The sequence below is a fragment of the Talpa europaea genome (assembly GCF_964194135.1).
Source record: "Talpa europaea genome assembly, chromosome: 9".
Lineage (NCBI taxonomy): Eukaryota > Metazoa > Chordata > Mammalia > Eulipotyphla > Talpidae > Talpa > Talpa europaea.
In genome coordinates, this window is record NC_140076.1 from 83,166,469 (window position 1) to 83,310,647 (window position 144,179).

The 144,179-nt window shown below is 44.5% G+C and overlaps 2 protein-coding genes across 3 annotated transcripts; both read right to left on the reverse strand.

Annotated features, from left to right (window-relative positions):
• Nucleotides 1-3,681: 3,681 nt before the first annotated feature.
• On the reverse strand, nucleotides 3,682-77,513 carry ADAM19 (ADAM metallopeptidase domain 19; the record flags this gene model as incomplete). The annotated part of the gene is made up of 23 exons (XM_084242950.1): nucleotides 3,682-3,735; nucleotides 4,473-4,625; nucleotides 8,991-9,215; nucleotides 9,531-9,615; nucleotides 10,368-10,512; nucleotides 11,465-11,573; nucleotides 11,706-11,783; nucleotides 12,813-13,017; nucleotides 14,281-14,389; nucleotides 15,877-16,072; nucleotides 18,101-18,190; nucleotides 20,477-20,654; nucleotides 21,199-21,338; nucleotides 23,579-23,663; nucleotides 25,554-25,720; nucleotides 28,279-28,350; nucleotides 33,043-33,108; nucleotides 33,750-33,942; nucleotides 40,121-40,197; nucleotides 45,983-46,061; nucleotides 70,962-71,032; nucleotides 74,721-74,806; nucleotides 77,447-77,513. 23 exons carry the CDS (start codon nucleotides 77,511-77,513, stop codon nucleotides 3,682-3,684), a joined length of 2,730 nt encoding a protein of 909 aa, XP_084099076.1.
• A 29,018-nt stretch (nucleotides 77,514-106,531) lies between these two features.
• SOX30 (SRY-box transcription factor 30) lies at nucleotides 106,532-144,098 on the reverse strand (the record flags this gene model as incomplete). 2 transcript variants are annotated; one of them, XM_084243248.1, is made up of 5 exons in its annotated part: nucleotides 106,532-106,913; nucleotides 133,849-134,341; nucleotides 139,953-140,132; nucleotides 141,330-141,569; nucleotides 143,117-144,098. In XM_084243248.1, the coding sequence occupies 5 exons, from the start codon at nucleotides 144,096-144,098 to the stop codon at nucleotides 106,532-106,534; spliced, it is 2,277 nt and encodes a 758-aa protein (XP_084099374.1). The 2 variants fall into 2 exon arrangements, with proteins under 2 accessions (XP_084099374.1, XP_084099375.1); XM_084243249.1 differs by lacking the exon at nucleotides 133,849-134,341 and having other exon boundaries at nucleotides 106,795-106,913.
• Nucleotides 144,099-144,179: the final 81 nt, after the last annotated feature.

Here is a 144,179-nt window from a genome sequence, read left to right on the forward strand (position 1 = left end):
CTCTGGAGTCAGAAGACACACACACCTCCCCCTGGTTCTGCAGCTGCCCACCCAGCCCAAGAGTCATCAGTCTTGTCTCTCCCTCTTTGCATGAACAGAGGTGAACAGAGGGGTCTCAGCAGTCCCCTAATAGCAGTAGTAGAAGGGTGCGTACACCTGCAGCTAATCATAGGATCATTCCTGACTTTAGAAAGCTAATTAACTAGACCAGCTCATGTCCAGGTACAAAACAGGCCCTGGACTGGGCATAGGAAAACTCAGGGTCTTTCTGTAGTTTAGGAGCTTCCATTAGGGCTGCTGGTCTTTGCAGGACTTCCGAGCGGCCCTCATGCTCTGCACCCAAATCCTGCCTGAACATCAGGCATTAAACAAAAGAGCTACTCAGCCAGACAACATTCAAAACAATTTATTTCAATTAAATACAAACAAGGAAAAAAGGCACTATGGCCCATTCAAGTATTTTGCATAGATGTACAAATATTGTAAACAATTAATAGTGGGCAAGAGAGAAGAGGATCAGTTTTCCATGAATAATCTCCCAAACAAAAAGAAAATTCACATTGCCCTGGATCCCAGACACAGATGTACACAGTGGGTGGTGTGAAGATGAGCGGAAGGGTCGTGGGGTGACTTGGGGTGCCTGGCTGGGATTCTGCAGAACCTCACAAGCTTCCCGAGGGATGGAGCACCTTTCCAGTTGGCATTGTCTTTGGCTGTCCTGGGTGTCCAGCAGAGCTGTGACACGTGCACTGAGCACAATCACTGACTTTAGAACTGATCCCCAATTTAGAAGATGAAAGTTTTGCATCCCCTCTGCCAAATAAGAACTAATCTGGACATAGATAAGGGAAGGCTTTATTCAACAGGATGATAGCAAGAGAGGGTGAGGGGCGAGTGCAATGGGAAAAGCGGTCATTGCAAGACTATGAGATCCGTAATGACGCTGCACCAGCTATGCATGCACTTCAGACCCTGAGATCTGCAGATGTCTCTCAGAGCAGGGGCAAAAAAAGGCTTGTCTTCTGGAGGGAGAAGTAAACAAGGCTAAAAAGAACCTCTGGTGAGCAGGTGGAGCCTGGACTGAAACTCCCACTGAGACAGGGAGTGTGTTAGCTCCCTGGAGGCCCCCTGAGGTTCACATTTCAGAGATGGCTCCAAGGCCAGAAAGAACAATTTCCAGGTTGTAAAACTGGCAGGAGGCTAGCTGAGCTTCTAAATAGATTTCCGAACCTCTGCATCTGAACAGAGGCTTGTTAACTCCCTCCTGAGCTTTAGTTCAGCCTCTCTCCTCCCCACCACAGAGCTTTGACCCACCCCAGACTGAGCCAGCACCCAGCACCTCCCTCAAAGGCTGAGGGCCTAGACCTCCCTGAGCTGGTTCTTTTTAGCCATGGTCACTGGGTCCCGTAAAGGAGAAGACCTCTGCTTTCTGGGCTTTGAGCTGCTCCCAGATCTCACAGCACACCCCTATTGCAGCAGCCCAGTCCCACACAGTGCTCTGTCCCATCTCCCAGGGGTCCTTTAGAATAAAATCCTCCCTCCTAAAGTCCTTATTTACGTTTGTCACCACAAAGCAGCACATGGGCACCGGAGGGTGAGGGCTGGTCCCAGACCTCCCTGAACAGAGCTGGGAGGGGAACAGCCGCTCAGACCTGCTGCCAAAAGTCTTTTATAATTTTTTTTTTTCAAAAATTGATCATTTTCCAGTTCACAGTACGATTTCATGGGATGGAGGTGGTATTAAAATAATGGAAAACAAATAAAAACAAAACAAGAAAGCAATGACCCAGTCCTTCCCGGTGTGGTTGCAGAGGGTGGAGTTCAAGTTCCAGGGGCTCAGCAGCCACAGTGGCCACGGCTTCCTCGCCTCAGAGCCTCCATCTCCTGATGTGACAGCTCTGAAGTCTCTAAAATCATGGAACATGTGGGGCATGAGGTGGGGCTTAAGGGTGCTCTTTTTTTTTTTTTTTTTTTTTTTTTTAGGTGTTTCCCTTTATGTTTCTGGGACCCAGCCTTGAGAGTAGCATGGGGCCTTTAGAGTAGCATGCTTGAGTAGAAAGCTGCCCCCCAGCTTGGTCAGGGGCAAGGAAGGTGGAGATGGGCACCCAGGGCCCACACCAGAGAATCAGGGCTGGGTGTCAACAATGTCACGAAGGCCCCAGGGAGAGAACTTCACTTCCTGAGATCTTTCTTGATCCCCCCCATGCCTGTCCTTGGATATATCCCCAAAACTCCTCCTGGTCTACAAACCCAAGAACATCTATTGAGCACCTATTGTGTGCAGAGAACTGTTGGGGTTCCTGGGTGATAGTTGGGGAAAAGAAAGCTCAAGTCTCTTCCCTGCACTGAGGATTCTGGGCGCAAACCACTGCTCCCCACAGAGGGCAGGGAGGCCTGAGGCCCAGCACCATCTGGGGCCAAGAGGCAGCCCCAGAGAACATGAGATGTCTGAGCTAGCAGAGTGTCCTCTCTCTCCTTCCCTGCTGTAGGGAGGCCTGACCCTTTGTAGAGGTGTCCCCATGCTGCTGAGGGTCAGATAAGGGCAGTGAATGACCCAGAAGTGGACACAGGAAGTGCATAATAAAAGTCAGGTTGGTGACAGACCTTCAGGAACATGTCTCTTGCCCTCACTGCACCTGCCACAATCCTGGGCCCCTGACTACTAAGATTTGGGTCAGAGAGTGGGCAAGAGCCTCCCCCTGCTGAGGTCAGAAACACAATGGGAAAGAAAGCGGTGACCCCGTGACCAGGGCTGAGTCTACTCCGGTCACACTTGAGAACCCACACAGGGAAACCAGGGTCCCAACAAGCACCGGGTCCCCAGGAAGGCGGGGCCCTGAGGTTCACACTCCATAGCACCACACATTAGGTGGATTCCGAGGGATTGGAGGAGGGAAGGAAATCCAAACATGGAAACTTGAAAGTGCAGAGGAGTAAAGAAAGAGCAGCAGAGAGTGGAGGTGGGTGGTGGAATCGCAAGCTTTGGCTTTCAGGCTCAGAGGAGGCGGGGCTCCCCCTGCTGTCTACACTGCCTACGAATAGTACCTGTCTGATTCAGAGTGACCATGTAAATAAGGGGGGGGAGGGGACTTGACCTCTTCACATGGGACCATTAGGCAGGAGTGGTGGCCTCCATGGGGCAGGCCTACTCCCAGCAGGGCTGGTTCAAGCCCTCTCCATCTCAAAGTCTCAGAGCTAAGAGGAGTGGTTGATCAGCACCCACCGGTCACGCCTGGAGACTGGAGAAAGACAAACAATAGGAGGGTCTCATGCACACACTCCACTGTGGATGTGGGTGGACGCCTTCCCCGAGTTCAGAACTGGCCTCAGGCCTGCCCAAGACCTCTCCTCATACCTCGTGGCCAGCTCTGCTGGCCCCTCTGAGGTAAGGGGCCAGGTGAGAGAAGGTTGGAAGGTGACGATGCTTCATCCTCCACTCCCCTCCCCCACCCTGGCTGTCTATTGTACCAACAAGATTTGAGACCATTGGATGGCCATCCCTCTGAGCCTCCCAGGAAGCCAAGGCAGCACGAAGTCAAGGAAATTTTTGGAGACGCAGTGGTCCTGGGAGGCAGGGGGAGGCAGGAAGGAGGCTCCTGGACATGCTTCTTCCAGATTCTGTGGCAATGGCGCCTCGGGTGCAGAGTCCTCAGGGAGAGGGCACAGCCCCTTTGGAAGGCTCTAGATTTTTGAGCTGGTCATCCCTCCAGCCCTCTGCCATCTGTATTCAGGAAACTGGGAAGAGAGAAGGAGAGAGTGACATCAGCTAAATGCTGGGCCACAGAATCAATGGATAGCTGACTGTCCTCTTGTTTTCAGGAGGTCAGAGGGAGAGATAGACATCGGTAGGAAAGAATCTGTAGATTCTTCCTATAGAACCTGTTAACAGGTTGCTGGTCCCTTAACCCAACAGTGGGAGGCCTGGTGGGGGCAATGAGCTGACCCAAAGCTGCAGCTCAGCCCGATTTCCTGGGGTCTCGTGACGACACAGGGCAGTGAGCCCGCTGCGGTCCTACCCCATCTTTTCTGCTCCAAGTCCAGGACTGGTAGCCTGAGCACAGGGCCGCCCCAGGAGGAGGGGCATGACGTGTTTGCAGCCCACCATGACCCACTGTTTGTACTCATGAACCGCCCAGACCTTGACCAAAGGGCTGACACTGTTTTTGTATTGCCTCTTTCCGGACAGGACACTGAGGCCCACGAGGGCAACCTGCTCAGGTCCATCCGCTGGGCTGGGTTTGAAGCCATCACCACTTGGGCTTCTAAGCATGTCTTCAAAACCAAAGCACCCTGTCACCCGTCTAAATGACGCTTATTCAGGCACTAGGAACCGCTAAGCTTTTGGTCCTCAGCCTTTGTTCTGGGGAGTTCAGCCCTACAATTTTGTTTCTTTATCCACATGCTTCTCTCCCCACCTCTCCTCCCTGGCCCCAGAGGCCTATGACTCCTCCTGGGGGTTCCTGGGGGCTCACCTTTGGGGCAGGGCCTGCCAGAGGCCGGGTGAGTGAAGGGCCAGGGAGAGTGGGCCGCAGGATGGGGGTGCCACCAGGTCTGGGGAGGCTCTTGCGGCCTGGCACTGGGTTAGCAGGGAGCGCCTTCTGGGGAGGCCGAGGCCTGGAGAAATCCTGGGAAGAAAGCAGCAAGTATCACTCAAAGGGACTTGTTGGAAAGAAAATGTTCCCAGTATACTGCAGGTCAAAATCAGATGAGAAAAAGGATGTGCCACCTGGTGCCACTAAAAAACCAATCATGCAGGTATGTGATAGGAGATAGACTTTTTGGAGAGCAACACGGGGCGCCTGTTATAATTAGAAACGTGCATTCTCTGAGTGTGTTGGTCCACTGCCTATGGCCCACATCTGAGAACTTTTTGCACAGAAGTGAAATTACAAGGATATTCCTTGCTGCACTGCTTATGATGGCCATGAAACCAGGGCTAATCAAAATTTCCATCAAGAAAGAAATTACTGGAATCACCCAGTGGCATATAACACAGCATTTAAGAACAATGAAGTAGAATGAAGTAGGTAGCTGGGTGCTGAAGGGCAGGCTAGAGACCTGCTGAACCACCAGATGTGGAGGAGAGCTCACATCACACCAGCAGCTCCCCCACTCCCCACGCCCCATGTTAATGCGGACCTACAGAAGAGTCATGAAGGACAAGACAGAACTGATAACTGAGATATGGGATGAGACTGGAGGGGAGGGGAAGCCGTCCAGGTGAACATTCCTTTTTTTTTTTTTTTAATAAGAGAATGATATGTACAACCTGTGCAAATAAAAACAAAATCCATAAAGAACCCCATTTTTCACATTGACTATGTGTGCTGGCACAACCCTGGAGCAGGGGGTGTCTTTCCTTGTGCTTCTGTGTTAGTACCTCCATGCTGTCACCTTCTTCACAGGTCCTGGCCCACCAGCTGATTTAAAATGAAGACACCCCCCCACCACCTTGGCTCTCAGCATTCCCCTCCATCTTAATCTATTTTATAAAAATATACTACACAATTTACTTATTTCTTTTTCTGCCCCTCCACTGCTCCCCACTAGAACAGAAGCAGGGCCAGGGGCCTCGTCTATGGGAACTGAAGCTGCAGCTCCAGCTTCCAGAACAGCCTCATATACAGAAAGCACTCAATATGCATTAGTTGAACAAATTTCTGTGCTTGTCAGAATTCTCATAGTAACTATTTCTTCTGTGAGCAAAGAAATAAATAAATAGATAATAATGTTAAGGGGCAGAGAATGGACAGATGGGCCAGTGGCCAGGCACAGATCCCCAAGTTGATGGGGAAGAAGTCAATTTCAGAGGGTCCAGTGCAGGCTGCCCTGATGCACCTCTCCTTGAGAGGGTCAGTGACCAGCACAAAAGTGATCACAAGGCAGGTAGATGGAGAAAACTGTGATTTCCTCCCAGAAGTTTCTCAGTCATCAGGAAACAGCAGAAACTAAATCTCAGAACAGAAAAGCAGTGACTCTGGAGACCAAAAAGCTATCTTCTCCAGTTACCACCCTTCCCTGAAGGATAATGCCACCCCCCTTTCCAACCCTGACAGCTGCCCCACCACAGCGGCTGCTAGAGCCAGGGCAGTGATCCTTGCAGGAAGCGACAGTGGGCACAGGTCAGGATGAGGGGAGAGCTGAGCTCCTGGCTGCTAGTTGTGCTGAATAAGGACAGGGTGGGGGAGGGGTAACCTGGACAGGCACCTTATTGACAGGGACACTGGGCCTCTCAAGCAGCATCCTGCCACCGTCATACCTGCCCAGTGGGGCAAAGCCCCACTGTCTCCCAGTGGCAGAGTCAGAGACACTAGGCCCATTGCTCCCTTCTTCAGGAAGGGGCCCTCCTCAGTCAGGATGGGTAGGACAGACACTGAAGCAGGGTGGTCGCTCTGGCCAACGCCCCTCTGTTTCCAAGTGCTATTTCCCTCTCTACATCTCTCTCATCCACCTCCCTCCATCTCGCCAGGTCCCCTCCCCCAGCTCCCCTGCATGTCAGTTAAACTTCTGAGTAGGCTGTCCATGTACCCGGCCTTACCCCACCTCCATCAGTAACCCACAGTGCGCTACAGGGAGCCTCCTGTTATTAATAACTACTTTTTAAAAACTGAAGTGTAATATACATATCAAAACATGAATCATAAATATACAATCAGATGAATTCTCACAAAGTGAACGCACCTCTGTAATCTCTACCCAGGTCAAAACAGAAGATGGACAGCCCCAGGAGCATGTATGTGCCCCTTCTAGGCACTGAGCCTCCCTCCAAGAGTGATCCTGGTAAATATCAAATCTGATCATGTCCCTGGCAAACCACCACTGCCCCCTTCTCACAGAATGCAGACCAAAGTCCTGACCACAGCCTGGCCCGGCCTGGCCCAGCCTGGCCCCTCTCCAGCCTCCTCTCATAGCTGCGTGGACACAGTCACATGGGCCTGGAAGCCCCTTCCACTTGTGGGGCTCACTCCCTACTAGCAGGTCTCTGGATCAGGACAGCTCTTTCCTCTTATGCAGCTTACAGTTTGCTAATTTCTGCTCCTCCCTCATGTCTCAGCTCATGTCACCTGCACTGGAAGCCATCCCAGATTTCCCAGACGAGGGCAGCTTCCCCTGTAACTCTGAGCATCTGAACCTCTGTGTCGTGGCTCTGATCAACATGTAACCCCACATATCGAAGTCTGTTCCCCAGCAGAATGGGAGCTCTGGCTTCACCACCGCCTCTCCAGGGGGTCCGGTTACTCAGTTAGGAGGGGACTGAGCTGTGATCTGGAGCCTGCGTGTGTCCCACTCTACTCATGACCCCAGGTCAGGTCCTGGTCTGCATGGTGAAGAGGACCCTGGAGTGAGTCCAGGGCTCAAGTCCAGGCTCCTTCCAACCTTGGAAGGAGGTAGGTTGTCCCTTCAACCCTGTGGGACTCAGTCACTGGCCAGAACACCAAGGCAGCACTAACATCTGCTGGACATGGCTCCGAGGAAGGAGGTAGTGGAAGGAATTGAATCCTGCAGCTTGTGCTCACAGCGGCCTGGCACACTGCCTGTCTTGGAGGAAACTTACTGGGCCCTGGGGCCCAGGAGAAGTGAGTTGGCTTCTGTGGGAGCTCCTGGGTGGGCAGCCTTCTACATGCTGGATGCCTGCCAGCACCACTCAGGAGAGCAGGTGACAGGGCAGGCCGAGGAGACTCTGGGGTGCCTCCCTCGGCTGGATTCACTGCCCTGGGAGATGTGGTCTAGCACTAAGACCCTGATGCCCTTTCTCTCCTGCATTACAGGTGGATCTGCCACCAGCCGAGTTCACATGTTGCACCTTAGAATGTGACTGCACTTGGAGATGTGGCCTGGAAAGGGGTAATGAAGTTAAAGAGGACTTAAAGTGGACACCAATTAAATCTGACTGGTGTCCTTGTAAGAAGAGGAAATCCAGACCCACAGAGACATAGGGGCACATGTGCTCGGGGAGGAGACAGGAGGAGCTGTTGTCTGCCAGCCAAAGAGAGAGGCCTTTCAAGAAGCCCAACCTGTTGACACCTTGACCCTGCACGTCCAGCCTCCAGAGCTATGAGGGAATCTCTGTGGTTCAAGCCCCCTGGTCTGTGGTAACTGGTCATCCAAATGACAGCAGCAGCTCCACAATCACAGAGGACCTAAACTGAGGCTCTCAGCTCCGCCAAACAGTGACACCGCCTCATGTTCCAGGGACCGGCCAAGACCTGGGCCAGCTTCACAGTCCCAGAGTCAGCCCAGGCCCCAAGGGAGCCCTCTGGAACAAGCCCAAGAAAAGCAGACCCAGGAGGGAGATAGGTAAGACCCTTGCCCACAGAATCACACCACAACACAGTGGCTGGGTCCAAATGGGTGGCAGCGTGCTCATCACAGCCCCAGAAACTGCGTGAGCCAAGAGGTAGCACCAGCAGCCGTCCAAGCACAGATATGCCAAGGAGCAGGCTGCTGGCGGCTGGCCAGCCTTCCCACCAATGCCAGGGCTGGGGCAAACAGCCCAGACCCAGCTCACACCTCCCCAAGGTTCCTGCCCCTTGAATGAGCAAGGCATCAGGGGCAGGCCTTGAAGATGCCCATGGTCAAGAGCTGGAGGAACACCAAGATGTGACAAGAGAAATAGAGGGCATGGAACTCAAGCTTTGGGGGCAGGAAAGGCTTCTTGTGGTGGTGTATCTCAGGGACCTAAAGATGACTAAAAGCTTGCCCAGCAGAGAGGAGTGTGTCAGGCAGAAGACATGGCAACTGGCAAAGGCCGAGAGATAACGAAAGGAGCTTGCAGTGCTGAATGAAGTTCATTTGGGGGGAAGGCAGATAGTGGATCATCGTGGCCAGGCAGGGAGGAAATGCCCTCACCCACCATGCCCCGAAACTACCAGAATGCAGGAAGAAGAGTCAGCTGCCCTTGCCAGCTCTCCCTTGCCAGCCTGTCATTCCCCATCACTGAGAACCTTAAAAGCAACGCCCCCAGCCCAGGGGTGTAAGAAGTCACATACCTGGGAGAGGATGCAGTTGGGTGCAGGGGGCACTGGCCGGCTTGGGGGAGGCCCCCTGGATGACTCCTTCCTTTCTACTTGGATGCTGGCCCCCGGGGAGTTCCGAGCAGTCGTGCTGAGATGGGAGGGCAATGGCGCAGGTGGGGCCCTGACATGCAGGTAATCTGGAGGGGGCCGGGGAGGAGGCTGGGATGGCTTCCTTGGGATCTCGGGGGTGTTGGCGACCTATGTGCATAATAAGATAAGAGTGTGAGAGACACAGGAATCCCCATGGCACTTAAAATCTCAGGGATGCCTCGTGGGTCTCATTGGGCTGGCCAGTGGCCAAGGGAGGACATGCTGACCTGTGAAATCCCCAGGATCCCAAAGACACCTGCAAGCATTAGTCCTAAGGAGTGTCAGAACCAACTGAACGACTCTCTGGCCAATAAACTGGTGTTTATTACCAATCCCACGAGCCCACAGAATTTCTTAGGGAAATCCAGGAGGATTCTGAGGGATAAAGAAAAAGTAGCAAAGTCCAAAGTGCAAAATGCTTACCTTTCGCTTGCCTTGAGGTGTCTGCAGCTTGAACGTTGGGTTGGCGTGGCCAGTTCCACTGTTCAGAGATGCCCTGAAGGGACAACTAGTAGCGGGACAGAGAGGAGGAGAGTGAGCGCTTTCTCAAGGGTCAGGACCTGAGCACCCACTGACCCAAGCATAGACACTAAGTGGCTAGATCTGCTCCAAGTCTGCTAACTCCAGCTCCTGAGGTACAAGGATGAGTGTTGCCCCTGGTGAATCCCCAGGAGAGGTGGCCTGATACAAAGAACTTTCTCTTGGCAACGTCTTCCCTTCCTTTGCAGACCTTGCACTCTAAGGAGATACGAGGATGTCACCAGCCATTAGCCAACCCCGCAAGTATATATTCAGAGAGATGTGGGACTTAAAATCCCCTCCAGGACAATTAACAAGTGCAATTAATAGGGAACTCAGAGACAACATCCAAAGAGATCAATCACCAACATGAAGTCAGAGTTTGGCTTGTGTTGTTGTCCCACCAGCCCTTTGGTCGACTAGGGGTTGTTATTCCTTCCTGTGGCCGTCTGTTCTTCAAAACAGGAACCAATTCAGTCAGAGAAAGGAGGGCCAATAGATTTCATTTCCTATTCCCATGTGAGTTGGCTGGGGGCATTGAACTGAGAAGGATTTTGAAGCGATGGCAGGATCAGGAGAGTATTTACATAAGATACCCAGTGATGACATCTGCCATGGTCATGGAGCACTTGACCTCCCTGACAGACCCACAACCACCCACCTGTTCCCTGGGCACTGTTCCCTATGCAGAAAACTTGATCATCCCTAGGACCCCAAGTCCTTTCTGGTACCCCGTCATACCTGAACTGTTGCCTCAACTTGGAAGAGAGGACTACGTGCTGGAGTGGGCGCAGCTTGCTGTTCTGCTTACAGCAGTAGTATATCAGCATGAGGACCACCAGCATGAAGATGGCCGTGAGTACTCCCACCACTGTCGAGCCCATGCCTGCCAGAAACAAGCCACAGGAGTCAAAAGCTGACTGGTTATAGCCATGGATTCCAAACTATGTCTGCCTCAGACTTTACCAAATACCTGATATGCATATATTATTTCTTCTAACACAAAAATTATCATAAAAACACACCCATTACCTTGTACTGAGAAACCAATAATATTAGCTTAAACAGCCAGGTCAGGTGGCTGATAAAACTGTTCCGGTCTCTTGTTTCATTAAAGAGAGTCCCTTGTGAGGTGAGGAGTTCAAGCTCTACAATTATTTACCACTGGTTTTCAGCATGAACCAGGATTTTCCTGGACGCAAGGCAACCAATGTAAACACTGAGAGACTGAGACTGACCTAAGACTAGAAGTTTCATGCATATCCACAATGTCACCTTGGGCCTCATCAAAACTGCCTCAAAATCCTCATAAATTAAAGATTTAAATGTGTAAGATAGATGCACACTAGAGAAACACTACTTCTGTCTGTTTCATAGTTTGGGATTGCTTCTTTGAAAGATTTTGTTAAAAGAAACAGTTACTATTTTTTTAAGGGTTGAAAAAGCTGCAAATTTTCTGAGTGTTAGTCTCAGAATCTGAGTCACAATGATGTGCCTCAAATATTTACAAATAACTGTAAACAAATATTCACACTGAATATTTGTAAGTGGCTGAGCAGCTAGATGCCACCCCATGCCACCCCACAAATGGGATTATTCAGTAACCTGTCTTAATCACCCATCTCAGGAGAAGGGACAAAGGAGGAGCAGCCAAGTTGAGCTCAGGCCGGCTACCAACCTCAGACGTTCCTCCCACAAGATCCCACTTTTCCTTGTCCCCAAATTCATAAAATCAGGACCAGAAGCTGACTCAATGCAGACATTCAACAGCCACCTGCCCCGTGTGCCCAGCCCTCCTCACAAAGATGGGTAAGGGTCCAAGCAGGCTGGGCACTCACTCTGGGGGGGCATTGGCCCGCTGTCAATGCTGCCACCATTGCCGGGGGTGTCACAGTAGGGGGGATCCCAGCCTGGGAAGCAGTGGCAGTTCCTGTTGTTGTTGCAGACCTAGAAGGAGGAAGAGGGGGCGGGGGGGGGGGGGGGCGGCGGTCAGAGGCATCAGCACCATGGACAGCACCAGTCTCCCACGGCCCTGACCCCAGGACACCAGGATAGGGGACCCCAGAAGCACACACATACCCCATGGCCATTGCACTTCTTCCCGCAGCCTTCCGTTTCAAAGAAGGAGGTGTTCCTGCACTGACCCTCAAAGCAAATCTGTAGTGAGGAGGAAACCAAACTGTGAGTACAACAGCAAGGATGGGGCATCCGGACGCAGGGTTTGCTCTTAGAACATGTGGGCCTCAGATCAGCCACTTTAGTTAGGCTCTTTATTACAGTTCAAAACTGAAAGCCTAAATAGTCAAGGACAGGACAGAAGCTAACTAAATCCTGCTACTACTTTTGTAATCAGGGAGAGAATAACTATTATATTGTTAAAACATTATATTTAACAATATGAAATTAAAAATGTGTTATTACAATCTATCTCAATGTATGTTAGTTATATATTAATTACTTCATTATATATTAACAAGCAATAATTTTAATATTATACTTAAAATCAGTGATGATGGTGACAGTCATCTAGCCTGGACGAGGTACTGAACTGAGTGCCCAGGGCTAACTCTGACGTACCATTATTTCCCAGGCTTCCTAGTCTAGTCCATCTCTCTCACTTTTTTTATTTTATATATATTTTTTTATTTATACAATAGCCGGGGTACAGGCCAGAGGCACAGGAGGGTGAGAGGACACACCAAAGACAGAGTGGGGGACAGAACAGGCAGACAGACCGAAAGCACTGCTGAGGGGAGCAGCAGGTGAGACAGGAAAGGTCTGCCGTGCCATGTGGGTATCTTCTCAGCTGGCTGAGGATCAAACCCACGCTGTAGAGGCTGTGGACAGCTTCACAGCACTGCGCTCAACCAGCTGTGCCACAGGGGAGGCCCTGGTCCATCTCTTAACCGTGGAAATTAAGGAAGAAGGTGTAAGATTTAGCCAATGATAATGAACAACAGGGATGATAGTTAGCCCATGTAGATGGTTTACAGGCATTGCCCCATTTACTTCTTATACAATTCTATGGAGTGGGAGCTTGTTATGACTAACATATTTATAAAGGAAGATACTCTGGCTCAGAGAGATGGGGGCTGGGATGTGAGCCCACCATGCTCCTCCCAGAACCAGGCTCAGTCACTGCCCTTTGCAACCAGGTCCCAAGTGAAGCTGCAGGAAGGGACTCACATGATTGTAGCCACATTTGGTTCCAGTCATCACTAGGCCTGGGTCCAACATGTCACCCTCCTCCTCGGGACCTCGGTAGACATGGGTGCCCCGGCACTGGATATGCCTCCCATTCACAATGATGGTAGTGTCAATGGGCACTGCATTGGACTCCAGGGGCCGGGCCTCAGAACTCTGACACTGGATCTTCCCACACTTGGCATCTCTGAACCGAGGGGGTAGGGGGGAGAGGGAAGGAGAGAGAATTAGAGGTTGGGAGGAGCTGAGGCAGAGAAGCACTTCAGTTTGTCTTGAGCACGACAGCAGGATGAGGAGGGGGAAGCATAGAGGGGCAATGTGTGTGCTCTAGGGACCCACCAGGAGAGACTTCACATACACTCAGCCCAAGGCCTGAAAACAAGGCCCATGTCCCCGAGCAGATCTAGGCCAGAGAGCTGGCCTTAGAAATCCTCTTTCCTGAAAGGACAGCTGCCCAAATGAGCAACCTGCACCCTGTACACCTTGTACCCATAAGCACCAAGGGGCTCCAATCAAGCCCAGTGCCATTCCAATTCACCATTATCCCTCACTCCTGCATTCACTTTTCAGGCCCTGCCAATGCTCCCTCCTATGTTTATCCTATTTCATGCCACTAGTCTCTCTTACCTAGACACCAGGAAACTCGTCTCTCTGCTTCCAGTCTTCCCCATAGGAGTCTAACTGCTCTCAAGTCAAAATCCAAGCTCTCCAGTGATATATTCAAGGCTTTTCATGATCTGGGACCTGCTTCATTATCCAGGGTCATTTCTCAGAAGATCCCTCTCCAGTGGTCCCCAACATTGTACTTTATATCAAACTATCAGTTCTTCCTACCACCAGTTGTCCTCTACTCATCTCTCTGGGACACTCTTCCACATATCAGCACTAACCCCAACCTGTTCAACTAGATAATTTCTCCAGATCCCAGCTTAGGTATAACTTCCTTTTGGAAAGCAACTTGACCCACTAAGACTGGGTTGGGTAGCTCTCTCTACATTCCCATTATCACACTGTACTATTAATGAAAAGTTCGCTGTCCTCAGCAGAGTAACTGGCATGTGGAAAACCTTCCACAGAAAGTAGATGGGTGATAAATGGTTGGATGGATGGATGTGTGAGTAAATGAGTGATGGGATATTCAGGGAAGGGTATAGGTATAATTAGCACCCTTCAGAAATGACCCAAGAGGAATGACTCCCTGCCCTACTGTAAGATGGTCCCCAAAGGAAATCTGATCAGCTTTCAAGGAACGATGGCCACCCACACCCCCTCTGACCTCTTTAGGGCTGATAGTGCCTTGTCACACAAAGACCTAAAGTGGGTAACTGGCTCCCACTTATTTCAAGGTCCAGCTCCATGCCCGCCATGCTGCTGGGTGGGCAGGGGTGAGGAGGCCTAAGTGTAATTGCTGACAGGCCTCAGCTCCTGGGCTCTGCCCTCTGGTCATCACCTCATGTTGCACTTCTTGTGTTCCCCATTCAGGTCCTTCCCGCAGTTTCCAAAGGCGTCCCCTGCCACATTCACCTTCTCGAAGCAGAGATCAGGAGCAGGCCGAGCCCCTGGATGGGCAAGAGACAGCTATCAGTACACCAGCCAGCCTTAGCAGATGTCAAGAGCTCCCAGAGGGCAAAGCTAGCCCCTGATAACATGAAGAGGTTAAGAAAATTTTGGGGAGGAAATCATCAGCTTCTTCTTGTGCTCTCATCAACACTCCCCCACCCCCACCTACTCAACACTGACTCAGATAGGAAGGTTTTTTTTTATCAGACTAACTGAGGCTTTACATCTGTAGGAGGGTAATATACTAGGCCTTGTCTCTAATGAAGAAGGGCTGCTCTGTTTCAGGAATTTTTTTAAATAGGTAACACATGCACAAAATTTTAAGTAAAGAATGTTTTGGGAATTTTTCCAATAAACTATTCCAATTTCCACTTCTGTACTCTCTGGAGAGTAATCACATGATATCCATGTATCTGGAGATGGCTGTTTCTCTTGTAGGTATAGCTCCTTTGTATCTTCTCGAGAGACCCCACTGAACAGAGAACAGTGGCGTAGTCTAGCCCCTGGTCTTATCTTGAGTTTCACTTCATATGTCGTGGGAGATGATTTTATTCAGCACAGACACAGCTGCCTCCTTTTATTCAGTTGCCTCGTGTTCCACTGGATGAGTGTCTGGATTCATCCAGTGGGCCCCCACAGAAGGCTCTAAAGGCTGTAAGGTATAACTAAAAGCCGCAGGGTATGGCCTTGTGACTATCTTCACACAGGGGCCAGTGGTGTAGGGCACCCTCCTGGGGAGTAGGTGGTAGGGCCAATGATAAGTGCATTCAACTTCTGATATCTCAGGCCTCCCTGGTGGTGCAAGAGGTTAAGATGCAACCTATGAAGCTGTCCACAGCCACTGCAGCACGAGTTCAATCCCCCGGCCAGCCAGGGAGCAACCCACATGGCACAGCAGACCTCTCCTGACTCGCCCACTGCTCCCCTCAGCAGTGTACTTCAGTCAATCTGCCTGTTCTGTTCCCCACTCTGTCCCTGGTGAATCCTCTCACCCCCACACACCTCTGGCCTGCACCCCAGCTCTTGTATGCATAAATAAATAAATCTTAAAAAAAAAAAAAAAACTTCTGATATCTCCAAATCGCTTTCCACAGGAGAAACAGCTCTCTGATTCTCCATACTCTCTGCATGATATTATTTTTGTTCTTATGGTTGTAGTTATAGCATTATCATAATTTCATTACTATAGTAACCTTCCAATCTTTGCCAACCTGATATATGAAAAATCTCATCTCGTCATAGTTACAATTTGCTTTCACTTAACACAAGTGAGGTTAGAGATCTTGGGTTAAGGGCCATTGGCATTTCCTTCTCTGTCTCTAGCCTCAGCCTGTTTTTTTCTGTTGGATTGTTCTTATCTGTTTAGCCACTCCAGGAATCGAACTCATCAGGGAATTGGAAGGACACTGTTCACCGCCCCCTGAAAGTCCACCCCAAGTGCCAAGGGGAGGCAGGCTTAGCAAGGGAGGGGCCTCGTCAGCCTTACCAGGGCCCCACAGCTGCTGACACTGCTCCTGGTAGGTGAGGCACATGCCATTGTAGCAGTAGGCCTGGCCGCCCTCGCAGGGGGTACCGTCCATCTGGTAGAAGTTGGTGGGGCAGTGGGGAGACGTGCCCGTGCAGAACTCCGGGAGGTCGCACTGCCGCGCCTGCTTACGGCACACGGTGCCAGGGGCCAGCAGCTGAGCCCAGAGACAGAAAAAGGAAACAGTCAGTCTCCAGTCAGCCCACAACCCTCTCCCAAAAGGGCTCATGAGCAGTTCTTGGGGGACAGAGTTTCCCATGACTGTACTGCACATGACCCCATCAGCTCAACCCCCAAACTTCTAACAGGAATAGGACCTAGTTTCCTGGGTGTTTGCACACATGCTAACTCAGTGCCTTCTCACGGCCCACTTAAGAAGTTGGCGAGAACTCATATTTACACAACAATTAAGTTTACAAAGTGCATTAGTCATAAAGGCTACTTCTGTGAAGCCTCCACATTTTAAGTGCCCAGGACAAATTCACCTCATTTAGCTTCACGATAGTCCTGTGTGATGTCACATCCCTGCTGTATAGACGCTTGCAATATTAAGCAATGTATCTCAGGGCTCAGGGTTAGTGAGTGGGTGCGGACCCAGGCCCACTTACACGCAGGCACACACGCACACAAGCTCACACACAGAGCTACTAATATAATACAAATACAAACTTGCCCCTGGACATCTCTGTGTGGATTCCGTACGTGCACAGGAAGCATGAACACTATCGCCCCCACCAACTCTCTGAACGCAAACAGCACTTAGCATGCAGCATGCAGCCCCATGACTGAGCCAAGCGCTGGGCCACGGTATACACACTTCTCTCATGTGCCCCTCACAATGTCCATGAGACAGTCACTGCATGTGTCTCCTTCTGTAGCTAAGATGCCCTGGTCAGCACCACAGCTGGGGGACAAGTAAAGAAGGTGTCCACTTGAGTTCCTGGCTCCCCAGGAGTTTGGTTTTACTGACACACTGTTTTACAACTAAGGGACACAGCTCAGATGCCCACATCACACTCCCAGGAGTTGGACCAAGGGTCACAGATCTAGGCTAGTCTCTCCCCACATACTTCTCATCGTATGCCCTCACTCATATGTGAAAGATAAAGCACCAAAGGAAATGAATGAACAAAGCAAAACCGAAGCAAAGTCTTAGATCATGAGAACAAAATGGAGATTACCAGAGGGAAGGGAGATTAGGGTGGGTAAATCAGGTCAATTGTATGGATAGAAACTATACTTTTGGGGGGACCATAGCATAGAATACAGGGATTTACAGTGCTTACACTGTGGAAAAAAAAATGGTATCGTAAACCAATGTTACTATAATTTAAAAAAAAATTGTTTGGAAAACAGACCTCATACAAAATTACGTATGTATATAAAATCACCTATGTATGCACGCACACACACATGCACACACACACACCCCTCATTACACAGGTATACCACATAATCCCCCAGCAAGGCCTAGGATTACATTTTATAATTAAGCACATCAATATTTCTGCAATTAAATATATTCACTTTAAATGTGATTTATAAAATACTATTATTAGTTTCATATCAATTCAGGTCAATTCTGCCACCAAATGAGTGGGGAAAAGTACTTTTTCAGTTTTTGGAATTTCTGGATTCCAGAATCATAGGTGAGGGCGTGGAGTGCTCTAGTAATACTACTTGTGACAGCAACACATAGACTTGAAGACGGGGCTCCAGAGTCAGGAGGCCACTTCAGCCCCTTCTCTGTGTGGGCCTGGGCAAGCCACTTGCACCCTCTGAGCCCATTTCCTCTTCTTTAATTGTGGATAATAATAGACATCTCATGAGGCTCTTGTCAGTATCGGATGAGATAATATGCACAAAACTGACTGCACTGTGCCTGGCATCTAACATGAGGTTCATTAACACTAATCAAAGTTATGGCAATAATTATTTTGAGCTCCAAATAACAGGAAGCCTACTCTGTCTGCACACTTCTTTCTTTCAACTATGTAATCTCCCACTTTCCAGCCTCTGAGGTAGAATGTCATTTGTATAAGGACATCAGCATACTTTGTTCCAGGAGCTTCCAGCTCCATGTTCCTCAAACTTGCTGCCATGGCTTCCCCAAGGGGGATTCCAGATCTCCACCTCAGGGGGCACAGGCTGTGGGGGGACTGGGGGCAGTGAGTGGGCCACCTACCTTGCACCGGTGGCAGCAGGAGCCATGGGCACACTCCGCTCCTTCTCTCAGGGTGCAGTTGGAGGCATTGCAGCAAGCGTTGTCACACTCCTGGGGAGGCAGAGGTGACCATGAGCCTCTGGGCAGCCAGGGTCTTCATGTGCCCCTGGAGCCCATGCTCCATGGGGAGTCTTTACCAAAAAATCACTTTCTGGCTCTCTCGCTAAGGGAGTGTGTATGAACATAGCAAAATGTACAAATGTGTGGTCATTAGTAAGACTCAAGCTACACCTTTGAGACATGCTTCACACAACCACAGTATCCACACTGTTTGACTTGATACAACGTGCACTTTTCTCCTTGGAATAGCATGTTCTTCTGAAATGTGATTTTTAGCATGGTAATTCATTCCACGGACATTCTGAGATTTGTTTTCCTCCCCCCCAGAAAGAATATCAGAGATTTCTTCTACTATTGTCTGCTCCGCCCCAACACTCCCAGACCCATTTTCTCCTACAAAGAGGCCACAAGGAGCAAAGGCATGCCGGCACAACCTCTGAACACCGATTATGTCAACTCTGGGACCTGCTGCCTCAGACTTCTCCTGCCATCTGCTGCTCTTACTCTGTGCTCACTGGCCTGGATCTTTCCAGGACAGAAGGTCTGTAGGGCTTCCCTGCTCTCTGATCCTGCTTCCCGCCACACAGATCCTGATTTCTGACACAGTGTGAGATTGAAAAGATGATGCTACGCCTCAGTGATGCTTGTATCCTCAACACACGCCTGCTACACCCACAGGCCTATCAGGAATCCACCTCTTGACCACTTGCGAGCTCCACGCACAGGTCCCTCAGGACCCTCACAGCCTGAGGTGGGTTCATCATTCATTTCATCCCCATTTCACAGGAGATCCCAGGCTCAGGCAAGTTCTGCCTGGGGCCCATGGGACGTATTAACTGTATCTTAGCCACAGCTGTCTAGGAGTCCTGTGTGTTGGAGAGACACACACCACCCCTGACCACAGATGCCCATCTATCTGTCTCCAATAAGAGGAGGAATAAGACAGCTTCCCCCCACCCATGTCCCGCCATCCTTGGCTCCAGGCAGAAATGTATGCTTTCCCTTTCCCACGTTTTTCACACATGGTTCCTCCTCTACCTAAATGTGCCTCCCCTGCTCCTGCACCTTGCTAACTCCAACCACTGCCTTGGATATGGGTCAGAGGTCACACCGCCATCCAAGCAGGGCCCACAGCACCTGGTCCGGGGGCCCTCCTGGCACTCACCAAGGGTGGTGCTTACCGTTTGCCATTCTTGGGTCACTGTGTATTTCCCTCACTAGACTGCAGGTGCTGCAAGGACAGGGACCATGTCTAATTTTGCCTCCGTCTACCCCTAGCGTGTAATACTGCACCCACATGCAGTAAATAATATTTGTTGAATAAGCAGCTGCTCTGAATATAAAGCAAGTAACAGAGCTCACTTGGAAGGCCGCTTCCCACCCCTGGGCCTCCAGATAGCACAACCCTCCCTCCTGCAGGGTCTAAACTATGGTGGCTGAGTCATTAACTGTTTTTTGTTTTTTTTTTTCATTACAATAGTTGAATGCTGACATTGAAAAAACAAGCAAACTATAGAAAAGATGATCAAGTTTTGCAATCCTTTGCCATGTGTACAGGTCCTTCACCCCACCCCCATTGTAGCAACCCGCCCATTCACCCCCTAAGGGTTGTACACAAATTGACATACATATCTCATACTTCAAAAATAGGGACGAAACTAGCTGGTTCTGCTTTTTTGCAGGACAACAGGCATCTGTTTAAAATGACAGTGCTCAGCCATAGGCTGCCCCTCGTTCTGAAGACCAGAAGGAAGGAAAGCCGCCCCGCCCCCCAATCAACACAATTTTGCTCTTCTTCCCCCCGCAGCCCTTCTCAGACTGACAGCACTTCCTATGTCCGCTTTCCATCATCCCTTCTCCAGGCCAAGCCGCATGGACTTGTTATTTTAAGTATCCTCAGAAGACCCAGGTTCAAGTTCATGTATCCGGCTGCAGAGCCTCCAGAATAAATTTAGCGCAGCTGCAGCACTGGGGAGGCCATCTGGAGCCACACTGGGGAAGAGGCTGTGGTTTCTGGTTCACCAGACACTCACATGAGAATTCGACCCTGATTTGGACACAAACAGTGCCAACCCCAAGCTAGTGGGAAGGTGGGGAGGGCAGGAGAGGCCCATATTTAAGGATTACTCCTCATGTCTTATTTGTGATGGGGTCTCTAATAGCCAGGTGCAGGACATGTTTATGACAAAGAAATTTTCAGTTGTACATTCTTTGACCTTGAGGTTTGAAACCAATGCACATTCTTGCCCGCCCACCAGCCACACCAGGACACCTTACCTCTTCCTCCCCACAGTCACACTCCTCTCCATCCTCCAGGTAGCCGTTTCCACACCTCCGGCCCCCGTACAGCGTGCTGGTGTCCGGCATATTGGACAGACACATTCCCCCACCTGACTGCAGATACCGGTCCAGTTCTTTCCGGTTGCACCCGTTGAACACGCGGGGGAAGGGGTGTCTGGCAGGGGACAAAGTCTGGGTTACCTGAAAATCTGTGTATCAAGCAGCCTGAACAATTGTCAGTCCTGCAGCCATGAGGCTGATTCCACCTGTGTCAGAGCCCCGTGTCCAAAGAACATACCTTCTGCCTCCTCAAGGACATCACCGATACATTAACTCACAATTCTCTCTACCAATTAAGAAATGTCAACCCTCTCGTGATGTTTTCTCCTCACTCTGATGGAGCAGGTATTTGAGCATCAGAGACAGCCATGTCTGCCCTTTGTGTGAAGGAGATGTAATAAATCAAGCTTAGTGAGTGTGATGCTCACTAACAATTAGGTCTCTTGAGCCTCAGAGCTAAATAAAAACACCAGCAACCCAAACTTATCCTGAAGCTGACATTAAATAGAGATTTTCTTGCAATAGAAGAAGAGGCCAAGAAAGATCAAGATCATGGGTTTAATTTCATCCTTGAGCTAGAGGTGGTCCCTGATCTCTGCACCAGCCTTGTACACTCAGCCCTCCTCCCCATCCCGACCTCCCATCCCGACTGGACTCACCCGGTGGCGGCGGCCATGATGCAGCCCCCATCTGCTGCGCTGGCTGAGCAGCAATCTGCAGAATCATGGCTCATGCCAAAGTTGTGGCCCATCTCATGGGCCATGGTGGCAGCCACACCTATGGCGTTCTCAGAGTGGTCCTGCTCAGGGACAGAAGCAGGTCAAGAACACAGACCCTCAGACCGCCCACCCTGCCTTTTCTTTAGCCAAGCTGGCCACTGACACTTGATCACCAGGCATGTGGCTCAGTGAGAAAGCCTGGGCTTTCCTCCACCCACTGTTTTTAGTCCCTACTTTTCTAACATTCCCCACAGTTTTGCTGAAACATAATTGTAAAGGTTTCATGTGTACAACATGACAATTTGATATATGCACGCAATGTGAAGTGATCACAACAGCAAATCTAGTTAACGAGCACTACCTTGATGGAGGCTAAGAGTAGAAAATTTGGGAAGGAGGCATCACAAGATCAGAAACCAGAGGCTGGGGTAGAAATGATTTACATAGTTGTTAAACAAGCTATAGAAAAGTAAAGTATCCAGAAGTGCAGACCGAGGCCCAGACCACAGAGGCCCAGACCAGAGGCAGAAGATATGGATTTGGGGCCACTGTAAAAGTCATTGGTCTTTCAAATCTACCTAGTCACACTAAATATAGAGAAAATGCATAGGCGCCAACCCTAGAAACAATTACTTTAACAGCAGCTAGCCACCCCACAAAGGAATGAGCCCCTCCCAAAGAGAATACCCGTACAATTTCTGCACTGGCAAGATGCCCGCCTGTGACTGTGCAGGCGTCTCTTCTAGCAAATCTATTCCCTTCGGGGGCAGCTCTTTGTGCCTGCTTGTCTATGCAAGCATCCTTTCCTTCACTTTCCTTTTTATAATAAACCTGACATTTTGGATGTAACTGAACATCTCTGCCTCATGGAAAACCAGCCATGTGCCACTGGAAGGGCAGTTCTGATGAAACTTTTCTTGGAGGTAACCCAAGGACCCCACTCTTCGAACCCAACACCTTTCCAAACGACATCAACCTCATAGTTACACAGTTACAGTGTTTTTTTTTAAAGATTCATTCACTTCCCAACTTTTAGATATTCAATACAGTATTGTTAACTATAGTTACCATACCGTACATGACATCCCCAAGACTTACTTATCTAGAAATGGAAATTTGTGTCTTTGACCATCTCTGCTGCGTACCCCCACCTCTGGCAACCAGCAATCTGATCTGATTCTATGAGCTGGGTTTTTTTTTCAAATCCCATATGTAAGAAAGATCATACAGTAGTTGTCTTTCTCTGCCTGAGTTTGAAAAAAAAAAGAGTTGGCTATTTATCCAGTCTGTGCTTCATAAGCGAAGTGTTTAGATGGTACTGAGTACTGTTAAAAAAATGCTAGGCATTGCTTCCACTAGACATCTGAAGAGGTGTGAACCTGTACTCCTAAAGCACACACATGTTACAAACCAACATTACCTCAATAAAAAAAATACAACTAAAAAATGAACAGAACACTCTCAGAGTCCCTGGAAAAAAAATATTTAAAAAGAAAAAGCAAGCCCATGCTTTTGACCACCAAGCTGCATCCCTCATTAAACACAGGATGGACAGGATAGAAGACAAAAGGGTAGTGGGCCTCCTGAACTCTCGTAGGCAGGTCAGAAATGAACAGTCAAACCACTCTTTCACAGAGCAGTAATTCCCCACCCGACCATGAGTGGGCTCTCTGTTCACAATGGCATGTTTACCTAACACCTGACCTGGAACACAAGACCTCTGTTATCTCTGCCCCACTGCCCCCAGCCCCTGGTTTAGAACAATCTAGAGATCTAAATACCTGAAAACATTGCCTCCAGGGTGCCCCAGAGCTGGGAAACCAGAGATAAAGCACAATAATCGGGCATTCACCCCATACCTACATTTTTTAGAATTCAATGACTTCATGTTAAACAACTTCCCTTCTTGATGTCAAAAATGTCACCACCCACCCCTAGCAATGTCAAGTATAAAATTATTTTCACAAGATGCTGCCCTGGGGCCTCCCTGGTAGCGCAAGGGATTAATAAGCACAGCACTGTGAAGTTATCTGCAGCCTCTGCAGCAAGAGTTTGATCCCTGGCCAGGGAGGTGACCCACATGGTGCAGCAGACCTCTCCTGTCTCACCTGCTGCTCCCCTCAGCAGTGTGTTTCAGTCAGTCTGCCTGTTCTGTTCCCTACTCTGTCTCTGGTGAATCCTCTCACCCCCAGCACCTCTGGCCTATACCCCAGTTCTTGTATGCATAAATAAATACATCTTAAAAAAAAAAAAAAAGATGTTGTCCTGTCCTGTAAGGTGGTCTGCCTGCCGCAGCACCTACATGTCAGCTGAGACTCACCATGTTGACTCCGCCGGACTGGTACACAGAGCACATGGCCATGAGGGGGGCCAGGCCGATGGTGGTGCCGTGGAAGGACATGCCCCTGCAGGAGGGAAGAAAAGATGTGACTTGGGAGGGCCCAGAGGGCAGTTCCAAAGTGCCGTGGAAGGACATGCCCCTGCAGGAGGGAAGAAAAGATGTGACTTGGGAGGGCCCAGAGGGCAGTTCCAAAGTGCCAGAAGCAGGTGGCCACCATGGTGTCTCCTGGCCCCACTGACATTCCCAAATCAGTCCCAGGGTCCAGGCCCTGGGACTCTCAGCCAATTGGACAACTTCCAGTACACCACACCTCTGACTTCCGCTCACCTACTCTCTCACCACTTCAGGAAAATGGAAAGAGCAAACATCCCCTTTTTCTCACAGTCTACCAACCACCCCCTCCCTTGGACGGAAATGGGCGGCTTGCAAAGCTGCATCCCATCCCAGATGCAGAGGAAATGGCAGAGGGAGGGGAGCGTGGCACAGGCCCTAATGCTAAAGTGAATCATGCCCACTTCCTCCAGCTGCTGGAGAGCAGGGCACATCTCTGCTCTGCAGTCTGTGCAACAGGGGCTGGGGAAGTGGGGCAGCAGCTGTGGGGGCTGAGGCTTCATCCCCACCTCACTCTGGGGCCAAGGAAACAGATGTGCCACATCATGAGCCTCCCAAAGTGCAGCTGGGAAGCTGCATGCCCAGGCGAGCTGTTTGTCTGTTTTGCAGTTCTGATCCTTATCTACCAAGGGTCAGTTACTAGCCAGTTGAAGACACCCCTCTCTCAGCTGTATTCATTCAGGGAAGGAGCAAATGAAGTGCCAGTTTTCATGCAAGTGACAAAACTATCATTTACTTAAAGGATCTATGTGGAAATTCATTGCAAGTTACTTTTACAGCGCCCCATCTTTCTCCCCATCTACACCATGACATCTTGGAGGCATGAGACTACTATTTATTTTGGGGTTATTTGAATCAGACACATAGTTGGTGCTTAATAAATGTTTGCTGAACTCAAGACAGATGTATCTACAGAGATACAACCTGCAAAAGAATAAGTAAAACAGACACAAATCTATATGAAGTCCTACTGGTGATTTTATGAACTTAGACGTGGCTCTGGGGATGTTCTACTAGAAACCCAGGCCCACACTTCGAGGCTCAGGTCAAAAGTTCTGGCACCATTGTAAAGTAACCATTCATAGCCCAGGTTTGGGGTACAGCTCTTTCCTTTGGTTTCTCTGAAAGAGGGAACCACGGCTTAAATGCTTATTGATTCCTAGAGCTACTTAAAAAAGAGAAGAAAGCTGGTTTTATTGTCCACGTGTCTTTTGTTTAAGTGCCTCCAAATAACTTTGGAAGGCAATACTAATAAATAGCCGTTGGGGGACTGTCACCTACCACCATGACCCCCATCATTGTTAGTTCTGTCCAGGACTGAAGAAACTCCAGTACAAACCTGCTTGCCAACATCTCCATCACACCGACACCAGGCTCCTGCATCAGGGCCCCTCTGACTTTCTCAGGTACTCAGCCCTGATCCCAGCAACCAAGTGAGCGAAAACCTAAGGGACCCCTCCCTGAAGGCTGCCTGTGTGGGACACTGGCTCATGCAGTAGAATAGAGCCCAGATCCAGACGAACTCCTAGAAAGCCTGTCTCCCAGCGGCCCGTGACCAGCGGCCCTTCCCCAAGCACACATGCAGTCATGTCGGATGCTCGCCAGGACAGCCGAGAGTCTGACTGTCTCATCTACTTCGTAGACACTTCTCTGTGTTGTTATGATTCAGACTTTTTCATGTTTCCTAGTGTGTGCTGAGAAATATGTGATTATCTGGCCGGATCGTTAGGACAGCCTAGTACAGCCAGCACATGCCACCAGAAAGAGAAGCAGAGGGATGGTCCGGCACTGCACCCAGGTTGGGGTTGGATGGCCAAGGCCACCAGGTAGAAAGGTCACTTACGTGATTAACTGCGCATTGTCGTGGTTCTTCTGGGCAAGCAGCTTGCGCCTCCAGCTAAGAAACGACCAGAGGGTGGAATAGGGGTTCTCAGAAACTTCACACATGTTCCCATGTGTCCACACTTCCAAGCCCACCAGGGCAATCCGGATGTTCAAGGACCGGTAGAACTGAAAGACACACAGAAAAGGCCCAGAGTCATCCATCACCCCACCTGACACTTCCAAACCCCCTCTGCATCTCAGTGCTCAGAGCCAAAACCAGACTTCCCTTATGAAGGAACAGGTTCCCTAAAGATGGGGCACAGGGGCTCCTAGTTCAACTTTTCAGAGGGGGGGGGGGGTGTCCTGAGAGGGACGCACAGCCTCCTGGGGCAGAGCTGGGAGCCTGGACTAAGAGGAATGAAACCAACATGGGCACAAACTAGCACCCAGATGCAGAAGGGGCGTTTGCATGGAACAAGGTCAAAGGGGTTCCTGTGTCCCAAAGAGTCTAGGTGTTGGGAAGCACTCACTGTGTACCAGGCACTCAGGCAGACAGAGCTAAGCAGCCTGCCCGGCTCAGCAGGAAGACCAAGGCCAGGTGGTCATCCGTGCCCCACACTGCTTAGCACTGGAGGATTGACACATCCAGTCAACTTGCCCCAAGGAATGTGTGGGGAGATGGCTTAAGATTCAGGGATGTCATGGGAAATTCTGATTTTCCTGTTTGGTGCAGGTCAATTTTTACAGAAGTTATGGGGGCTTGGGCCCACATTTGAACTTGCTTCACTAGGGAACTTTGTAAGGAAGGACTTAAACTTGGCATTTTGCACAGTTAAGGAAAAGCACTTTGGATCAGGGTCATGATTCAGCAATTTAGTGCAGTTCATTCCAGTTTTAGTTCAACATCAGTTCAGTTCAAACAGCTGGGTCAGCAAGCCTCCAAAAGTGGGGCTGCCTTCCCTTGCCCCAGCCAAGAGTGACCCACACCAGCCAACACTTTACTACACCGCACCCACGAGCCAGCAGGCGGGGTTCCCCATGAGGACTGGTGTTTGCTGACACCTTTCTTCTTTGGCTTTTCATCAGTACCCTTAGTTTTGGCATCCGGACAGTGGAGGAGGTCACACTGGGAGACCCAGCCAAGCCTTCCACCTCCTGGTTTCCAGAACAATGGCTGTCACGTGGTGAGAGCAAGTCTGCCTCCTGTCCCCTCTACGCCCCCCTCATGGCCTCCCAGAAAAAGAGCTTTTCTTGTTTTCCCAGATGTTGAGTGTTTGGGTTGTAGAATCATTTGGATGTTATTGCTGAGTGAGTGGAGAACATGGAGGGTTGGACTGTGCCCCTGGAGCCCTTCCTTCCTGAAAGTGCCAGTGTTTGACTTTCTCCTGCCACCTGTCCCCAACTGGCATTGCCAAGGCCACCAGGACAGGTCAAAAACATGGGGTGCAGACCCTGACATCTGATGACTGCAGAACATGACCAAATTTACTTGTAAATCCCTAAAAAAAAAAAATGAAGTTCTCTTTATCCCCAATGTTTAGGGGAAAAAAAAAAAAAGATTTGCTCTTTAGACCTAGGATGCAGGACTCCCTAGCAGGACCAGAGTTAAGTTGCAGGAGTTTTTAGTATGCTGAAATTGTACAATAAATGTTATTAGATCCTTAAAAACACTAAAATCTATGTTTTAAGAGAGAAATGGGGAAAGGGAGGAGGGGCCCAATGAGCTGTGGTGGAGGGTTATGGGTGCTCTGGTGCTCAGCATGATGTGGTAACAACATTTAAGGAGGTGTGAACCTGCACCCCTACATCCTATACTGTGTAATAAAAAAAAAGAGAGAGAAAACAAAGACAAACAAAAAAGGATTTAGTCATGTACATTTTCCATATCTATGTAATTAAACTTGGCCTTTCCTCCTATTAAAATAAATAAATCAACAGATAAATAATAAAATCTACTTTTTGAACCAATAAACCACCAGTCAAAAGGCTAAATGCCATGACAAAGAAAAGACAAAGAAGGGGGTGTTATCATTCTGAGCAACCTATTCTACTGCATTCTACCTCTTCTCATATAAACAGAATAGTCCCAAGTCCCTCCACAGCCTATTCAAGTAAAATTCAGGAATTTGGGTGTTTTCTAAGAACATGGTATCAAAGGGCCTGACCCCTATACAGCCTTCCTCAGATGGAGAGGGTACAGGCTGGCCCCAAACCACCTCTCAGCTTTAAAGGCTGTCCTTTTCCGTGGTGCTGCGAAGCTCAGTTCTCCCAGGGCGGAGAGTCCCTGTCTCTATACTTAGAAAGGACTTCTTAAACGGGGCTCCTGCAGGTCTGCCATGGCAGGGATGCAGGAGAGGTAGAAAGACAGCAGCCCGGGTCCCCACCCCTGTGCTTCAGCTTAGTCTGTTTTCATCTGACTTTCAGATCGGATGTTGGCATGAGATTTCCTTTTAAAAATTTATTCCATGAAGAAAATAAAAATAACCAGAAGCCATTGATTTTAGGTCAATCCCACTATTTTGAAAATTTAAAAGCAAAATTGCAACCCAAAGGAGACTTACTTGCCCAAGGTCATAGAGTTTAAGGCTTCGTCATGCCCTTGGAACTGTCATTGCATTGCTGTCACCGCTCAGGATCGGGTTGGGCAGCCAATGCAGACAGAGCAGTTCAGGGACCATGTGTTATCCTTTTCTGCACCCCACAAAGGTGCCTGCACCTTCCCACAAGTACACACCTGGTCTCACCTTATCAACATAATTGGCGATCTCCATGAGCTTGTGTTTGGTGGCATCCTGGTCTCGTCGATTCTTCTGAAACTGAATGGAACAAGCAGACTGAGGTAAGGCCCCGGAGCCCTTCCCTCCTGTCTTCATCACTTTCTATCTTTTAGCAGATCCTGGGTCACACCCATCCCACTACCCCCAATCACTGGCTCCGTGTTGGGCACATGTGGGCATGCCATCATTATGTAGTGCATTGAACTGTCTGCCTCCAGCCTCTCCTCGAATTATAAGGCCTCTCGCAAACTCCCACTGGAGCTCAGAAGAGGGACCTGTCCATCCTGGCCATCACTACAACATGAACCTTCCTCACATGACACCCCTCCATGGATCATTCAACTCTGGGTAATTGTTGCTGAGCCCCTATTGTGTGCAAGGCAGGACACCCAGAAGAGTGAGTTCCTGGTCTGAGCCAGGGGAATGTCAAGAAAAGCAGAGAGAGGACCAGAGTCACAACAGGGGTTGATTCTGATTTGTAAGGCATCTACAACAGAAACAGGCTGAGAACACAGGCGCGGAAATCACAGTGATGGGCAGCCAGGAGGATGCCACAGATGGGGTGCTGGTGACAAGGACCTCCCAGGTGGATAGGCCATTATTCCAGGGAGGAAGGCTGGGGTTTGGGGGAGTCAGCTCATGGGGTTCAGCAGCAGAGTGCTGTGCTTGATTAGCAATGTCTGCCAGGGAACAGGAGAGAGGTCTGTATGGCTGCCTCCATTCAGCTGCAGTGATGGAGGACAGCCTCATCATGCAAAGGTAAAACCTGCCACCACCGCAACTGAAATTCACCAGTGGCGGGGATGCCTGTGCTTGCCATGGTGCCACCAAAGCTGGGTATCTATTTGATTTACCCTGGGCACATAGCACACATGTTACTTCAATTCTAAACCTTTGTGTCTCCCTCTACCCCATCCCATGAGAATATCCAGGTGAAAGATAAAAGGAGCAGCTGTTGGAGTATTTGTTGGGGAGGGGGTGTGTTCAAGCCCTGGCAGAAGGGAAAAACTCACCACTGCCCCATCTTACTGCTTTTGGAATCCCTGGGCTTCCCGGGGCCACCACTCCCCAGATCTTCTCCCTGTCACCACAGCTTTCTACAGTTAGTCAATGCGAGGTGCTGTGACCTTGACCCTCCCCTGGTATAATCCTGAAATGGTTCGTTATACAGTCACCCCTTCTCTAAATAGCCCTCACCACAGAAAGTAGTGCTGTATTTAGTGACTGTTAGAACTTCAGAGTCAGATGCGTGATCTTTCAAATATCTTATTCCCGTCTTCAAAAGACTACTGATAATACCAACACTGTTGAAGGAACGTAGCATGTTATCCTGACAAGTCTGACGCAGGAGCTGTCAAACTTTCTGTACTGCTCAGGCTGTACTATCTCAGGCTCTGTGGCCATATTGGCTCTGTCGCCACCCCAGGGCTCCAAAGCAGTCACGTATAAGACACACACCAGCTGGCATGGATGTGTCTGGTAAAACTTTATTGACAAAACACATGATGGCTGGACTTGGCTGCAAGCTGGGGGGTACAGACCTCTGATGTGAAGCAGTTTCAGCTTTCTACTTTCCAGGCACAGGAAGTATGTGGTGCATCTCCTGGCCTCCCATATCCCACCTGCTGTTGGTATCACAAAAATCCTTTTTTTTTTAAAGATTTATTTATTTATACAAGAACCAGGATACAGGCCAGACGCGCGGGAGGGTGAGAGGATTCACCAGACAGAGCGGGGAACAGAACAGCCAGACTGACAAAATACACTGCTGAAGGGAGCAGCAGGTTGAGACGGGAGAGGTCTGCTGCACCATGTCCGGCGCTGCAGAGGCTGCGGACAGCTTCACAGCACTGAGCTCAACCACCTGCGCCAGCAGGGGAGTCCCTCACGAAAGTCCTTTGCATGCCCCTTCGACAGTTTTCCTGGTCCCTCCTACAACTATCCACCTCGCTGTCCCCCTGGGTCCCAAGGAATAATGAAGCAAAGCCCTGTCACATTTTCTGACAACTCTGCAGACAACACCACCGTCCACATGAGAGCCCAGACGAGCCGTCTGTCCTGTCTCACTCCAGGGTATAAATCAGACAAGGCAGCCTGGCCCTCCCCTCCTGGTCTGCACACCCTCTTAGATTAATTAATTGTCAGGAAGACATTTCTGCCTGCAGAGGATGCAGCCCCTGGAGGACGGGATGGGGAGAAGTGGGGAGGGGCGGGAGCCTGAACCTGGGAGCCCATCCCCCGGGGTTACAAGCCCTCCTTCCCCTCCCAGGAATCATGAATTATTCCCAGCCTTCGGCAGAGCCCCTGAGAAATGAGCATGTTCCCCATCCTCCGTGCTTGTCTGTCCACCCTCCCCACCTGTCTCCCATCCAACGTGGCTGCATAAATCACTCTCCCCCCATAACAGGACCGAGCTTTAGGTGACACTGCAGTCCTTGGAGGCACCTTGTCCTCTAGGGAGCTTGCTGTGACCTTGGGATCAGGAAGCTGAGGAGGCACAATCTCTCTCCCTGCCCCCTCTTCTCCAGTTTCCAGACTCACACCAGTGGGTTTAAATCCAGGCCTCAAAATTCTGCCGGGGGACTGCAAGCCTTAAGGGAGGAGCACCCCAATTTGCATTAGAGTAACCATATTTCTTTTTTTTTTTTTTAAAGATTTATTTATTTATTTCTACAAGCACTGGGTACAGTCAGAAGCGCGGGAGGGTGAGAGAATCCACCAGAGCCAGAGCGGGGAGCAGTACAGAAGGACCGAAGCAGAAGGACCGAAGTACACTGCTGAGGGGAGCAGTGGGCAGTAGGAGAGGTCTGCGCGCCATGTGGGACCCTCGCCAGCCGGGGAGCGAACCGGCGCTGCAGAGGCTGCGGGCAGCTTTGCAGCCCTGCGCTCAACCGCTGCGCCACCGGGGAGGCCCTAGAGTAACCATATTTCTATATACTTAACTAGTGGGGTCCCAGAAGCTTTTGTCTAAACAAAGGAATCTATGGTCGAAAAAAAGAATGACTACAGAACACTGTGTCAGGCGATCAAGAATACAAAGCTTAAAAGGAAAACTGTCCTGGAGTGGGCAGCCCCAGCTTCCTCCCAGTACCCCCTCTTTGGGCAGTACTATTGGGCAGGGGCTGTAATGTTACTTTCTCCCACGGTCCTGGGGACTCAATTTCTAACTCAGCTTGGATTTTGCTCCTAAGATCACTCCCCCACCCTAGACACACCACACACACACACACACACACACACGCACACACACACACCAGTCTTTGGAAAGGAGAACAAAAGAAAAGGGAAAAAAGAAAGGCTGCTGGAAAAACCAATACCGACCTCAATTAAAGAGCAAAACTCTCCTCAAAGTGAACATAACGTTCGTTCCCTCAGCGAGAAGTGCCCTTCACCTCTACTTCTCTGCCCAGTTAACAACTCCTTGTCCTTCAAGACAGCCAGAGGGCCACAGCCGCCTGCAGCTAACACTCAGAGGAATCTCTTCCCGGCTATGGCCTAGAGCTGTCCCCACCACCCTGCACTGCTTTGGGACAGCAGCCGGGGAGAGCAGAGAGCTGTGCTGAATAAGGCCTTTTTAAGGGAGCTGGTGACTGAACCTTCCAGATGACACGTAGCTATGGTGAGTCCTGTCCTAAGGGAGCCCCAGTCCGGCAGGCAGTGTTAGCACATTTGCCGACAGACAGCCCACCTTCACCTTCCATGCGCAAGAAATGTGCTCAGCTGCGTTGCTGAGTCTCTGTGTGAAGTGGAAAGGAAAGGTCAAATATGGCTAATCTGGACAAATATGGGTGAACATCATGGCTCAGAGACACTGTCCCCAATCCTAAAGCCACGTTGCTGTCCCCATTACCAGCCTCCAAGCCCTGGTACATCTGAGCAGTTACCCCACGTGGAACCATGGGGTTTTTGTGCAGTTATTGTCAGCTCTGTGATGTGGTGGGGCTATCTTATTCAGAGCTAAATCTCTTGGTGCCAAGCACGGCACTGGGCACAGTAACAGAAAATCAAGAAATTGTGTGCATGAATAAATGAAATCAAAGAGTGAAAGAGGGGAGTGTTCACCAAATCTTAGAAGCCAAGGCACTCTGAGCCTGTCTGATATGAGAAATATGGAAATAAAGGCTAACCAGCTAGTCCTTTAGTTGGATTGCTCTCAAAACGATCTACATATCAGGAGGCTTGTTAAAATATGGATTGTTGGGCCCCAGTCCCACAGTCTGGGGTTCAGTAGAACCTGGGATATGGCCACAGAATCTGCATTTTCACAGGTTCCTGGGAGCTACTGACACTGTTGCTCTGGAGCCCAGAGTTAGGTAACCAGGGCTTCAGGGCCTCATAAGCATCATGATTATAAACATGGGCAAGAAAATTGCATTCCATCTGATGAGTGAGAAGACACTTGGCTATTTTTTGCAAAGAACTTTTTTAAAAAAAGATTTCTACAGAGAATTCACAGATCCCTGTAAATAAGCACCAAAACTTAAAGGTCCTCAGACCCAGTCTAAGAAATACTAATCCAGATGATCATTTATTGTCCTGATTTTCCATCTGATAATGTATTGAGCTAGAAGAGATTTTTCATTGCCCCACCCCTGCCCACCTACATTTACACAAGCAGAAAAAGGCCCTGCAGGTGTAAGGTCAGAGTCATGTGACGCCTGGTCTGGCGTTTCCCCCAGGAGGCTGGAGGCCTAGGATGGACACCATTAATACTCACTGCCACCCCCTTACCTCTGCGTAGTCAGCCACAAGGTAAAGCTCCACGAACTTCATGGAGTGTAAATCTTCCCTTTTCATCTAAGAAAGAGATAGAGGCAGATCAGAATTATAGAAAGAGTGGACTGGGTCTCATTTAGAAAAGCTGCTAATGGCGCCATATGGTGAGCCGTGGGCTATAGCCCTAGTTCTGTCCCTGAGCCCTGGGCTGGCCAGAGTGGGCACCTCCCACTGTGCTCCTCTGCCCATCATCCTGGTCATCCAGCTCTGGGACTCTGGGTGCAGTCGCTTCTCCAAAATACATGAGCAGGGCTGATGAGCAGAGGCAGAACAGGGGCCAATATGTGAGAAAAACAAGGTCCCCCAAACATTTCCACCACACTCCTCTAATTTTGGGACACAAAGACAAGCATCCCCTTTGTGTAGATAAGTGGGGTTCTAAGAGGGGAGGCATATAGTCTCTCCTCACATTTTAAAAGTTTCTAAAATCAGCATATTTCAGCATATTTTAATATGTAATGTTTCTCCCCAAAGCAATTGCGTTATCAAAGTGAGGTAGTCTCACATTCAGTCATGATTCAGAAGAAAATGGGCTACATCCTCCTGAGCCATGCCCCTGCCACTTGGAAATACTCCTGGATGCAAAGCAAGGGTTCCAGAGGAGTGGAGTGCAGGGGAGGACAGGCCCATCCCCAGGTTTTCTCCTGTACTGAGAAACTCACCCTGCGAGGCTGATGCTTGGTCTGGTTGGCAAACTGAAGGACCCAGTCCCTGGCAGTGGGATTGGGATGCTGGAACCCACAGTTCCCCGGGGGCAGCTGGAGATGTTCAGATCTGTAAATGAGGTGGTAGTCCTCGCTGCCTGGGAGGGGCTCGATGATATAGCTGAGGTTACCGCTCACCATGATCAGCCCTCTGTTGACAGAAGAAACAGAACTCTGGTCAAAGATGATGGTCCTGGAAGAGTCCCTTGTTCAGGCCTCAGCATCCCCCATGGCCAAGAGACACAGCTGGTTTTGATCACTGGTTCTAACCTTACGATGGGGTTGTGTGTCCCTTCGTGAGAAACCAGTGCCGACTCAGACTTCCTCCCCAGAAAAGTGCACAGGCTTAGGAGGCAATGCCCAATTTCAGGGTACCGAAAGCTTAGCACAGACAAGTTCAGCAGTTTTTCTAAATGAGGCCCAGTCCTCTCTGTTCTAAAAACAGCTAGACTATGTATGATACTTAAAGGATGGTGGGATCCTGATTCCAAAAAGCCTCCCAAACCCAAATGTGACATCAGACAAATCACAGGTGGAAACATTTTAGACTCAGAGATGTATATGCTGGGAGAAAGAGCCAGTTTAGGGGTGAGCTTCTGGTCTTGGCTTCTACATTCCATAGTCAAATACACTTTAACAAACCTCTTAAAAACAAATCTGAGCCTCAGTTTCCCCATGTGTAATATAAATGATAATTTACCAACTTAAGATGACTCTTAGACAGTGAAGTGAAAAGGCAGTTCGTCTTTGAACTTGGAATCCAATGCTCAAGGCAGCACGGCAGCACCCCAGCCTCCCCAGTAAGCAAGGCAGCTCTGAGGTGACACCCACAAGCCAGCACCTTGGTGGCTCCTTCCTCTTGGAGAGAGGCCAGCATGGACCTCAGAATAACATTGGGAGTCCGTCCCTTGCTTTCTTTCACTGGCTGGGCCCTCAGCCTATACTAAGTTAGACATAATCCCTGTCCTCACTAGTTCACTGCTTAGCAGCCACAGTCATTTCTCATTTACTCCACAAACATGTCCTGAGCACTTGCTGTTGCCAGGGAATCTTGATGGTCACTGAGGGTAGAGTAGTGAACAAGACAGAAAAGTGCCTGCCCTCATGAAGCTTAGAGTCAGAACCTGGGAATAAAACACTATAGTGTACAACAGAGACAGCAGGAAGGATTCATGGGCCTGACATAGATGCACAACTGTGCCTCCAGGAGTGTCAGGAGGGCTTCCCAAGGCTGAAGCCGGACTCGCCGAGTCCGCTTGTCATCCATCACTGTCACAGTCACCAACGGAAGATGAGAGCAGGCCCGTGGAACAGGCACTGGTCATTCCTCACTCAGAGTGACGAACACAATAGAGAAAGAAGGCCAGCAGTGAGTCCGGAGGCTCCAACAGCACTTTGTGCCTCAAACTTCAGCCTCTCCCCAATTCAGAAAGCTCAAAAGCTAATCTTGGAATCTGATTCAACACTCCAAATTGGCAGGACTTCTGTCTTGGGCCCTTAGCATCCATTCTGGGTCCCAGGCCTTGGGGCGGCAAGCCCAGGTTTCTCCCTTCAGGAGGAGCCTGTGATGTTCCCGGGAGAGCCAGCTCCAGTTCTAATCAGCTGCAGCCCTTCCTGGAATCCACGCCTGGGGCTGATCTCATTCTGGTACCAAGGAGCCTGATAACCTCCCAGCGACCTCACTGCTGACAGTCATCCATGGCCAGTCCCACAGCCAGACACCCAACGTGCTCCCCACATCGCTGGGCTTGGAGTGAGGTAAAGATCAAGGGTCATATCCACCCACAAGTCCAGACAGGAAAGGGCAGGGGCAACACACAGCTGCAGGCATCCTGTTCCCAAGCCACCTCCTCTTCTTGGCTCCAGGGACCCCTCCCCAGCCCACCCTGTCACCTCAGTTTCCCCTAATGGCTATAAACGTTGTAAACACACAGGACTAGACACAAACCAATTGTGGTTTTGTTGCACCAGGCTGTGGTTGCAGTGATAACACCCTGGGGTTGGTAAGTTCCAGAGTAGTTGACCAGACATCACTTGATCAAGCTTGGAGCCAAAGAGGGACAGGGCCCATACCAAAGTCAGGTGTTCGAGGAATCAGTCACCATGTTGACTATAAATGATGGTGATTCTGCTATGGATCAGGCTCTGTGCTAGGCAATTTATTATCCATGCCACCCTCTGCCATCCTCACACATGTTATCTTCATTGCACAGAGGTGAAAACTAAGGCTCAGTGAGGTAAAGTCACTGACCCAGAGCCTCACAGGATGCAAGAGGAAGACCAGGATTGGAATCTATGTAGTCTGGGTCCAGGTCTCATGCTCTCAAGCTGCCTCAGTCCCTGTGGGTCTGTAAAGAATGTCAGGAAGATGCTTCTGGTTTAAAGATGATCAAAAGGAGAGGCACCAATGACTGTGAGGTGGGACTGGCAGTTTCCCTCCAGGCCTGACTGGAGACTCCAGTCTACCAGGAGACAGAACCCAGGAGATACTGAGCCTACTTCTCAATTTTTCTTTAGCCATGTATAGAGCCACTCCCACATTAATACTATAAGGCACACTCCCACATTAACACTATAAGGCACACTCATGGATCCCATTTTATAGGTAAGAAACTGAGCCCCTGAGGGAAGAAACAACAAGCTCTCCTGGGTAATCTGGGGCCTGAGGTGTAAGGTCTGGCCAGCTCTAGACTCCACGCCCTACACCGTTCTGCTTTCTGCCTCCATCAGTAAGGGACAAACCATTAGGTCAGAGCTCTTGTGGGTCAGAGCTCCCAGAGGCATCTACTAGAATATTCAAGAGTATGGTAAAATACAGACACAGACAACTTGGATTCTGTTCCAAGTCAGTTTTGTTAAGACTCAGACTCCACCCTGGGGCCCAGTCTCTGACTTTTCATAAAGCCCCAAGCAATTCTGTTTCAGGGAGCAGGTGGATGGTCATTGGAGAAACACCGACAGTCCTTCCAGCAACTGGATTCTATGGTCCCAGCTGTGACCCTCCCAGAGGAGGGACGGAAGGGAGAGGCACAGTGAACTGTTAGCTTTGACAGTGGGGAGATTCCTGAGAATCTGGTTCTGGCCCTGCTCCATCATCACTTCCACGTCCTGCTAGCTGTCCTCTCTGGAGCACCCTGGATGCTTGTTCCTCAGCTCATCTAATTTGCCAAATGTTAGCACAGGCAGAGCTTAGCCAGGGGCATGGCCGGGCCCCACGTGCCCCTCTCCATTCTGCTCTCCAGCCTATTTTGCATTGTTAAGAGCTTGCTAAAAATGAAACTGTCCAGGGGAGGCCTGGCAGGGCAGACCAGACAGGCAATTAACACTTGCAAGACTGTCAGACACTTGTCCTCCAAGGACCTAAGAAAGAACTAAAAGAAGTCATGTAGACATTCAGAGGGTGAGTCCTGAACGGAGACAGGCCTGGTGGGCATGGACTACATCCCTAAGCTGCCACAGAATTCTCAAAAGGAGTGAGTGGCCCAAAAAAGATCACAAAGCACTCTATTACAAATCTATATTATTATTATTATTATTATTATTACTTAGCTGGGAATAATTCTAAAAGACTACACAAGAAACCAGTAACTAGGCTGGTTCCAGGGAAGAAGGATACTGGGAAACAGGGCGCCACAGAGACCTAGGTTTCATGGCATTCTTTGGCACTGTTTGGATTTATTTTTACCATGACCACGTCATACATTTACAGTTAAAGCAACGCGAAGGACCACTATGGAGAGAAGAGAGAACTCAGTGACCTTCTAGAGACTCATCTGAATTTCCTGTATCTGCATCATTTGTCCAAAGCCCCGGTTAGTATAAATCCTTTTTCATTCCCTAAGCACAGGAGCAAGCAAATACCAGGAGAGAAGCACGATCACTATGGAGATTTTCCATTGCAGCCTGTCTTGATGAGCCTTGCAGAGCAAGTCGAGTGTTACCGGGGTTTGGTGGCTTCTACTCCTGCAGCGGCTCCTTTGAAAATCTGAGCTGAGCCCTCTGCCTGCGTGTCCAGCTCTTAAACGCATCTGGCCCACAGATACCCCCGGTTTCTAAGGTGTATGGTGAGAAAGTTGGGAAGCCAGGTGGACCCTATCCAAGGGACACGTGCAAAACAGAAACACATGGGTGGCTCCCCCGGTTTTCCCCTGTCAGCACGGCTGCGGGAATGATTTACGAGAAGCCGAGCCAAGTTCCCAGTGCTCCAGCTGAGAGGAGGGCGAGGAGACAGAGCAGCAAGTCACACCTGCATGTCCCCTTTCCTCCTTCTTGGGACAGATATTGTTTACTTGCAGGCCGCAGGTGGCCGTGGCCAGGCCTGGAAACACTGCCAGGAGACCAGTTGGCTCAACCAGCCTACTTGAGCAGGGGATTTGGGGCCATGGATGTCGCCTTCCAGCCAAAGCTCATTTCCTGCCTAATTCCCTGCGGCCAACTCACCACGAAGCCTTACAAAGACAAGACCTGATGTATAAACAGACACGTGGACTCAGCAGGAGAGGGGTCTTGAATGTGCATGCGAGGCCGGGTGAGTCCCAGCAAGGCTTCATGGTGTGAGATGATGACAATCCCACATGTTTGCAGAGAGTCAAGGCATTAACACAGCCCCAACAGATCGCTACCATGCCCACCCCGATGCCTGCTGTCCAGATGGGGAAACGGTGGGCTAAGCAGATTACTTCTCAGGGCCTGCCTCCCCCGGGAATACAGATGGTACTACATACTGATTTGCTGAATGAAACAAACATTCAATGAATCAGCCAACTGATAGCAACAGACACACAGAGGAATCACCTCCTGAGAGTCTTGGGGGGCACGCATTCCCAATTCTGCCTTCAGCGATGGGACCGTGGTAGCATGAAACTGGTCTGGAGGATCTTTACCGACATATTGGCTGCAGATCAGGGCTTTTGCTCACAGAGCCAGTCAGTACAGGGTCTAAATGACACACGTGAAGGTAACTAGAACATAAATTTTTCAGATCTTCGACTCTTTTCCAAAGGAAAGAGAATGGGAAGTATCTAAATAAAGCCATAATTTTTATAACAATAACACTTCTATTTCTATTATGATAACAATGATATGATAATAATTGCTATTATTTCCACCAGCATGAAGAGATCCCACCCTATGCAAGGCACTGGTATGACTGCAGGAGAGAATGAGATATTGGAGAAATAATTTACATTCTCAAGGAACATTCTCAGGAACAAACTGTGAGGGGTCCATGAATCACCTGGAGGTCTTGGAAAAGTGCAGATTATGGTGCAATGGGACACAAGCTCCAGGTGATGTCAATGCTATCCCTCCCATGAACTCACCTAGGAAGCAAGGTCCAGAAAGTGCTACAATGTGCCAGCCGGTTCTAACCTAGCTACCTAATAACACATTCAACCCTCAGGAGACTGCCCTAGAATCTTCCTAGTTACATTTTACAAGTGGGCCACTGAGACTGTCACAGTGGTCTCCACTCAGGCAGCCATGCTCAGAGGATGTAGGGACACTTCCTTTGTAATATGCATCCTTTCCAGTTAATTTTCTATCTTGAAAATCATCCTTGCGTCTTTTTCTTCTTGGCTCTCTTTTCGATGGTTGCCCATTTCCTGTCTCCCCACCACCAAGTAGGTTCAGAAACGAGCACAGGGGAAGCAGAATAAATGCTCAGTCTCATCCACTTCCAGCACATAAACCACGTCTGATTTTTGGTATTCTGAGGCTTTGACATTAGGAGCCCTTCTTGCAAAGTGAGCCAATTCCGAGACATGCAAATGACTAGCTGCTGAGCAACCCTTTCACCAGTGGTTCTTGCCCTATGGGCCACTATCTTCCTGCCCTGTTCACCCTGGTACCAGTTACCAGGCAGCTGGGGACAACCCCTATGCCCCAGAGCCCCTGAAATGATTCAAAGCAGCCAATCCTGGGCCTGTCTCTGTCCACATGTTCCTTCCTGCGGAACCCTGTAGAGGGTCTTGCCCATATTCTCTGCTCCCTCATGTGTTGTTCCCCTGCCCCCCGCAAGCCTGGTGTACCCCCCCCTTGGGATTTTGAGTATAACACACTCTTTTTAATGGCAGTTGTCTCCTGACCTGTTGACTTCACCAAACCTAAATAATAACAAAACCTCGAGTTCCCCAGGAAAGAGAAAGTTTTGTCTCAGGAAATTAGTGGGTCATTGAGGATTTCCCTGGCCCTCCCAAGCTCAGCCCGTCTCGGAGCTGTCTCAATGGACAGCTTCCCAAGATCATTGTCCATGGCCAGCACTGCTGGTCCTGAACATGCCATTCCTGGGGAGTGTGCCAGGGCCCCCCAGGACCTCTAGGGCCTCTTACCTCATTCCCCGGCAGGTGCTCAGTGTGACACTGGACTGTGGGGCCTTCCTCACCGTCCCATGGTAAAAGCAGTGATCCTAGCAAGGAGAGAGGAGGAGGTCAGGCCCAAGAACAGGCATGCGCATGCCATGTGTATGCCCCCTTGCAGATCACCTTAACGTCTGCACAGAGCTGTCCACACACCATTTATTTGATCCTCCTAGGAGCCCTGGGAGGTGGGGCAGGCAGATGACATCATCCCCACTGGACAGATGGAGATACTGAGGCTCAAAGGAGCGAAGACACTTGCCGAAGTGCTAGAGATAAAAGGATTTTCGGATGTAGGTCAGATCTCCCTCCATGACATATTGGCCACAGGAAACTAGAGTCAGCTCTGTGATCCACCTGTAGGGTTGAACATTGCCCCCCGCCCCAGTCATGCCTACCCTGATCTCATTTGGAATACAGTCTTTGTACATGTAATTAAATTATGATGAGGCCATGCTGGATTGGTGTTTTTATAAGAAGAGGAGAGGTCACAGAGACACACAGGGAGAAGGCCATTTGGAGACATGGAGACAGAGGCAGTGATTTGAATGATTAGGCTACAACCCAGGAACACTGAGGACGGCCAGGAGCCACCAGAAGCAAGGAGAAGGCAAAGGTCCTTCCCTGACCCTTCAACACCTTGATGTTGGACTTCTAGACTCCTGCACTGTGATGGAATATAGTTTTGTTCTTTTAAACTTCCAGGTTCATGGGGCTGTGTTACAGCAATCCCAGGAAACTGATAGACCGCCCACCCAGAACATGCTAACCGTCTCCCCTGAATCTGGCTGCCTGGAACAGGGTGCATTTGGCTCTTGCGTCCTGGGATACATGGGCTGACACTGCCCTGTGGTCCTCATCTGGCTTTCATGTGATATCAAACAGGCGTGGAGCCCGGGCCTGTGCCAGGTCCTGGAGAAGTCCTGGACAAAGCAGTGAATGACCAACACAGCTCCAGTCTCCCAGATTTAGCCCTAATTGCTGACCTTCACTCACATGCCTTCAAAGGCAGACTTACAAAGAGCAAAGAGCAGCTTGTATCTGAGTTGGAGGTACCAGAAGTGTGTCTGTTAAGCTGGGTGAACAGAGCAGGTAAACAAGACACTGCTGAGGGCTGGAGACAGGGATAGTACCTCTACAAGTGTCTTCCCAGATGTGCCAAGGCACACAACCGGTGAGAAGGGAAAGAAGGCAGAGCTCCAGGGCAGGGTTGGCTCTAAACCAGTCTGAAGGAGGATATGAGCTCAGTGGTAGCAGACATACCTGCTGAGTCTCTTGCCCCCCCACCCCCACCCCCCAGCTTGTGTGGAGCAGGCCAGTTAGATATCTCTGCACTTGACTCCAGGTAATCTGTCACCAGGAGCAGGCTTGCCTCTAGCTGATCTTGGTTCCCCAGCAGGCACCGGCATGATGGGAAACAGCCCCCTCATTCTCTGGCTGCATCCCCACCCAGTTTCAGACACCAGGACCACCTAACTATTGCTTTCCAGTCTCTGGGCACAGTAGGATCAGATCTGAATACACACTTCCAGCCAACCAGCTCTGATGGCCACTCCACACGGGTCTCTGACCTCTGAGTCTTTTCTACCTAACAGCAGCAGTGAGAATACCGTGTCTGGAGCTAGGCAGGGCACCTAGCACATTGTAGCTGGCAGCAAACACTAGTGGTCAGATTATCAGCACTGAATTCTCCTGCATTAAAGGCAAAATGTGGCCTAAGGGCACTGGAAACTCATCAGAAGCTGAATCCTTGGACTCAGCCACATAGGCCTCAGCCTCACAGACTCTGCATCCTCCCAGCTGAGCCACACTGCCAGATCACAGATCACAAGCCAGTGGGCACCCAGCTGCAGTCATTCTCAGGACCCCAGGTGCCCAGTCACTGATGATGGCGTGGCTGCTCTACCCATTCAAGCTCCTACAGGGAGGGAGGGCCGGGCAGGCAGCAGCCCCTCTGTTTACATCAAACTCTCCTGGACCTTAACCAAGTCTGATCCTGACTTGTGGAGCACAACAGAAAGCAGCTACTGGCTGGGACAAAGCTCAGTGGCTGTGAAGGAAGGTGAGGCCAGCACCCCTCTCCTTCCAGGATTCCATCTGTTCAGTGTCAGCCTGCTGCGTGAGTCCCCACTTACCCCTGGGCTGGGCACCTGGCAGCGCATCACCAAGCACTCAAGTTCTGAGCCTGGTCCTTAGAACTCAGTGTGGGGCCATGAGGCCCACAAGCCAGGGCCACTCAAGAGTTTCACTTCTTCGTCAGACAGGAAGAGGGGCCGGGCCTGCAGGGGGTCAAAGGGGCTCCCACAGAGTCAACAAGTTCAGAAATGTGGGTCAGTTAGCTTCCCAAATCCTGGCACCACTACAGAGAGCAGTTGGAGCCAGGGGCAGAGTGACGCATCCCTGGCCCTCGTCCTGCCCTTGGACGCATGCGAACAGAGCTCAGGGACCGGTGCGCTCACTAACAGCCTACCAGGCCTTTGAGACAGACCTTACAGCTACTATGGTAAAAACACAATGGATTGTTGAATGAATGATTTGCATTGTTTAATGCAGTATATCGCTGAGAGCACGTTATCAGGTCAAATAACACTCCAGATTAGATACTGCCTAAGAAAATCTCAAGTATCTAAAATTGGAAAGTTTATATACAAAACAAAATCTAAAAAGGTCTTTCCTAATTTGACAAAACCTCTAACATTTGCATGACATCACCAAGAGATGGTTGCCGAGGTGAAATAAATGTTTCTAATCTATCAGGAACACAAATCAAATTTTAATCAAACATGCTCAGGGAACACTATTATCTTCCTGTTCCTTCTATAGAAAATGCTATTTAAATGTCATTTGAAGAAAAGATACAATGCAACCAAAATTGTAGCAATTATAAAATTGCATCAGAAAGTGGTAAAATAACTGTGTTATTTTTCAGGATTTTGGTGATAATTTGGATATCCAGACGGTTTTAACGTGGGATTTCTAATTATAAATAAATATTTATACTCATGCTTTAAACAAAATTAAAATGGCCCTTCCCATACATTACCACAGGGAGGAATAATACCTGCCTTTTACTGTCATTAGCAATAACAACAAGCATCTTACCCAGCTCCTGATGCTGGATAAGCTACTTACACAGACATTTCCCCTTTAATTCTGCCCATGGCCTCGTGAGGTGGACACTATTACTGTCATTTTTTCAGGGGAAACTGAAAGTTAGAGAGGTTTTGGGTCATGCACAAGGTCACACAGCAGAGGGGAGAGTCCAAATCCAGAACCCTGACTCTAGACCGACACCTGCCTTTAGTAGCATGGGGGCATATGAGGAAATGATGAGGTAATGAGCAGAAGCAGTGCCCACTCAGTGACAGGACTTCTGTTCTTGCACCAGCAGATACACGTGCTTATCAGAGCCTCGCCACTTACTGCTTATGGGAATCTAAGCAGGTCCCCTTTTCTCTCCATTTTCTCATCTATAAAATGTGGCACTGGAAGACAATTTACAAATTCCCATAAAAATCAGTGATTCATCGTGTCGTGCACCCCCGCCCCCAGCCCTGAGAGTCAGATCATAGCATATCCAATTTTCAGATGAAGAAACTCAGCACCAGTGTGGTTGAGAGAGTTGCTTAAGGTCACGCAGCGAGTCAAAGCCAAGACTACAACCCTGGCCTCAGTCCCCAAACTCTGCAACATTCCTACTGGAACAGGTTAAAGACCCATCCCCAGGGGCCTGGCCTAGATCAGGGCTGACACCTGAGGGGCTGCTGGTGAGCTGGAAGAGGGCCCCAGAAAGCCCCAGACCCCAGGCCAAGCATGGTGCTGGACATATGGGCCAAGCCTGGATAAATGGTTTATTCCACCCGCTGTTCCCTTTGAGTTCTTAGCATCCAAATAAGCCAGCTGAGTGGGAGCCCCACGGGGCTGGGAGGAGGCTTTGCTAGCATCCAGCAGCGGGGGGCATATGAGGGAACGATGACTTGTCCCCCACTTCAGCCAGGATGTGCTCTGGTCAAACATGCCCTTCGGGAAGAAGGGAACTAGGGACCGAGGGGCAGTTTTTTCCCCACTCCTCTCTTTCTGAAAGCGCCTTACAACATGCCTGCTAATTCTGAGAGCACAAAGAACAAGTCAATGAACAGCCATGAAGTCATCACATTCCTTCTGGGCTTCTCATCTGAGGGGGCCAGCCCAGGGGGCTTTCAGAGCAGGGAGCATGAGCTCATGGCAACACTTGCCACTGAGACCCATTCTTGAGCCAGTGCCACAGAAGTGCCCGGCCAAACTCAGAGGGGGTGCTTTTGTGAGGTCGCCATGTCCAGGGGCTCTTGAAGCATGCCTGTCCCTCTTCCTTTCCCAGAGGCAGGGAACAGAGGTCTCCAGGAAGGGAGGAGAGGTTTCTACACAGCACTGCAGGTACGTAGCCAAGCTGGACATCTCCTGGGGATGAGGAGACACAGCCGACCCGCACTGCCATCCTCTACCTCCACACACAAAAACCAACATGGCTGCTCAACTGCTTGGCTAATGTGCCCTAGAGCTCTTAGATTAATCATAACTGCCCTCTGCCCTTTTCCCCATTTAAGAGTAATCTGATACTAATCTGTTAGCAGCTGCCACTGATCTTCAGACAGCCACACCCCGGCAGGATATCTACAGAATGGGCCACGTGGGCATGTGGTTCCACTGAAAGCTGCTGGGGAGCACCGAGGCAGAGGGGCTTCCTGCTCGCCACACTTCCCCATCTATAAGGCACAGGGAGCAGGCCAGCACTGCCCTCCGGAGTCCATCTTTCCCCCTTTCATCCCACCTTGCCAGCCCAGAGTGGAAGGCGGATCACTGTAACCCAGAGTTTTTCAGCTCGGGCACTTCTGACTTTTAGGGCTAGATAATTCTCTGCTGGGAAGGCTAATTATCTGCTGGCACATTGCCAGACCTTTAGCCGTATCCTTGGTCTCTACCCACTAAGTGCTAGTAGCATAGAGCTCCTAGCCCAGATGTTGTAAAGGATCCCTGCTTTGGTGGCTAAAACGGGTAAAGAAACAAATAGAATGGGCGAAGGTAACTGCATCTGATTAACATCGGTATAAATCTCTGAGAAGTATATTTTCTTGGTTTTATGTTAGTCATCCACAGATAAATCCATGTAGCAGCTGACACGTCATGTTAATCACTCACATAGTAAAGTACAAGAAATGATCTAAACCAAAAGCATCTCTGATTCTAAGAGGTCCCTCAGTCATGGGAAAAGCTAAGAAACTAAGAAATGTATATGGCTGCTCATCAGTGGGGCTGGGGTGAAGCCAACTAAGATGAATCCATCTGAAGAACCATTTTTTAAGTGACAAAGCTTTGTGCCAACATCTATGGTTAAAAACAACTCTCAGCGGGGGAATATTCAATTCAAGCACGACAGCAAAAGAAGAAAAGCCTCATAATGTAACATTGCATGAAAAGGCAGACCACAAAACCCACCTGCCCGTATGAAAAAGGAACAGCCAATATCCGCCTGGGGGAGCCTGCAGGATTACAGGAAATTGGTTCTTTCATTTAAACTTTTGTTAATAGGTGGGTTAATAACAAAGAAAACCTATGCTCCAGAGTGATTTATACCAATGTTAATCAAATACAATAAATTGAAATATCTTTGACCAATCAGCCATCATGGCTGAGACACTCAAGAGAAAACAAATCTGTACCCCACTTCTCCTGTCAGTTCCCTTGGCCTCAGTCAGGGAAATCATGCCTTCAGAGGAGCATCAGCACCATTGCCTGTCTCCTCAGAGTGGTACTGGGAGAGGGTGGCTGCTTGATAGGTTTGTATAGACCTGAACTTACCTCAGGTTTCAGCGTGGTGGTTTGAGGGGTCCCACTTGGTGTATAATGGGTTTCTGTGTAGGCTGGAGCAAAAAGATGCCTGTAAAGAATGAAAACAGACATGTGTCTCTTGAGTTGATAGACGTCACCCTCCTGAAACCAGCAGCCAGTGATTCTAGCTGACCCAGGCAGGACCACCCCAAGCATCTCTGTGCAGAAGAAACTGGACAGCTGCAAGGGCCCCAAGCACAAAAAAGAAAAGCAGGGAGAGCTTGTTATGGCTTTTTCACTCACTGAGCTTTTTTATCAACATTTGTACACTACCAGAGTCGGCAGAAACAAAGCAGTTGTGAGTTTTGGGGACAAACAGGTGCCGACATACACACAGTTCCCAGGGATTATGGACCTGGATGGGTTTTTTCCATCACTGCATCGACCAACTTTCAGTATCAGCACCCCCCATTTTTCTTTAAGGGAAAACCTCTTCCTTGTTGCAAGTTTTGTTGAGACTGTCAATCAAGGGATCGTCTCTGGCCCTGTTCAAGTGTGGCCTTAATACAAGCTAAGCCAATGGAGTAATGAACTGAATTCTTCAGCAAGAACTGAAGAGACAGGCACAAATCACCCATTCCTCTGTTCCTGCTGCTTGGATTCTGGAGCTGCCTTTCCTGTCGTACCTGAGACCTGGTAGCTCTGTTTGTTACCCTTCCAATACATTCTGTCCCCCCCCCCACTTTTCTAAAATTAGACATTGGTTTCTCTCCTGCCACAGTTCCCCTGAAGCTGAGGTTAAGAACCCCTCATCAAAGGCAAGGCAACTCCAAACGAGGTGCTTAGAATTTCTCTGAAAGTTAAAAGTAAGAGAGCCAAATGGATGCCGCAGCTAGCTCAGCCACATTAAAAGCAGAAAGCATGTGTAGAAGGTCAAGGTCAGGAGACAAAGAGGCTGCTAATGGAAGGGCCATTAGCAGTTGAGTCTAACAGAAAGAATGGCATGGATCTACGTGTGCTGATATTGAAGATGTCGAGAAGGGAGTTGGATACAGACAATTTCAGTAAAGGACGGATTTTGAAAATCCCTTTTAGTGAAAAACCATAAAAGCACATGCAGTGCACACAAGGAAAGCAAATGGAGAAACAAATGTCCAGTTAATGATCTCAGGAGAAGGCAGATGTTTACAGTGTAAGCTGCAGATTTCCAAAAAACAGTTGATTTTTCAAAGTAACTCATATATTTATTTTGAAAACTGAAAATGCAATTTGAAACTGCTTTGAAAAAGATGAAAATTGAGGCTAAGGCCAGCAGAGAAAGCCAAAGGGATGTCTTGCTCTTGGAGGAGGGGACATTTCCCAGCAAGACGAGGTCACTGAGGAGGAAGGGTCTCCAGAGTCCATCTAGAGTCACTCCCAGCTCTCAGCTCTGAGACTCATGACCTCAGATTCCCCCAACCCCTTAGCTTGGAGTCGGAGGCGAACACCACAAGAATCGTCTCAATTACTATGTCAAATCCTGCAGCATCCAGCCTTGGACAAGACAAGAAGAAACCCAAGAGGGAAATGTAAAAACAAAGCCAAGCATAAAACTCAGCTTGTTTGTATAAAGATACACTCATTCACATGGGAGTAGACTAATCTGACTCCCAGCCCCTTCTTTTTTCCTTTAGCATCTACTCAGCCAAGGATCACAGGGAGGAATCTCCCATTTGAAAGGGTTGGGGAGAGGGGTAACTATAAGCCTCATGTGGACAAAGGACAAACTGCTTAGTTCATCAATATGTATCAATGCTTTACATTTATTCCATGAAAGAATGACTTATCTAATCATTGAATGAATGAGTGAGCGAATGAATGAGTGTGTCTACTGACTGGGTGCTGAGAGCACAGTCTGGCATTCAGTTCAGGCTCTGACATTTACTGTCTCTGAGCCAGTGATGTTATCACTATGAACCTCTGTTTCTTTTTCTGTAAAAACATGATAATCCACCTACTTGATAGCCCTATAACTAACATAAAGGACATGATGCATGAAAAAAGCTTAATACCATGCCAAGCAGAAAGGGGAGTTCAGTGAGGTTAGCAATAACCATCAGTATGTTCAACAGGGAGTATAAGGAAAGAAGCCAGAAAAACTGATGGAATTAATATATTTCTTTCTCCAGCTATGAACTCTCCAGGATGTCATCTGAGACAGGTGAACAGCAATTAGCTCATTCTGCAGCCCATGCCTGGGTTGCAACCATAGCCTGTAGAGTAGGTGGCCATTCAGGGGCTCAGAGCTGAAGCATCCAGCAGGGGCCAGTGGGGAGATTGACATCTGCAGAAATGCACTACTTCTGATAAGTACACTGTGGCCCTCTGCTGAGTCTTGGGGGTGAGAGGAGGAAGCCATTTACCCAGTGACATTATGATGCACTAGAGAGAACAATTAAGATTGCCTTCTTAGGCAAACATCCTCAACAGGATAAGTATCTTTCTGCAGCCTCTGATTCTGAGGTTCTGCCCACCAACCTTAGCTGAGCCCCAGTGTTGAAAGGGACCTTAACAATTCTTTAGGTAAACTAACTAGCCCTAAAAGCAGAGCCATAGCTGCCTTTTTCAAATTCCCAACACCTACCAGGCAGGTGGTCAGTGTTATTCTTGTGAGCAAGGGGATGGCGGTATAAATAAACTTACTTTGTGTAAAAATCTGCCAAATGGCCAATGAGCATGGGACATCTCCAGTGACAGGAAACTCTAGAGGCTGCTCTCTCCACATCTGACCACAGATAGCATGGATAGAACTTGTTTTTTGTGCCTCAACGAGACCATGTTTCAGTATGGGGATTATTTTAAAAACTGGAAATGAAAATACTATGTAATGCAGCACTTCTAGGTAATTTACGCAAAGACTATGAAGACACTAATATAAAAAGACTTATGCAAGCCTAAGTTCATAGAAGCAGCAGTTGCCATAGCCAAGACATGTGTACACAGCAACAGGATAAAGAAATGGTGGGATACATACTCAGGGGACTACTACTCAGCTATTAAAGAGGATGAGAGTGTCTTTCGGCATGGTATGGATGGATTTTGACATGACATTGCTAAGTGATGTAAGTCAGAAAGTAAAAGACAATTCCCAGATAATTTCATTCATTTGTGAAAAACAAACAAACTGGCAAAACACAGCACAAAGAATTCATATACCTTGAGCAATATGGAGGTTACCAATGAGGATGGGGGGGGGGTGACATGACCAAGTATTGGCTCAGAAGCTTTAGTGGAGGCTAAGTAAAACATGCACACATATCGAGGTGTGAAGCTGTACTCCCAAACTTTCATAGTGCTGTAAACAAATGGCAAATCAATCAAATTTGATCAGAAAAAAATAAAAGTGTCCCATTCTTTACAAGACTTTCTACCAGCAAAATGATTACAAATTACCAAAGGCTCAGTTGAGGTCTAGCATTTTTAAGCAATAGTACTTTTAATTGAGGTGTGTGCATTGTTTTTACACATGATGCTATTGCATACTCAATAGAGTACAATACGGTGCAAACATGGCTGCTATGCACTGGGAAAACAAAGCATTCGTGTGAATCACTTTATTGTGCTATTCATCCATATTGTTATGATGTGGAACCAAACCTACAATATATCCCAGACCTGACTATGGTTAGAGAAGGTTCTGGCATTGAACCAAAAATGACCTCTCTGTGGCCAGTACCCACTGCTTATCATTCTATCTTCTGAAGCTACACAAACACCTGCTTCCTCTTCTCTTAACTGCTTTTCCAGGATTATGGCAACATTACTTGGGAGCTAGATGCAGCTGTAAGGGCCCCACTCCACCCTCCAAAGCAAACAGAAAAGGTGGGGTGGGGTCCTACCACCTTTTCTAAGAACTTTCTGAGTGGTTCTGGATGCAGGTTCAAGTCTGGAACCACCGCCCTAAAACACAAATTCTCAAAACAACTTTTGAGACAGGAAAATTTCGGAAATACTAAGATCACTTCCCACGCTCACCCACCACCTCCCCCATCAAGCATGCCTCCACCACTTCCTGGATCATTCTGAAAACCCAGAAGAGTAATCAACATGTTTTGAATCACAGGTATTCAAGTGTTAAATCCTGGTGCTGTCTCATTGCACCTTTACAACACATCTGTGTGCTGGCACTAACAGCTCCCCTGTGTTGTAAGGACACTGGAACTGGACATGGATGTTGTCCCACTGCCCAGAGTCAGAGTGGGGTCTCAAAGGCAGGTCTGAGCCTGAGCATACTTTGAAATCCCCCTCTGCTCCATCTCTCTCAGAAAGTGGAAACTGAGCGCTGGGCTGCGAAGCTGCCCACAGCCTCTGCAGCGCCAGTTTGATCCCCAGCCGCTGGTGAGGGTCCCACATGGCACGCAGACCTCTCCTGCCGTGCCCGCTGCTCCCCTCAGCAGTGTGCTTTGTCAGTCTGCCTGTTCTGCTCCCCGCTCTGGCTCTGGTGAATTCTCTCACCCTCCCGTGCTTCTGACTATACCCAGTGCTTGTATAAATAAATAAATAAATCTTAAAAAAAAAAAAAGAAAGTAGAAACTGATAACTAACACACCGCCAGGAACGAGTAGTGCAAAGCCCAATTCAATGATGACAGTGGCCTTGGTGACAGGTGGTGTCACACTCGGGAAACCACTAGCTCTAAGATGTGAATAATACACTCAGATGAACAACAGAGGCAAGCAGAACACAGAGCAGGCGAGGAGGGATATGTAAGAACATAGGGCTGGTTTTTTTGAAATAACAACCCTTCCCCCAAGCGGGGCTGAGGATGTTGACCAGGAAAGGCCTTCCTTCTAGAAGCAAAAGGAAGGGTCATGTTTCATCACCACCATCTGTGCAATTCTACTGAAAGACAACACACTGCTTTTAAGTGTTCCCACTGCCTCGAGCCAGGCCCACCGATGCCCATGTGTCCAGGCAATGCTTTCAGCGGCAAAGTCAAGGCTGTCCCTTCAGAGAGAGGGCCACGCCGCCCCTGAGCAGCCCGGCTCACCCATTAACCAGCCACATCTTGTTCTCATCTCCTCCCTGACAAGGAGCTGGCTCAGCAGATCGGCAGGAAGCCGTCTCTCAGCACTGGAGAGGACAAGGATTTTCAGGAAACAAGTCGTGAATGATGTGCATCCAGGAAGAGCAGACTGTCCAAGAGTTCCCACCCCGCCCCCTCCTTTCACTGGCTTTGATGGAAAGCAGTGTTTGGGGGCTGGGTCGGGCCTCCTGCCCCCAGTCCCACAAGGCACAGGCAGCACGAGCCCAACGCTAAGAGCAGCCAAAACTGGGTGCGTACTTTGGGCTAAACCCAGGTGGCCTGGACCCCAAATTTCCAGTCCAAAACCTGCGTCTTTGGAATCCCACCTGGGAAAATAAGCTGACCCCCAAACACAGGCATAAAACATCAGGCACTCTCCAGGGTGGGTCACTGAAGTTGCTTGACCGTGTACACATGTAACCAGATTCCAGAAGCCCACGACAGTGGGACACAGTCCTGACCACCCACATTCCTAAGGCTCAGAACCTGTAAACCCAGAGCATCCCTTTCAGGACTATTTATCAACACACACATTTCAAGTGCCTCTCTAAGTTTCTCTCTGTGGAGAGGGGAGCACTGGACTCAGACTTGGAAAACACATCTGAACTCGCCCTGCCTCCCTCTGCTCCAAATAAGCAACCAATAAAGACACAGTGATAACAGTTTCTAAATTATCTTGCAGAATAACCTACCCGCACATGCTCAGCATAAGCAACCATTACTTCTACCCACCCCAGGGTCTGTTTGTATACACGTATCTCCTTCCCACCCCCTACTCCAACCTGGGGTCTGGCTCTTTCTAGCTCTGTCCACGCTGACGGCTAGACATCTTATTTTTCCTGGAGTGTCTTCACCTGCCACGCTGTAATCAAGTCAGCCTCTTTTCTTTCTAGCTTCCAGTTTTAAGGCTATCGCCAAGGGACTTAACCCAGTAACCACATAAGACCCGGAAACATTGTGAACAAATAAGACAATCCCAGGCTCCATCCAGTCCTCCAGGGAATTATATTCTCTAGAGAAGGACCAGCAAATCTGTATTTTTAATAGTTTTTCCAGGTGATGCTTTTTCATGGTCTGGGATTTCTCCTATTCCATTCGATCAGTTTTAACATTTTTAATTACTTTTCCAGTTCCAGCATCCTAATCATCTCTCCACTAACAACACCACCCCTCCCCCACAGGAATCTAAAGATGCTCCCAGCAAGTCTAGGACTCAGAAAGCTTTGGTCTGAGTAGCAGCATCGCCACTTCTTAATGAGCTCCCCGCAAACCCTGAGAATGAGACAAGAGATGAGCGGTCCCTTCAATGTCATGCAAGAGTGTGGTCTAGTTGCTGTGTCGAGGCTTAAGGTTTTTTGGGCTCCATGGGAGGAAATATAGCTATGAAGAGATCTTACAATTCATTAGGGCAGGTCCTCTCAAATTTACTGTTAACTTGTAAAAACCTAGTAAGGTACAATAGAGATGCAAGTGATTTCCATCAGGTAGAGATGCTAACTCCAAAGGGGATGGTTGTATTACCCCAGGATGTTAACCAGTTCTGCAGCTACCCCAGCAAGCTTACCTCAGCATCCCTTCTTCCACTGAATCCTTTATCCCATTTTTAGACCTGATTTATCCTCTTTTGGTGCCTCCATTAATTAGGTAGATAGTGTTTGGCATTTTCACTGGGCTACCCATACTCTCTTCCTTTCCTAGACAACAAAACAACCACCATCAGCCCCACTGGGAGGGTGGAGGAGGAAATGAATGCAAGAACACATCTGAAACACACTCCTTTCCTGAGCTGGAGCAAACTTCCTGTGCCTCGGTTTTCTCATCTCTGAAACAGGGGAGGTGACGGAGTCTATTTCACCGGATCACTGTAAAATGTCTGAAGAGCACCTGACTGGGAAAGTTGGTTAAATGAAATGTGTCAATGAGCAGGAACTGTCACTGCAGTATAAAGATGGAGGACCTACCAATAACATTGTGTTCTTTCTCTTTGGGCTCAGTTCTGTGCACTGTAGCAAGCTCTTGATCACCGTTAAATCTAGACAATGGGTATCTGAGAGTTGATTACTATTTTCTTTTGGGTTTGTCCGGAAATTTTTTTTTAAAGATTTATTTATTTATACATACAAGAATTGGGGTACAGGCCAGAGTTGTGGGAGGTGAGAGGATTCACCGGAGACAGCGTGGTGATCAGAACAGGCAGACTGACTGAAATACAATGCTTAGCGGAGCAGTGGGTGAGTCAGGAGAGGTCTGCTGTGCCATGTGGGTAGCTCCCTGGCCGGGGGATCAAACCCATGCTGCAGTGGCTGCGACTAGCTTCATAGGCTGCGTCTTAAACCCTTGCACTACCAGGGAGGCCCTGTCTGGAAATTTTGATGGGAATACTTCATAACTAGCTAGGTGTTTCTCTCAAGTCACAAGCTACTCAATGTCAGTTTCCTTTTCTGTCCACTGGAAATGGCAATGCCAAGAACAGATGGGCACTGGGACGTGTTTTTGAAAAGCAGGAATATTCTAGTATACCAGCCCATGCTCACCCATATTTGGGGTAAAATAAGTAATTCAATAAGTATTCTTCTGTTTTCTTTTTGTTTCCAGAATGGAAGAAAAGGGGCGAAGAGACAGCTCAAGTTGTTTGAGAACCAAGATTTCCAAGCCAGTGCTCATTCCACCTCTGACTCCAAAGGAATGGGAACAAACCAACATGCCAAAGGCAGGGCCCTAAAGCCAAATAAGGGATTGCAAGTCCAGGGGCCCCAGGCAGAGGCATTCCTTTTTGAGGGAAGAGAAAGCAGAGGAAGGAGGATCTTTAAGACTCTAAATGTAAAGAGTAGGGATCTGCTCCTACCTTTAAGACCTACGAACAAGCACATGGAGACCAGAGGACAGTTCCAGAGGGGACACCCAGAAGCAAGATGGCGCTACCCACCAGTTTGGCAAAAAGCCACTACTTAGCATGTCTTCTTCAACTCTCTATTAAGGAAGCTTCCAAACAATGCATTGAATCAACACTCCTTGTCACCCTATGCTCCCCATTATCTTTTCTCCCAGTCCCCCATAAGACCTGGCCCCCCCACACCAGCTCCTGGCCCAGGGTCCTGCTTTACTGCTCTACACCAGGGTGTTTGCATGGCACTATTTACTCCTCTGGCTAGCAGGGTCTTTAATACTCTTCACACCCCCTTTTGGCTGCCTCTATAGATAAGACTAACCTCCCTGGCCACATAGGGTTGACTTGTTGAATCAGTAACTAAACTGGCAGGGATCTGAGGGATCTCCCCTTCCACTGAGAAAGTGCTGTCCCTAAGAGATGGTTATGGGTCTTCACTGAAAGTACAATAGAACATGGGGTTAATATTTTTGGTATTTCTGAGAAAAAATAACAAGTGAAGACACTACCTGTCAACAACCTTTCCATTACCTGGTCTTCAGTAAAATAACCACAGTGTTTGTTTCTCAGATTAGTAGATAACCTGAAAGGAAGCCTGAACAGAGGCACCTTCCTGTAGTAATCAACTCTGTGATAAGCCACAAGGTTGCTCAAGAAAAGCTGCCTCTAAGTTCGCTGGACCTCTGAGAGATGCTCACACAGAGGGGACACATGGGCCAGCCCGTGAAAACAAGAAAAGCGACAAAAAGCAGGTAGGAGAAGCCCACAACCCAACCTGCCCTAGAATCTGGACAAGAATATGGTCCTTTTTTGCCTGGGATGAACTAACCATGGGACATTTATAAGCCTCGCCCCAGAGAACCTGCCACAAGGGAAGTGCAAGTCCAAAAGGTCAGAGCTTGAGCACTCCGCAAACAGGGCAGACATCTGCCCTGCATCCCGGCCACCTCTTGGGATAGTAGTGCCCCAACTTGTATTTGGAGGTACCTTCCCCTCTCACTATGTGCTGACTGGGGACACTTGGAGTCAGTGGTGACAACTAGGACAATCAGCTCTCATGTCTCTAAAGGTCAATATGAGTGAGAGCTGGTGAGAAAGGTCACAGCAGGGACATCCCAGTGGAAGCTCTGGAAAAGACTGTCTTAATTCCTAGATCCGGGCTGTGTTCTTCAGCTGTCACCCCATTCTATGTGTCACCCCACATCCTTTCCATAAAGTAGGATGAGGGCGATAGTGTATAAATGACTATCTACCGCAACAAGAGATCCTTGGACGCCACTCTCAACGCACCACACGCACAAACACACACACACACACTCTCCCTCTCTCTCTCCCCTGCCTTTTACAGATGAACAATTTGGAAAAGAGCAAAAGCAACATACCCATGATCACATAGTTACATTTGCTTCTAAACCCCTCAGAGCTGGGGAAGCAGCTTGCCATGGGATAGGCCACTGGCAGGCTCCAGTTCATCCTGTGCACTGGGCCACTGGCTGAGCTGAGGAACTCCATGGAGCCTCAGGTTCTCGTTTACAAGCCCAGTCCCCCATGTTGACTGAGGCCAGTCGTGTGCCAGTTGCTGTGTTCAGCATGTGAGGAGGCCAGCACAGCGTTCTTCAATAAGTATGCATGGCTCCTGCACACTGTCTCTGTTCCTGCCCCCTACCCGGGACCTGGTGAAACTCAGAGATGGCGGAAGGGTGGCAGAATATGCCACTTTGGCACTTTCAGCTGCAAGAATGAGGAGAAGCAAACACAAGAAATGCTCCCTATTCATCTAAAAACAGGACATCAGTTTTCACAGGTGTCCCTTCTCTGCTAGACCCTGTCAGCACCAGAGGTTCCCACATAATCAACTTTACAAACTAACCTTTAGCCAGCGGTAGTTTCCAATAGATTTACTGCCCCACAGCTCACAGCTCACAGTGGAAACCACCAACTATTTCCTTTTGTTCCTGACATTTCTCTACAGATAATTGCTCTTTGTTGAAGAGGCCAGGGATGCCCCAATTCTAACTGAGTTACCCGCTCTTCCCTGGGTATCTCCCAGGTATGGGTGCTAACAAATTGCTTTCTCTGTCTTTTGTCCCAGGGGTCTCAGTCTAGAACTGAGGAAGGCAGAGGAAAATTATTTTCCGTCCTTTATAAGGCCATCTGTGAAAGTACTTTGTAAACACTAATGAGCTGTGTAAGAAAGTAGGTCCTAATCCCTGGCCCCTAGAAGCCAAGACACTGTTCCATAGTCCATCTGCCTTCTGTTAATATTAGGAAAGATAGGTCCAAAGTGGAGCCATTTAAGTTGGGTCCTCTCCCAGATTTAATACCTAATCTCATTGCAGTTTCAATCTCTCCCCAAAAAATCATCCCAAACCAATCAATCTGGAGCTTGCTAATCAGCACCAGTGAGGTCACCTGTAAAATAACCTCTGGCCTTTCCCTGAGGGAAGGTGGTTTTACCTGAAACTTTTCTTTTGCTAATAACCTTGTCCCACCCTACCAATGCCCTCCATTTTATGTAAGCTCTTACCTTATCTAGACAGGATGCTAAATGCAATTCAATGCACATCAATCATTCTATAATGTCCATGGGATTTCTAAAAAGCAAACTTTGTTTTTTGTCATTCTTCCTTGAATTGCAAATCAGTGGGCCACCAACTTCCAAGCTCACCACAAGCTGCATACACAGCTATGGAGGAGGGGTGTCATGCATGTGCGCCCACATATGTGTGCATGAGTGTAGTGTATGTGTACCTGTGTATGCATTCATGTTGGGGTGGGGTTACGAGCAGGGAAATGGGGGAGTGGGGCCAAGGGAGCTACGGAGCAGAGCCACAGTGCAGGAGCCATACATACATAGAGAAGAAGGGCGGCCTAGGGATCACAAACAAAGGATCTTCACTCAACACTGCTGATCTTCTGCACCACCATATTCCTATTGTTATAGGGCAGCCCCGACACAAAACAGGTTGCCTGGCTCTCACCCTCACGCTTAAAAGGACCTATCAATACTCTACTGCAGGCACACACGAAAGGTTAATAAAAGGTTTATTTACAAGGGAAGGGCAAATGAGGAAATGTACAACTCAGGGAGAAAAGTGGGAGACAAAGTTTTAAATGCGTCCTACCCATCCCAAATGGCACTCTGAGAGCTGGCCACCAGCCAGGAGCCGTGAAGCCAGGAGGCGAGTGACAGAGCGAGACCCCCCAAGGCCCACGTGTCTGGTTTTTATACCAAACCTGGCTGCTCAACTCCACCCTCAGGTCCCAGCCATCTTCCCTTTGGTGGTGATGGGATTTGTCTTTCCTAATGCCTTGATGGCTTTGGTCTGGAGTGGGGGTGGTGTCCACAAAGCCCATATGGAATTAGCTCAGGACATCCTTATCCTTTCCCCCTAACACTATCACTAGCTGAAGCACTGCATGCTTACTCAACCCCAAGCCAAGCATCTTTAGGTCAAGAGATAAAGAGCTCCTAGAATACAAGCAGTCTGACATCTTTGCCAACTCTCGAGCACCTCTTTCTCTAGTGCTTCACCCCCTTTTCAGATGAATCCCTTTCCATGACTTGTCCTTCCTTCCACCGAAAGGGGGGCTTGGAAAAAGAAAGCAGTCCTGACATAATGCAGCCATTATAGCCCCTTGGCCCATCGGGACCTCTCTCCAGGGAGACTGATGCAAGAGGAGAAAATGTGGTAGCTGCCAGTTTTTTGGAAACCCATAACCTCAGGGGTTGGGGTGGGGTTAAGAGCAGGAAAAGGGGGCAGGGGGCCCAAGGGAGCTATGGGAGGGGCTGGAACAGAGCCACAGTGCAGGAGCCATAAAGACCCCATTTCTCCAGGAACTGGCTGAGGGCAGCCTGGCCCAGATCCACCCTCTCAATGATATCATTGTTTTCAACAAAAGCTGGTTTGAGAACCCCCAGAGAAACCTCAGCTGCTATAACAGCGGAGATCTCATCAGTTCCTGGGAGTTGATCAAGTGCTTAGAATTGTAGATAAGGAGGAAAGACTATGTAAGAGCCAAATTGCAGAGATAACCAGAGTGAGGGCAGATTTTCCTTCTGCCAGGACTTTGTAAGGGTCATGGAAAGAGGACAGGACACTACTTTTCATAGATTAGTTGATACCCACCATGGTCCTGCAAAGTTGGCGAGTGGGGCTTTTTACCTGCATCTAGTGAGCAAACTGAAGATCTGAGACCCCACAGCAAAGAACAGAAACCCAAGCCCTGGCAGCACCGTCCCTCAACCTACTCATACCTGTGACCTCAGAATGGCCCTGGAATCCAAATTCTCCCTTTGCCCATCTTCAGCCCCTCTGTCCCAGTACCCATGAGTTCACCCTCAACTATCTCCAGAGCCCAGACCCAGCTCTCTGCATCAGCTACCTCTTTCCTAGAGTAAGTCTCCATAACTTCCCACTCAAATTATAAAGCTTTGAAAGGGTTTTACCATAAATGCTAGGTAGTCTTGCCCCTTCCAGTACTATCCCTACACTTCAGTGGAAGCAGTCCTTTTCAAAGGCATTTTGGTTGGAGTCACCATCTGATTTTTCACATTCTTAATCATCTACCCATTGCCCTTAAGATAAATACCAAACCCCTTTCAGGAGCCTACAAGTCCTTTCAAGGACTCATCGCCTATCATCCCACAACCTCTTCTGCTTTAACCTCTGCTTCCTCCATCACAACATACTCCACATTGTTTGGCAATGGTTTGATGTGCAGTCTCCTCCACTAATCTCTGAATCCCAAAATAGCAGAGGCTATTTTAATCCCAAAATGGAGGCTAACAGTAGAGCATTTGGGAAGGAGGCACCACAACAGCAGAAACTGGAGGTGGGGGAAGAAATGATTAATGTAGTTGTTAAACCAGCTACAGTAAAGTATGAGGCAGACCAAAGTAGGGATATGGAGGTCGCTAACCAAATGCCTGCCGGGTGGTTGCCACTCACAATATTTGTTGAATGAAGGAAGAGAAAGGGAAGAAAGACATGAAGTTAAGACAATCACTGGTCCAGAGCTCAAGCCCAGCACCCTGGAGTTTATACAAGGCTTGTAACTTGCTCCAGGGTATTGCTAAACTTGCCCTCTTAAAGTATTCAAGATGTCAGCCAAAGGACTGCATAATGTCACCCAGTTCTAAATGGAAAAGAGTAAGCTTACTTTTTTAAAATGAAGATACCTCTTGGGTGAAATGAAAATGTGGTTTCATTCTCAAGGCAGAATCAGCACAGAGGCCCCACTATCAGCCTCCTACTGTATCAATGCTACCATATATTTTCCCTGATAGTCATGCTCCCCATTGCCCAAGCACAAAGGTTGGGGAGAAGTCACATCCTCCAGTGTCCAGGGATGAAGAGTCATTGCATACTCTTTTAAGGCAGGGGCAAAATAAGAGGTCTGGAAAGGTGGGACTGAAGGAGGCTAAGAGTAGAAAATTTGGGAGGGAGGCATCACAAGAGCAGAAACTAGAGGTGGGGGTTAACATAGTCATAAAAATGATTAACATAGTCATAAAACAAGCTATAGAAAAGTAAGGTATCTGGAGGTGGGGATTTGGAGATTGAAGGCCATTGTAAAAAAAAGTCACAGGCCCTTTCAAATCTACTAGTCAAATACAGAAAAAAATCCCTAGGTGCTGATGCCGGAATTGTCAGGCCTAGTCTCCCAGCCAGGAACGGATTCCAGGCTGCAGGGCAGCGCTGAGCCCCAGCCGCTAGACCCCCCACGGGTTGGTGTCTCACGAAGCCACAGCAGGAACTTCGCAGACGCTCAGGCAAGCAAGCGAGAAGAGGCAGGGCAGGTTTGTTTAGAAAAAGTTTATTGAGAAGAAAAAGAGCAGAAATAAAGTGGGACTCCCAGGCCAGGGAACCAGGCCTGGGAGGGGCAAGGAAGCCAAAGTGGAGTCGTGTCTCAGGGAATATATACTTTCCTTCCCTGATTATTCTAAAGCTCTACCAGTCTCTTTGTGATTGGTCAGTTTTTGGCTGTCTCACTTAATTTGCTACTGAGTGGGAGATCTTCACATTCCTTATCTAACAGGTCTGTCTTTCCCCATTTGTTATATCTTTATCTTTATGGTCTAGCCCTCCCGGTGAGCATCTTTACACCTTATCTTATCATCTGAAGAAAACCAGGACCATCCTTAACAAGATTATCTGTGGTGCTGGGATGTTTGTTTTTCCCAGTGGAATTGGTTTCATTTCCTTGCTCGTCCTTATCTCTGAAGCCTTCCTGAATTCTTCAAAGGTCCCCTCCTGCACTGTCCTAAAACTGCCTAATAACCCTAGCTTGCCCTGTCTCAGTGCCAACACTAGAAATAATTTAACAGCAGTTAACAATCCCACAAAGGAATGATTTCCCCCCCACCCTGCGCCTGGCCCCACAAGAGAAGAAGTCTATATCAGTGCAATTTCTGCACTGGCAAGATGCAGTTCTCCTGCCCACCTCTGCCTAGGCAGGTGTGTCTCTTCTCCAACCTTCTTGTCAGGGTACAATTGAATAAGGTTAAAAACTAAGGTTAAAAATTAGCCCCCACTCCTGACCCAGCAGGCAGTGTTGTGAGGCTGGAATAGATAAGGAAATGGATAAGGCTGCCTTAGGGACAAGGCCATAAAAGTGTGCACCACCACCAGAAAAACCTCCCAGCTCTAGGAATGCAGAAGCAGAGGCTAGAACATGTTTCTGTGTCAGGGATGGCAGGATGTAACTTAAAGAGAAGACAAAGTCCATTCATCTATATCTATCCATGTGCTCCATGTCAATTCCTTTTGACCCAGTGATTCACATCTAGGAGGTGTACTTCTAATAGCACGTCCCAAAGATTACAAGCTGTTAACTCCAGCACTTTTTGTAAAAATGAAAAAAAAAAAGAGGAAATGAATGCCTATCAGTCATAAAATTAATCATGGCATCTTGATTATTGTCGGATCTGGGTAATGGGGTATATAACAGCTCATTATATTACTCTACTTGTCTGTACATGTGACCATTTGTCATTATAAGAAATTTTAGAAGTTAATTATGGCATATACATGCAAAGCAGTATCACAGAACCATTAAAATGATACAAAAAATTTACATGGAAATACTTCATCCATAATGTACTCTCACTCTGCCATAAAGAATGGCATTTGGGGAGATATCTGTGGAGCAGGAGCTATAGTTTGTCAAAATGTAAAATATTTTAAATGTATACGCTCATAGCAAATCTACTTCTAGGACTCAATCCTATTGAAATAATTGTAAATGTACTTAAAGATCATATGTAAGGCTATTCCTGCAGCATTATCTTAGTAGAAAGAAACTGGAAATCTAAGTGTCCACTAATAGGGAAATTAATATATTTGTATCATCCACTCGATAGAATCCTATGTTGTCATTAAAAAGAATGAAAGGGGTCTATAAATGGGCAAGGTATTGAAGTAAATAATGGAATAGCATAAAGTACAGACTCATTTATTTTAAAACTCTATTTCATCTGTAATATTTTTTTCTAGAATTTTATTATCAGAGTTTTCAAACACATCAAAATGTTCTTGTATAAAATTTTAAAAACAATTTGGTGATTGTCCATGCTGTATTTCCAAGTTAAAAAAAAATGGCTATAAAGCTGAGCATAGATAATGAGCCCATTTGGGTAAATGCACATAGGGTTAAAAAAAATGATGTCAAGGGACCTCCCTGGTGACAAAGGGGTTAATTAAGCCTCAGTGCTATCACCATGACAGCCTGGGTTTGATCCCCAGAGAGGGAGCTAACCCACATGGCTCAGCAGACCTCTCCTGTCTCGCCTGCTGCTCCCCTCAGCAGTGTATTTTCAGTCAGTCTGCCTGTTCTACTCCCCACTCTGTCTCTGGTGAATCCTGTCACTCTCCTCCCCTGTACCTCTGGCCTACACTCCAGTTCTTCTACAAATAAATAAATAAATAAATCTTAAAAAAAAAAAAAAAAAGATGTTAAGCAGCATGTTCAGGGTGAAGGCTGGATGCCAACCCTGGCTGTTATCTCAAAGGATGGATAAGGGACCCTCCAAACCAAGAGAGAACCAGCTCCCGGTTTCCTCCAAGGACACGCTTCCCTCCATTCTGACAAGAGTCCATCTCAGGCTAGCAGGCAGCTGACAGCTTCCTGCCATTCATCTTACCCCCTGCTCCTGCTGAAGGGCCGCCAGGAGAAATAAGCTTGAGACAAAAGAAAACCATGGACATCCTTCCTGGCTGCACAGGCAGCCTGGCTGCGGGCCTCTGGAAGGAGAGATCCGGAACCTGTGAACCAATCCTGACCTCCTTATCAGGCAGCTCAGGGCTGTGCCCAGAGAGGGCCTGGGCACTGACGCTGCCCACCAGAAGAGGTACAGTTTGGCTGACTGGAGAAACCCTGCAAAGCTGTGTCTGTGAGATACAGTAAGGTCAAACTGGGCACAGCTGGAGAGCACAGTGAATTTCCTCCCGGGGCAATGGGTTTTAAGGTCAACTCTGCTTAATAGCATTTGGAAAGCAGCTCCGGGGAATTCCCTCTTACTTCATTCTTAAATGTTTTTTCCGACCCTGCAAAATACAAATAATAGTAACTACTTCTTGCGCTCTCACAGTGCAAGGCCCTTTAACGGTATTACGTTATGGACTTCAACCACCATCCGAAGCGATGCCCGCTGGAAGGGTGAGGAAACCAAGGTACACAAAGGCGAGGCCAGAGCCCAGGGCACCTGCGGGCACAGGGAGCCACGCTCTGGACTCATTCCAGCCTGGAAGTCTGTCTTCTCGTTGTCTGTGATCAAGACTCCTGCCTCCCTCACAAAAATACATTACATACACATGCATAAGTTGTAATCACAAATAAATGTGATTCCATTTAGGGCCCACCCAGGTATTCCCAGATAATCACCCCTCCTAAGAATCCTTAACATAATCACCCTAAAAGACTTTTTGGGGGGTTTTGTTTGTTTGTTTTTTGGCCATAGAAGGTAGCACAGTCTCATGTTGCAGCAAGTAGATTGTGGATGTCGTGGAGAGGTCATTTCTCAGCATGCCACACTCTGAAATTATTTCCTGTGCAGGCAGTAGAGTACGGGAAGAGGCAAAGAAACCTGAGTCTGACTCCCTGGTCTGCCAGACACTCGGCAATTACTTCAACTCTTCATAATTGAGTTCCCTCATTTGTAAAAATGTGAATAAGATCTCCTTTGTCAAAGGGCAGCCAGGAACAACTCAATAGCAAAAAAAAAAACAAAAAAACACACAACAAATAAAAAAACAACAATTTGATAAAAAAAAATGCGTAGAGAATATGAATAGCATTTCTCCAAAGAAGATATACAGGTGGCCAACACACATGAAAAAGTGCTCATCATCATCATTTGGTTTGGGAAATGCAAACCAAATCTTCAGTGAGATGCCACCTCACACCTGTCAGAATGACCATCATCAAGAAGACAAATGATAACAAATAGCAAGGAAGTGGAGAAAAGGGCACCCTTGTGCACTACTGGTAGGAATGTAGAATGGTACAGCCACTAAAAGTAGATCGATGTGATCTTCTAAATCCATTTCTGGGTATTTATCCAAAGGAAACTAAACAATAACTCAAAAGACATCTGTATCCCCATGTGCAGAGCAGCACTATTCACAATAGCCAAACATGAAACCAACTAAGTGTCCATCAGTGGAGGAATGGATAAAGTGGTACACATATACAATGGAATATTATTCAGCCCTCAAAAAGAAGGCAATTCTGCCATCTGTGATAATATGGATGGACCTTGAGAACACAAGGTTAAGTATAATAAGCAGATAGAGAAAGCCAAACACTGTATCATCTTCCTAATATGTAGGATTTTTTAAAAAACAAACCTTAACTATAGATACTTCTCCTTCCCTGGGAGAAGGGGAGATTAAAGGGGGTCAAAAGGCACAAACTTCTGGTTCCAGGATAAGTAATTCCCAGATATATCACGTTCAGCATGGTGACTATACTTAACAGTACTCCACTGGATATTTGAAAGTTGCTAAGAGAGCAGACCTTAAAGTTCTCATCACAAGAATAAAATACTTGTAACTATGTGTGGTGATCACTTCACAGTATGAACATGTATTGAATCACTATAGTGAACATCTGAAACAAATATGAAGTTATATACCTTTTTCTTTTTTTTCTGAGTTGCCACAAGGACCAAATAAGACATGTTAGGTGCTTTTGCTCAGTGGCTAACTCTCAGCAAAGGATTTGTATAATGAATAGAAATGAAGAAATAAAATTTAGAAGTACAAGCAGCTTGCCAAAGACCTCCTACCCAGAAGTATCTGTGCCTGAAACTAAATCTAGTCTCTGGCACCAGAGCCCAAGCTTGTTCTATTCTATAGATGACAGTGTTTCAGGAGCATGTGCTCTTGCTCTGATCATCTGGGTCTGTCATTTCAGTTTTGGATACCCCTTTACTCTCTTTGGGCAACTGTGGCTACATCCCTGTGATCTCCACTCCTAGTTAGACAATGGGCCCTAGGAAAGCAGTATCATGTTTCCAGTGATTTAGAAACAATACACACCCTGCTTACTCAGGGGTGAGATTGAGAATTTGGCTTGTACAAAGACCATATCAGATTGGCTGGCAATCCACTTGGACTGCAACTCCAGGGGTTATGCACAAAATGGAAATTATAAATGAAATGGATTTCAATCCACAAAACTACACTCAGAAACCACATCCCAATCAGAACCATCAGCTCTTTCTGGGTCAGGGTGCCTAGCACAGAACTTGAGATTTAGATCAACACAGGCATTCTCTGACTCAGAGTCAGAGTAGCAGGGTAAATTCAGTTCCTGATACTTTAAAAAAAAAAAAAATTGAAGACATTTCAGACACTCACAGTGCTCATCAAATTCTCGTGTCCCCACCCATCCCTTCAACCACTTCCTCGGCACCGTCTCCTTGGGTTGTACAAGCTCAGCTGCAGGAATAGGGAGCCCAGCTGTGTGCCGGGTTTGGAAAAACATTTTGAATACTTTATATCTTGCCAAATGCTTGGTTAAAAAATGATATCCTCTAATTTCTTAAGCTATGTGTATTTTAAGTGGAATGCAATCCATATGTGTGTGACTCATTTAAATGCAACTCACTGAAGCATGGCTCACCAAAAGCACGGGGATCCAGCTAAGCCTCTCTTAAGCTCCTCTCTGATCCAGGAAATTAAATTTGGCCAAGAACAAATGAACTCCTGACAAGAGAGGGTCAAGGAGAATGGTCCTTTTTCTTAGATAAGATGCTCGAGTTTACTTCTGACCCCAGAAGAAGCTGAGGAGATGAGTGGGGAAAGGGGGTTATGGGGTGTTCCTCGGCACCACCTCCACATGTCTACCAGGCCTCCTTAGAAGAGCAGCAGGAAGAGGTGGTAACTTATCCATCCTGTCTGGTGCTGAAAAACCCCTTTCCTGCCTACTAATCCTCCCCCCTCCAGGTCTGTCAGTGTGATGCAATTCAAACAGAGCTGAATGAAAAAAGAGAAAACTCAGGAGCTTGGCCACACCAAGAACAGAGAATGGCTCTTCATCTCCAGGATGGAGTCTGATTTCCAAGACAACAAAGCAATTTCCTCCCCTGTATATGAAGGCAGAGGAATGGAGGGATTGAGGTCAGAAGGAAGGGTGGGTGCCATTGTGGGAAAGCTGGGAATGCCCAAATACTGCCTGGGCAATACTATTCTCCCGGAGGCCAGGAGGTTGATATAAACAAGAAAAGAACAAAGAGTCATTCTTGGGCATTACCTACATTTGCACAAACAGGCTCCCTCTTTGACTGACAGGGCTGGAGCACAATGAAAGGGTGAGACCCAGGACGTCGCTCCCTTTCCCAAAGTCAAACCTAAATCTTAGGTTCAGCGAGACTCAAGGAAGGCCAGTTCCGAGAAGAGATGAAAGCTCCAGAATGTACTCAAGAGACCAGCAGAAAGGACAGACAGGCCTCACTTAGCATTGTTGATAGGTTCTTGGAAACGGTGACTTTAAAGCAAAATGACATCATAACAAAATCATATCTTCAAACAAGAATATCATTTCATTCAACGTAAGCCAAGATTGTTGGTTTAGTTTTTGTGGTTTTTTTTTTTTTTCAGCAATGTTATAACCAAATGATATTACTCAAGGACTTACTGTATGCAACCACAGGTGCTCCCAGCAAAGTGCCCTAGGAGCTGCTTGTTTGCTTTTGAAGATGACCTTGAATGTAGGGATCCTACCCTGTGAACATCTTGTAGCCTGTTCACTATACAAGTCAGCATGCCCTCCTTCAAGGAGAAGTGGAGAAAGGAGAGAGAATTCCTTCAAATTCAATTCAATTCAGGGCCTACCTTTCCCTGGAGACACTCAACTCTCAGAGACCTACAGCTAAGGACAAGTCCTTTCATTTCAGCAAGAACAGTTTTGGTCAAATATGGTTTCTGGGCTGGGGAAAATCATGGGGAAAATTACATGGAGAAATATATTATGGATTTCTGCCTCAAAATTGTGGGCTGTGAAAATAGCAGCCTGCAATTTCTTCCCTGTAATTTCCCTTCTTGTGTTTGTGTTGCCTAAATGGTGAGTCCAGTACTAGCAGAACATCCTTAACCTCCAGGTCCATGGCTTGGGAGTCACTTGCCATTATTCCACTGCCCCCTCTCTCCAGGGAAGCCAACACAGCTGGAGCGCAAACCCCTGAGGCAAGGACTTCTCTTCCCTCTTTCCACTCACATGGTGTTCTTTAAGGAGGGACAGCAGGAAAAGGTGTGAGACCTTGGCTGGGACAAAAGCCTCAACATACAGATGAGAACACTGAGGCCCAGGAGGCCCAGCGGGCTCACAGCCCAATTGCACATTGCCTGTCTCTGAGCTCAGCACCCAACAGTACCCCTGTGGCAAATGGGCTTCTTCTTACAACAACTATGCCCGATCGACACTGGCCAATGATGTGTGTGTGAGCACATGGAAGATATACCTTGTTAGAGCAGAGTGCAGCCTTTGTGACCTACTGTTGGGTCTAAAACAAAAATACGCAACAATATGTAAATATCACCTCCTTTCTGCTCCCCTCTCCCCAACGAAAGCAGCAGCCTGTGCATGTGCTTCAGAAACTGTGTCTCAGTTCTGTGTGTGTCCTCACAACCACAGGGGAAGTCCCAGGGGGGCCCACCAGACTCTTGCTAGCAGGCTCTCCTTCACTTATTAAACATTGGCATGGCTACGAATTTCACAACAACCTGCACAGTCAACAGTGAGAGGTCAAAGCAGTTGCCACTGATGGGCATGGAAGCCATGCCATGGTGCCTTGCTGGAACCAGCTACACTGGGTCCTGTGCTGGGCTGGTCCTTAAGATACTACAAATGTCACTCACCCTCCCTGGGGCTCTAGGGTATGAGGCGCTCATTATGCTCCAGAGAGGGATACTGAGGCTTAAGGAGAACAGACAGCTAGTAAGTGTCAGAGCCAGGATCTGAACCTAGGACTATCCAACATGACAGCCACATTCAGACAGCACCTGCGATGTCACTTTTTCACCTGCTTAGAGAAAAGGGAGTGTGTCTCCCATGGGAATGATGCCCATTTATCCCGAGCTGCTCCACAGCAGAAAAAGGCTGAGGCTGCCGTGCTGTTGAACGAAGGCACCTCAGGGCGTCCACTGATGCACTGCAGGCCTGTTTGCTGCCCCCTCTTCACTCCTGCCCATCCCCCAAACTCCTCTGTCCTCACCATTCTTGGCCATGTCTCCATGCTCAAATTCCACTAAAGGCCTGCTCGCTGCTATTCTGGGCCCTGCATTAGCACGTGGGCTGTGATTTGATGGGAAGAGGCCAGACACCTCAGGACGATGAAAAATAAATTAGACGTAGCTTTTCCCTCCCCCTCTGCTCCCAGAGGCCCTTGCCCACAGCTACAGGAAGGTTTGAGAATCCAGTGTGGGGGGTGAGGTGGAAGGGGGAGGGGAAACCTTTACAAAGCATTCCGGTCGTGGAACTTGATGGCTCCTTCCCCTTGGAAATGTCATCTGGCTGACCACCATGTGGCTCCTATCCTCAGCTCCTTCGGGGCTCCATTCAGATATCACCCACTACCAAGGCCCTCTCTGACCACCCTTCAGAACTGCACACCCTCACCGGCCCCCTCTCCTTTGCTTCCTCCACAGCTTGTCACCAGATGCACTATTCACTCGCTGCTTGGTTTGCTTACTGCTCCCCCACTAAGAAGCTAAGCTGTGGCTCTACCCCAGGACACTGTGCAGGTACAGGGGGAGGGAAAGAGTGAAGAAATCTGGGGAGAAGGTGTAGAACCAGTGCCTGAGGAGGCCCTGAGCGTGGACCCGGTTCCCCTCAAATATCATGGGATAATGATGATAAGAAGGTGAACACAATGACTTTAAAAAGCCAGGGAAGCAGCAGCTCCCCGAACTCTTTTGAATCTGGGCCGGCGCGCAGCATGAATGGGGAGGCTTTGGGAAATAAACACATTCGGAAGTCGTGTGCAGTTGGAGTTCCGCATGCTGACACGTGTTCAAAAACAAAAAGCCCAATTTAGACGAGAATAGCAGGAAGCCGTCCCCCAGGAATACCTGGTGATGTCATCTTGATGGGCTGTGCTGCTTCCACTTTGTCAAGTCTCCTGCCTCCTGCCAACTCAAGGAGGTCAGGAGCCATATCCTGCCTCCTGCACCTCGCGGGACAGCCAGAGAACTGCTGGGTGCAGCAGACAGACAATGCTGTGTGTCCCGTGTGGGACAATCACACCTCACAAGCAGAACTCTCCACACTGTATTCTTTTTCTTTTTTTTTTTACTTTTTTTGTTTACTTTTTTTTTACTTTTTTTAACCTTTTTTTTTACTTTTTTTTTAAGATTTATGTATTCACGCATATAAGAGCTGGGGTACAGGCAGGGCAGAGATGTGGGGGGGGTGGGGAGGAGTGTGTGTGTTTGTGAGAGGATTTACCAGAGACAGAGCGGAGAACAGAACAGGCAGACTGACTGAAATACACTGCTGAGGGGAGCAGCAGGCGAGTTAGGAGAGGTCTGCTGCACCACGTGGGTTGCTCCCTGGCCGTCCGGAGACTGAACTTGTGCTGCAGAGGCTGTGGACCGCCCCATAATACAGTGCTTAACCCCTTGAGCCACCAGGGAGGGCCTCTCCACCCTGTATTCTGTAAACATTTTGGGCATGTCTACCTCCTCCAGTCCTCACAACCACCCTATGAGGTGGTCAGGAACATCTTCATGGTAAAGGTAAAGACACACATTTCAAAAGAGGAAGTTATTTGCCCCATATCACACAGCTAGTGAGTGGAATCTGGGTTTCTGTGAGTTTGGACCCAAGCCAAGAACACAAATGATCTGTCTCACCTCTCAATCACTTGCTGTGTGACCTCAGAGAAGTGTCTATCCCTCTCTGAGTGTCTGTATCCACACATTAAACCATTGCATTCAGTGTTATTTAAGCAGTCTTCCTGCTCTGACTTTCTATGACCTCTTGCAAAGGTACCAAGACAGGAGGGAAGGATGAGGACTCAAGTCCTGGGTCCCTGCTTGAGCAGTCCAACTCCTAAGCATCTGCCCCATGATACCAGCCCCATCCCCTGGCTGTCTAGAGGAAGTCCAAGGACCAAATGGGCAAAGTAGGACATTTTAGACTCAGGCAGCACAGGGCTGGGCCAAGAGAAAACCAAGCAGGACCCTGAGAGAGGACGAGAATCTCTGTGGGCTTTCCTGCAGGATGGGAGGAAGACTAGGCAAGAAGAAATCCTGGCAGACAGATTCTGCACCCTCCACAGGGGATGCAACCAGCCAGGTGTGTTCTAGGAGAAATGGGACAAAAGGAACACATGCCTGGGCCAGTTTTATTCTCGGAGGAAAGCAGCAAACATGATTGAGCTGCCCCTCTTTCTGGCATCCCCAAGGCCACCACGGACAGGAGGCAGGGAGACAAGTCTGAGGCTCAGCACTGGAATGCTGCTGGAGCTGCACTTTTTCCACACTGCCGACAGCTGCCTTCTTTGCAATGTCCCAAAAGCCCAAATTTGGAATAATTTATATTCTCGCTTTCTACCCAGGCGGATCAGCCATTCCCATCCTCCTCGACATGGGAAGGTCCCTCTCCGTGGCTTTCTTGGCAGTGATGCATTTGATTACTCATCTGCTTCCAGGGGGCTCCAGAGACTGCCAAGAGGAGCCGGCAGCTCTCCAAGCCACGCGGCCTTATCTGCAAGGTCTGTACATGGGATGAAAGTGGGATGATGGCAGGGGAAATACCAGTGGCCTGCAGGGTCCCCCCACCCAGGAAGGGGAGCTCTTCAGCAACCAAGCCCATCAGGGATGGCCGAAGAACAGACAACAGAAGCAGTCAGGCTTTCTATCTGTCCACCTGCCTAACACCATGAATCACCGTTCACACTTGATGGTAAATCAATGTGGAATATTTCTGAACCAGGCCGCCACCCAAGACGAATGAGGTTAGGAAGATGGAAGAGCTGGCCTGAGGCAGCCAGGAGATGCTGGCCATGCCCTTATTGGCAGAACCTCAGACTTAGCTGACCCAGAACAGATGGAGCAGCCAGGGTCTGAGGCGCCAAATCCCAGAATACTCGACCTTGTATCTCCTCTCTGCTGTTTCCTTCTAATCTCCTTCACTTCCTGCCATGCGCTGTGCTAGAGCTGGCTAGACAGCTGCTTGGGAGTATGCAGTCCATCCCTCCCCCTCCCTTTCTCTCTCTCTCTCTCTCTCTCTCTCTCTCTCACAAACACACACACACACACACACACACACACACATACACACACACCCCAGGTTCCTGCAGGGAACTCTAAGAGGCCCCGGAAATACAACAAAGCAAATTCAAGCAAAATGTTAAGCAGTCCAGTAATTTCTCAGCAAATCAAGAGATTGTAGAAACGCCATCTTTGCAAGAAGTTCCTTGTAAAGAGCTGAGGACTGAGAATTCGGGTCCCCTCACTAACTGCTTCCTTTTAAGAAGGCAGCACCTGCGTCCGGGGCTGGAGTGGAAGTGAATTGTTTGGTTCTAGACAAAGAGGGAGTCCACTTACTCATTCTTCTCCAGGTCCAGGATCAGTTCTCGCCCCTCGGCTGTTACCCTGAGCTCAGCTTGGAGTGGATGCTAAAGGCAACAATAAAAGCGAGTTAGTCCCTAAAAGTGGGGGTCAAGCCTCCCAGGAAGGCCACAGGGTCCAGCAAGTGCTCTGACAGAGGAAGGGAATGAGAAAGGGTCAACTACTCTATTTTTCTAGCTCCAACGTGAAAGAATTGCAGTCCCACAGGCCCTACACCCCCCTCTGCCTTCTCCCAAGAGACAAAGGAAAGAAACTCCAGGCTGAAATGCACTGGGAGTGCTTGTGTACACATCTTGAAGGCAGGCATCTCCAGCAGCAAGTTGAGTGTGGGGTCAGATCTGGCTTCCAGTGCTGACTGACCTCTGACACAGGAATGTGGGCATGTCTTGGAGCCTTCCTACAGCTCCCTCCTTCATTATAAAATAGATGTTAATAATCAACCTCATAGGATTAGATAAGGTTGTGAAATGTAAAGAATTTTTCACTGTGCCTGGCACACACAGGGAATCCTCATACATGTTGGTTACTAACCAGAATACCAGAGGAAGCCTCTTCATAGACACATTGTACACGTACGACAAAGTTCGCCAATGGCCAAAGCTGCTTCACATTCAGAATCGGCAAGTTAAGGTATGGCCATAAGCTTGAAAACCATCCCCAAAGTCACTAGTATCTGTCCCTCCACACCCATCCCCAACTTTAAAAAATAAGATACCTTGAAAAATAGCAAAGTGACAAAAATGTTTAGAAGTCAAAAATCACAATGCAGTGGAGCATGCTACAAAATGCTCTCATAATTCCCAAATTACCAAGAAAGTATACATTACAATTATTAAGCACAAAGGCTCAAAATATAATATTTTATATCTCATTTAAATATACTTCAGTAAAGAAAAAAGGTAATAAACCAAAAGGTTACCATAGTTACTTCTTGGCAGTAAGGTTAATTTTACTTTTATTTGTGCATCTTTCCATATTTTTATAATTGTGTTTATATTTTGAGAAGTGGCTTTTTATTTGTTTTTACCTTGCTATATGGAAAACTTCAAAAAAAATGAAAATCCAAAACAAAACCTTCCCTGCTTCAACTTGGGGCAGCTGAAGTTTTATTTTTTGAAGGAAAAAATTACTTATATAAAACAGGATATTTACATATTCAAAACAGGATCATTTTTTTGAGCTGTTGAGGGCTTTGGCTCTGGACCATGGAACTAATAACTCCTGGAGTCTCTGTCCACCTTGCTAGAGCAGAGCCATTTCCAGGTTCCCACAGAGCTTAGGTTGGGCTAATCTGAAAACAGGGCTCATCAGTTTTGCCACCAGGTTGGGCAAAGCTCAAGTTCATTCCTCTTCTTATTTGCTTCAAGCCCCGCTTCCCATCAGGGTCCTGGGCATCCCTGAGACTTAGAGCCACCAAGGTTTCTGATGAAATCTGAACGTTCTGATCCAGGTCTCTTGGGCAACTCTGTCCTTTGCTATCCTTTGCTAATATATCTTATTTACTTCTCTTAAAAAGGGACATTTCAAAATTTGTGGGGAGGATGCTTGCCCAATAACTTTCACTAAGGGATTCACTTCTCTATTTCTGTTGCCCCCGGCCACTTTATCTCTGCCCATGCCTCCTTCTGGTTGCTGGTCCTTAGTCACTTTACTCTGGGGAGTTCCACAGTCAGGGTTCCTGCCCAATCGCATAAATGTTAGGGACTGTGGTCCCATTTGAGAAAAAACAATTCCCTTCTCTGGGGGGGGGGGGGGGGGGCAGGGGCGGGGAATGTGACAGCCCAGGCAAAAAAGGAAAGTTGACACAAATCAAAGCACTTGTCACCTCTTCCCCAAAGAGACACAAGTTGCAACATGAGAGCTAATATATATTTTTAAGTGTGCAATCCAAAAATATTCCTCTCTGCTCTGGAAGATATTCAGACAATGACATTTAAAATATGAGGCCCCTTGTTTCTAGGGGATGTTTCAAGCAAAACAATGAAACAGCATTGCAAGGATGGAGACAGCTTATCAGGTTAACCAGCTCGCTGATCGCTGATCTGCCTTTCTCTTGTTACTGCACCCTGTGCTGGGAAGACATCCCCTCTCCTAGAAGTGCAGGGAGCTAGCATATTGGTTCTATGTCCCCCAAGAAAGCGTACAAATCCCTGTCTATCTAGGGATGGATTAACAGATCTGCTCTATAAGGCACTGGAACTCTGTTTATATATCTGTATCCTCCTTAAGATGCAGGATAATAGCTAGTATACAGTGAGTGTTGAATTAACGTTTGATGAATGAATTAATTACATAAATGAAAATAAGAGACCTGAGTGAGACCCACCTTCCTGTCTCTCCCCATCTTTCTCCCCCTCTCTCTCTCTCTGGCATCCATTCCCTTGTTCATTCAACAAATACTATGGTGCCAGGCACTGTGCTAAGTAATCCCACAAAATACAATGACCCATACGCAGACAATGGCTGGGAACAAAGACAGGATCTGGAGCTCCGTTTGTTTCTGAGGCCCTTCCTGAGGATGCCCGGAATCCCACATCTGGAGGGCACAGAGGGGCCTCTATAAAAAGTATCAGATTCATTCTTTGTGCAATAATGGATAGGTTGGAATATCCAAGATCTCAAATTTTTAAAAATAACCTGCCTGAGGATAGCCATCCATTAATTTGTCTAGACTTTTCCGGAAGCTATTTTCAGCCTTTCCTACTTTTTGATGAAAGGAATTCCATGCATTTATTGTCATTAGAATAATGCTTTCCTTGCTTTCTTTTGTCCTAATATATTTGCTATACATTCCTTACTAAATCCAAATTGGAGAATTTAGGGATATGCCTGTATGTCTCTAACCGGAACGTCAAGAATTTTGGACATTTCCCCTCTCCATTTGTTTCCCAGATGCAAGAACACAAAGTGTGAGCTCTCTCCCGACACAGCTCTCTCCGCTCTCTCCTGCTAGACTCTTGCTCTTGCACATGTGTAATAAATCCCTGACCCACTGAACCCAAAGGGATCTTACTAACTACCCCCCTCCCCAGACTTCTTCCTTCTTATTTCTTCTAAGCCCTGTTGAAATGAGGAAACTCAAGTTTCAGTAACTGTAAGTTCCATAGTTGGTTCTGGGCACACAGCAATTACTCCTTCCTTTTTAGCTTTTTCATGTACCATGAGAGTTGTGAAAACAGAAGCACAAAACCCCCTGAAATGTGAAGTTCTCTGTGTAAGAAGAGGGACATGTTTTCTGTCTTATTCTCAATTCCTCTGAGAAAGCTTGTCCACCTTGTTGGAATCAGTTGGATTTAAAGACATTCCCCAGTAACAGTCCCTACCCTGCCTCTTACCAAATAACAGTTTAGACCATCATTTTTCTCTCCAAGCATATTATCTCATCGATAAAAGGAAGCATGCATTATGCAGAGCAAACACCACAATGACAAATTTTAATAAATTCCGGTAGAGAGTCGGTGGTTTTTGTGACACATGTTCGCACTTAGCTTGTGCCAGCATTAACGTGGATTTTCATTTCCTTAACTAATAACATTTGGGAGCATTCTAAAAATTGTCACACAGTGAAGGGAAGTCCTATGTGGGATTTCCAAGCTTGAAACACAGAGAGGATAGAGTGGGCTAGAAACAGAAGTAATGGTATAACTAGGTTCCCAGCCAAGTGGAATGGGTGGCCCCACACCTCAGGCTGTCTGTCAACTGCTGAGTCTGAAATGGAAAACTTTTGAGTCTTACCTTTTCTCTCTTGGGGTCTTCTGTGGTCTTCCACTGAGGTATTACTAGTTCATGCTGTAGCCAGGGGCTGCCTTCCCCACTTCCTCCTGCCAATACAAGATGCAGTGCATTGGAATCACAGACTTCCACTTCCTAGCTGAGCCATGTACTGCCAGCAGGGAAGAAGCCCATACTGGGCCACTGCTAGCTTCAGGTCTAGGCAGCCATCTAGCCATTGGCAAGACAGTGTTAACGTGACCCACAAGGTCCCCGAAACCCTCCCAAAGTTTCCATCCCAGAAGTAGAAGACAGGAGGACCATGGAGTAAAGAGATACTGAAGAGGGGTGCCTATTTTAGACAGGTTTATGTGCAAAGATGGCAGTTAATTGAGACTTCGGGGGCCAGGAGAAGGCAAACTTGCAAAGATCTGGCTAGAGTAGAAATGGCTAGGGTAGAGGGACGAGCAAGTGCATCCACCCTGCCTGAGCACCAGAAGGGGAGGTGGCCTGTTTTGGAAACAAGCAGAAAGTAGAGGTAGCTAGGGGTCCAGTAAACTGGTATGGGGGGTGGGGATGGGTGGGTAGAGGTTGGTTACTGGTTAGCAACACAGCCATGGGTATCACAGAGGTCAGGGAAAGCGTCTGGGTTTTATTATAAAGAGACTTGAAAGGCACTGGAGAGTTGAGACAGTGATTTTATCTGCATTCAGTTTTAAAATGATTGTGCTGCCTGGGGGTGGGGGGAGGGAGGGAGGAAGGGTGGGTGGCAAGGGGGCCTGAGTGAGGAGAAACGGAAGGCAGTCTAGAGAGTGGCTGGAGATTCCTCCAATGACATCAGAGGAGAGGAATGGAGTGGTGGGGTGCTGGGTACATTCTGGAGGCCTAGTCTACCGGTATTGTTCCCACTGGGCTTTAGTTTTCTCATGTGTGAAATAAAGATAATGATACCTGCCCATCTCACAGCAGCACTGGGGGTTTACTGGGAAATTGCTTCCTAATCCCTAAAGCATCCCTGTTTGCATGTGTGCACTACTTGCTACCTTCCAAACCACTCTCCTCACCCTCCCTCATGCTCACACAGCCCAGGAGATGGGTAGCAGGATCTCTATCCTGCAAGAAAGGTGAACTGAAACTTGAGGAGACTTGTTCTAGGCAGTGCAGACTTCAAACATTGGTTGCAGATTATCTTAATAAAGTGACAATCTCCCAAGACCAAAGCTTCACAAGAGTAAGTCAGATCCACAGGACTCTTAGGGAAGAGGGTAAGGACTCTAAAATCTATTCTTTCTACCAACCACATCAATCTTGTAGAACAGAACGAGTGATGTAAAAGATGGCCATAATTGTTTTGTGCGAGGAGCTGGATTGCCTATGATTCACTTTCCTTTCAGATCTAAGGTATTCACAATTAAAATACATCTTTAAAAAAAAAAAAAGCTCAATAGACTAGCATTACTTAAGTTACCTTTAACATAAAGGTAGAACCTTTTACCTAAAGGTGAAAATCAGAAGCAAAGCATTCACTGATTGATGATGTGTTCTCTGGGTACTTTTATGTGCCAACTACTCTACCAGGAGCTTGGTGATCGTGGGGGACCAAGAGTGCAGGCCCTTTGCAGGGAACCTGGTAAGTCCAGATTCTTTGCAACAAATAGGGATGACGTTATATTTAATGGCATACTTGCAGGAATGAAAAGATCTTTATGACTGCAAAAAATATTGAAAGCAACTCAAGGCCTCCATAACAGAAGAACACAGGACATCTTCAGAAAAAGTGCTCCAAAGTTGGAAATGAGACAGAGCAAGCACGATGGCTTTTCAATGTCACATAGGAGCATTGTTCAACAGGCTCTCTCGACTATGACTTATCTAAGGGATGCAACTTTTCTGACTATTCTTACTTACAAGAATTGAAAGGCTGTACCGTAAGAAGTTAGGTGTTAACTGTAGATTTCTATTTGCGCGCGGTGCTAAGGACATGAGTGAAGTAGATAACTCCGAGTGAGGATGGCTGCTTGGCCCCCAAGGGTGCCCGGCCTTCTGTACCTACCCCAGCGCAGGATTTCCACGCTTTCCCCCGAGCCTCATCGCTCCCTGCCTCTAATGCTTTGAGCCCTCGCCACTCGGCTCACCGCCTCCCTAAACCAATTCAATAAATCTTTGCTGCCTGGGCATCCTCTCTGTGCATGAGTCATGTTTCGAAATTAATGTTTAAAATGTCATTTCTGAGATTTGTGTATGGAATTCATAGTCATTAAAATTATGTGTTCGGAGCATGTAACAGTGTGAGAAATACCGATGAACGGGAAAGTGGACAATGCAAGACAGGAAACTGTTCCAAAGGGATAATGCTTCGGGTTTTATCTCTATGCGTTTCGGAACGCACACACAAAGCCCGGAGGAAACGCAGGGACTGGGAAAGCAGCGGAAAGAGAAGCCAAAATCAGGAGCGAGAGGAGGAGGAGGAGGAAGGGGGTGGAGGGGGAGAGAGAAAGAAATGAGAGAATGAGGAAAGGGAGCGAGGGAGCCAGCTAGCGAGAGGGCGCGCGCGCCAGGCTCTCGCTGATGGATCCGCGTCCCCGAACCTTCACGTCCCCTCCCGACGCACTAGGAGAGAACAAAGCCGGCCTCCCCAGGCTTGGGGGGCGCCGCCCCGCGGAGTGGTGGAAGGCGATCTCAGGTCCCCGAGCCCCCAGGACACCGCCTCCATCCCTCCGCCGCGCGCGCCCCGGCGCCCCGCCACTTACTTCTGGTCCAGCCCGGCAGGGCGAGCGCCAGCAGGCAGAGCCGGGCAGCGCCCACGCCCGCGGGCATGGTGGCAGCGGCCCCTCGCGCTCGGGCTCAGCAGCACGCGGCCATGCCAGCCTCCGGCCGGGAACGCTCTGCTCAGCCTGCGTCTCGCGGCCGCCTTACAGCCATGGGCCGCCACGCCCCGCCCCCGGCTGGAGCAAAGCGGAGGGGAGGGACCGCGGGGGAGGAGCCGGCAGGACCCCTAGCGAGACTGCTACCCAGGTAATGAGGAGCTGGAGAGGATGAGCCAGCCCCATCAGGGAGAGGGGCTCTCGTGAGCGCGGCCTGGGCAGGGTTCGAAGCAAGGACTTGCAGGGGTTAACCTGGACCCCACTGGGCACCACGGCCCAAGTCCCCTGCCCCGTGCTATGCCGGACGTGGTGGTAACAGGCTACTCGCCCAGTCCTGTCCCGGAGGTCGCCTGTCTCAAAACCAGGCTCCGAAAGAGTTAACCGCACCACCAGGCACAAAGAACTAAGTGCTGGGATGGAGTTGTTTTCTTAGCAGGACTCAAATCCAGGAGCCCTTCCTTCTGGCTGGGAGGGGGGGTTGGCTAAGACAGGAATCCAGCGGAGAAGACATCTGAGCTCAGAGAAGGAGAAATACAGCTCCAGTCAGGGAAATCGGCCTAGACAGACTTAAAAGGCCAGAAACCCTTGGGCTGGCTGGGGGGAACCAAGAAGGAGGGCTCTTTAGGGTTTAGGGCTTTGGAGAGAAATGAAGGGAGATAAGACCTGCATTACTGACTAGTAATAAGAACAGTCACTTACTGAGAGTTTATTATCTCAAAGAATCAGAAAACAGTGATGACAAACTGACAAAACACCTTCGAATCAAACACTGTCCTAAACTCTTTACCCAAATTAACTTATTTCATTAATTAATCTAGAAAAAGAACTATCTTTTATTGTCCTTTACTTTGTGCCAGGGACTCTTGCATACATGCTCCCTTTCAATTAGATCATTAAATCAATAGGTAGATATTAATTTATGCAGTATTAGAAATCAGAAAACCAAATCTGAGAAGCCAATTAATTTGCCTGAGGTTGCACAGCTAATGTCAGAGCCTGAAGTCAAGTGCACACTTGTGTGATTCCAGAGCCTATGGCAGCCCACATTGTTTTACAGATTGGTAAATACAGAGAGAGAAATGGCTTGCCTAAGAGCCCCTTAGCTAGTTTTGGCAAAGCCTGGTTCTAGAAACCATGTTCTGTTCTCTGGTTACTTATTCCTTGCCCTGAGCCTCTTTTCTTCAAACCCAGGTTTGCATAATTAAACAAGGCGCTGTGTGCTGGTGAGGAAAAAAGCATCACAGATGCTCAGCAGTTAAATCTGTCAAAACCATGGAGAATCATGGGAGAAAACAAAGATAGGAGCTTGCCAATGATGTGTTTAGGGAGTGCAAGTGTCTGCTCAGGTTGCCATAAACAAATATTACAGGCCAGGAGCTTAAATAGCAGGGATTTATTTCCCCACAGTTCTGGAGGCTGGAAGTTCAAGATCAAGGTGCTAGCTTGGTGGGGTGGTTTCTGGTGAGGACTCTCTAACTGGTTTGTTATTGGTCACTTTCTCCCATGTCTTTACATGGCCTCTTCTCTGCTTGTGTGGAGAGAACCAGCCCTGGTATCCTCCCCTTCTTTCAAGGACACTAACCCCATTGCATCAGAATTCCACCATTTTTCTAAATGTTATTTTATCTTTATTTTTCTTTATGACCATCTCCAAATTCAAATATAGACATATTGAGGGTTTGGGCTTCAGCATGTGAACTGGTAGGAGTGAGGGAAGACACAGTTCAGTCCATAACATGCCATCCTCTGACATGTGAAAGCTCACATGCTTACTGGACGCAAAATGCATTCTCTCCATCCCAACAGCCCAAAAGTCTTAACCCATCCAGCATCAGTCCCAAGTCTAAAGTCTCGTCTGATATCATCTATATCAGAAATCAAGGGTTCAATCTTGAGGCAAAATTCCTCTCTAGCTGTGACCTTGTGAACTAGAGAAGTAACATGCTTCTGAAATACAGCTGTAGAACTGACATTTCCTTTGATTGGGTGAAATCGGAAGGAAGGGGTAGCAGGTCCCAAGCAAATCTAAAACCTAGCAAGACCAGTTCCATTCAATTTTAAGTCTCTAGAATAACCCTTTGGGATTGATGCTCTGCCTTTCAGGCCCACTGGGGTGCTGGCTTGGTGGTACCATCCCATGATCCCAGGTATGGACCATCCCCCTACCCCTCCACTCTGGGTATGGACTGCCTGGCTCCCTGAAACCAAGAGGGGGTCCCACCCTTTGAAACCAAGGAGACTTGCCCTTTGGCCCTGTAAGCTCTAGGCAGAGAGTAGGAATGGCAGCCCTGATGATCTCTGAACCACCTTTGAGGTCATTCTTTTCTTCTCTTAAAAGATAACCAAATAGTTCTACTGTCCAGGAGAATTCCAAAATTCCAAAAGCCTTCCTTTGTTTCATCCTTTCTCTGGTATCTCTGTTCCAAGCTGGTTGGGCCTTGCTGGTCTAATCACATTTCTCTTCCCCTGCTTCTATTTGAGATGGCTGATGAACTGCCTGGGTCATGTCTTCATAGAGGACTTGTCCAGGCACACCCTTGTTGTTCTCTCTGGAATGCATGGTCTCTTTTTATGCAAGATGGAAGGGCTGTGAATTTTCCAACTCTTCAAGTTCTGGTTCTTTTTTGCATTTCTCTCCTTTTGTATTTTATTTTATGCATCCAGGAGAAACCAGGCTACACCTTCAATACTTGACTTGGAAGTCTCAACTAAATATCCAAACTCATCACTTGCAATTTCTATTTTGTACAAAACACTACAACACAGCCAAGTTCTTTGCCACTTAATAACAGGAATTGCCTTGTTTCCAGTTTCTGGTGATACAGTCTCCATGTGCCTCTGAGATCTTACCAGAATCACCTTCAACATTCATATTTCTACCACAATCCATAAATAGTGATGTATGTCTTCCCTAAAGCAATAGCTGTTCTTCCTGATGCTTCACCAGAATTGTCGTTGGCATCATAGTTCTACCAAGAGTCCCTTCAAGGCAGTCTAGCATGCATCTTAAAACTCTATCCATTACCAGTTCTAAAGCCACTACCTCATGTTTAGGGATATACTTACTATAGCAACTTCCCACTTCTTCATGCCAAATTCTGTGTTAGTTTGCTCAGGTTACCACAAAAGAATACAATAGACTGGGGATTAAACAACAAAAATTTATCTTCTCATAGTTCTGGAGGCTAGAATCCAAGATCAAGGTTTGGGCTTAGCTGGTTCCTGGTTAGGCCTCTCTTCCTAGCCTGTAGATGGCCACCTTCTCCTGTGTCCTTTCATGGTCTTTTCTGTGTATGTGTGCAGAGAGAGCTCTGGTCTTACTCTTCTAATAAGGACACTAATCCTAGAGCATCAGGGTTACCTCACATAACCTTAATTACCTCCATATTGGTCCTGTCTCCAAATACAATCACATTGGTACTTAGGGCTTCAGCATACAAATTGGCGGGGATTGAGGGATAGAGGTGACATGATTTAGTCCAAGATCTTTAGCCCTAGAGCCATGAGACAATAATTTGAATCCCAGCTCTCTCCAACCAGCTCCTTTCTGGCCTGAGTTTCTGATGTATGACCTAGGAACGAGAATGGTGCTGCCAACTTATCTGCCCCAGAAAAGGAGAAAAGCTGTCAAGATGCTGCAGTGAAAATGTTCGCAGGTAAACAATGAAGTGCCAAGTCTAACTGATTTTAGGGACAATACACTTGCAAAAGGCATACAAATCCCATGTCTAAAGTTGGCTGACATTTGCTGGCATTTAGTTGGTCAATATTTGACAGGCATGTACCTCTGGAAATTGTGAAGGAATAAAAGAAATAAAAGTCCCCAGTCTTGTCTCCAATTTACCCCACGCACCACCACCACACTTACACAGGAACAAACATACATGAGTTTTGATCCCCTGGTAGTCTTTCCATTTATTTGTAAAGAATATATTTGTTATTATAAAGAAACAACATCTCTACATTGTGTTTAAAATATTCATGACATTTAACCTGGTAATTACATTCCTAGGAAACTACCCACCAAAAGAATGATCTTCAATGCACATAAAGACTTATAGACCAAATGTTCATGGTGGTGTGATTTCTAATAGTGAAAGTATTGGAAATAGTCTAAATATCTGACTATGAACAAGAGTTATAGACCACACACATGGTGGATTAGTATGCAGCAACATAAAATATATTTACAAAATGTTTAAGTTCTGATGTAAAGTAGAAACAAGCAGGGTCCAAAATGACATTTAATCATGATCTTGACTTTGTAAATAAAAGATACTTTAAAATGACAAGTAAAAAATGTGCCAATATGTTAGTGGTGGTTACCACTGGATGGTGGGACCATGGGAGAATGAAGGTTTTTTTGGTTTGGTTTGGTTGGATTTTGTCTTCTTCTGTTTGGTGTGTATGGCAGGGCAGGGAAGATGACCTCTTCTGTTTCTCTGCAATAATTATGTATAACTTTTGTAATAGGGGCGGGTGAATAAAACACAGGAAAGAAACACAAGGGATTATGCTTGATCCTGGTATATTATGTAAAGTTTTGCATGCTTGGCCTCTCAACATATACTTGAACTTTCCCATTGATGTTAGGGAAACTGAGGCAGAGCTGAATTCCAAATTTCCAGTCCAGGTGACCCAGATCACTAATCCTCCCTAGCTACAGTCTACAGGTTAGGAGGTGACCAGACTGTAGGGCTTAAATCCCTTGGCTGTCCTTTATCAGTGGTGCAGCCATAGCAAATAAACTTTCTGCGATTTTGTTGCCTCTTCTCTACAGGATGCAGATAATGACAGTTCCAGCTCAGGGGGAGGCTATGAGGCTTAAAATGGGAGCTTAGAATAGCACTTCTCACGTGGTAAGCAGCCAGTAATGCTAGCTCCCATTGCTAATAAGTACCAAGGTGGTGTGTGAGGAGTCTAATTATATGCTGATAAATAATTATCAAAGATAGTTATCATGTTTTCCTGTAATTGTCTTTTCCTTGCCCCATTTCCAACATTATGAGACACTGTGAATAGGTGTTACACCTTGTTCTTTTCTATCCTCCAAGCATTTGCAAGGCTCAATAAATGCTTAATCAAATAATTTGTAAATTAAATTATTGACAATAATGATTTCACTCTGGCTTTGTAGCTACTTGTAGGAGAATTGTCTTGCTTATCCCTTTCCATGGGAATAATGTTGGCCTAGTGACAACCTAGCTCTGTAACCCATTTTCCCAGAAACTGTTGCTTTTTTCAAAGTCTGAATTCTGCGAGTATAATTTACACACAATCACATTCTCCATTTGTTAGTGTACACAGCTATGAGTCTTGACAAGTGCACACAATCGAATAAATATTTCCTTAATCAATATCATCCCCCAAGCTTCCCTCCTATCTCCTGTGACTCAAATCCTGGCAAATACTGATCTGGCTTATGCACTGAGAGTGTTGCCTTTCCAGAGTGCCCTATAAATGAAACCACATAAGATGCAGCCTTGGAGTCTGGCTTTTCTCACTCGGCATAATATATTTAAGATTCATTCATCTTGTCACATCTATTGGTAATTCCTTCCTTTTCATTGCCCAGGAGCATTCTGTTGCATGGCTCTGCCCCAGTATATCCATTCATCAGCTGAAGGTCCTTTGGCTATTTCCAGTTTTGATGATTGTGAATAAAGTCACTGTAACTATTCAAGTTTTATGTGAATATAACTTATCATTTCCCTAGGATAAATAAGTAGATGTGGACTTGCCTAGCTTTGTGGTTAAGTATATGTTTAAACGTGATGAAAAAAAAAAAAACCCATAGAAAGCATTTTCCAAAGGATTGTACATTTCCACCAGCAAAGTATGGTGATTCCAGTTGCTCTATCTCCTCGCCGGATTCAGTACTGCCTGTTCCTCTGATTTTAGCCATTCTAACTGATGTATTGTTCCCTGGCAACTCCGCTGCTCTTCAAATACTGAGTGAGGGAGCCAGGATTACTGAATCTATTCTGATAGAAGGAATTATAGCCTAAAGAGGGTCTTTTACTCAAGTCTCTTGTCTATGTTCAGATTTTCTTATTAGTTTTGTTTCTTTCCCCTCAATAATCCAGTGAGGACGCAAATCCACGACCCCTGGGAAATCCATAAATCTCTTAGAATTACTCATTCAACAGTATTGATTGAAAACCTATTATGTGTCTAGAATTTACTAGAATCTACAATTATAGAGATTCTGAGACAAGGTCCCCACTATAACATTTAGGGAAGGAAGAAGTGGAGAAAAAGAGAGGGGGGATAGGAACTGATGGGTAAATGAAATGACCAGTTTCAGGAGGTGATCAAATTTCTTGATGCATGATTTGGGTCCCTGTATTTCTCAACACCAGTACTGTTCCCAGGATTGTGGATAACACAAATCATTTTCAAGCATTGAATGCTCAAATGGAGCCAAGCACAGTGCCTATTTTATCCAGTTCAGTAGCCAGAATAGTCCCAAAAGGGCTATTAGATCAACCCATATGGAATATTGACTTTGGAGGTCAGCAAGGATCAAACTTAGAAATGCCAGCTAGTTCAACCTAACAGTAAATTACGATTGATTGCACAAGGCTTACAATGTGTATATTACCTAATTTTATCCTCAGGATAACCTTCTGTGGTAGTTCCAGCTGATATTCCTATTTTATAGATATGTGACTCCATAAAGTAACATCTACAAGGTGATTGCACCTGGAAGAGGCTGCTTCAATGTCCCAAGGGGTCCAGGCTGGGAGCTGCCTGGTTTTACATTAATGACTGTGTGTACCCAGTGAAAGGGCTGAGTCCCTGTAGCTGGCTGAGCTGTAAGTGCCTAGTGGGGAATTGGGCAAATAAGTCAGCAGCCGGTGACCATGCACCTGTTCACACCTGTGCTTGAGTGGCCTGGTGATGGGACTGTGGCCCTACATTGCACCAGTGAGCATCCTCCCCAAGACTGTTGACAGGTCCGTCAAAAAGGGGTTTCCTTTTCTTCTGAGGTTGTGGGCAATATAATTTGGGGGCTGTGATTAGTCCCTTTGCTACCATGTTAGGAAAGGTGTCTAAAAATGAAGTCAAATAGTGGCAAGAGAAAGAGAAAATCGGGGTTCTGATAACATTACTAAACCTGTGTGTCCAGCTACATTCGAATGTAACTACCCCTTGAACTTCTTGACTCCATGAGCCCCCCCCAGCAAGATAGGTTCTGGTTCACTAGTTCTTCCTGATGGCAGGCTTTGTCAGAAGAACTGAACAGGCTTTGTCAGCTTCCTTGCTTGAAGCTGAATGGGATTTTTCTGTGTTGTGGGGACCTGGTGGAGCTCCTCGAGGTAACTCTTATAATACTGTATACGTGCCCCATGACTGGGTTCTCAGAATTTTTAAGTCTTAGAGTTATCCTCCTTGATCCTCAGCAATTAGTCAACTGCAGTTCAGATTTTCCTACCCAAGCCACTTTTGATTCAGTGGGTTTGTGGCAGACACTGATGCTCAGTTCTCTGGTGATGCTGATGCAGTTGTACAGGCTGCACATTTGAGGACCACTGTTCCTCCATGATATTGAAAGGAACTGCAGTCTACTTTTTGCCTCATTTCCAAATTTTGTATGTATTTTCTCATTAAAGTCAGATTTATTCTTTTTTAAAAATCCTGCTCCTGGCTTCTCGTGAAAAGTTAGATGGTTGAGCAATGGTTAGCCTAAATTCTCTCATGGTGACAATTGACCTGAGATCAACTAGCTGCTTCTTTTAGGTGGAACTTTGGTTCATGCTTTCATTCTTCCCTGCCCTAAGCCTCATCACTTATCTCTCTTGTAATCATTATATTTTGCTATTACTGAAAAGGTGGTACAGACACAACACAGAATTTTGATGTGGGGAATGAGCATGGCTGGTTCCTCCTGCCTGAATATTCAGGCACCCAAGCCTAGACCTACTCAGGACTACATTGGACCCCACTCCTAGAAGGGGCCTGTACTTGGCTAAATGTTCTATTTTGAAATTCTTATTAATAATTTTTAGAAAAGGGGACCTGCATTTTCCTTCTGTATGGGGATCTGCAAGTCATATAGCTGGTCCTGCAGTAAACCCAGTCTTAAGGTAACCTATCCAGCACCAGATTTCTGAGGTCAAGGAAAGGCAATTCCAGGATCAGTCTCTGGTGTGTGTGTGGTGGGGGGCACTTTGGAAACCATCTTTTTCTGCAAACAAGGTAATTATTTCATTTTATAACTAGACTGCCAAGGTCCAAAAAGAGGGAACTGACCTCTTCAAGGTCATGGACAAACCCTGGAAAAGGAGCCAAATTGGAAGTCTAAAGTGATGACTCTGCAAGGCAGTGAATACTAAGGTTGCCAGTGAGTTTATGTATCTGATGTACCACTGCATACTAATGATGGAAGTCCTATTTGTCACTTAGCTCAGTCAGCTTCAGGTTGATCTAACTGGAGCAAGAGAAGGAGCTAGATAAAATGGTGTGACCTTCAAAGAACACAAGAAAACTATACAAACAGATCCAATTTTGGACAAAGATTAGGGAGGAGGAAAATGCTGTAAATGAACTCTACTGCTGTGCTTGTTACAAAGGGTAAACCTCCACCTAAACCCCGAATAAAGTGTAAAGGACAAAGGCATTTAGGGGAAATCCACCAATATACTACCTGAATAAAAATGGCAATGAAGGTTCAAGAATGCATTTAATTTCAGCTGGACCCACTTAGCTGGAAAATAGCGCAATTCCTTGGAGGTCTCAGCTGCCTGGTTTTACATTAATGACTGTGTGTATCCAGTGAGAGGGCTGAGTCCCTGTAGCTGGCTGAGCTGTAAGTGCCTAGTGGGGAGTTGGGCAAATAAGTCAGCAGCCGGTGACCATGCACCTGTTCACACCTGTGCTTGAGTGGCCTGGTGATGGGACTGTGGCCCTACATTGCACCAGTGAGCATCCTCCCCAAGACTGTTGACAGGTCCGTCAAAAAGGGGTTTTCTTTTCTTCTGAGGTTGTGGGCAATATGATTTGGGGGCTGTGATTAGTCCCTTTGCTACCATGTTAGGAAAGGTGTCTAAAAATGAAGTCAAATAGTGGCAAGAGAAAGAGAAAATCGGGGTTCTGATAACATTACTAAACCTGTGTGTCCAGCTACATTCGAATGTAACTACCCCTTGAACTTCTTGACTACACGAGCCCCCCAAAAATATCTTTATTGCTTAACCTCATCTGAGTTAGGAGTCTATCCCTGTGGCTGAGACGTCTTACTAACATCTGTATGACTTTCTGCATCCAAGCCACTGTGATTAATGGGGGGATGACAACAGTGAGCAAGACATGCCATTCTTCTCTTCCTGCTTCTCAGAATCCAGTGGGAGGATGGCAACAAGCAAACAAATACACACATAAGTAAAATATAACAATTACATATTAGGATTTGTCACCAAGAGAAACTAAGAATGAGAATAAGAAAAGGGAAATGCGGTGGAAATGCGTGAGTAGAAGGCTAACATTTGACTGTCTTTTTAGAGGAAGACAGTGTGTGTAGAGCAAACAGGAACTGCTCTTAAGTTTGAAAGAGTCTGATTCATTCAGGGAACTGAAAGAAAGACTTCATTTATTGATCCATGCATCTGTTCAACAAATGTGTGTAAGACAGTGGCATGGGGCTAGGTACAGGGAGACAGAGATAGATAAAAGCAGTCCCGGACAAGTTGGCAAGGTCTATTGAAAGCTACATAAATGTGCAAACCATTTGATTCAGCAAGTCTACTTCTAGGAACTTTGTCAAGAGAAAAAAACAAAAACAAAAATAGAGATGGCTGCAAAGATAGGGCTATGGGATGTTTATTGTAGCATTATCTATCCTTCCAATTTGTACTGAAGTGCAACATATTCATGTGTATTGAGTATGAGCTCAACTACTTTCACAACCTGAGCACATCATGTCAAGAAAGAGAACATGAGCAGCACTCTGGCCGCCTTCTGGCCCCCTTCTAGTCAAGCCCCCTTCCCACCTAGGGGAACTACTAGCCTGACTTCTAAACATACAGTTCAATTCTGCCTTGTTTTATACTTTCTATAAATGGAATCACATAGCGTGTGATTCTTAGTAGGATGGGGGGCAGTGGGAAGTCCTGGCTCCTTTTGCTTAAGGTGATATTAACAAGATTCCATTATACTGTTGATGTAGTTATAGATTTCATATTCTGCATAGCATCCCACTATTGCAATGAACCACAATCTACAATCTACAACACAATCATCTGTTCTGCTATGTGTAGACATGAGGGTAGTTTCCAGACTAACATAAATGCTACTGTATGAACATTCTTATAAGGCACAGCAAGGCACAGGTCAGGTTCTTTATGGATCCAGGAAGATGAGTAAAGGAAAGTCCTGAAGCCCTCAGTGGCTTTTTTATGGCTTTTAATGATCTTTCTACACCATTTCTAGTGAAGCACCCAGGTGCAGGGCAGGCAGTGGGGCTGGAGAGACAGGAGGCTGGCAGGCCTCCCAGCCCCTGGCAAGTCTTTACTCTCCCTAGGCTCACTCTGACGTTCTCTCTGCCGCTCTCCCCCACGCTCTGCCACATGGTCCTCTGCCACCCTTATATGCCTGACTTCTTAGGCATAGGTGTGCCCATTTACGCATGCCCACACCATACTCCAGGTATCCGCCATCAAGCATGCATACCCCGAACCCATACTCCCAAGCATCTCTAGCATTCAAGGCCACAGGTGATAGCCACAGAGGCCAATGGTGTCAAAACCTGAACAATCTTCGTTTACCCTACAATTCTCTTGGTTAACATACATCTGAACTTCTTTGGGGTATCCACCTACGAGTCCCACTGCTGGGTCATGGCAAACTACAATCCATGTAAGCAGAGATTGCTGAACAGTTTAGCAAAGTGATTCCACCAAACTGCACCCCACCAACTTTGTTTTGATTTCTTCAAATCCTTGATGACACTTGTTTTGTGCTTTATCCCCACTAGTTTTAGTCATCTGTTGAGTGTTTGTGGCTACAAATTGTGGTGGCAATTTTCATTTCCCTAATAATTAACGAAGGTGGAAATGATCATAGCCATTGGAGATCCTCTTTTGTAGAGTCTGGTAAGTCCATTTCCGCCCCTCCCCCCGTTTTTTTTTTTTAAACTGAGAATTCTGTCCTTTTCTTGTGGTTTTCAGGAATTCCTTAAATACCCTGGCTACAAGCCCTAGGTTAGATATGTGTCTACGCTTATCCTCTTCTACTTCTCAACGTGCTTTTTCACTCACTTTTGATGAAAAGAAATTCTTAATACTAATGTAGGTGAATCTATCAATTTTTAAAAAATGTTTAGTGCTTTTTGAAACCTATTTAAGAAATGATGTCCTTCCGCAGGATCAGAAAAATGTTCTGCTATATTTTCCTTTAAAAACTTTATTGTTTTCATTTTACATGTGGGTCTGCCACCTATTTGAAATATATTTTGTTTGTGGTATGCGGTAGAGGTCAAGAAACTTTTTTCTCTATGGCCATGGTTCTCAAATTGTGCATCAAGTCACTCTTGGGGGCCACAATGGAGTAAAAGGGGACATTCCAAGATGAGGGAAGCCCAGTGACATCTGACAGAAATCACACAAATTGTTAACCTCAAGAAGTTCAGGTTAAACATTATTTCATATTACAGTCCCTTCAATGACATATTTTTTCATAGCTAGGTTTTTATTTCTTGCTGTGATAAAAAGTAAATACTATGCTAAATCAGAAGATGAATGTAATAGTGTTCAATGTGATTCCCAGATCCCTTAAGCTCTGCAGTGCCAACAGGAGCTCAAATCCATTAGTAAATGTTATGATTGCTTCCAAATAAATTTTTATTTATTTATTTGTTTGTTTGTTTGTTTGTTTGTTTATTTATTTATTTATACAAGCACTGGGTACAGTCAGAAGCACGGGAGGGTGAGAGGATTCACCAGAGCCAGAGCAGGGAGGAGAACAGGCAGACCGACCAAATACACTGCTGAGGGGAGCAGCGGGCGCGGCAGGAGAGGTCTGTGCGCCATGTGGGACGCTCACAGGAGGCTGGGGATCAAACGGGCGCTGCAGAGGCTGCAGCCAGCTTCGCAGCCCAGAGCTCAAGCGCTGCGCCACCAGGGGAGGCCCCCAAATAAAATATTTTTCTTTAACTTATGTTTATTATTTTTTTAATTGATTACTATATGTTGATAGGATATGCATATTATTAGGTTGTTTGGGTCTAACTGCTTAATAAACAGAATTGTTCAGTGTGTCTTTTGGCCGACAGATGACATGAGAACAATCACTGAGCATAACAGCACCTTGTATGAGAAAGTTCACAACCCTGCTGAGGCAGAGTCTAGGGCAGTCCCCGTGACTCCCACTCAGGGGCTATGCTCTTATGTGATCCCATTTTCCTGAGTGTCAGTGGGGCAACAACTTGTTTCTAACCAAGAAAATATGGCAAAGGTGACAGGAGATTTTTTTTTTTAAGATTTATTTATTTATACAAGCACTGGGTACAGTCAGAAGCGCAGGAGAGTGAAAGAATTCACCAGAGCCAGAGCGGGGAACAGAGCAGGGAGACTGATGAAGTACACTGCTGAGGGGAGCAACGGGCGGCAGGAGAGGTCTGCGTGCCATGCGGGATCCTCGCCTGGTGGCCGGGGATCAAACCAGTGCTGCAGAGGCTGCGGGCAGCTTCACAACCCAGCGCTCAACCGCTGCGCCACCGGGGAGGCCCAAGGTGACAGGAGATTTTATGTCCATGACTACGGTTCTTAAAATGGTAATACCAGACTGTGGAGGAATCTTGCTACAGCACCCCACCTCTCCTGCTGGTTGGCTTTAAAGAAGCAAGCTGCCACATCAGGAGCTATGCCATGGTCAGAGACATGTAGCATGGAGGAACTAAATTCTGCCAATAGCCACATAAGTTTAATTGCAGATCCTTCCCCAACCGGGTCTCAGATAAGATGGCAACCCTAATCAACATCTTGATTGCAGCTTGTGTGACCCTGAAGCTGAGGGCCTCGGTAAGTCACGCCCAAATGTCTGTCTATGGAAAATTTAGGTTATTATTTTCTAAAGTTGTATTAAAGCACATATTTGTGGTAATACTGTTACATGACAGGTAATATAATTGCCATGTGGATCTCTCACTGATTGGTGTCTCAATGAAAAGGCCATTCTTTGTAATGTCACCACAGGCATAAATAGGACACAGCCTGTTTTACAGTTATGAAAAATAGAATACACCCACCTTTCCCATAGAATTTTGATGAATAGTAATGATACATATTATCCACATAACAGAATAATAGATGGACAATAGAAATCATTGAATAAATAACTAATTTCATGGGAAAGTTTTCACAATACATTAAGTTAAAACGTGAGTAATAAAATCATTTGTTCAATTATATCCTAATTGTGTAAAATGTGAGTATTGTGTGTATCTGCACTGTAAAAAGACTACAAAGATGTCTTAGATATCTGTCTTTCATCATCTTCTATTTACAAGGAAGGATTATAGCTGTTCAACTTTTTTGTGTGTTTTTTAAATTTTCTACAGAGAAATTGTCTACATAGAACATATTCCTTTTATATACACACCAATTCATATACACGCTGAGTTTTTAAATCAAAGAACAGTGTGGCAGAAGGAAACAGCTATACACAAATCAGGATACTACATCAGTTCACAAGCATGGAGAGACACAACTCAAACCATCTTAACAAAAGTATCTGCACTGGCTCTTGGTCTTTGACTGGCCTTGCCTGGGTTGGATGCCATTGCAGGACATATGGCAATAGCCAGAACAGGGGATTAGACCCAGAAGGTGAACCCACCCTTCATTAGCACCACATAGAGAATGAGGTAACAGACCCAGAGGAAAGAAGGTTTCATAATCAGAAGAGAAGGGAGGACGAGAAATATGGCTAGTCAAAGAACAAACAAGGAGCATTCCAGGTGCCTAGAGGAGTAGGGGGCAAAAGCGCAGAGGAAATCACACCTAAGCCCAGTGTTCAAAGGTGATAAGTTGTTTCCAGGAAGCTGGAGTCAAAAGGGTGTCTACAGAAGGAGTGGGGTGTCAGTCAGTAGGGCGTCTACGGAAAGAGTGGGAGTATGAAGTGGTGAAGCAAGTGAGAGACAGAGACCAGCGCATCTGGAAGTGGTTTTAAGGTCAGGTTATGGTGTTAATGGGGTCCCCCAAAGGCTGAAGGCAAGGACAGGTGTGTTGGGTCATCTTACTCCCAGCAGAGTACAGTGCCTACTGATGCTATCACAAGCAGGCGGAGTAAAAGTATTTTCTGTCTCCTGTGCTAGACTCCATGAACCCGCCAGTGGCTATGAGAAGGATGATTTTGAGGGATTTTTTACAAAAGCCTCCTCTACTAAGGCGGTATGTTTCACTAGTTGACCTTCACTCTCAGTAAGAAATACCTTTCATGTAACAATTTGACTAAATTTCATTAAAAAACAAGAAACACTGCTCTACACTGTCAGCACTGTGATGGCCGTGATCACGACTTTGGCACAACCCTAGTCTCATGTTAGACTCACCATCTTACTATTATTGCCAAATACTTATCTACTAAATGAATTAGTAGGTAGATAGGTGGTTGAATAGATGGACAGACTGATAAATGATTCAAAAATCCCTTAAAAACTACAAAAGCTATATAGATGAAAACAGTGAGCGTTAACAACCTACTCAGCTATATTTATGACACTGTATTTTAGATGAATCACCAGAGCAGGCAGTGGGATGTGATGATGAGGGGAGAAGAGCTGGCATTTAAAACCAGCAATGGGGCCTCCCCTGGTGGCGCAGAGGTTGAGCGCTGGGCTGCAAAGCTGCCCACAGCCTCTGCAGCGCAGGTTTGACCCCCAGCCACCGGGCAAGGGTCCCACATGGCGGTGCGCAGACCTCTCCTGCCGCGCCCGCTGCTCCCCTCAGCAGTGTATTTCATCGGTCTGCCTGTTTTGTTCCCCGCTCTGGCTCTGGTGAATTCTCTCACCCGCCCCCCCCAACCCCCCGTGCTTCTGACTGTACACAATGCTTGTATAAATAAATAAATAAATAAATAAATCTTTTTTAAAAAATCATATAAAAAATAAAATAAAATAAAATAAAATCAGGAGTGGAACGTGCTCAGTACACCACAGTGGAATGATTCCTACTGTTTCCTGGGTGACAGGCAGTGAGAAATTTCCGTGGTGCACAGGGACCATGATCCTTATGGGGTCTGGAGATCAGGGATTTCTCATGGTGTACAGATCCCATCTCAAAGAGAGTATAACAAACCCACAAGGTCGTCTGTTTCTGTGAAAGGAACCTGGGTTCTTTAGGCCACTCCTGTAGGTCTCCTGAAAGTGCATTTGGCTCAGGGAGGCTCTCCAGGGACCCTTCAGTGTATCATTTCCTCCCTCCCTTTCAGAGCTCATCGATCAGTATCAGTCACAAGGTCCTTCCCGTGTTTTCTCTGTAACCAACTTTCTCTAAGTAAAAGAGCCAAGCCAAGGAAATCATTTTAAAAGAAGTTTGCCCAAAGGTTAGCAATAAATTGAGGCTGAACAATGACTTCCTCCCAGGATCAATCTTCCTGCAAGGGCTAAGGACTAAGACCCCATATGAAGAAGGACTTGGCAGAAGAAATAATGATTTTCCATCTTTCCAAAGAGCCAGAAACCTTCCTGATAAGCAAAGTCATCAGTAAAGACACTCAGTTCAGGACTGCATTGATAGTTTAATAGGTAGAGATGGCTGCGGCAGATACTGCTAACACCAATCACACAGGATTCACTCACAAGCAAGCCAAGATGTAAGACCATGTTCAAAAGAGGCCTCAGGCCCAGGATTAAGGGACTTTGAGAACAGATAGTTCTGCCTTTTAAAATCACTTTGGTCAAGATAAAGAACTCACCTCCCTGATCCTCAGCTTCCTCAACTATAAAATTTCAAAAATGTTCTGGGGATAAGAAAAATTAAATATAGCAAAAAATTTAGCACTGTACCCAGCATATCATAGGTGTGGACTATATAGTTGTGGTGATGCTGTTGCTGGTAGTGGTCATCCTTTTTGTTTTAGTCTAAAGCTGAATGAGGAGATATAAGATCAGGTTCATATTCAGGATCCAGTCAGGAAGATGAGTTGCATTCCTAAATAACCATAGCATTGGACAGGATTTGAGAATGCCTGGCACATTCCTATCTTCTTGCCTTTATCCAAGCTGCTCTATCTACCAGAAAAGACCTCTCCTACCAGATCTCCTTTCAAACACAGCTGACTTCATTTCAGATGCTGATATCCTCTGTCCCCCTCCCCCGGGTCACTCAAGTCAAGCAAGCTCTCCTGCAAGCTCTCTGTACCCCATCATGTGTTTGGGTGTGTCCCTTTGCAGCCTCTCAAGAAACACTGCTTTCTACTAGAGCTAATTTGAGTGAATTTCCGTTCTCACAACTAAAAGAGCTTTGATTTAGATATGGCTGATGCATATGGTTTTAGCCATATTGAGAGTGACGGTTCTGAAAGTAGAGCAGGACTGAAGCAAGCCGGTCAGAGAATGGGATGTGGGGGGTCACTGGCTGATGACTAAAATTGGTTCAGAATCCACAAGATCTGCAGAAGAAAAGAGAGCACCCAAAAAGACTGGAGACATAACTGATTTCAAGAAGAATGTACATAAGTTCTTGTTCCATTAAATGAAATTACACTACCAGTGGGTACCCAGCATGTGGCCAGGCACTCCTTGGGCACTAGGAGAGAATGTGAACAAGTGTAAACACAGCTCTGCCTTCAGGAAATGACAGACCCATCTACAACTGCCATTGAGTAGAGACCCACTGCAAGCCTGCCATCTTGTTTCTCTTGTGGGTCTTAAAGCCTGAGGTGGGAGAATAGGACAAAATCATACCAGATAATATATTCAAAAGTACTTTGTAAGTGGAAAATGTCCTTGTCCATACAGTTGGTAATTGTGCTCAGATCAGGAACCATAACAGTCCGCAGTTAGGGAGGACCCACTGTGAAAGCAGAGGGGTAAATCTTTACACATATTTCTGCAAGAACAACTGTGAAGAAGAAAAATACTCTGAAGTAGGTATATTGTGATCCCATTTGATGGATAAAAAAAGTGGAGCCTCAGAGAGGCAAAGTCTTTGTCCAAGGTTATGGAGCTAGCAGCAAAACCAAAAATAAATCCACATTTATGTTTAGCAGGTCTTTGTCAGAAGTGCTATGATGATTCAATGGGAAAGGGATGATCTTTTCAATAAATGGTAGGGAAACAACTGGATAGCTCTACCAAAAAAAAAAAAAAGAATCTTTTATCTTATACTATATAGGCACAAAAATTATTCTAAAATAGACTGTAGACATCAAAGCTAAAACCACAAACTTCATAAAAGATGGACAGGTCACAAAAGCACAAACCATAAGAGAAAAAACTGAGAAATTAGATTTTATCAAATTTTTTAAATTTTCTGTACTTTGAAAGACATTGTTAAGAAACTGAAAAGATGAGCCACAATCTAGAAGAAAATGTGCAATTATGAGTCTTGTAACCAGAATATATAAAGAACTCTGAAAATTCAATACAAAAAAATGATAACTCAATTTTCAAAATGGACAGAATATTTGAACAAAGAGGCTCAACTTGATTGGTTTTCAGGGGAATGCAAATGATTTCCTCCCTGAAAATTATGAAATAATACTCTCTACCACTGAGAATGACTAAAAATGAAACTATTGACTATACCAAGAATGGGGAAGGATGTAAAGCAACCGGAACTTTCCAATATGCCACTTCAAGTGCGGAGTGGGAGTGGGAGTGGGGGGAGAGGACTGGCTGGAAGAGGTAGGCAAGAATTTTTGAGGTGATGGAAATGTTCTAAATCTTGATTGTGGTGGTGATGGTTCTAAGGCTGCACACATTTGCCAGAATTTATTGAGCTGTGTGTATACTTAAGATGGGTGCAAATTATTCTATGTAAATTAGACCTCCAAGGAGATTTTAAACAATGAACCTTGAAACATGGTGAACTGCTCCATAGACACTGAGTCAGGGAGAGGACCTACAAGGTGAGCTATGAAAGTAGGCAAGGACAACGCTCCTGGATAAAAATCACTCTACTTTTTCTGGACCTCTTAGAGGTGGGCAGTCCCTCCTTAGATCCCTGAGCTGGAAGTGGGCATTAGCCTGGCAGGAGCCTGGAGAAAGAGGAGAAAAGGACCTGTTCCCTCTGCTCAGCTCTCTGGAATGAGGACAATTAATCCAACTTCATTCTGAGTTCTCATAAAGCCCTCCGGGCCTTTCTCCTCCTGCTCCCCATCCACACCTCACTGCCTGAGACTCTTTCTCTGGTTCTCCCTCAGCTTCGAGGGCTTCATCAGGCCCCTGGGCAGCACAGAGACCGTGAGCCACTCACCTTCTCCTTCAAGGGCACCACAGGACATCCTAGAAGGAACAAATGCAGTCAAGTCATAAGCTTCAGACATTCTCATAAGTACTGTTCTTTTAAAAAGCTGGAAAGTAGGGTTGAGGAGGTTGGGGCTATTATTAGCACCCAACACTATAAAAAGGAAATGCCACTGATAAACTTAGATGGCTGTATTTTTACATGGGATAACTCAAACTTCCTTCTTAGAGTTCCCAGTTATAAGAAATCCTTAATAAAAACACTCCCTTGTGTCGTACCCTCAAACCCAGCTTAACATAGCTCAAACCCACTGGGGCTGTTCAGGTCAGGGCTGACTGGAAGAACCAGGAGGGCATTTTAGCCCATTTGTATGGCTGCTCTTTTTTGAGTTGCTCAGGTCTGTTGTACCAAAGGAAAAAAATTAGCTAACTATATAAACAATTTTTCTTTTTTATTGACTACAGGGAGGCCAAATGGCAAAGGAGACCTACCCAAACTTGGTGCCCAGCCCCTTTGAGCTTTCCCTGCACAGTGATTTGCTGGGAACCTTAGGAGCCAGTGTCTGGTGGCTGGCACTTGGTAAAAAATTTCACTTGTTCATTCATTATGTTTTCAGTCAAGCCTCTCACCATGGGGACTGCAGAAGCATGCTTTTGCCTTTGGGGATTCCACATTCTAACTTGACACTCAATGCCTACAGACAGGAGAATGAAAGAACAACAGAAATGAGAAGATCCTGTGTTGAAGTTGCCAAAGAAATATACACTTTATTCATTCAAACACCGCAGCCGAGGCTTCAAGGTTTATTGGTGAGCAGTTTGCCAGTGTGCGTCAAAGCTTTTAAAATGTGTTTGCCCTTAAGAAAACATTTACACTTGTGAGCAAAGATTTAGCCTACATGTTTCTTAGAGGAGTAAAAGTTTGGTGATCATGTAAACACTGAACAATCGAAGCTCAACTGGTATTTAGAGATTACAAACTTGAGCATTTATTTACACAAAGCAGGTTCCAAAACAAGATGTACAATATGGACCCATTTTGATGTCTGCTTCCACCTGAAGTGGTGTTTTCATTAAGGATTTCTTGCAATTGAGAACTCTAAAAAGAACATTTGATTTACTTCCAGATAAAAATACAGATATATAGGTATGTGTACACACATACATAGAAAGGTCATTGGACCTTGGCTTAACTCATTGGTTTGATGTGTATGTGGGGGGTGCTTTTGAGTGGATTTTTTGGTTTCATTGATTTCTATTTATATAGACATCTACAGATTCATATAAGAAAAAAAAAACAAAAAAAAATATGAAACAAAGTGAGAACAAGCACAGAACAATCATTAAGTGAGAAGTGACCTAGATTTTGATGGACATTTCTAAGAATTCTCGGCCCTTTATATTTAGATTCTCACAAATGCAGTCATACTTTGCTTGGTGACAGGGAGCTGTTCTGAGAAGTGCATTGTTAGGGGATTTCACTGTTGTGGCAACATCAGAGATTATGATCACACAGACCGAGATGTTACTATACACCTAGGCTATCAGGTCCAGCCTACGGGACCACCATCATATATGCTTTCCCTTGTTGACTGAAATGTCGTTGAGTGAGTTGTGACTGGTCACTCATAGGCCTTGTGATTCCAGGCAGGTTCTTACCCTCTTTGGTGCTCAGGCTTCCATCTGTCAAATGCATAAGTAGGGCTAGGTCAGGGGGGCGAATGACTTTATCTTGAGTATCAACTCAGCATCACTGTTAGGAACCTCCTGGACCACCACTGTGAAGAACAGGAATGTCTGAAAGCAGCAACAGCTCTGTGACAATGTCTTTCTTGGACAGGAGTATGACACAGGAGGATCATGATACTTCCATATGTCACCTAGTTAAGTTCAAGTTCTCTTAGAACTCTATGAGTCCTGGGAATCTTCAGCAAAAGCATTCATCTGAATTTGGAGAGTAATAGGGCTTAAGGGACCTAGCTCTGTGTACTCATTGTGGTTAGGTTGTACCAGATGACAAATTTCCCATCTTATTTCACAGAACCCAAGGCATAACTTGGGTTTTGCAGGAGAAAATAATCATGGCATCTGTGTCTCCATTGTATTTATACCCATCACTTCCCATCTCCAGAACAAGGAACAAATCTGCAGCTGTTGCTTCAACTTCTCTCAAACAATCTGAAAAGCACAGCTGCCTGAGGCATAAACCTGATTCCAGCTTTATCCTTGGTCCATGGCTCATGTTTTGTGGAATTCTCTAAAAGTGACCTTCTGTGGTTGAGTCAGAGAAGTTTCTCCTAATTGTCAGCCTCCCAGGAAACAGAAGTGCTGAGGCTCCTTCCCAAGGGGACATTCCTGAATGAAGGCGAGTCCTTCCTGGCTTGAGTAATGCAAGCAAGTCCAAGAGGGAAGCAGACATCACTAAAGTCATGAGTTCAACTACTAGCCAGCTTTGCCCACAAGCAAGCAGACATGAACACTTTGGCAAAAGCAGCATTTGGCCTCCCGCGGCTTAACTACTTGGAGGAAGGAGACTTGTGGAAGGCTTTATGCATCTTAAGTTAACCACGCTAATCTATCCTAGCTTCCACGGAAAACAGCGGGCAGTATTCAGGGATCGCAGCAACAGCTGTGCCTTCCAAACCAAGATGCTGTTCAGTAAGATGATCCGAATGTGGGCTGGGTGTCTCAGCTGGATTTGGTGGGACTTTCCGACTCAAACAGCCCTTTGTGTGCTTCTCAAAGATGGGTATTAACCTCACACGTGGCTAAAGCATGATGGATGGCTTAGAGTTCTCCATTTACATTTGGCTGGTGATCAGGACTCAACTGTCAAAAGGTCTGGGAGTCTGAAGGACAGTGTCTGGCTTGTTCAGACTTGTTTTTGATGGAGTGAGTAGATTCTGGGAGGGTTTGCTCCATTCAGATTTGATAAGCTAAATAGGGCTGGGCTGTTAAACTGATGAACCCAGAGTTCCCTCTGGCCACAGAACTCAGTGCCCAGAATAGGTGGCCTCTGTTATCATCTTCATTTTTAATCAAAATCTTCACCTACTACTGGATCAACTCTTCCCTCTGCACATTTTCTGTGTCCTGCCCAAGACAAGGGTCCATAAGACCCTTTGAAAGTGCAAAGGGCTTCTAGGTTCCTTGGGGCTCTGGACTGTCTTCTTGGACCAAGGGGAGTAAGAAGTTGACCTACTGCACCCCTACTTGCTGTGGGCTTTCAATGCCACGTAACAGTGCACACTCCCAAGTTGGAGCTGGCAGGGTGGTGGGTGTAGGGGTGGAGGAGGTTGACACTCCCTTCTTCCAACCAGAGAAAGTGCTGATTCACCTTCTAGTGAAGAAATGAGGATCTGTGAGGATCTAGAGATTCCAGAATGATTCAGAAGTTGTGGTCCCAGTAGAAGTTCCAGAGAAGACTTAGACTGGCCTGCTGCACTGACCCCTGGATTAGACCTGATGGCAAACATGTTCTCACATGGGGGGAACTGAGGCAATGGCCTGTGGTGTCACAGGAAGTCATGGACCCAGAATCTGGGTGTTTTACACCTAATAAAGGCTCCAAGGAAACGAACCCATGAGGGCTCCTCACATCTGGCTGACACTTCACACCACTTGGGTGCTGAGGCTGGGATTTTTTGGGTAACTCCTCCCCAGAAGGGGTGATAATTGGCTGAGCATGCAGCTGAGAGATGAAGAATGAGGAGCAATGAGGCAGGGGAGTCACAAAGTAAAGACTGCCCAAAGGGACTAGTGTGCCCCCTGGGGCAGAAAGGGACACATGCAGCTTTTTTCCACGCGTCCAGTTCATTATCCTTCATTATATAACCTAAAGTCTATCTAGGAGTCTGCCTGCCCCAGCCTTTCAGTCTCAGATCTTTATGACATCAAAATCCAGCTCATCACTGAAATGATGGCTTCTTAGAGATGCCTCCTTCCTTCCAATCCATAGGAGAGCTCACTCTGCAAATCTTACTGAAGTTTACTAGGTCAGGCTGCTGAAACCAATTTGGAAGAAACAACCATCTTAACCCTTTCATGAGATTAATTCTGGCATATCTATCTGAAACAATGTGATGCAAACATGAAAGGTGATCACTTAGAAAGCTAGTGTAAAAAAATTAGCAAATGAAAAAATACTGAGGAAATGCAAAATTGTGTCTATGCAAAATGGTGCAATGCATGGTGATTAAAATTGTATGGAAGGTCTCCCTGGTGGTACAAGGGGTTAAGACTTAGCACTGTGAAGCTATCTGTGGCCACTGTAGCACGAGTTCGATCCCAGGCCAAGGACCTAGCCCACGTGGCTCAATAGACCTCTCCTGTCTCACCCGCTGCTCCCCTCATCTGTTTATTTCACTCAATCCACCTGTTCTGCTCTCCACTCTGTCTCTGGTGATTCCTCTCACCTTCCCCCCACCACCCACTGCACCTCTGGCCTACACTCCAGTTCTTGTAGAAATAAAAATAAATCTTTAAAATAAATAAATAAAATTGTGTAGAAAATGTGTATATATGGACAAATATTAGAAAGAACATCATGAAATGAAAACCATGATTAAATGTAGTAAACTTCTTTACCTCTCTGAAAATTCCTTTAGTTGTATCGTTCTCATAACAAATAAAATTTGAAAGCTGTGTTACCTTGACCTGCTGTCAAATGCAGGTGTGTTGAAGAATCACCAGAGGAGGGGCCTCCCGGGTGGCGCAGCGGTTGAGCCCTGCGTTGCGAACCTGCCCACAGCCTCCGCGGTGCCGGTTCGATCCCCGGCTGCTCCCCGGCCAGCAGAGGAGGGTCCCACATGGCGCGCAGACCTCTCCTGCGGCCCGCTGCTCCCCTCAGCAGTGTACTTCGGTCCTTCCTCCTGTTCTGCTCCCCGCTCTGGCTCTGGTGAATTCTCTCACCCTCCCACGCTTCTGACTGTACCCAGTGCATGTATAAACAAAACAAACAAACAAATAAATAAATAAATAAACATGCCTCTATAAAAAAATTAAAAAAAAAAAAAAAGAATCACCAGAGGAGCTGGTGAAAAGGCAGGTCTAGGGAAGGGCTGCATTTTTCATAACCACACCAAGTCTATTTTGTGGGAAGTGGTGCACTGACCCTGCTGGAAACACACCACCTTGGTTCATGTGGGAGAAACAGCAACAGAGCCAGTGAGTGCTGGGACATTTTGTGCCAAAGCAGCACCATGCTGTGCTGGGCAAAGATATTGGCCAATCTTTCTCCACCATTGGAGGGGAAACAGAGGAAATGAACAAAGAAGACCACTTATCAACAAAATATCCTCTCCCTGGCTTATGAAGTGACATATCACTAAATTACACCACTTTGATTATTTTTCTTTCTGTCTTGCAAGTGAACTTGAAGTTGATAAAAGCATCCAGGTATTGACCATCACATCACCCCAGGTCTCCTGCTGTCCTGTGTCATCCCTGACTTGCCTATGCCTTTCTAAAGCCACAGCACAAGTTCAGCTGTCATCTGCCCTTTTGGGCATGGTGATTTCAAGCTCTACATCTGGACAGCACAGTCTGCATAAGCCAGCCGCATCTGGGACATTCTATACTTACTTTACTCATCAAATGGATGAGTTTGTCTTGGTTTACCCAGGAAATTTCTAGTTTAGTCACTGAAAATGCCAGTTTCTGGCACTCCCTGCCTCCTCTGTACTGGGCAAACAGGGACAGATGGTCGGTGCCCCCACGCCTTTGCCTAGGAAGTATGTAATAATGTACAGCCAAAAATAAGAGGCATTTTTTTCAGAAGGGTTAGGCCACAGCCTCCACAGACAAAGTCACAGGAAGCAGAGACCAAACAGCTTTTCAAATAACTCGCTTTGTTTTTCTTTAACAGTGCCACTCTGAATTTAGTGTCTCTCTCAGGGATATGCATAAAGCACTGCCTAAGAGCTTGGAAAAGACCATAAAAATATGTGCAAATGACTACTGGAGGGTAGAGATGGGCCAGAAAGAAAGGTCACCAGCATCTTTGAATCTAAAATTAGATTCAGATTTACAAGAACAACAAAGAACAAAGAACAAAAGGTAAACATTTTCATACTTGTTTTATAATCTTGAACAACCTTTCCTTTTACTGAAATATCATTTCAAATATAGATATAACAAAGACAAGCACAGACACATAAAAAAGATCACTGAAAATGCCATTATTTAGAAATAACTTTTTTTTTTTAAAGATTTATTCATTTATTTATACAAGCACTGGGTACAGTCAGAAGCGCGGGAGGGTGAGAGAATTCACCAGAGCCAGAGCGGGGAGCAGAGCAGGCAGAAGGACCGAAGTACACTGCTGAGGGGAGCAGCGGGCCGCAGGAGAGGTCTGCGCACCACGTGGGATCCTCCTCCGGTGGTGGGGGAGCAAAACGCTGCAGAGGCTGCTGGCAGCTTCGCAACCCAGGGCTCACCGCTGCACCACCGGGGAGGCCCCAGAAATAACAACTATTAAAGGTTATTGGCTATCTGCATTTACTTATACATGTACATCATGCAACTATGTATGTGCTATTATATATGCTATTTAATATCTGGTGTCCATATACTGAATATCTTCCTGGTGTTCTTAAAGGAAAAGAATACATGTAAGATGTTACTCCTTCTTTTTAAAAATGAAACATTACCCTGTGATGACTTCAGAGAAGAAGCCAGAGAAGTAAGAGTGTAGCAAACACCCTCCCCTATGTTATTCCATCCCTACTAGCCATCCTCTCTTGATAAAAAGTTTACCAGTATTTGTGTGCAATTCATCAGAAAGCAGACATGCAGGGCCTCCCTGGTGGCACAAGGTGTTAAGCACAGATTAACTGTGAAGCTATCCCCAGCACAAGTTCCATCCCCTGCCCGCCAGAGAATTACCCACATGGTGCAGCAGACCTCTCCTGACTGGCCTGCTGCTCCCCTTATCAGTGTATTTCAGTCAATCTGCCTGTTCTGTTCCCCACTCTGTCTCTGGTGAATCCTCTCACTCCCTGCACCTCTGGCCTACACCCCCATTCTTGCATGCATAAATAAATCTTAAAAAAAAAAAAAAGAGCAGGCATAGTATGGAGGGTAGTTAGAATGCAGAACATAGCAAAAAGGATAAATCTGTCTGGAGGATGAGGACATTTTCATTAAGTTGAATTAGATAGAAAGTAACTCTCCTACACTTTTTTTTTAGAGTAGTTTTGTTGTGAAGTCTTTGGAGTTTTTCTAAAACCCTAAGTTATGAGGTAAGATGATTCAGAATGCTAAAAAAGGATTTGCCTCAGCAGACTCTGTTCTAAAAAGTAGGGCAGATTTTTCGGAAATACCATGCCCACATCAAAATTATGCTACTTTTAAATATTGCAAGTAGTTCACAGAATCCCTAGGTTTTAATTTCAAAATCAGTCCAAACTACAACTTTCAAAAGTAGCTGCTACTTTTGGTTCAAGAATAATACTTCTGACAGCTGGTAAACACTGAGAAATATACTTATATGGGAATTTAGCACATTTGTCTACTTGCATTCTTTAGTGCAATATCAACTTTCACCAAAAAGCCAGAGTACTAGAGAGTAGCAATTTATGACAACTGGAAGTTTTAGTTCCTCATTCCTTTAAGACTATCAGATGCTTAATGCAGAAAAGAGTTTAACCACTACCTTCTTTCCATGTTTAAGGCTGTATGTGAAGTAAGAATTGAAAACAGAAAACGCCAGCTATAGTTGTATTAGCATTTTCCAAAATGGCTTCTGTGAGAGATTAGTAGACATTAGAACAAAAAAAAAGAGACTCTCCATCTAAATGAGTTTGGGGACCACTGAGATAAACAATTCCCCTTGTTTCTGCACTGCAAGACTTGAAAATCTTTACAAAGACAATGGGTATTGACACTCTCCAAGTTGGGAGGGGGGCGGGGTACAGCCTGTCACCCAAACTTACGTGACCAAATATTGTCAGAATATCTAAAATGCTTGGATTCCAATTCATACCCTTAGAGAAACACTACTCTTGCTTTCTAGATAACTCAGCTTCTTGCAAGTCTATTTTTAGTCTATTTGCAGTGAAAACAGTTTTTATTTGCAAATAGCCAGTGCAACTTAATCCAGAGCACAGAACAGTTTGAATGACATTCTAAATATATTGACATTTCAACACACTTTGAAAGGAGGCCATTCTTATTACAAATATCATTACGCCCAAATTATAATCAGAACAAACAAGGCAATGAGACCTACTGCAAAGTGCTTGTGGCTTCGAGGTTAGAGAATTTCACTTTGATGACTTAGAGAGGCAGATGAATTACTGCCAATGGGTGGGGCTTTGTTTAGTCTGTAGATCTCTTGTAAGAGCCAACATTGGTTTGAAGAGTTAGAAATAAGCAGATACTGGCTTTCGTAGCTGGGCATGCCAATCTTCCACAGGGTACTTTCCCACTTAAGAGCTACCCAGCTCTCCTAGCCCAAACAACATAGATCAGCAATAAATAACCTAAACTCCTGACTTCAGACCCCAGTACTGAGGAAGAGGAGGAGGAAGATTAAGAGTTGCCCGGCCTCAACAGTCATAAAGCTTGGGGAAGGAATGGGTGGTGCAGTGCTAGTCTGCGGACAGGTAGTTAGGTCACACTCTACTATGCTCAGTATTGTTCTACTGCCTTATATTGAGAGGCCCCCAACCAGTCTGCCTATGAAAATAGGACCTGTGATAAAATCCCAGTTTAGTGACTAGAAGGGGTATTAAAATGAGATGAGGGAAAATGGGTCAAGTTGTTGCATACTTTTCTCCTTCCTGGTGTAGACTCAACTGGAAAGACAATCAAGGTGCTCTTGTTTCTTGCTCTGTATCAGCTAAGAAATTCAAAATCACCCTTTAACTACTTTGAAATGACATAGCAAATAGTAATAAAGAATATAAAATATGAAAATAAAATTTTTATTGGGAAGAGGAAATTAAGTTACATAAAATTAAGGATAGGGTTGATAAAGTGTTGCATTAACAACCTTTGCTTAAGGGGCAAATACAGGTCTAGAAAAGGAGGAAGCTGGGAGCTTAGAACAAGTTTCCATACACAATTTCCAAACAGTTTTAAGTAACAAGATCTCAATTTGCATAAATTATACAGCTCACTGGAGGAAAAGTGTATTCGCTTGTGGTTATTTCCCATCATCAATTCACTTTGTGACTTACAGATCTCTTTTATCATGATCTCAACTCAGGTTTGATCCTGCTTCAAAAAGGATCTCTCCAGTCATAAGTGGGTACTTACTGAAAGTCACACTAGAAGAAGGATTTTTTTGTTCATTGTGAATGAAACAAGTTTCAGGTACTCATAAATGAACTTCGTGGTTTTTTTTTTAAGATTTATTTATTTATGCATACAAGAGCTGAGGTACAAGCCAAAGTCGCGGGGGTTAGAGGATTCACCAGAGACAGAGTGGGGAGCATAGCAGGCGGACTGTCTGAAATACACTGCTGAGGGCAGTAGGGGGCGAGGAGTGTTTCTGCTTCACCATGTGGGTTGCTCTCTGGCCAGCCAGGCATCAAATTCATGCTGCAGAGGCCATGGATTGCTTCATAGTGCGGTGCTTAACCCCTTGTGCCACCAGGGAGGCCCTGAACGTCATGGTTTTAAAGACCGCTGCTGGAGCCAGTTCTTGAGTTCTTCCATTTGGGTGAGTGTGGAAGTCACGTGTACACACACGTAAAAGTAAGGAAATGGCGCCAGACCATGTGTATGACATCTTTGTTGATACAGTCTTAGTCTCGTGTAAGCTACAGGATCTTGCAATTCTGGAGACTATTAGGTGAAAATAAATATCTGCATGTGGTATGGAAGCCATCCTCATTTGAATGATACTTATTTGGCTTATTCCTATTCCCCAAAGAGAAAACATTCAACAAGAACAATTTTATCTATGTTTATTTAATTATAACAAAAGTAGAACAATGCATACCAAATGGAAAAAGATATCCAAAAATGATGAAAATGTTTAGGAACAGAAACGACTAATTTAGCTGAAGGAATTACCCAGGAGCCATTAAAACACATTTGCAACTTATAATTGGTTATCAGTATAAATCAAATCTAGTAAAGCATTCCCAAATCACTACTAAGTTATCAAAACATTTTAAAAATCTTACATAAAAACTGACAACATCCATAAGTATTATATAAACACCAAACAAAACAATGATATAAGAAAAATAAACAAATATATCCTGAGAAAAAATACAAATCACACTTGTGTCTGATCTATACTCCCTTCCCCCTCACATGTAATTGTGACAATTCCATATTTTGCGTGTTCCAGATAAAGTTACGGTGATATAGGTTGATGCCAATTTCAGCCATAAAAAAAATTACTTTGCATATTAAATATCCTTACGATGAAACATCAGGACTCCAGTCTCACTAATCAAAACTATGAAGACATAAATTGAGTTTGGTTTTGACTCCTCAAATCATGGCTGAAAACTCTCAGCATAGCATTCGAGGCTTTTTTCTCACACCAACTGACCCAGCATATATTTTAAGAAATGTTTATTTTCTGTGTATTTGTTTTAAAATTATAAATTCCTGAGCACTTTTTCTTCTTCCTCTTCATCACTGTCAGTAACATTGACTTGCTGGATGCTAGAGGGAGTTGACGTCGGGGCTGTGAAGACATTCTCCAAGGCTCCAATGTCCAGCTGAGGCATGGGGGTTATGTATTCTTCCCCACTGTGGCTATGACTATTATAGTAAGAGGTCCCATCCATGCTCTCACAACTTCGAGAATCTTCACTGTGTGTTCGTTCATCTGGATAGTCTCTGAAAGGATAGTCTCTATTTAAAGCTGAAAACATAGCCTCATGTTTTTGGTACCTGTCTTCATAATAACCAAGACATTCTGGCATTGAACTTGGAAAATTTCCATAGCCAAAGGGAGGCCGACTATAAGGGCACGTGCTGCAGCAGAAAGACAAAAAAGGAATTAGATCATACCTTGTCCACATGTTGCCTTGCATACAGACTAATGAGCACATTTAACTGCATCCTCTTTGGGGCTTGGAAAGTTCCCAAGATCCTTACTGTGACCAGTCCATATACTCATCTGCTCTTTTCCTACTGCCCAGACCCCACTCAAAATAAATGGCAAAGTAAACTTGCCACTGGAGTACTCACCAACACTAATGTCTATTATCAGCCTCAGGGTTCTTACCTTTTGACAACGTTGATTAAAAAAAAATGCTTATCTGGGCCCTTCTTTCACTATGCCTCATAGCATGTAAGGTGCTGGAAATGCAGGCGTGTGATGTGATGCTAAAAATGGACACTTAGGGGCCTCCCCTGGTGGCGCAGCAGTTGAGCGCTGGGCTGTGAAGCTGCCTGCAGCCTCTGCAGCGCTGGTTTGATCCCGGCCACCGGCGAGGGTCCCACATGGTGGTGTGCAGACCTCTCCTGCCATGCCCACTGCTCCCCTCAGCAATGTATCTTGTCGGTCTGCTTGCTCTGCCCCAGCTCTGGCTCTGGTGAATTCTCTCACCCTCCTGTGCTTCTGACTGTACCCAGTGCTTGCATAAATAAATAAATAAATCTTTTAAAAAAAAATGGACACTTAGTAAGCAATGTAATAATTGTTCTTACTGGTGTTTGAAAGAGAGCTCATGGGAGAGGGTGTATTATTTGGTTAAAATCAAGAGGAGGGCACTAGAACAGAAGATAAAAATATAATTTTTAATTGACATTCAGTAATAAAGTAATTTTTTAAAACTCCCACTATCAGAAAAATTTAGAACTGACATTAAAAACTGTGGTTTAGGGCCTCCCCGGTGGCGCAGCGGTTGAGCGCTGGGTTGCGAAGCTGCCAGCGACCTCTGCGGTGCCGGTTCGATCCCCGGCTGCTCCCCGGCCACCGGAGGAGGGTCCCACATGGCGCGCAGACCTCTCCTGCCGCCCGCTGCTCCCCTCAGCAGTGTACTTCGGTCCTTCTGCCTGCTCTGCTTCCCGCTATGGCTCTGGTGAATTCTCTCACCCTCCCGTGCTTCTGACTGTACCCAGTGCATGTATAAACAAAGAAACAAAGAAACAAACAAATAAATAAATAAAACATGCCTCTATAAAAAAAAAAAAAAACTTAAAAAAAACAAAAAAACAAAAAAACTGTGGTTTAAAAGATCTTTCCCAAAAGAAATTCTGGAAGGCAGGAATGGGAAGAATTAAAAAGATATTTTGTTGTTTTACAAAATGAAATTTTAAAGGCAAATATTAAAAAAAAATCTACTTAAACCCATTCATCAATTTTTTAAGTGTTACTTTCCCCTCGAAAGGCAAAGAACAGGAATCACAGGAAGACGCAGAGAAAAGTTCAACCCAGAGTTCCCTGGACTCACGAACTCCATCTAGTGACAAAAAATATAAACATAAACACCACGCTCATTAGCAAAATCTGTTAAGTGGGGTGGTTCATGGTACACAATTCCAAAGAGGTCAACTGCATTTTTTAATCTTTAAAAACAGCTGTGACTCACAAATAGACCATCATCCCCACCTCTTTGAAAATATGGGGTATCTTCAGTGGTTTAATGTCCCACTCTAAATTTCCAAGTGCTAGGGACCTTTCCCATATCACATTTCACAACACAAGGCAAAGTTTCTACAAATTTTCAGGTTTCCGTTCCTACTGCCACATTCATTCAGGCATCCACATTTAACATTTATGTCCTGAATGCAGTGTATTTCCGGCTCCCCCACTTTTAACCTCTCTTTTTGATCCACAGATCAAATCTATCTGCACAAAGACTTCAATTCAGCTAGAAATAATTCAGCCACTATCTTTCTCAGGACTCTCTGTAGGCAAGATACTATGGAAGGTTTGACAGAGCAATTCTTTAAAAACTCTAAAATCTAGGTATATATAGTAGATATGCCCTGATGACTAGAATATTGGGAATTTTCCCATGAGCTTACTGTTCCTATCTGTATCTTCTATGAAGAAATGCCTATTCAGAATTTCTGTCCACTTTTTAAACTGGATTATTCATCTTTCTATTGTTGAGTTGTGACAGTTGTATATTCTGGATACAAGTCCCTTATTAGATCAATGATTTGCAAATATTTTTCTCTCATTCTATAAGTTACCTTTTCATTTCGTTGATGATGTCGTTTCATGCACAAAAGTTTTCAATTTTTATGAAACCTGTTTTTCCTTGTTCGTTTAGTACAATATCTAAGAACCCAACGTCATAAAGAAGTCCAACGTCATAAAGATTTACCACTGTGAATTCTTCTAAGTGTTACTATGATTTGTATTTAGTGGGTTTTGTCCTTGTATTTAGTGGGTTTTCAATACATTTCAGATAATTTTTATATATAGTGTAAGACAAGAATCCAACTTCATTCTTTCGCATGTGGGTGCCCAGTTGTCAACAGCACTTTTTGTTGAAGAGACTATGGCATCCTTGTCAAAATTCAATTAAACATATTATGATTGGGTTTATTTCTGTGACTCTCAATTCTATTCCATTATCTGCATGTCTATCTTTATGCCAGTAATACCACAATTTAAAAATATGTACTAATTTAAAGTTATTTATTTGTTATTCAAAACAGCTCAGTTTTGATCAAAGCAAAGCTGAACAGAAAGCACATAGTGGTTCCATACACGCTCTCCCCACATACATGTACAGCTGCCCCTTCTAGCACACTGCTCCTTCTAGCACCAAGGTGGTACATTTGTTACAACAAATGAGCTTAAATTGACAATTTGTTATCAATCAGCCAATAGCTTACAGGAGGGCTCATTTTTGGTGTTGTATGTCCATGCCTTTCTATTTATCTAAGTCTTATTTGATTTCTTTCTTTGGTAAAGTTTTAGGGATTTCATTTCTTTACTCTGAAAATCTTCTGTGTTTTGACAATTACCCCCACCCAACTCTCAACAATGTCAGTCATTGTTTTTCTTTTCTTTTTTTTTTTTTTAACTGTTTGATGGTTTTGCCTTTTCCAGGAGTCACATTGTTGGAATCATATAGTAGATAGCCTTTTCAGATTAGCTTCTCTTATTTAGTAATGTGCATATTCGGTTTCTTCATATCTTGTCGTGCCTTGATAGCTCATTTCTTTTTAGTGTTGAGTAATATTCCATTGTTTAGATATACCACTGTTTATCCATTCACCTGTTAAGGATATCATGGTTGCTTCCATGTTTTGATAATTAAGAATAAATCTGCTGGGCCTCCCTGGTGGCACAGGGGTTAAGAACAGCACTGTGAAGCTGTCTGCAGCCTCTGCAGCACGAGTTTGATCCCCCACTGGCCAGAAAGCTACCGACATGGCGCAGCAGACCTCTCCTGTCTCGCCCATTGCTCCCATCAGCAGTGTATTTCAGTCAGTCTGCCTGTTCTGTTCCTCACTCTGTCTCTGGTGAATCCTCTCACATCCTGCACCTCTGGTCTGTACCCCAGTTCTTGTATGCATAAATAAATAAATCTTTAAAAAATTAAATCTGCTATAATATCTATGTGCAGTTTTTTTTCAGATTTATTTATTTATTATTTTTTTATTTATACAAGCACTGGGTACAGTCAGAAGCGTGGGAGGGTGAGAGAATTCACCAGAGCCAAAGTGGGGAACAGAACGGCAGACTGACGAAATACACTGCTGAAGGGAGCAGCGGGTGCCGCAGGAGAGGTCTGTGTGCCATGTGGGACCCTCACGGAAGGCGGGGAATCGGCACTGCAGAAGCTGTGGGCAGCTTCACAGCGCAGCGCTCAACTGCTGCACCACTAGGATAGGCCCTATGTGCAGATTTTTGTGTGGACTTTAGATTTGAACTTCCTAAGGAGTGTGATTGCTAGATCATACGGTAAAAGCATTTTTAATTTTGTTTAAAAAAATCACCAAACTATATTGCAAAATGATTGTACCATTGTGCATTCCCATCAGCAATGAATAAGAACTCACTTTGTTCTACATTATAACCAGGATTTGGTGCTCTCAGTGTTTTGGTTTTTGGCAAAATCTGATGCATCTATAACAGTGTTTCACTGTTTAAATTTATAATTCCCTAATGACATATGATGTGGAGCATCTTTGCATATGCTTAATTGCCATCTGTATATCTTTTTTGTTGAGATGTCTGTTGAAGTCTTTTGTCCATTTTTAGCAGGCAGTTCATTTTCTTATTGTTGCGATTTAAGAGTTCTTTGCATATTACAGATAACAGTGCTTTAACAGATCATATATTTTGCCCATACTTTCTCCCAGTCTTTGTCTTCTCATTTTCTTGATATAACAATGTTTGATGCTGTAGCTATGACAAAGATTGAAATCATGACTTTTGAGTCCTCCAGCTTTGTTCTCCATTTTCAAGATTGTTTTAACTATTCCAGGTCACTTACAATTCCATATAAATTTCTGCCAAAAAAAAAAAAAAAAAAGGCCACTGGGATTTGAGAAGGACTGTATTGATTCTGTAAATTACTTGGTGAAGTATTACCATTTTTCCATTATTATGTCTTCCAATATATGAACAACAATGCCTTTTTATTTACTTAGATCTTCTTTCTTTTTTTAGTAAAATTTCAGTTTTTCATCTCTTTAGATTTTTTTTTTTAATAGAGGCATGCTTTATTTATTTGTTTGCTGGTTTGTTTGTTTTGTTTATACATGCACTGGGTACAGTCAGAAGTGCGGGAGGGAGGGTGAGAGAATTCACCAGAGCCAGAGCGGGGAGCAGAGCAGGCAGAAGGACCGAAGTACACTGCTGAGGGGAGCAGCGGGCGGCAGGAGAGGTCTGCGCGCCATGTGGGACCCTCCTCCGGTGGCCGGGGAGCAGCCGGGGATCGAACCGGCGCCGCAGAGGCCGCGCGCAGTTTCGCAACCCAGCAATCAACCGCTGCGCCACCGGGCAGGCCCACATCTCTTTAGATTTATTTCTAAGTATTTTATTCTTTTAGATGCACAGTAAATGGAATTGTTTTCTCAATTTTATTTTTAGAGTGTTCATTGCTAGTGTATAGAAATACAAGTAACTTTTGCATATTGCTCTAACACCATTCAACTTTGCTGAACTCATTCATTAGCTCTAATAAATTTTTGTGGATTCATTAGGATTTTCCTGATAGATAATATTTTCTATATACACGACCATATGTGAATAGAGATAATTTTACTTCATTTCTACTTTGGTTGTCTGTTGTTTTTTTCCTTAATTAATTGTTCTGGACAGAATTTTACCATAGTGTTGAATAGCCATAATGAAATCAGGTATCCTTTCTTGTTTTCAATCTTAGGAAGAGAGCTTTGGTCTTTCCTCTTTGGGTGGAATTTTCTAATAAATTACCTTTATCAAAATGAGAAAATACCTTATATTTCTAAGTTTTAAAATCACCAACAGTGTCTGAAGGTCCTTTTTCTCCACATCCTCACCAACACTTGCTGTTTCTGGGGTTTATGAAGTGGTGCATGCTCCCAGTGTGAGATGGTATCACTTTGTAGTATTGATTTGCATTTCCCTGATGATAATTATGAGCAGCATTTTTTCATATGCCTGTTGGCCATCAGTATATTTTCAGTAGAGAAGTATCTATTTACCTCATCTGCCCATTTCTTGACTGGGTTTTTGGTTTGTTGTTGTTGAGTTGTATGAGTTCTTCATAGATAATGGATATACAAAAAGTTAGATTTTATCAGATTTTTTTCTGCATAAGTTCAGATGATTGGGAAGTTTTGTTCATTCTATTAATAATGTCTATTATAGACTTTCAGATGTCTAATTTCAGAAGCTGAATTACATTTACTTTCCTGGGATAAATCTATTTGGGCCTAGGATATAGTCCTTTTAATATGCTGCTGGATTCGCTTTGCTAGTATTTTTCTGGTTATATTTTACACCTATACTCATAAGATATATTGGTCTATAATTTTCTTCCTTGTGATATCTTTGTCTGAATTTGATAAGAGTACTGCTGCATTAGAAATTCTATTTCACATTTTTTTAAGATTTTGAGGATTGATTTCTCTTTATTTTTTTTAATTAATTTATTTATTTATACAAGCACTGGGTACAGTCGGAAGCGCGGGAGGGTGAGAGAATTCACCAGAGCCAGAGCGGGGAGCAGAGCAGGCAGAAGGACCGAAGTACATTGCTGAGGGGAGCAGCGGGCGGCAGGAGAGGTCTGTGTGCCATGCAGGACCCTCCTCCGGTGGCCGGGGAGAAGCTGGGGATAGAACCGGTGCTGCAGAGGCGCGGGCAGCTTCGCAACCCAGCGCTCAACTGCTGCGCCACTGGGGAGGCCCTGATTTCTCTTTAAATGCTCGGTAGAACTCATCAGTAAAGCTATGTATCTCATAGTGTTTTCTTTGTTGAGATATTGTCCATTATGGATTCAATCTCTTGATAGTCTGTCCATATTTTCTATTTCTTTTTTAAAGTTTATTTTTATTTAGTTATGCATATAAGAACTAGGGTGTAGGCCAAAGGTGCGGAGGGTGGTGAGAGGATCACCGGAGACACAGTGGAGAGCAGAACAGGCAGATATACTGAAATACACTGCTGATGGGAGCAGCAGGCGAGACTGGAGAGGTCTGCTATGCCATGTGTGGGTCAGCTCCCTGGCCAGGAGTGAACTCATGCCACTATAGCTGGTGACAGTTTGACAGCACTGACACTTTAACTCCTACACCACCAGGGAGGCCCCAAGATTTTCTATTTCTTCTTCAGTTTTGGTAATTTATGTTCTTGTCTATTTCATCTGATTTATCTGGATTGTTATTATACAATTATTCATTGTCTATTCTCATCATTTTTATTTCTGAAAGGTCAGTGATACTGTCTCCAATTTCATATCTGATTTTCATAATTTTTATCTTTTTTTCATAGTCAGGCTAGCTAATGGTTTGTCAATTTTGTTGCTTTTTCAGAAGGTCAAATTTTTGGATTTTTTTGATAAGGTTATTTTTCTATTATTAATTTTATTTATCTCTAATCTTTATTATTTCTCCTTCCTTCAGTTTACTTTGGGGTTTGCTTTTCTTTCTCCAATTCCTTAAGGTATGAAGTTAGGTTATTGATTTGAGATATTTTGTTTTAAACATAAGCCATTGCAGCTATAAATTTCTCTATCAGCATTGCTTTCGCTATGAAATCTCTTAAGCTATATGCTATGTTGTGTTTTCAATTTCATATATCTTAAGGTATTTTTAATTCCCATTGTTATGTCTTAGTGGACTACTGGTTACTTAAGAATGTGTTGTTTAACTTTCATATATTTGCGAATTTTCCTGTTTCTTTTGTTATTGAGTACTAGTTTTCATCCCATCATGGTTGGAAAAAAAGGTCGTATGATTTCAGTCTTTTCGAAATTTTTTGAGACATGTTTTGTGATCTAGCATTTGGTAGATCCTAAGAATATACTGTGTGCATTTGAAAAGAATGTGTATTCTGTTATTAGGAGGAGTATCATGTGTGTCGTTAAATCAAATTGGTTTGTAGTATTATACAGTCTTCCATTTTCTTATTGATCTTCATCTATTATTAGATGGATTTTTGCATGAGTGAACTTCTAGCCATTATTTAAATATTTATAGAGAACATTATACTCAATGGTAAAAAGCTGAAAGCTTTTCCTCTAAGATTAGGAACAAGACAATGATATCCATTCTTGCTTGCTGATGTTACTCAATGTAGTATTGGATACCACAATCAGAGCTATTAGACAAGAAAAAGAATAAAAGGCATTCACTTTGGAAAGAAAGAAGTAACTGTCTCTATTTGCTTTTGACATTATCTTATATATTAAAAAATCTAAAATCTCTACCAAAAACTATCAGAATTAATCAACAAGTTTAGTAAAGTTTCAATCTGCATACAAATTGTGTTTGTGTTTCTTATACCAAAGATGAGCTATCAGAAAGAGAAATTAAGAAAACAATACCATTTATAATGCTTCAAAAAGAATACCTAGGAATAAATTTAATCAAGGAGATAAAAGACACGTATAGTGAAATTAGAAGATACTGATGAAAGAAATTCCAAAAGAAATCACAACCATATAGTTGTAATAATAAATAATGCATAAAAATATAAATAATAGAATAGAACAGGGAACCTAGAAATAAGCCCATACATATATGGTCAATTAATTTATGACAAGGGAGCCAAGATAATGTAATGGAGAAGTGACAGTATTTACTAAATGCTGTTGGGAAAACTGAACTTTCAAATGCAAAAGAAACTGGAAGCTTTCCTATACCATACACAGAAATCAGCTCAAGAGGGATTATACACAAATGTCAGGTCTTGGCAATGGTTTTTTTTGGTCTAACACCAAAAATAAAGGCAAAATTAAACAAGTGGGACCACATCAAACTAAAAAGTTTTTGTTCAGCAAAGAAATCCATCAGCGAAATAAAAGACAACTTACCAAGTGCGTAAAATATTTGCAAATCCTGTATCTGACAAAAGGCTAATATCCAAAGCATATAAGGAATTGATACAACTCAGAAGAAATAAAGAAACCAACTAAAAATGGACAGAGTATCTGAATAGACATTTTCCCCAAAAAAGACATAATGATGGTCAACAGGTCCCTTGAAAGACCCTCAAGATCACCGATCAAGGAAATATAACTGCAAACAATTATGAGATCACCTCACACATGCTAAAATGACTATTCTCAGAAAGGTAAAAGATGACTAATGTTGTCCAGGATGTGGAGAATAAGGAACTCTTGGGCTCTGTGGTTGGAATGCAAAATAGTTCAGCCACTTTGGAAAGCAGTATGGAAGATCATCAAAAAATTAGCAATGCAACTACCTTTCATTCAGCAATACATTTCCGGGTATTTATCTGAAGAAAAACAAATATGTAACTGCACCCCATGTTCACTGCAATATTATTGACAATACCCATGACAGAGAAGCAACCTAAGTGTCCATCAGTGAATGGATAAAAAAGTGTCTCTCTCTCTCACACACACACTAACACACACACAGAGAGAGAGAGAGAGAGAGAGAGAGAGAGAGAGAGAGAGAGAGATAGGAATATTACTCAGTATTAAAAAAGGAAACCATGCCTTTCATGACAACATGGATGGACTTGGAGGAAATCATACTAAATGAAACTAGTCAGACAAATATCTTAGGATCTCACATGTGGAATCCAAAAGAAACACAAAACAAACAAACAAATAACAGAGTACAGACGAGTGGGGAGGTTAGGAGATGGGTGAAATTGGTGATTGTGGGCAAAAGGTACAAACTTCCAGCTACAAGATTAAAAAGTTCTGGGAATGTAATATATAGCACAGTGATTATAGTTAATACTCTACCAATATATTTGAAAGTTGCTAAGAGAATAAATTTCTCATCACAGGAAAAATTAAAAGTATGTTGTGTATTTAAAATTAATACAATGTCTACTACTATCAATTTTTAAAAAGAAAAGGTAAAATATTAAAGTTTGACTAGTACTGTCTCTCCCTGCAAATTTGTTAATTTTTGCTGCATGTATTTTTGGACCCTGTTGTTGCATATGCACATAATTATAAATGATGTATCATCTTAATGTAGTGATTCTTTTGTCATTATGAAATGCCCTTTCTCAACCATTTTTTACATAAAGCTTATTCTAATATTTTTAGCAAACAGGATATATGTTGATCATGCTTTTAATCCATTTGCCGATCTTTGCCTTTTGATAATGCAGTTTAATACACTTACATTTAAAGTGATTACTAAATAGGAAGAATTTGCTCTGCCATTGTACTATTTATTTTCTACATGTCATAGTTTTAATTCCTCAATTCTTCTATGACTCCCTTCTTCTATGTTTAATGGGTTTTCTAGTGTACTTTTGTGATTCCCTCATTTCCTTTTCCTATATTTTTAAATTTTCTTAAATGGTTACAGTGGGGATTATAGTAAACATCCTCAATTTATAACAATCCATTTAAATTGATACAAATTTGCTTTCATTATCATATAAAAACTCTGCTTTGTAGTACTGCCTCCTTTCTATCTTTGTCCTCATGAATTACATAATTTATACATTTTATATCCATTAACATAGATGTATAATATTTGTTTCATGCAGTTCCCTTTAAATTATACAGAAAAATGAAATTACTAACCAAATTTACAATAAAACTACCTATGTAGTAACGTTTACTAATATTCTTTATGTCTTTGTTTGGCTTCAGGTTACTCTATAATGCCTTTTCCTTTCAGCTAGGACTCCTTTAGTATTTCTTGTAGGGCAGGTCTGGTAGTGATGAACTTTTTCGACCTTTGTTTATCTGGGCATGTCACAATTTCTCCTTCAGTTTTGTTAGTTTTAAAAATTCTTGGTTGATGTTTTTCTTTCAGATCTCATTCATGATTTCTGGTGAGAAACTGGCTGTTTACCTTTTTGAGAATCTCCTATATAAGATGAATCTCTTCCCTTTTGCTTTCAACATTTTCTCTTTTCCTCTGGCTTTTCATTTTGTAATATATCTTGGGTTGAATTTATCCTACTTAGCATTCACGAAGCCACTTGGATTCATATCATGCTTCAAATTTGTTCTATTTTTGGTCACTATTTATTTGCTTTAGTAAGATAAATTGGTTTACAACATCATATATAAATGAGAGGTGTTAAGATCACACCTCTTCAGAAGTACGTTACCATATCACACCACAATCAAGGGACCAATAGTCTTCTGCCATAGTCCATTGGTCCCCCTCCAGACTTTGCTCTGTACCTTACCCTTTCCCCTCTGGTAGTCTCAATTTTGCAGTCAGCTTTCTAGGGCTTGTTTTGGGCTTGGTTTTGTCTGACCTTTTCTCGTTTCTCTATATTCCACATATGAATGCAACTATCCAGTATTTGTCTTTTTCCATGTGATTTATTTCACTTATTTTGATCCCCCCCTTCAGTTCAATCCATGTTGTTGCAACAGGTAAGACTTCATTCTTTTTTCATAGCTGTGTAGTATTCCATTGTGTAAATATACACCATATCTTTCTGACCCACTCATCTGTTTTGAGGAACTTAGGTAATTTCCATAGTTTGGCTATTGTAAATAGCCAATATTACAAGTGGCTGTTGTCAATAGCCAATATTAGAAATGCTGCAATAAAGACAGGAATGCATATATCCCTTCTACTTAGTGTTTTTGTGTTCTTGGGGTAGATACAGCTGGGTCATATGGTAGATTAATTTTTAGTATTTTGAGAAACTCCATACTGTTTTCCATTTGAGCTAGTCTAGCCAAAATTCACACCAGCATTATCCAAGGGTTCTTTTTTCTCCATATCCTTGCCAACACAAAAACAATGGTCATATTTGGTGTGGGTTATTCTCACAGGTGTGAGATAGTCTGTCATTGTGGTTTTGATTTGCATTTTCTTGATAAAAGATGGTGAGCATTTTTTCAGGTGCATGTTGGTGATCTGTATGTCTTCTTTGGAGAAGTCTCTACCTCTTGCATCTATTTTTGTATTGTTTGTTGTTGTTTTTGGTTTGTTGTTGTTCAGTTGTATGAGTTCTTTATAGTTGTGCAATATTACCCCCTTGTTGGATATATAATGCACAAATATCTGCTCCCAGCCAGACAGAGTCAACTTCTTTCTTCACCTGCTTCCATTTGTTTTAATTTTTTTTAAAAGATTTATTTATTTATTAATACAAGCACTGGGTACAGTCAGAAGTGTGGGAGGGTGAGAGAATTCACCAGAGCCAGAGGGGTGAACAGAACAGGCAGACCAATGAAATACATTGCTAAGGGGAGCAGCGGGCACGGCAGGAGAGGTCTGTTGTGCCATGTGGGATCCTCGCCGGCGGCTGAGGATCGATCTGGTGCTGCAGAGGCTGCAGGCGGCTTCGCCGCCAGTGCTCAACCGCTGTGCCACCAGGGGAGGCCCTGTTTTAAATTTTTAAATTAAGTTCCAGGGTTTTAAAAAAATTGAATCTGACGGTTTTTGTTAACTTTACTGTTGTTTTGGTGGAGGGGATTGATACTTGGAGATCTCTATTCTGCCACTGAAGTGTTTTGTAGTTTTCAGGGTATAAAATTTGTACTTATTTTCTTCATTTATTCTTACTTTTTAAATTCTATTGCAAAGGAATTTTTTCTCAATTTCTTTTTCTGTTTGTTCATTGCTACTATATATAAATGAAATTTTTAAGTATACATTGGCCTTATATTCCATACACTTAGTGAATTCAAACTATTATGCTCAAGTTATTTATAATCGCTTTTCTGTGGGTTCCAAGATTTTCTGTGTATAAGACTATATAATCAAAGATAGAAATAGTTTTATTTCTTCCTTTACAATATGAATATATTTTATTTCATTTTTATGTCTACATGTACTGGATTAAACCTCCAGTAAAATGTTGGATAGAAGTGCCAAAATTAAACCCTTGTCTTGTTCCTGGGTCTTAAGTAGACATACCAAATCTTAGTCTTGATTTAAGTACAATATTACGTTATCATTATGGCCATTCTGTACAATCCTCTTATCATGTTGAGGAAGTCCCTCTGTATTCTTTGTTTGCTGAAATACTTTGTGTTCAGCACGAAGGAGTTCTGGACTTTGTCAAATACTTTCTCTGTATTTACTGAGATAATTGCATAGACTGTCCTTTATTCTACTGGATATGATATATTAAACCAATTTTCATATGTTAAACCAACTGGTATTCCTAGGATAAAGTGAACTTGGTGGTAGTGTATAATCCTTCTAGTATGCTGTTGGATTCCTGCTACTATTCCATTGGGATTTCAATTTGCTAGTATTCTCTTAGGAATATCTGCATTCCTAAAAGATAGAGGCCTTAAGTTCTTGCATTGTCTTTTACTGGTTTTGAGATCAGGACAGCAATTCCTCACTGAACAAGGCCTTCCTCTTCTATTTTTTGGAAAAGTTTGACACTAAAGTGTGTCCCTTATAGACAGCATATAGTTAAGATCATGCTTTTTATCCAATTTGCAAATATCTGTCTTTTAATTGTTTAATCCATTCACATTTTAATGCTATTAGTAATAGAATTGGATTTATGCCTGCCATTTAATTTTTTGTTTTCTATGTGTCTCATGTTTTATTTTTGGTCCTCTATTCCTTTTTTATTGTTTTCTTTTTCAATAAGTGAAGCTTTTTTCTATTATAACAGTTTATTTCTTTTAACATTTTTTTCACTATTTGTCTTTGTTATTTTCATAACAGTTGCATTTGAGCTAACCATTTATAACTTACCTTATCAGAATCAACTCCAGATTTATGCTAAATAATTCCAGTAAGATACAAAAATGTTGCCTCTTCCCCCTTTATGCACTATTACTGTTACACAAATTTCAGTTATACATGTTACAAAACCAACAAATACATTGGTGTTACTATTACTTATATAATTTTATGTCTATTAAACAGGTTGGGAAGAGAAAGGAAAGCAAGTATATATACAAAATTTGTTATATTACCTTCTTATTTGCTATTTCTGGTTCTCTTCATTTGTTCCTATGAATTCAAGTTATCATCTAGTATCATTTCCTTCCTCCAAAATAACTACTTCTGATACCTGATACCTCCTTGTGCTTTTATTGTCAAATACATTACATTTCTCTGTTATAGGTTCAAAAAATTATTTACATATTGTTTTACACAATTGACCTTTAACTATGTCAAAAGAAGAAGAATGTGCATTTGTACCATCTTTCATAATTACATATTTACCCTATGGGGTTTTTTTATTTTTCATTTGTTTAGATTCTAATTACCATCTAGGGTCACTCACTTTCAGCCTAATGGACTTCCTTTAATATTTCTCATAATGCAAGTTTACTAGCAATCTCAGTTATAGTTTATCTGAGAATGTCTTTATTTTGCCTTTATTTTTTGAAATAACTTTACCAAATAAAAGATTTTGGTTCCAGGCTTTTTCAGCACTTTAAATATATATTCTAGCCTTCATGTTTCTGATGAGAAATCAGCTGTTAATTATACTGAGGTTTATATGTGACAAATCTTTTAAAAGTTATTTTGTCTGTTTACTTAATTTGCTTATTTATTTACTGCTTTAACAATTTCTCTTTGACTCTGGCTGTTAGTATTTTATTAGAATATATTTGACTCTGGATGTCTTTGTGTTTTCCCTACTTAGAGTTCATTGAGCATCTTAAATGTACAATATTTTTTATCACATTTGGGAAATTTTCAACTATTATTTTTTCAAATATTTTGTTAAATTATTTAACATTATTTATTATAGGCTAGGGATGTTTCAAATGATGGAGCCTCTACTGGTCTTTCAAGTCCATCGGTTCTCCAATGACAGACTTTATTGTGACAGTGGAAGTGGTGGTATAGGTCCAGCCACAGTTTTCAGGTAGGAAACACAGTGCTAAATCCCCTCTTCATTTAGGTTTTGCCACAGAAGGAGCAAGTGTACTTGGCATGCTGGCTGATTCCTTTTTTTTTTTTTTATATTCCCTTTTCTCTCTTTTCTCCTATTATTCCTAATATATGTATCTTGTTGCAGTTAATGGTGGCTCTGTTCATTTTTCTTCATTCTTTTTTTCTCTGCCCTTCACACCGTATCATCACTACCAGTCTATTTTCAGCTTTTCTGATTCATTTCTGTGTCAGTTCAATTTTATTGTTGAGCCCCTCTAGTAAATTTTTCAGTGTGGCTAATGTAATTTTCAACTCCAGGATATCCATTTGGTTCTTTAATGCTTTTTATGTCTTTTGTTTAAAATTTTTATTTCTGTATTTTTCTTACAATGCTTGCTTTCTTTTCTCAGGTGTAGTCCCCACAGAATTTCCACCACCAGTTCACCCATGCACCATCATCACAGTCCCTTATGCTCTTCATGCCCTCGTTTTCATCCCTTTCTCACCCCCTCCCCTGCAGAATGTCTCTGATTTACAGTTGTTTGTTTATTTTTGTTTTGCTGTGTTGTGTTTTTTTGTTGTTGTTATTTTCCTTGATCCCCTATATTCCTCCTATAAGTGAATCCATCCGGTATTTTTCTTTTTCCTCCTGACTTATTTCATTAAGCATAATCCCTTCAAGCTCCATCCATGGTGCTGCAAATGGCATGAGTTTATCTTTTTTGATTGCTGAATAGTATTCCATTGTGTATACAAACCGTATCTTCTTGATCCAGTCATCTATTTTGGGGCATTTGGGTTGATTCCAAGTATTAACTATTATAAATAGTGCTGCAATAAACACAGGGGTGCATGTATTCTTTTGAATTAATGTTTTTGTGTCCTTTGTGTAGATCCCTTGGAGTGGAATTGCTGGGTGATATGGTAGCTCCATTTTTAGTAGACTGAGGAACCTCCAGAGAGCTTTGCATAGTGGTTGGACCACTTTGCACTCCCACCAGCAAGTAGGAGAATTCCTTTTTCACTGCCTCCTCACCAACATTTGTAGTTGCTAGGTTTTTTTTTTTTTAATATGTGCCACTTTTAGAGGTGTAAGGTGTATCTCGTGTTTTTAATTGGCATTTCCCTGATTATGAGAGATGCTGAACATTTTTTCATATGCTTGTTGGCCATTTGCATTTCCTCTTTGGAGAAGTGTCTTTTAAGTTCTTCTGCCCATTTTTTGACCGGATTGTTTACTTTGTTTTGTTGAGTCATGTGTGTTCTTTGTATATCTTTGTTATCAGTCTCTTATCACTTCTATGAAGTGCAAAAAATTTCCCCCAATCAGAGGGGTGTCTCTGCTTTGGTTAAAGTCTCTTTTGCTGTACAGAAGGTCTTTAATTTGATGTAGTCCCAGCATTTTATCTTTTCCTTGACTTTTTTTGATTTAGGTGATGTGTCCTTAAAGATATTACTGACAAACTCACAGCCAATATTATTCTCAATGGTGAAAAGCTGAAGGCCTTTCCTTATCTTAAAGGTTATGTTTCTTCCCCCTTGCCAGTTTCATTATTTTTTCCTTGTCTCAGACTCTTGCAAGCTTTACTATTATGTGTCTTTCTGTAGTTTTTTTTTTTTCTTTTTTTTTTTCGGTGTGGTAACTGGTAGTTATTCTCACTTTTTGTATGCCTATACTCATCTCCTTTTTCATGCTTGGTAAGTTTTCTTCAAATATCTCGTTGAATAATTTCTCAGTTCCTTGTCTCTCTTCCGCCCCTCCCCCCCAATGCCTATAACGGTTATATTTTCTCTCTTCGTGGAGTCTGATAATTGTCGAAGAGTGTCCTCATTCTTCTTCCTTAGTACTTCTCGCTCCTTTCTCTTTGTTCTTTTTATTTCTGTATCTTCAAGTATCTGATCCGTTACTCCATTTCATCAATTCTGCTTTAATTGCTTTTCCCAGAGTTCCTTATCTCCTCCAGTAATCTTTTTTTTTTTATAGAGGCATGTTTTATTTATTTATTTTTTATTTGTTTGTTTGTTTGTTTTTGTTGTTTGTTTGTTTATACATGCACTGGGTACAGCCAGAAGCGCGGGAGGGCAAGAGAACTCACCAGAGCCATAGCGGGAAGCAGAGCAGGCAGAAGGACCGAAGTACACTGCTGAGGGGAGCAGCGGGCAGCAGGAGAGGTCTGCGCGCCATGTGGGACCCTCCTCCTGTGGCCGGGGAGCAGCAGGGGATCGAACCGGCGCTGCAGAGGCCGCAGGCAGCTTCGCAACCCAGCGCTCAACCGCTGCGCCACCGGAGAGGCCCTCCTCCAGTAATCTTTTAATCTCCTGTGTTTCTTTTATTTCCTTTCTTATGGTCTCATTTTTGTTCTTTAGTTCACTGATTGCCTCATATCATTTTTTTTCCTTTTCCTTTTCTTAATGCCTTTTTTTTTTTTAAAGATTTATTTATTTATTTATACAAGCACTGGGTACAGTCAGAAGCACGGGATGGTGAGAGAATTCACCACAGTCAGAGCGGAGAGCAGATCAGGCAGGCTGATGAAGAACACTGCTGAGGGGAGCAGCAGGAGGCAGGAGAGGTCTGCGCGCCATGTGGGACCCTCACCTGGCAGCCAGGGATCAAACTGGTGTTGCAGAGGCTGCAGGTAGCTTCGCAACCCAGCGCTCAGCCGCTGTTCCACCGGGGAGGCCCTCTTAATGCTTTTTAATCATGATGATTACTAATTCTCTATCTGACACGCAAAGAAATTCTTCCATGTCTTTGTTGAGCTTTGGTCACTGTTTTTCTTTTTGTGGTGTGTCCTTCCCCTGTGGGCTTTCTTGGTTATTTATATTTTTCCTTTTCCCTGCTGTTTGCTTTCTAATTGGTTTTATGCATTGGGATGTTGTGCCACTGGTGTTAGCGGGCATTTCTTTGGAGTGCTCCTTCAGGAGTGTTGGAAACTGTTTACCAGACTGAGTCCAGCACTGTTAGGCCAAAACTCCACCAGGGTGTTGATGCTGAGGCTGTGTTGCTGGGTACTGTCCCTTACAGTTCCCTCCCTGTGTAGTTGCTCAGTTCCAGCATGGAATCAGCTAGTTGGTGATTTTGTTCTGGTCACTAGGTGGCACCAGAGACCTGTACTTGCCAACCTGTGCTTTCCCCTGTAGTTCTATGAGAAACAGAGGGAGGGAGAGTAACACCTCAACACAGGGGCTATTGCTCATGCTGGGTACTGTGTCTGCCCCATGTTCACCTGGTTCTGTACCCACAGCTGTGTGGATCCCATGTCCTGAATTCTGCCCTCTAATTCTCTATTTCTGCCCTCTAGTTCTCTAATTCTGCCCTCTAGTTCTCTGCCCTCCAGGGCTCTCTGATACAAAATCCTATCACCCTGTGCAGTGCCCACTGTTATGGCGTGTTTCGTGCCTGGATCCTGTGCTCAACTCTCAGTTCCAGAATGGGGTCTTGCTCCATGCCTCATTTCCCTTCTCACCCCTGTTTGCGTAGGCACCCCCTCTCAAAGCCTGAGGGTGGTTTTGTAATCCCTGGCTTCCAACTATCAGGAAGTTGGTGATTCTGTTCTGATCACTAGGTGGCGCCAGAGATCTTTTCTAATATCCTTCTAATGCTGCTTTTCCCCCTGTGGGTCTCCAGGGAACAAAGGGCGGGTGGTGGCGTGGAGTGCCTCAATGGCATGCCTCTATGTCTGCCCTGTGCCCTGCCATTGTGGGGATCCCATGCCCCAAATTTCATGCCCCAGTTCTCAGTTCTGAAGCCCTTATATCCACGATGCAGGCAGTAGCCCAATTCAGTGCCTGTGGAAATGGCGCCTTTTGCACCCTGTTCCCATGCCAGGGTGCCTGGTTTTTGATTACCCAGTGATGGTCTCTCACCTCAGTGATGGCTCCCACGGGTCTCCCCACAATCTTAGGTTGTGGGCACATGCACCTGGGCAGCAGTGATCCACATATGCTTTTCGAGGACGTGTGTGCATTTCTGCACAAGCTTACCAGCTGGCCTTTGGCTATATGCAGGTCTCTCTGCAGAGTCCCTATCTTCCTCTAATAGTGCCGAGTTTGTGATTACCTGGTGCCATTTGCTCACCTCTGTGGGGATTCCTGCATAATTCTCCACAGTTCCTGGTCACGGGGTGTGGTGCCTGCAGTAGTTCCTTTCCACTCACTGTCTTTTTTGGGGGTTCTCTATGTATATTATCATATCATCTACAATAGTGATAGTTTTACTTCTTTTTTCCCTATTTGTATTCCTTGTATGTCTTTCTCTTGTCTTATTGCTCTGGCTAGGCCTCCCAGTATTATATTGAAAAGCAGTGGTGAGACATACTTGTCTTGCTCCAGATCTTAAGGGAAAGGCTTTCTGCTTTTCACCATTGAGAATGATATTGGCTATGAACTTGACATGTATGTCCTTTATCATGTTAGGGTATGTTCCTTCTATCTCAAGAATTTCGAGGGCCTTCATCATAAATGGATGTTGAACTTTGCCAAATGCTTTTGAATGCTTTCTCAGTATCTATCAACATGATCATATGGTTTTTATTTTTCTTTTTGTTGATGTTTTGGATTACATTGATTTTTGGATGTTGAACCATCCTTGTGTCCCTGAACTAAATCCTACCTGGTCATGGTGAATTATCTTTTGGATGCACTGTTGGATTCTGTTGGCTTCTGTTGGCTAGGATTTTATTGAGGATTTTTGCATCAGTGTTCATTAGAGAGATTGGTCTGTAGTTTTCTTTTTGTGTGTTATCCTTGTTTGGGTTTGATATTAGTGTGATATTCGCTTCATAAAACGTGTTTGGTAGTATCCCTTTCTTTTCAATTTTTTGAAAGAGTTTGTGTAGGATAGGCAGGATAGTTAGTTTCTGAACATTTGGTACAAGTCATTTGTAAAGCCATCTGGTCCTGGGCTTTTGTTTGGGGGTAGGATTTTGATTACTGTTTCAATTTCACTGCTTGTAATTTGTCCATTTAGGTGTTCTATTTCTTCTTTATCTAGCTTTGGATGATTGTAAACTTGAAGGAATTTGTTGAACTTGTTTGCACATACTGTTCATAGTAATCTCTGATTATTCTTTTGATTTCTGCTGCGCCTGTTATAATTTCTCCTCTTTCATTTATTGTTCCATTTATTTGTGTTTTCTCCTGTTTTTTCTTCATGAGCCTAGCTATAGGTTTGCCTATTTTGTTTATTTTTTCGAAGATCAACTTTTGGTTTCATTAATCTTTTGGATTGTTTTCTTATCTTCTATCTCATTTATTTCTGCTTGATTTTTATTATTTCCCTTCTTCTACTGGCTTTTGTGTGTGTGTTTTTATTGTTGTTCTTTTTACAATTCTTTAAGATGTGAGATTAGGTTGTTTCTTTGAGTTCTTTCTTGTTTCTTTCTTTTTTTAAAAAAAGATTTATTTATGCATACAAGAACTGGGGTACAGGCCAGAGGTGTGGGGGGTGAGAGGCTTCACCAAAGACAGAGCGGGAAACAGAACAGGAAGATTTACCGAAATACACTGCTGAGGGCAGCAGAGGGCAAGCCAGGAGAAGTCTGCTGCACCTTATGGGTTGTTCCCTGGCCGGCCGGGGATTGAAGTCATGCTGCAGAGGCTGCAGACAGCTTCATAGGCTGCACCCTAACCTCTTGCACCACCAGGGAGGCCTTTCTTGAGGTAAGCCTGTATTGCTATATATTGTTTCTTGATGTGAGCATGTATTGCTATATATTTTCTTCTTATAACTACTTTTGCTGTGTCCCATACATTCTGTAGAGTTATGTCCTCATTATCACTCATCTCAAGGTATTTTTTAATTCCTTCTTTGATCTCCTCATTGATCCAATTGTCTTCCAGTAGCTTTTTATTTCTTTTTTTAATTTTTTTTTATAGAGGCATGTTTTATTTATTTTGTTTTGTTCGTTTGTTTGTTTTGTTTATACATGCACTGGGTACAGTCAGGAGTGCGGGAGGGCAAGAGAATTCACCAGAGCCAGAGCGGGGAGCAGAGCAGGCAGAAGGACCGAAGTACACTGCTGAGGGGAGCAGCGGGCGGCAGGAGAGGTCTGTTGCCATGTGGGACCCTCCTCCGGTGGCCGGGGAGCAGCCGGGGATCGAACCGGCGCCGCAGAGGCCGCGGGCAGCTTTGCAACCCAGTGCTCAACCGCTGCGCCACCGGGGAGGCCCAGCTTTATTTCTTAATTGATATTCTCTCTCTAGGGCGACATCATTATAATTTCCTTTACTTCTCTAAGAATGATTTCTTTTAGTTGTTTGAATGTATTTATGATGGTTTTCCTGTGTCCCTGATTCTTTGTATGTCTCATAATTTTTTGTTAAAAGTTGGATATTTTAGGTAATATACTGTAGAAACTCTGGATACTGATTCCCTTACCATGATTCTCAAGGGCTCATTTTTTTTTATTTATTTATACAAGAACCAGGGTACGGGCCAGATGTGCAGGAGGGTGAGAGGATTCACCAGAGACAAAGCGGGGAACAGAACAGGCAGACTGATGAAATACACTGCTGAGGGGAGCAGCAGGCGTGATAGGAGAGGTCTGCCATGCCAATGTGGGACCCTCGCCAGCCAGCCAACCGGGATCAAACCAGCGCTGCAGAGGCTGCAGACAGCTTCACAGCGCGGCACTTAACCGCCTGCACCTCCAGGGGAGGTCAAGGGCTCAGGGCTCACTTTTACTGTTGTTTGCTTGTTTATTTGTTAAGTTTATTTGACTTGATTAGACTATTTTAGTGATTTCCTCTTCAGTGTGAAAACTTGAATGTCACTCCTTATCAGGCACAGACTTGGTCATGAATACAGTCACCCTGGGATTACACTGATTTTAGCAAGAATCTGTCTCTTTTTCCAATTTTTCTGTGAAACTGTTTGTCTCATTTACTATTACATCCAATGTCAGACTCTGATTGTTGTATTGTTTTCAACAATGCAGATATTGCTCCACAGTCTGATCCAATAAAATGCAAGCCATCTTTGGGGAGACTTTGAAGTTCATTCTGACTCCAGGAAGGCTTTTCTTAGTTGTCTCTTTATCTAGTTCTCTCTGTTATACTAGCAGGCCTATGGTTACCTTGCTGCTTTTAATTGAGGAGCCTCTTTAATTTTCTTACCACCAAAATCCCATTAATTGCAAGAGGGTGCTGTGGGTTGAACTTCCCTACACTGTCAAGTAAAGTCTTCTTCCCTTGGGAAGAGCTTCTGAGTAATCCATTCTTATGAATTGACTCTCTTCCTTGGCAAAAATCATTGGTCTTCTTGGCTTGTCTTTCACAAAGCATAATATCTCTCTTACTAGTGACCCAGGGCAAAGATGCTCAGGGTTATAGTATAGTATTCCCTGTATCATCAGTCCCTGATTCCCCAATCACCCTTGGGGTCAAGTTGCTATCCTATAACTAGCGGCCGAGTGACAAAAAGGACATATTGACTATATTCACATTCAATTTAGTCTCTCTTACCAGAGCCAGCAGATGAGAAATTATATCCCCTGATTAGGAATCAAAGGGGGAAAGCTTGGTCATACCTGCCCATCAAACTGAATAAGGGGTATGGATGAGGGATGGTATATATCATGGTTCAAATGCCATAGACTCTTGCTGTCCTTACTGAGTTTCATGGTATATTCTTGAATAAATATTTCTTCTTTTGCTGCATATCTTTTAGGACATTACCCAGAAACTTAAGATGGTTGGTTTTATTTTAAAGTTAACTTTAAAATAAAGTTTAAAATAAAGCAGGTTCATGAAGTCCTCATACCTTCATCCTCAAAATGGAACTCCCTCTCATTTAGCTTGTTAATCACATTAATTCTATAAATAGTCTTGAACTAATTTTCTGGACACAGGTTACTTGAAAACAGTTTGATCATTTCAGGTTTTGATTTTAAGAATGTTTAGATGGAGCCATAGCAACATTTAAAGTTAACTGAAACAAGACCTTTCTGAGCACTCAATACCTTACATCAAGGTTTTCTAATCTAGTAGGCGGGAACAAGCACTACCCTTAGTCCTAGTCACTGCTATAGCTAATCTTTCAGGAGGTTCTTTTAACAATTTTGAGTTGTTTTCCTCACAAGAATACACTGATCAGTATTTAGCTGAATACTGAATTCTAGAAGGAATCTATCAAATATCTGGAGTTCTTGCTCTTTGCAGCTTTCTTCTCCCCAATATTCTATCTTGAGAGAAACATAGCTGCATGCTATCACTGGACTCTCAGCTCCCTCTCAAGTTGGGGAGTCTGATAAGATCTGCTGTGTTTCTTCTCCTTGTCTCAAGGCTTCTAGGCTAGTAAACTGAGAATACTAGAAGATTTACCTCATTTGTTTCATAATTCTATCCTTCATTGCCTAATAAACATTGTCTTAAATACAATGTATTCAATATTTTTTTCACTGTTTTCACTGAAGGTAAATTCAGTTCCTATTAGTTCAGCTTGGCTGGAATAGAAGTCCTCTTTCATAATTTGAAATATTGATTTTTAGTCTCTTCCTGCTTTTCAGTTTTCCCACATTCTTGGGGATGTTACTCTTCCTATTTGTAGGTCTACTACTGCCTTTTGTTCTTATAACGAGTATTTTTCTCATATAATTTTTTAAAGCTCATCTTTAATGACAATTTTTCTCCTTTGGAAATCTTAAGTGGTCTGGATTGTGGACGTGTTCCTCTAGGACAAGTGCTCCAGGTATATCAGTATAGAATTTATTTGTATGTTAATAATTTCTCAGTGTGTCAAGTGTGTAGGGTGATTTTAGATTCTGAGCTAATGTACAGTACAATTTGCAGTTTTGGTTACTAACAGAAGACTTTGTTCTTTGCTAGATAGCCCTGGGTAAAAAACAACTTTTTCTTTGTGCTTTCTTTGAATCAGTGATAAAAATTTTCCATTCCTTTATTCAAGGTTGAAAAGCTCTTCCAAATTCCTGGCTTTATGGGAACTTTCAATTTCAACTTCTCAAGTTGATCAGGGTGTCAAGACTTTATTGCCTCTCCTTGTATAAAAACACAAGTTTATAAATATGAAACATTTTTTTAAAAGATTTATTTATTTATTTATTTACCCATAGAAGGCCAGGTGTGGAGAGTGAGAGGATTCACCAGAGACAGAGTGGGGAGCAGAACAGGCAGATTTACTGAAATACACTGCTGAGGAGAGCAGCAGGTGAGATAGGATAGGTCTGCTGCGCCATGTGCATTAGCTCCCTGGCCAGGGATCAAACTCAGAGAGCAGAAGTGACAGTGCTGAGACTTAACCCCTAGGCCACAAGGGAGGCCCATGTTGAGACATTTTTTAATTTGAAAACCACCTCCAGTACCACTTTACTAGTTTTCAACCTGTTGGTCATTTTGGCACAGGAGGATTAACTTTCCATTCTGGTGAATTCAGCTAAGTATTAAATTGTTCATATTTAAGCACAACATTTCTAGATAGCACATCAGTAGGTATTACTTGATAGCTAAAACTATAATGTGTGTCAGAACCATTGTTTCCTCCTCCCTAGAATAGAGCAAAAGATTGCTTATGTATGTATGCAGTGTGCATATATAGGTGCAATGATACCATAACTTCAATCATATCTTAAATAGATCTCTAACTCAAACAATGGTAAAGGATAATTGCTTTTAATCTTTGATCCCTCTGCCTAAAATTTTATAATTAAGACCCTATATGCTCCCACAAAGGAATTCTTTGAACTTATCTTCCCTAGTTACCTATAATCAAATATTTGTATGTTCTGAATATTTCAAACTAATGAATGCCCCCACATTTGTCTTTCATATCCAGTCTCTATCCCCCAATTGCAATAGACTTTAAAACACATACATTTACTCAATGGCCAAAAACACAAGATTCTAGATTTCTCTTGTGCATGTGAATAGTATAAATACTGCAAGAAAGAGGAAGAGGCAAAAGGGCAGGGGAGCGCAGAACTAGACTAAGAAATTAATGTAGTGTAAAAGAAAAATGTTTCAATTAGCACAGTATAAAGATGGTTAAGGTTTGAAAGCAGGAAAATGTTAGCCCTCTGATCTAGGAATCAGTACTTCTAAGGGCCCATATGTTTCATAAAATGACTCGTTGATTAAACCAGCTAACCACCTTGGTTTTTACTTCAGATACAGAAGACAAAATGGAACTGGCATGAGCACATATACAGAATACATAAAATCTTCATATCATAGATATCATATCATTATTGGCATATATTTGAGTTATATATTGTCATCACAATACTGGTATTGAAATGGTTGGATGATTCCACACATAAATTAATTAGATTGGGAAAAAATATTCGTTATATAAGATTTTTCTCTTCTATTGAAGATCAGATTCTGTAGATTCTTCAATAGAAAAAATGAGAGGGAATTAATTAATTTTGTTATTTATTTAGGCTGGCTGGATTTTACTGAGATAACCTATCTCATCAAGCATAAGTAAGATTATTCATTCCTTGGGAAAATTATCAGATACATACTTGCAGAAGTTAGAAAGGCATTTAAGCAATACTATAATATGTAAAGCTGGTCTTTTGTTTTGGAAAATTATATGCAGCCTAATAATTATAGCTGACATACTGCTTTTACTTTCTTAAATGAAATAAAATTCCATATTGTATTATTAATTAATTCATTTGATTGCTCAGTTAGCATTACTATCAATTAGCAATAATGTTACTAAAGAAACGGTATATTGACGTTTTCTAAGGAGTCACTTTCCAGCACTCCCTTTGAAAATGTTCTTTAAATTATCAGATGATTCATACATTAAAAGTAAAATCCTTAAGAAGATTAACTTCCTAAGATTGTATCTACTTATAAGGAAATGTTAGCTGCCTAAAGTCCACTTGACTACATGCTTTGGTATTCAAAAATACCTATTTTCCATATGATTCTCTGCTAGCAATTAACAGCTGCCAGTCAAAAGACGTCATTACACTCAGAGAACCAACTTACATATGAACAAAACAAACATGTTTGAACACAACAAACATGGAATTCAAAGTCAGACAGATAGTCCTAAATGGACTACTAATCCAGGACTACTGGCTCTGTCATTACTAGCTGCGTGGCCTTAATATAGCTATTCAACATCTGCTCAATTTCTTTATTTGAAAAAGTAGGTAAGTTATATACCCAAGACACAGGATTGTTGTGAGAGCTACTCATAAAAATGCCTACTCTCAAAATGCTAGAAAGAAAAAACAAAAAATAGCAAAAAACAGAGTGAAGTCATGGACCGTTGCCTCCTTTTATCCTTTCCTGTGAGGAAATACTGTCTAAGTCTCTCAGTGTTCCTAAATAAATTACATAACATAGTATTTCGGTAGTTATAGTTTGTGGACCTCAAATGTCTAATAAAGTTGATCATCTCAAATCTATTCGTGTATTAAATTCCATTGATGTCCTTAGCACTTTCTTATAACTAGGAAATATTGTAAAATTTCCTAAAATTCTTATAAAATCCCAGATCCTAGCCGATAGCAGTGTGAAGAGATTCTCAACCTCTAGTTTTAGGAGTCTCTTTAGGTTTGATTCCTTAAACTGAAACACTTGTGAAAGCTGCTAGAGTGAAAAAGAACCTCCAGGGAAAAAGAAAACAAAGTCCAGATATCAAGCTTTCACTTTCTCCTGACTTGACCTCCTCGTTCCACTTTCTTCCAGTCCACTTGCTTCCAGACTGGGAAGCAAGCAATCCCATAAGGAATTGTTTTTCTCTAAGGTGTGTTGGTAAACCCAAATGGGGAGAGGTTTTACTTTCTAAACAAGCAACAGCAGACAATTGGTGTTAGACACATAACACCCTAATCTCAATAGAAGCCACCTCTTTCTATACACTTAGAATTGACAGGTCGAGGCTAATACTACTCTACCAGAATGCTTGCAAGGGAGTTAAATCCCATCATTCCAATCCAAAAAGTTACAAATTTGTTCACCATAGATACTTCCCTATGAAAGAGCACTGGGAGGGACTATAACTTTGGACAAGTCATTTATTTAACCTCAAACCAAGTGCTTTCCTCTATACTCTTGCTGTTCATAGTGGTCCACAAGCCAGCAGGATTGGCACCACTTGGGAGCAGGTTTGAAATGCAGAATCTCAGGACTTCAACATCTCAGACTAACTGACTCAGAACCTGCATTTTAACAACATCACACATGATTCTTATACATACGAAAGCCTGAGACACACAGTTCTATACAATAAGGGGTTTAAACTAGATGACCTCAAGATCCATTCCTTATAACTGAATTTTCTGCTGAAACACCTGGTCTGATAACATTGGAGCCTCATTCTCAGATGGGCATGCACTCTCTTGGCTCCCCTAGGGCTCCTCTGGCCCTCCATCATCAATGCAAGGCTCCATGATTGACATCTATTTAGCTTCTGATCTAAATTAGATTCTAAGTAGAATTAAGGAAGTCCCCTTTTCAACAACAAGAGGTACCCTCAGAGGTCAAAAATTCATTAGTTGTATGTATTTTTAGATAAAAGTAAAAAAGTTGGTTCACTTACCTTGATGGGAAGTAGTGAGGTCCAGGTAAGAAGTAAGGATGATGAAAAGAGAATCGAGGTGGCGTCCCAAACAACGTCGCTGGATGGCCAAGGGGAGGGGGCTGGTAGACATGCGAGTGTGGAATTGGAGGAGCCTGGGGCATCGGAGCACTTCGGGCACATGTGGGGATGCTGGGGTACTCCTTGGGAGGTTGGATGGTGGAGGTGGAAAATCTGGTGTGGGCAGTGCTTGCACTGGTTGGAATCCTGTTGGTGCTCTCCAGAGAGATGGGTGTGGGTCTTTTCACTGAACGACTACCTCCGGAATGTAGCCGATGAGTGTCCGTTTGGGTGGGCCCTGAAAAGTGCTGGGGTGGGAGTGCGGGGCGAAGGGGCAGACTTGGAGCCGGGCTGGTCACTTGGGCAGCACTAGACACGCTGGGCTGGAAAAGTGTGATAGGGCTTGGGCGCTGGACTGCAGGTGTGGGCAGCTGGATGGCAGGTGGGGCTTCACCTTTAGAAATAAAATAGCACACTCAGGCATTCATTGAGTCACTCCAGTTTTTCTTTTCATCAGTAACATTTAATAACCTCTACAACTGGAAGTCTTAACTGACCACCTTTCCTAACAGCATCATCACATGAAATCACTTGGTACCATTCTGAGCAAAGGTAAGTCACCTTGCCTACTCATTTTACGTTTTGTTTTTCTTTCCCACCTGGATTCTAAGTGCCACAAAAGGAGAGAGCTTTTCTGTTTTATTCACTGCTGTTATCACCTGAGCTCAAAATTCTACCTGGAACATAATAAGCTCTCAACAAATATTTTTGGATGAAAAAATAAGTGAAAGAAATTTCTGAGTGATTGAGTAAAAAGTGCATATACACAAATGCTGGCATGTATATGATATATATTATAAATGTTTATAAAAGAAATAATACGAAATTATTAGCAGTGCTTACAATTAAAGAGGGGCAGGGATGCAAGGCTTTAGGAGAAGCTAGCCTGCCTTTCATTATATGCCTATAAGTACCATTTAGATTTTATACTTTTAAAATACATTAATTTTTAAAATATTAATAGAGATCTTAGAACAGAGGTATGGGTCATTTTTCATTTACTATGTACACTTCTCCATTAAACTAAATTATGAATGACATTCAATTTTTAATTAAAAAACTAATGAAATAATTGGTAAAATATTTTCACCATATTGCATTCAGTATAAACACAGAAAGCAATTCCTATGGGAGACTAGGACTTGTTGACTAAGACATCAACATCAAGTGACAGGCATGGACTTGGTCTTTTTATTTCTGAAGAAGAGAGGTCTGCAGGCAAATGACACACACAGTCTAGATTGAATTAATCTTTTCCAAAGAAATACAGAAAGAAGCCAGAGCAATGGATTCATGATCTAATTTATTCCAGTGCAATTAGGTCTCTGTTAGTAAAGAGGATGCAGCATAAGAACAAGCTACACTTAGAAGCTGAAAGGAAGCTGAAAGGAAGGTGGGTCTTCCGTTAGTCTTGCTCAGGAAAGACCTTTCCCTCTTCCTTTTCTCCAGATAAGGTAGACAAAGCCTCCCAGTTACTAGTAAATACATGATCTGCAAGTGAAATATTAGGCAGCAGTGATCATGACACATTTAACATCCTAATAAGAAAAGACCAAAGAAACCCATCCTAGACTTACTGGGTTTTTAGAAATACAGATCTTGGTTAGAAAAAAAAATAAAAGGCTGATATGGATAAATGAAATATTTTAAAACATAGAAAGTGAAAGTTATTTTATATTTCAATGCTGAAAAAAATGTGCTTCAAAAATAAGAAAGTTGTTATGGCTAAAGGATCAAGTAAACAGAAAAGAGAGTTTTCTAAAATGAAGCCAAAGTTTGCCCAAATGTGTAAAATGGAGACGCCCTAGTGTGGGAGCCATATGCAAATAAAAATGTTGGCATTTTCTGAAGGAAAATAGCAGTCACAACTGAGGAACCTTAAAATCAATACTCTTTAAATGCTTTTACAGAAAGAAGAATATCACTGGAGCAGTCACTACAGTAGAAAAGACACTGAAAGGAAGAAACATAGACTCATAAACCCCTTCTGACTAAAGAAGACCTTAAGGTTTCCTAGCCCCAGTTCATTTTCACAGCAGAAAGGTTAAATTATCAGACCAACTGCATTATAAGAGGTCACAGGTGTTCTAATCCAAACTGACAAAATGAATAGAACTAGATCTCAGGGGGCATTCAACTAAGAACTGTAGAGAAACTCAAAGAACTGTGAGAACACTAGATGAAAAAGGTCTCTCTGCCAGAGCATTTTTGGAGTTAACATAAATCTTAGGGCCTCCCTGGTGGCACAGTGGTTGAGCGCTGGGTTGCAAAGCTGCCTGTGGCCTCTGCAGCACCTGTTCGATTCCCGGGTGCTTCCCGGCCACCGGAGGAGGGTCCCACATGGCACGCAGACCTCTCCTGCCGCCCGCTGCTCCCCTTAGCAGTGTACTTCGGTCCTTCTGCCTGTTCTGCTCCCTGCTCGGACTCTGGTGAATTCTCTCACCCTCCTGCGCTTCTGACTGTACCCAGTGATTGTATAAATAAATAAACAAATAAATAAATCTTTAAAAAAAACCAAAACATAAATCTCAGCTTCTGTAATGGAAACCTTGAAAACTATGTATATTCTATATATGTTATATCTACAAACATATATAATGTACGTATACTACATTTACAAACATATACATACAAATGCTATAAACACAGCAAGTCAATTTTCTATACCAGAAAGCTGAACAACAAAATCTACACAACATATTAATACACAAAGCATGCTAAAAAGCAAACTGTACCTATATGAGATAAATCATACCTTACTAACTTAATATCTTTCTGCATGGGAATAAAGCAAACAAATTTGAAAAGCAAAATTACCAGGACTTTATATTTAGAATATAACATAAAATTAAGAGAAATTTTTAAAGGGAAGTATAAAAAGTCACACCTATAGACAAGAGATTGAAAGTATGATCTCCTCCCACCCCCAGAGATTTACATTATAATTTCTTCTTATTTAATGGTTTTATAAATGATTTAGAGTAAGAAATATACAGTGAAATCTCCAAATTTGCAAGTGGTACTAACTCCTCTAAGTTACACAATGACTAGCTGATGAGAACAAAAAAACATATTTCAAAGCTATATGGTCGGCAGGATAGATATAAGATATGTATCTAGGGAAACAATTTCCAAGTTATGTTTATAGGATAACTATCTGTTTATCATTTGAGATCCAAGAAAGGAATCTTTATTGACATTACATATCCCCTGAGTATTGGTAGGAGAAGCAAAAATGCCAACAAATCAAAGATCATTATTTTACCTTAGATTTTATTGTGTATGGCTTGCAAATGCTTCCTATAATTCTGCCTGAGCTATGTAAAGACAACATCACAAATGCAAGCAACTACCAATGTTAGAAGCAAATCTTCCCCATATATTGCTCAGAATTACATAAAATTAATATATTGTCCAAAATATCAGCTGCCTCAAATAAGAATAATGATAAATTTGTTTCTGGGAAGAGAAAACACACAGTGAATAGAAGCAGATGGGAAATCTTAGAAAAGAGGACAAAGAGAAGAAACAGATTTTGAAAACAGAAATCATAAATGTAAGACAAATCAAGGTAACAAAAGCATCAGGAATCCTAGCTTGTAACACAAGACTAAAGGAGATACTACAAATAGTGGAAGGTGGAGTGTGAGGCTGTGCTGGGAAAGAACAAGGGTACAGATCAGTTTCTGAATCTTTCTCTTGAGCTTAGACAACTTGGATGCTGCTTTACTGAAATCAATCTCGAAAATGTTACATACACAACCCATAATGGTTCCATATTCACATTAAAATCATCCCTGATTTCATCCCAAATCCTATTAGATACTTCATCACCCCTCTTCCCTCCATAGCCTCTATGGTATTATAACTGTAGATTAGACTGTAGAGTGTAAGTGTCTAGATATTTAGATATCAATAAACTAAAGACTACCTCTAGTGCCAAGCACTACATCAGTCATGAAATAGGACCATAACAGATATTTACTGACTGACTGAATGAACCAATGTAAAAGGATGTTTCATAACTTGGGTTTCAGTGAATGCTATACTTTAGTCCCTCCTTATCCATGGGGAATATGTTTCAACGCCCAGTGGAGGGATACCAGAAATTACAGATGGTTCTCAATCTTACATGTATGTGGGTATTCCTATACTTACATACATAAGATGAAGTTAAATTTATTTTTATTTTTTAAGTTAAATTTATAAATTAGATACAGTGATTAATAATAGTAGTAATGGGCCTCCCTGGTGGCGCAGCAGGTTGAGCACAATGTTGTGAAGTTGTCTGCAGCTTCTGCAGCATGGGTTCGATTCCCAGCCAGCCAGGGAGATTCCCACATGGCACGGCAGACCTCTCCTGCCTTGCCCACTGCTCCCCTCATCAGTGCTTTCAGTCTGTCTGCCAATTCTGCTCCCCATTCTGTCTCTGGTGAATCCTCTCACCCTCCTGTGCCTCTGGCCTGCACCCCAGCTATTGTATAAATAAAAAATAAATCTTAAAAAGTAATAATAGAACAATATACTGTAACAAAAGTTATGTGAATATGGTCTCTCTTTCAATGTATATTACTGAATATGATATTTTTGGCCTAAGGCTGAAGACAGGCAACCATGGAAAGTGAAATGGGGTAAGGAGAAGTTGCTGCAGGACAACTTAAATGACTCACAGAACAATCTCAGTTAGTCAATGATATGTTTTTCTTTGTAGTTACTCAATATAATAGTGTATTATTTTTCCCTCTGGTATTCAGGATTAGTTCTATTTAAAAATCTAAATAGGGGCCTCCCTGGTGGCACAGGGGTTAAAGTCTCAGCACTATCAAGCAATCTTCAGCCACTGTGGCATTAGTTCAATTCCGGGCAAGGGAGCTAACCCACATGGCACAGCAGACCTCTCCTGTCCTACCCACTGTTCCCCTGAGCAGTATATTTCAGTAGATCTGCCAGTTCTGCTCCCTACTCTGTCTCTGGTGAATCCTCTCACCCCCTGCACCTCTTGCCTATACCCCAGTTCTTATATGCATAAATAAAAATAAACCTTTAAAATTAAGAAAAAAAAAACCTGAATAATTGGTAAAACCCTTTCATTCGAGTTCTCATAGATCAAAGCTATAAAAATACTCAGAGAGAAAACAGATTTTGAAAGCAGAAATCATAAGAAACAGACAAATGAGAGCCTGGTAATCATTAAACAAAAGTGCTATGACTTATATTCTTGAAAAGATAAATTTCCTCAAGTTTTCTTAAGGAAAGCACTGTAAAATTTAGTAAGTCAATTTTCAATATACCTAAACCTCTCAGCACATAGTAGTTGCTTTATTTCTTGAAATATATGAGCAAGTGGAAACTGGAACGAACAAGTGGTCAATGCAAAAAGTTCTCTGTACAAGAGGGTTACAAACAGGCTCTAGAAGAATAAATAAGATGGACAGCTCTGTAACAAAGTATGAGGATATCAGATTCTCAATTTTGTGCTCTTAAAAAAGGAATAGCCAGGAATGTGTAAAAAAGAACCTGGAATAGAGGAGAAATTTAGGAAAAGATAATATAATGAACAAAAATAAACATTTGGTAAGAAGTGGATTATGTCCATTGCTTTTTCAGAGCAGTGAGAGAAAATGGTCTTAGCAGATCAGTCATCATTACCAAGTTCCAGGACACAAAGCCTTATAGTCCATTAGGCAAGCATTCTTTTATGCTAATAGCACAAAGACACTCCTATTTCCTATTGAATTATCTCAGTCATTTCCTGCGTAGCTTATGGGTTCATCCTGATTGCTTAAAAGGTCTGAGGTTTTACACATGAAATATTTGCTACCCTGGCAAACCCAGTGCATGATGTCCACTGCAGTTTTCCCTTCTCTTTGCTAATGTAATGTTTTCACTTTTTTTCTTCTTTTTCTTGATATTGTTGAAATTCTTAGGCTAACAGAAACAAAATCTCAATTTAAGTTTTCATACAACTATTAAAAAAACAGTAATCTGCAATGAAGCTAACTCACCAACTGGATGAGTGATGGTGTTCTGTAGGCTGGGAATTACCACAGAGTAGGTAGGTGAACGATAAGGATAAATTGTTGTAGGATTTGTAGAGATGATATTCTGTGTGGTGCCAGAAAATACATTGGAAACACTTAGAGGGAAGCGTTTTCGCTTCCCTGGACGAGGCTGATAAACCCAACCTATAGAGGAAGATAAACTATCTTTAATTTGGACATACAGATCCTAATTAGCCTTAAATTAAAACCCTAACATTAAAAACTCAAAATAATTCCAAGTTCTTTTTTAAATAAGTTATTGACTAAAACATCTTTTCCAGTTCTACGATATATTCCCATACATGTTCTACAATACATTTCCGTATATGTTAGCATGTCTATCCACAAAGATTCTAACTATTGGCCAATGTTGTAACCTATAAATCAAAGGAAGAATAAGATTAAAATTCTTATACCCACAGACACATACTAAATCTGTAGTAAAATTAGCATAGATGAGTTTGAATCCCAAAGCTATCGTCTACCTATAAATCAATGCCCAGTAAGAAACTATTTGTGTCTTTCTGCTTCCTATTTTCTATGACACAATTACCTATGACTTACAATTAAATGGTCACTGTTTTTATGGCTAGTTCAGGAATAGTCCCTCCTCTAGGTGCTTCAAGTTCACAAAACCCATTTTCTTTCTAAAGTCAAGAGAGTGGAGTTATGGCAAGTGTAGCCACTCACGATATAATCAGGAGAATCACAGCCAACACTTTTTTGTTATACTTCAGAAAAAAATAATTCTTTTCCCATTTTGCATGGTCATGTTGGCCATAGACTGTGTATTTACCAACTGTAATCTCAATGAGCCTCACTCCTGGGGAGGAATCAGGTTAATTTCCAACTGTATCAAAATGAGGATAAATCTACCAATCAGAAGGTAGGATAACGCTCTGCTACCATGTAATATAAACATCCAGGTGGTGTTAATTCCTGGATTTTCACTGTTGTTTAGTGTGCAAGTATGTTTTTTCTGTTGCTATGATTTCAACACTTTAGTTTCTACTATATTGGCCAAATCATAGCCTATAAATTTGGAGCTTTACTTTAGTTAAGCTTTTATCTCTACATTTAATCAAACTTCATTTAAGCCCAGTAGCCCCTGGTTTGCATTAGCAGGCAAATATGAGACCAGACAGCCTTCTGTTTAGTTCTACTTAAGGAAACGTAAGCCCAGTATCAATTCAATTATTACTATAATGTAAGCCATCATTCTTTTTATTGTATACACCAGATTATGAAAATAATTACATATTTTTGAATTTCAATCTCAACCTAATCTTTATCTAAATAAAGAAAAATTAGAAAGAGGATTTGTGCATTTCATTTGATTACCAGGAAATTCCTCTCTGTGCTTTTCTTTAATCTTTTGTGCTTCATCATAATAGGGTTTCTTTTGTTCTTCACTAAGTTTGTTCCATTCTAACCCGAGCTGGACACTGATTTCTGCATTGTTGGCTGCTGGGTTAGCTTTGGCTAGTGCAGGCCGGTGGATCCTTGCCCAAACCATAAATGCATTCATGGGTCGCTTCACATGACCATTTCTGTCCTTACTGAAGGGAGTATCTGGTATTCCTACATGACAAAAATTGAGAGACTAAATTAATGTGCCACACACACACACACACACACAGTTTTCAAATGAAGTGTACCTCCATATATATTTAATTTTTTAATATCTAGAGAAAATATACACTTCAATATAGCCAAAGAACTACCAATATTCCAGAACTTCTTGTAATCCCTGAACTTGACATTGCAAATTTCCTTTTCCCCCAATATTGTCATCATTGATATTGTGGAAGTGATAATGTTGAGGACTGTTTAGTGAGGATAATGTTGTAAACTGTTGGCTTATTACTTCTTTGAGCTTCATTAATACCTCTAACAATAACTAACATCTAGCTTATTTTCCATACAAAGAATCTATTACTAGAGGTTAGGAACTTATAACTAATTCATGACTGTCTTCTTAGTACCAGATAGGTATCCATCCCACTGTTTGAAGGAATGCATTTTCACGCCACTATGCCATCCATTCAAGCAAAAATTTTATAATGTTATACTACTATCTTAAGGTATTTCATTATGAAGGTAAAGTTCCTACCAATGTGGGCCATCTACTCTAGTCCCACATCCTGGGAGAAAAATAACAAAAGTGACTTTTGAGAGACACAGAGCCAGATGAAATGACAATAAAGGAAGCTGGCTAAATCCTCATTTCTCACATAATTCATCAAAAACAACTCTTACATTCTTTCTTCTTATATCGTTTCTCTTAAGGTTACTTAATATATAAAAATTTTGTTCATGCACAAAGAATGAAATAGGTAAAGAAAGCATTTTCTTTCTCTTCTTTAAAAAATGAAAACAAAGTTTAAAAACAACAGATTACAAAAGCAAAGGGTGAGGTGGTAAGGAAGAAACAGTTAAGAACAAACAAAAACAACAAAAAACCCCAGAAAAGTTAATGAGACAACGTTTGTACAACATTCATTGGCATAGGGTTCTGCTGGAATTATATGTTAAAATAAGAATTTTCTATGTATTTGGAAAATGAAATATTTATGATTACTGTAACCATAGCCATGTCTTTGAAAAAGATTGCTTTAGTTTATCTCACAGCATTGTTTTTCATTATTTCTGTGAAGTCCCTAGCTTTAAGAATGCAAGTGTTACATTCGATCATGTACGATTTTTTTTGAGAAAGTGTTTACTATTTTAAAAAGCCAAATCTCCTGTAAATTCAGTATCAACGTTCCTGTTTATTACCTTTTTTATCTTTAAACATTATTTTTCCAGTCTATTTCTTGATACATGTAAAAAAACATTGAGCCGCAATGCTTAAATGGGAATTATTTGTAGCATAACAGGTGTTATCTGGAAAGAAGAGTTTTTTGTCTGTGTGTTTATTAAACATCCATCTAGTTAGTGGCCCTTACGACTTTCTTTTTTCCTGTTGGGGAGTGCAGACTGCGTGGGTGTATTTTACTGGCACTTGCATGAGTCCCTCGGAAGTGCTACCTGTGCAGAACGGGCCCTGAGAAGCACCCGGTCCGCCAAGTCAGCTACGGGCAAGCACAGACAAGGTCTGAAAACCAGACTCCCCTGCCCGCTAATACCTGCATCTGAGGGCAGCACGGTGAGCGGGACATCTTTGGTTTCGATTTTTACGGAAGGCTCCAGTAAGGACTGCATTTTAATAGGCACTGGTGTCAAGGGGACCTTGGTCAATCGGATCAGCTCGGACGGTGGCGGCCCCTGGAACTGGATGCGGGCCCCGGGGGGGACGGTGTGGAGCGTCAACGGGATCCTGAGGTCCTGCTGGTGCGGCCCGAAGGCCCCGGCCGGCTGAGGCAGGAGGACCTCCTTTCCGCCGTGCACCAGGCCATTGGCCGCGGGCTCCGGGCCCAGCCTGCAGTCCTCGCGGAGTCTCTCCGGCTCCTCGGTCTTGATGACGCCCTCGCGGAGGGCGGCCAGGCTTTTGCCGTTCCCGCCTCTGGCTGCGTCCCGCAGGGCCGTCTCCGCCTCCAGCTTGGCCTTCTTCTCGTCCCCGCGGCGGCAGTCGAGGCCCGGCCCGACGCCGTCCAGCTTGGCCCCCCTGACCGCCCGCCGCAGCCCCAGCGCCGGGTCCAGGCCGGGCCCAGGCTCCAGCCTCTCGGTCTTGACGTGCGGGGCCCGCGACGGCGCCAGGTGCGCGTCGGGCCGGCCCGGGGCGCCGTCGGCCGCCGGCGGGGGCGGCAGCAGCAGCAACTCCGGCCTGAGCGACAGCAGCCGCGCCTGCGCAGGCGACACCGCGACGCCCTCGTCCCGGGCCGGCGGCGGGGGCGGCCCCGGCGGCAGGAGCAGCACCTGCTCGGGCTTCACTTGCAGTAGCCGCCTGGCCGCGGCCGGGCCACCCGACGCCGGGGCCTCCCCATAAGCTGAGGCCACTGTTGCGATGGCGGCCGCGCACGGGGCGGGCGGCGACGGCGGAGGCTCCGCGGCCGCGGCCCGGAAGGCTGGGCCGTCGAGGGGCAGCGGGGACGGAGCAGGGCGCAGCGGGCGCGCAGGGGTCGCCCTCGGCAGTTGGCGGGGCGGCGGCTCCGGCCGGGCCCGCTCCATGGGGGAGGGGGCGCCCCGGCCCCGGCCCTGCCGGGATTGTGAGCTCAGCCGTTTGTTGCCGACCGCCCCTTCCCCGCCCCC